Source organism: Papilio xuthus, unplaced genomic scaffold, assembly GCF_000836235.2.
Source record: "Papilio xuthus unplaced genomic scaffold, Pxut_1.1 DF824655.1, whole genome shotgun sequence".
Lineage (NCBI taxonomy): Eukaryota > Metazoa > Arthropoda > Insecta > Lepidoptera > Papilionidae > Papilio > Papilio xuthus.
This window is the reverse complement of record NW_013533994.1, coordinates 3,155,898-3,300,076: the sequence shown is the minus strand read 5'-3', so window position 1 is coordinate 3,300,076 and position 144,179 is coordinate 3,155,898. Positions and strand designations below refer to the sequence as shown.

General features: G+C 33.9%; 5 protein-coding genes and 1 non-coding gene across 8 annotated transcripts in view; 4 read left to right on the top strand and 2 right to left on the bottom strand.

Annotated features, from left to right (window-relative positions):
* The first annotated feature begins 26,986 nt into the window (after positions 1-26,986).
* Positions 26,987-46,657, top strand: LOC106127645 (Wnt family member 1 wingless). Its single transcript, XM_013325799.1, has 4 exons — positions 26,987-27,137; positions 34,380-34,642; positions 43,455-43,753; positions 44,948-46,657. The coding sequence occupies exons 1-4, from the start codon at positions 27,046-27,048 to the stop codon at positions 45,473-45,475; spliced, it is 1,182 nt and encodes a 393-aa protein (XP_013181253.1). The 5' UTR covers positions 26,987-27,045; the 3' UTR covers positions 45,476-46,657.
* Positions 46,658-49,176: 2,519 nt separating this feature from the next.
* Positions 49,177-52,974, top strand: LOC106127663 (zinc metalloproteinase nas-14-like). Its single transcript, XM_013325835.1, has 6 exons — positions 49,177-49,320; positions 50,889-51,131; positions 51,502-51,689; positions 51,758-51,899; positions 52,006-52,139; positions 52,361-52,974. The coding sequence occupies exons 1-6, from the start codon at positions 49,254-49,256 to the stop codon at positions 52,952-52,954; spliced, it is 1,368 nt and encodes a 455-aa protein (XP_013181289.1). The 5' UTR covers positions 49,177-49,253; the 3' UTR covers positions 52,955-52,974.
* A 5-nt stretch (positions 52,975-52,979) lies between these two features.
* Positions 52,980-86,886, bottom strand: Wnt6 (Wnt oncogene analog 6). Its single transcript, XM_013325836.1, has 6 exons — positions 86,581-86,886; positions 69,828-70,048; positions 54,201-54,307; positions 53,790-53,999; positions 53,428-53,568; positions 52,980-53,329 (listed from the first exon to the last, which is right to left on the bottom strand). Exons 1-6 carry the CDS (start codon positions 86,640-86,642, stop codon positions 53,009-53,011), a joined length of 1,062 nt encoding a protein of 353 aa, XP_013181290.1. The 5' UTR covers positions 86,643-86,886; the 3' UTR covers positions 52,980-53,008.
* Positions 86,887-94,166: 7,280 nt separating this feature from the next.
* Positions 94,167-94,237, bottom strand: TRNAG-CCC (transfer RNA glycine (anticodon CCC)). Its single transcript has one exon. It is a non-coding gene; the product is annotated as a tRNA-Gly (tRNA).
* A 13,560-nt stretch (positions 94,238-107,797) lies between these two features.
* Positions 107,798-134,844, top strand: Wnt10 (Wnt oncogene analog 10). The gene is made up of 6 exons (XM_013325650.1): positions 107,798-108,198; positions 116,191-116,438; positions 124,951-125,240; positions 133,796-133,927; positions 134,076-134,197; positions 134,401-134,844. Exons 1-6 carry the CDS (start codon positions 108,101-108,103, stop codon positions 134,633-134,635), a joined length of 1,125 nt encoding a protein of 374 aa, XP_013181104.1. The 5' UTR covers positions 107,798-108,100; the 3' UTR covers positions 134,636-134,844.
* A 2,414-nt stretch (positions 134,845-137,258) lies between these two features.
* The window catches only part of ninaC (STKc_myosinIII_N_like and MYSc_Myo21 domain-containing protein ninaC), an 8,557-nt gene continuing 1,636 nt past the window's right edge, over positions 137,259-144,179 (top strand). Inside the window, exons 1-15 of one of the 3 annotated variants that reach the window (XM_013325935.1) lie at positions 137,259-137,568; positions 137,913-138,241; positions 138,329-138,433; positions 139,812-140,191; positions 140,276-140,366; positions 140,450-140,731; positions 140,794-141,182; positions 141,261-141,809; positions 141,885-142,177; positions 142,257-142,555; positions 142,691-142,980; positions 143,113-143,262; positions 143,349-143,452; positions 143,524-143,592; positions 143,672-143,859. In XM_013325935.1, coding sequence (XP_013181389.1) covers positions 137,951-138,241; positions 138,329-138,433; positions 139,812-140,191; positions 140,276-140,366; positions 140,450-140,731; positions 140,794-141,182; positions 141,261-141,809; positions 141,885-142,177; positions 142,257-142,555; positions 142,691-142,980; positions 143,113-143,262; positions 143,349-143,452; positions 143,524-143,592; positions 143,672-143,859 — 3,480 coding nt within the window. In that variant the 5' untranslated portion in view covers positions 137,259-137,568; positions 137,913-137,950. The remainder of the gene's footprint in view (positions 137,569-137,912; positions 138,242-138,328; positions 138,434-139,811; positions 140,192-140,275; positions 140,367-140,449; positions 140,732-140,793; positions 141,183-141,260; positions 141,810-141,884; positions 142,178-142,256; positions 142,556-142,690; positions 142,981-143,112; positions 143,263-143,348; positions 143,453-143,523; positions 143,593-143,671; positions 143,860-144,179) is intronic. The other 2 variants (XM_013325934.1, XM_013325933.1) reach the window with 2 other exon arrangements.

Genomic DNA, 144,179 nt, shown 5'->3' with positions numbered 1-144,179 from the left:
ATTAAAAAAAGATGTTGGCTGATTCTCAGACCTACTCAATATGCTCGCAAAATTTCATGAGAATCAGTCAAGCCGTTTCGGAGGAGTATGGGAACGAAAATTGTGACACGAGAATTTTATATATAAGAAGTTTTTACTATTTTCATATTATGTTTTTGATTTCCAAGGAATTGTTTTTCATTCGTAATCTAGATTTTCCAATTCGTCAATTAATATATGTTGTACCAAATTAATCGTAATTTTATAATATATTTTATTTCAGATCGAAACCAATATTACAAAGAACAGTGGAAGCCATATTTAATGACAGATCTAAAACTATATATCCAGGTGCGTGTAAAGTAATCAATTCAACAGCACGACAAATTAAAATATGCAGGAAAGATCCAGGATTACAGATAGTATTAGCAAACGCAAGATCTCAAGCGATCGATGCTTGCGAACAGAATTTCCAATACGATAGATGGAATTGTTCATTGGTTTATAATAGAAAAGCGAAGAAAAGTATATTTAAAAAAATCTATAGAGAAACTGCATTTGTTCACGCGTTAGTTGCAGCTTCCTTGACCCATGCTGTTGCTAAAGGATGTGCTTCCGGAGATTTGTATAGATGTTCTTGCTTAAGAAGAAATAATACAACGCATTGGAAAGGTGCTGGATGTGGTGATGATTTTAAATATGGAAAAAGATTAATTAGAAATTTCCTCGGTCTAAAAGAAAGTAATAACGATCAAATTGCAAATATTCTAAAGCAAGATGTTCTTATCGGTGTAAATTCTATTAAGCAACATCTAAAAGAAGTTTGTAAATGCCACGGATTTTCTGGTTCATGTACAACAAAGACTTGCTGGAAGAGACTTGTGCCTTTCAACTCTGCAATGGGTTTGTTGAAGAAACATTATCATCATGCTGTAAGAAAGAAGATTGTTAATGTTACAATGGACCAATCTGTAGCTAAAAGTATTTTAGATGTTGATATATTGGTGTACATACAACGTACTCCAAATTTATGTGTTAGTACTAAAGGAAGGGTTTGTAAAGACAGAAATAATTGTGCAACTTTATGTTGTGGAAGAGGTTTTATTATTTCTAAAAAGTCTGTGAAAACTAAATGCAAATGTAGGATGGAGAAGTGTTGTTTAGTTACTTGTGATACATGTGTTGAAGACGTAGATGTTTTTACATGTAAATAACAACCGTATATAATATTATTTACATTTTTGTTTGTATTAAAACACAATAATGTTATCAGTTAGTAACCATTGAAAATTTTTTTAATTATGCAATTGTTTATGCAATGCAATTAATTATGTAATTATTAAAAGTTATTTTTTTTGATAGGCAAAATGCATGTCTCCTAATGTTAAATTATTCTGTGATAAATTATTTTAATCGGAGAAGAAATCTATTCGATTTATATTTGGCAATAAAATTATAAAGTACTCTTGTGTTTCATTCCTATTATTTTTAATAGTTTCTTATCTCTTTAGTTTTAGACAGTATTAGTTAGAATCATTTGGCGCGAATGATGCGCTTTCGTTTCAAAGTCCAGTGTCAAAATGAAAAGTGAGGGGACATAAACATCGACACTTTATTTAGGCTAGTGTTGAGTCAATACACTGGTTCATTTTCAGATTTTCTAGGAAGACATTGGTTAGTCTTAAGTTCCTAACATCAAGCTGTACTGGTGAATTATAAAAATGTGTGAAATACTCAACACTTATTTGAAACAATTATAAAAAACTTTTTTCGTTAATAAAAAAAAAATCAATGTCCATTAGATAAAGCGCCATCTACAAATACAAGTTGTACCTATTAGTTGTTTCAGAGTTCTAAGTATTGTAATTTATTTATTTTTTAATAGATGGCGGTGTATTTTAGCCGCTGTTCTAAATTGTTTATGTATGTCGTCCAATAGATGGTGATACCTTTCACATTTTTATACAAGCATATTATGTTAATTGAGACGAAGTTATTTGATATTTTTATTTTTAATTTTAAAGTATTCATCCACCTAAATAAAATCTCAGCTCTGAAGTCAATATGCATTACCTTTAAGATGGAATTCCTGTTATTCAGTCGAGTTTAATTCGATTTCTCATATTATTTAGCTGCATCGCGCGAATGAAGATACACCCGATAAGATCGACTTAATTCGTGTCGAACGCGAAATCTTATACGCGTGGAAAACATCATGGCGAAATAAGCTAAATATTTTCTTGCTTAAATTTAATGCTTTAATGGTTATCAGCTGCCAGCTGTTCGTTAAATCGTAAAGGTCAGCGATTTTCATTATTACATCACATGTGAGAACAGAATTATTTCCTACTAGCTGTCGCCCGTGTCTCCGTCCGCCAGAAGTTTTTGCCACCTTTTAAACCTTCTCTAGACCACTACGATCATTTCAAGACCAAGATAAGATAAATCCGTTTAGTCGTTCTCGAGTTTTAACGAGAATAACGAACAGAAACAGATTTTTGTACATTAAGATTATCAACAACAATATGTCTAGGTTTAAGTAAATGTAAGTATTTGATTTCATTTCATCATAGAAAAAAAATAGTTTTCTGAACATATAAGTTGCAATATCGATAGCTAATTTCAATATTGCAAAACAGTTGATCCCAAGTACGTAGGTAAAATTTTCTTGGAATGTATAAATTATAAAATCAATTTCGACTCCCAAAAAGACAGTCTACTTTTAATAATAGCAAGGAAATTAATGATCACTTCACAGCCTGACTGTATTACTAGCCTAAAGATCGGGTCTACAGGATTATTATGACGCCTATAATTGACCCATAAACCATTAAGGCTCACCACAAAATTGCGGTTTGTTTTCGATGCCAACTCACATAATTACGAGAACGTTATTAATGTAAAAAAAAACTTTAAAAAACGGCAGCGTTGAGATTTATTTATTTATTGACCTCGCAGTGAAGCCTGCCCTTACTATCGTTCCGACTCGATTCTATGTCGAATAAAGATTTTTATTAATAATATGAGCGCGCTATATCTTCGATTTTTAGTAAAGTTTGTGGTCGTAATAGCTGAGGTGATATAAAAATGGGCGTTAGTAATAAAATATAAGACTCTTAAATTTTTTGTACTATATTGATAGTAAAAAAATATAACAGTAAATTTGTTAAGAATGCACAAAATCATTAAGAATTAAATTTGATATAGGAACACAATACAACAATATTATTATAGTATTATATTACAAATGATTAAGTAGAAACAATTCAGTCCATTTAGAGCAAGAGTTGAATTTCGAATTTCTAGATTTTGATTCAACGTAGTTATAAAATTAATCGAAAGTAAATCGAGTTACTATAGTAAAGGTCGTCGAGAGCTAGCCGAGACAATGCCAATAAAAATTATGTTATCCCAACCAATTACTGGCTATTAAACAAAGCCTTTTATTGCCTAATGTAATCCTCAGGTTCCCTGTTAAATTTAATACAAGTTTTTTTCTTTATTTGTGGACCGTATTTTTAATTCATTAGGAACATTTTTTTCGTTATGATCCTTTAATTGAATTTTGTTTTTGAATGAATAATAACAGGTTAATATTAATAAGTCTTACTTGAAAAAGTTTTATTGTTCACCAAATAAATAGTGTATTAGTCTGCCTTAAAGGTTTAAAAAGAAGATAAATTATACCGTAACTTAAACTGTCCGTTTTTCTTACGTCCTTTGCTTGTTTTGGTTTCTTTGTCAGGTCGTTTAACTTTCTATATTCTTGATTGTATACGACCATCAATATTTCAACTTCATCTTGCAGTTAAGTTAATTTCTATTTATTTTAATGTAAACATAGTGTTTTAAAATCACAAATTAAGAAAACAGTTAAAAACAATGTCTCTTTTAATATTTAAACTATCTTTCCCTTTCTTACCTTTTCCTTGTCAACGTCCCTTCTTTGTCCATTTGTAACATTAGCATCCTACATTATATCTAAGTAACAAAACTATATTTCTAATATTATAAATGCGAATGTTAAGATAGATGGATGTTTATTTGAAGGTTTCTCCAGAACTGCTGAACGGAAATCGATGAAATTTGACATGGATGGATAACATAGTCTGGAAGAACATATAGGCTACTAATAAAGTTTCTTAATCCCGCGCGGACGGAGTCGCTTCGACAAATTTGATATAATTTGTGTAAAAGAGTCCAATCGAATGAAACTGGAACGGGTCGAAAATATAAAAAAGTTAACTCCTTTTTCGTCTTCCATATTTAAAAAAAAATCTTATATCTTAATAACATCTTTAATCAATTAAGTACCAAAAACAGTAGAAATTCATTAGATGAAAGTAATTTCATCGAACATGTGGCGGCTGCCGATACCGCAGTATCGGACGGAAATCGTATGTCGAGTCGCATTATTTATGTTTGATGAAGACGTCGATATGACGCATAAAGACGTAAAATACTTTGCTCTTCGTTTTGTCCGTCTGTCTGTTGAGCTCGCATCGACTAATTAATTATGTAAAATAATGCGATATTAAGCGTATCACATCACACGGACAGATTGCGCCGATACGTTGACTGCTCTTCAAAGTTTAGAATGTGAAATATTTATTCACTTTTTAGATGATTATTTAGTCTATTGATTTTGATTATACCAATAAAATCAACAGATAAATATGTAAAGTGATTTATTAAAGCTAGAAGTAACTAGGTACGGAAAGTCGCCGTGTTCTTTTCATATAAGGCCCCCCCCTCGCATACTAGACTTTTAGCCGTCCGATAGTTTGATCGTGCGCTTAGTCAGTATAAGCATGTATTAGGTGTAATTTGCGACCTTCTATACATGCTTGGGTGACGAAAATATCTAGTGTGCTCTTTTTTTATAACAGAAGGGGCAAACGAACACCGAGGTGTTCAACGACGCCCATGGACATCAGCAATACCAGAGGAACCGCAGATGCGTTGCCGGCCTTTGAAATGGTGATACGCTCGCTTCTTGGAGGACCCTAAGTCGTAGCGGTTTGGAAATACCGACGAGGATTTCATTTCACAACGCGTGCGAGGCAGGAAGTTACGATCAAGGGTCGTGGATTGTGGTTGTGGGGGGCTTTTAGGCACAGTCAAAAGTGCAAGCATTTTTTTTACAAAATGGAGATGCCATTACAATTTCTTATATTTCTCTTTTTTATTTCCTTTGCTATAAAAAAAGAAAGGGAAAGTATCACTACCACCCACAAATGATAAAAGAATATTAACAATTAGTATTATCTTCTGAGTTATTTAGTTGCAAAATAACATAAAGGAGACGCGCAATTTTTCAAACATTCAATAGATTTAACCCTTAAAAGGATACTTAATGGAGAGATTAAAAACTTTTACAAAATAACTACGGATTAGAAAACAAAACGATCATTCTTCAACAACTATTTAGAATAAATTTAAGTTTAACGGTTGAAATCACAGCTATAGATAATTAAGGGTACCTACAACCTCACACATTGGTACTTCGGTAGTCGTTATTTTTGTAGACATTATTATTGAAAAGTTGTTCAATCGTAAAATCCCGCCCACTTTAATATTCCTTTGAGAGAGTCGAATTATGAGAATTTCATAATAGTCCCAAAAGTAAACGAATGTTATAAAACGGATTCGGATTTGTATCATTTTAAAGATTATAAAAAATTAACCCTAAATGACTTTAATTTCAACTAGCTGTCGCCCGTGACTCCGTCCGAGCGGAATTAAAAATTAAAAATATAATTAGTAGCCTAAATGTTCTGACAGATTATGTTCTATATGTCTACCAAATTTCATTGAGATCCGTCAAGTCGTTTTGGAGATACGTTTAACCAAACGTCCATACAACCATTTTAACATTCGCATTTATAATATTAGTATGATTGGAATCTTCTAGAAGGTATATTGTCCACTGATTTGATAATAACATTTATCTAAAGTCAAGATTTTATCCGTTCACTGTGTTTAGAATCAACGAATTTACAATGTTAATATACCTCAAAACAGCAAAACAAAAGAGTAAAATCGGGACGCAAGCCGGGTGTGTTACAAAGGAGATTATACCATCCCTCGCCAAAGCGAATCCTGCCAATTATTTGGATAAGCACTTCACTAAAAAAACGTGTACTTTACGCACATTCGCTCACTTACCTGCCTCTTGAATGGTGAATGTGTTCATTTGATGTTCACACAAAAGCGCAAGGATTTATAAACGGTCAAATATTTGTTCGCGACAGAAATTACAGTTATGTTTTTCCTTTCGTGATCCCTAGCGCGTATGATTCGAGTTGAACAATGAAGGTTTAGCTCGGACATACGTTTTTAAAGATTAACCGTGGGTTTCTGAGACAAAAATCACTGTATGAAACATATCGTCATCCCAGTCACTATCTTTTAAAAAAACAGATGTAACATGTTTTAAACATAGATTTTGGTCTCGGAAACTCACTGTAAGTCGGAATTAATTAAAAAAAAGTCATATTAATGTTAAAAATATTCGAATTAACCAATGAAAGCTTACTTCGGACATACGTTTTTAAAGAATAACCGTGGGTTTCTGAGACAAAAATGTCTGTATTAAACATATCGTCATCCATGTCACTTTCTTTAACAATACAGAGGTATCATCAGCTCACTATACGTCCCCACCGAGGGGCTCATAGCCTACCCTAAGTTAGGATTGACATGTTTTAAACGGAGATTTTGGTCTCAGAAACTCACGGTAAGGCGTAATTAATTTTAAAAAAGTCATTTTGATGGTAAAAGTATTAAAACAAACATTAAAAAAAAAACTGCAATTACAACACTAATGTAATTCTTTAACATATTAAAAAACATAAGAAATTGGAATGTGTTCAATAACTTATTTTTTATTTTTTTGCCGAAATCGAAATGATCCTAGCTATAAAGTATTAAAAGCAAAAGTCGATGCTTTTCGTTATTTAATTAAGACTGGCCCAAAAGGCTTCGATTTGAAGCCCGTTGATAATCAGGAATGACGTTCGGCTGGTCCGCTGGTTGCGTTAATAATTTTAATCTCTTCATTCGAGTCCCGAAGGACGGGTTGAGTCATCTAAACTTGATTCTATTAAGCTCATAGTTTGAATGTTTTGTATCGATTTAACTTGTATCCTATTATAGTGAACTGGATTGAATTCTGGATCATTTAACTAATTACAATTCAAAACATTTTAATAATGTAAAGCGGTTTGAAACTAATGTATTATAACAATAAGTTATGTAAACTATTGTAAAAGGTAATATAATCTTATATCTTTAAATGAGCAATTCTTGTATATATATAGATATAATTGGAATCTCGGAATCGGCTCCAACGATTTTCATAAAATTTAGTATACAGGGGGTTTCGGGGGCGATAAATCGATCTAGCTAGGAATCATTTTTAGAAAATGTAATTTTATTCGTGTTTTATCGATAATCAACTTAAACATAAACTTAACTTTTAATCGGTAAGATCGAAAAATATTATTCATATTTCATCATTTTATTAGTAATTCGTACTTAAAAATAATTTCCGAAAAACACAATTTAAAAACAAAAATACCGAGCAAAGCTCAGTCATCCAGGTACTTATTTTTAAAAGTGCTAGCTATGTTCTTAATGGTGCAAGAAATCTTGTTGCTAATGTAAAAGAAAATAATAAATGTCCAAAATTTGCTGACCAAATAAAATATCGGAGTAAGAGGTCTCGATATACTACCCCTGTATTATCCACAAATTAATGATTAATAATTCTCATCTTATTATCTCACTATGATATATACTATTATAATATTATAAACACGAAAGTTTAAATGGATAGATTTTTTTTATATAAGAGAAGGGGGCATACGAGCGGCGGGAGCACCGAGGTGATCGACGACACCCATGGACATCTGCAACACCAGAGGAACTGTAGATGCGCTGCCGGCCTTTAAGGAAATGGTATGCTCGCTTCTTGAAGGTCCCTAAGTCGATAGGTATTTGTATGAAAGTATCTCCGGAACGGCTTAACAGATCTAAATGAAATTAAGAACACATAGGAAACTAATTAAGTTATTTTTATTATGCGCGGTCGGCTTCGCGGGCGACAGCTAGTAAATAATATATATCCAAATCAAATAAACCTACATTAATTTCATCATAAAGTAACATACATAAAAAAAATTGCTTATATAATTTAACATCCATTTGTATGTCCTTATATGAATTGTTAATAAAAAAAAAACCAACATGGTTTTGTGTAAAACATTTCACACTGATAAAATTGACAAATCGAATTCAAATGATTCAAACGTATCTTACTATATAATATTATAAATGCGAATGTTTAGATGGATGTATGTTTGTTTTGGGAGCGTCGGTGGCTCAGTGGTCAAGCACTTGACTTGCAATCTGCAGGTCCTGGGTTCGAATCCCGCCATGTACCAATAATTTTTTCGATTTCCGATTTACATATGTACATTTATCCGACGTTCTTACGGTGAAGGAAAACATCGTGGTGCAACCCACACATATCTGAGAAGAAATTCAAAGATATGTGTGAAGTCAACCAACCCGCACTTGGCCAGTGTGGTTGACTATGGCCTAATCACCCTTAACTTAGGGTAGGCTCTGAGCCCTTGGTGGGGACGTATAGTGAGCTGATGATGATGATGATGTTTGTTTTAAAGTATCTCCAAAACAGCTTCATAGATCTAGCTGAAATTTGACATATATAGAACATAGACTGGAAGAACACATAGGATATTAATTTAGTTTTTTTTTTAATTCCGTACACAGACAGACAGAGACGCGAGCGACTGCTTAGTTATTAATAAATATGAATGAAGTACTGTTTATATATATTGTTAGCTATTTTAACTGATAAAAAGAATTGCTTAAAGCGATATCGGTTTTGTACGTAATCATGTTAATTATATATCTTTTAGCACGTTTATATGCTAAAAGGAAATTAATTATTGTATTATTAAGCGTCTTTATGTAAGCAATCATCGTTAATTAACATTATTTTCTCTACATTGTTGAGTTGTTAACACGTTGATTAAAATCAAACATATGTTGAAAATTTTATCGTGTTTTAATTTATTCAAATGAACGTGGGAGATGTTTTATTCATCAAATTCTGTTCATGTATTAAGGCTGAACAATTCTGTATCAGCAAATATAAAGCTATGAATTGTTTGCTTTCTTGACTTTCTTCTTGATTTCCTTCCATTTCTTTCAATAGTAACATGGTGTAAATGACGGATGAATTGTATATTAAAATAAATCTGTCTACAAACCTATAGCATAAGATTATATTTTTTTAAATAACTAGCTGTAGCCCGCGACTCCTTCCGCGCGGAATTATGTGCTCGTCCAGACTATGATCTGTGACAAATTTCAGCGAGATACGTTCAGCTCTTCCGGGGATACCTTCAAATAAACATCCATTCGTATTTATAAGATTAGTAAGAAATAATATAAACGATTTTATTAGTTTTATGAATGTTGTAAAATTTTGTTCTAATCTTAATGTAAAAACTTTTTGCATCACAGCAAAAATACTTTGGTCCACAAAATCCGAGGACGTGCAAGACCATTGTATCTTTTAAATCAATTATGCATGACAACATCAATGTTTTATTTAACACATAGCGAAGTTTCGCTTTCAACACATTTCTTTGCGGGCACCCCGCGGTGACTTTATCATTCTAGTTTGTCTTAAGTTATAAACTACAAGCGTGTAATGTGTAATTAAAAAAATATTATATGTAAAAATTAATAAATAAAGTGCTAACTAAATTTATCATTTAATTATTGAATACTGGCTGTGTACCTCGAACCATCTGCGCGGAATTAAAAAAAACTTATTTAGTTGCCTATGTGTTCTTCCAGACTGTGTTCTACATCCATGCCAAATTTCATCAAGATCCGTTGAGCCGTTCTCGAGATATCTTCAAACAAACATCCATTAATCCATCTAAACATTCGCATTTATAATATTAGTAAGATATGCAACTATCCAAATTAACCGCAACAAATACTATGGATTCTGAGTGATTTTCTCAATATGTATAATAACTTCAATACGTAAATAATTTCACGATATACCAAGAGCACAAAATCGATTTAATTAAAATCGTTCCCGATAATACCATAGACAATCTAAGTGTCATATTATTCTTAATAACAACGAATTAAAAAATAAAGTTCATTTGAGCACTTACATAAGTCATATAGAAATATAAAGTACATAATTCGAATAGATGTAATCGCCATTTTCTATGACCGGGATCGGATCAAATGTATCACCAGTTAGTAAATGCTTCAGTATATTTTCAAAATAAAAAGTAGTTTGACGTTTTCCATTTATGTCTCGTCGTCATCTGTCTGCAATGGACAACCGTGACCACTAAGTTCCCTAGGGATTAAGTTTCCCCTGAATTAATATAATTCGAAACGTGAACTGACTGGGAATATATTTTTAATTGGGTACAATCAGTAACTATCGTACTCAGATTTCTTTAGTAATCACTAAGGGAACTTAAAATGGAACTTATGGAATTGTAAGTAGTACTGCAATGTTTTTTTAAATATAATATTAGCAGATTTTTGTAAATTTCATAATATTTATTGTACGATTTCAACTAAGCTGCAGGCTTGTGCTAGGATATGGTTAACGACAATAGTCGAATGGCGGAATTCGAACCCCCGACCTAGTGATCTGGAATCCGTACCCTTAATTATTAGGCTATTGGCGCTGTTTTATGACGTAATTTCTTACTTCTTTGTCATATCTATAGTTATGTTACTTTTATGACGAAATTAAATGTTATCATAGTCTTTTAAACGCTGTTTTTTGTATATTACGCCAAACGGTTTTGTGGAGTTTTTTTTTCATCGGTGACATAGGTTGGATTGACAGACTGGACAGGTTAAAATTCTCTCTCTCTGAAGTACGTACTGTTTAAAATAAAGGGATTTACATTAAACGGTTTTTGTTTTAAGTGTTTATTATGAAGAATAAAGTATATTCAAGTGCCTCTTTATCTGGGGATGTGATTTTTTTTTAATTATTACATCAACATATATCTTATATGCTTAATAATAAGTAAATAAATAAAGTATGAGTTACTTTATGTACGACTACGTCAGCGAGGAAAGAAAAAACCTAATTAGTAGTCTATGTGTTCTTGCAGACTATGTTTTACATCTATGACAAACTTTAATGAGATTCGTTCAGCCCTTCTGGAGCTTCTTCAGCCTTCTATTTAAACTTTCGCATTTATAATATTAGTAAGATACAAGTGAAGAGTGGAATCAAACGATATTGTTGACTCAGGAATATTTTTTAGACTTTTAGCTTCCTATTTAAAGTGTTACTACTACAAGTTGATCACCATGTCTGTCTACCCCGGTTAAGATAAATAGATTGTTACATATCGTATTTTTTGTTATCAAACGTTACTCCTTGCATTCATTCACATTGAAACTTTTTTGCATTCATACGAAAAAGATAAGAATCTAGTGGAGGTGAAGGCATGAGTAACACGCAAACGCGCTTCGAGTTAATCGCGGACCTACTGAACATTATTAATCAGAAAAAAAATAAAGAGAATCAACTGTATGAGAGAAACGTTAATTAAAAGATCTAGTGCATGTGGTGTTAACTTTATTTATGGTCTCCACACTGATACAAATCATAGAGTCATTTTTATGTACGTATATTTTGTTGGGAATTTTAAATTTGATCGTATCAATATTCCACGCAACGATTGTACATCCGACGAGTGTGTGTATATAAAAAAATATATCTTGTAAAGATAAAATTGGCTACACATTTAAAATAGCGGTGCAATATCGTATAATTTTTTATATCTAGTACAAATGTAGGAAAAAAATATTTTGTTTTCGAGTAACATATAATTAAAGTAATTTTCAAACCTTGAATGAGCCAATTCATTTTTTAATGACGACATTTTGCAATCACCGTTCCTTGTGAAAATATTTCATCGATCCAAAGGAGCGTTTTAATTTCGTTCGCGAGGCGACCGCCGCCCACAGCCCGCAGCCCGTCACCCGCCGTTCGTCGCGGACCCGCCGATTCTGGCGATAAACTTTTCATTCGATAAGACTCCGTTTCGTCAGCTGATGGCAATTTAAATATTTTCGTTTCGTACGAGGCTACTTGATCGTTTATCTTAAAATGAGAGATTAAATCTTGGTCGCATAAAATATGTATTGAAAAATTCTGTGACATTACAAAGTGTGTATATTGATAATGGAACACCTTTTAAATTAATTAATTATAATTACTAAGCTATCCTTTTATTTTTCTAAGGAATTTCCAAACCAAAACTTTGCTTTTTCTGTCCTTTTTTAAAAACTTTTTTCTGGGAATTCAGGTATCAAATCGTTATCAGTAACAGTTAGGTAAAGTCCGTCTACAAAAGTATTGTGCAATCAAAGTGGCGCCAAAGTCGGTAACAAGCCGAGCCGAGCCATTTCCTGGACCATTGTTCTTTCTGGTGTTTCATTCACAACTCTCCCATTTCACCAATTACACGAATTAGTGTCAATAAAGTATTTCATTCATAGTCTGACGGTCCCAAGTCAGAACTACGTTGGTGGCAAAAAACAAATTTAGCTTAGAGTTTTTTTTTAATCTATAATATATCTATAGATATTAATAAAATGTCAGTGTATGTATGTAATATGGAGAAAAATAGTATACCGTATGCGTAATGTGTGTTGCTGATATCGTAAAACAAATTCATAAAATCTTCGTCCGTCTATCTGTCCGCGAGGCCACGTTTATTCCGGGAAATATCCGGAACGACTGGACAGATTTTGACGGGATATTGACGAGAAGCTAGCTGATGCAGATACGCATATTATAGGCTACTTTTTATGCTGCGCTGAAGTCGTCGGAGACCGCTATTGCGAAATAAAAAATAAGAATTTATAAAATCGGGGGTCTTCATCATATATATCATTACAATTCTATAAGAATATTAAATATATTTCTTCACAAAAAAAGAACAATAAGAAAATATTTTAAACAGCTCAACTATACTATTATTCAAACAAAACAGTCTCTTTTTAAATTATGTACATACTGTCTTGGTAAAGGGCCTGCCTCCTTACCACCATGAGAGCGCGAAATTTCATAACAACGGGTCTAACATATTAATTTATTTACGTCAAGACAAGAATGCACAACACGAAATAAATATGTAACCGACGCCCATTACGTGGAGATACGCCTTAGAACACCTTTTAAGGTACCTTTCGTGCCGGCGCTAGTCTCGCACAAAGGGAACAAAGGGAAAAATAAGAAAAAAATTGTTCACTCCGCCGTGGTCCATGTTACAAAATGTCAGAGGGAATTCCTCTAATCCAAATCGTGTAAAGAGATTCAATACTATGAGAGTTTTAATCGTAATTTTAGACATTATTAGTTAGAATTCTTTGGTGCGAATGACGTGCTTTCGTTACAAAGTCAAGTGTCAGTATGATTAGTGAGGGGACATAAACGTCGATATATTAGTAAGGCTACTGTTGCGCCAGTACACCGGCACAGTGTCGGATATTCCTCCTGACAGTTATTAGTTTTTAACTTTCTCTTGAGACAGATATTTTGATACTTTTAATAATGAATTACATTGAAACCTGATTTCATACTGCCTATAATACGCATTAGTATTGTTATGATTAATTAAATTGTGTACTCTTGGTTCAAAATGTGATGCGACGACACATTACTATTTACATATATAACTATGTTGTTAAACTGTTAAAAATCTTTCAAATACAATTAAGAGATGATATATAAAAATTATGATTAAACGTCACGTTCTTATTTTATGACTTGTACCACACCCCATGAAAGCCGTGTCGGGTCTTTTAAGAAAATTTGGATGCGCCTGGTGCGAGATTTTTTTTATCTGTTCACGTGGGAGGTGAGACGTAATTGCCGAAATTCCTAATTTTTGACAATCAATGGACAGGATATCGCCGTTATAATGCAACAAAATAACTTGAAATATAGTGTAATATTCACTGAATGACATGGGAAAATGGTCAAGAAACGTAATGCTTTTTAAAATAAGTCTGAACAACTTTTTTAAAATATTAATTAAGGGTGATTTGTTAAAGAGATCTTACTTATGTGTTTTTAGTGTTTATTAAATTTTAATATTATGCGATTACTAATTATTTTCTATGAATATGTTCTTAGTTGTTGATACCATGGCTGAGCTTTTTCAAATTACATACTAAAATTAGAGTTGTAAAGAAGTAAGATATTACTAATGCAGCTTCATTAAATTGTAAGACTGTTATAAAATAATTAAATTGCTTCTAATTAAGTGTAAACAAAAATGTAATGATTGCTGGTTTTAATATGGTTTCGTTTAACAGCGGCTTCAATTACGGCGTGAAAGAGTGGCCGGACTCACACGTGGCTAATGAACCCACCGTGGGTGATGTATTAATTTATTTCAATCTTTACTATCCTTTTCACACGCAGTATAAATGAATGAAATAAAATATGTTCGAAGTCATAACAGTCTTCGTTTATAACATCAAATTGTACTGGCATTTTTAATTATGTAATTGGAACTTGATATTTTATTATTAAAATCAGATTTATTTTTTAATTTAGAAAATATATTTCAGTACACGTGGTTCCAAAAATTTTAATGGATGGATGGATGTTTGTTTGTTTGAAGGTATTACCGGAACGGCTGGATGAATCTCGATGTAATTTGGCTACTACGCAGTCTACTTATTAAGTTTTTTTTTAAATTACATGCGAACGGAATCGCGGCGACAGCTAGTTTTATATACAAGGAAAGTTTTTTTTAAATAATTTCTATTATTTTGCTGGACTTTTATATTTTCAGAATAAGAGTGAAATGCTTTTTTACTTCTTAAAATGTGTAACCAGAAAATAAATCATTACTGAACTAAGCTGGACAAAAAAATGCGCGCGGCAAAATTACAACTGCAATAAAAGCGTGGTGCAATAAAACGGATTATCTGTTGTTTTGCAAACAAATTGAATTAGAAGCTTAGCGAAATTTGCGATACGATAGTACAAAGTGAGCTTTCTTAGAAAAAGCCATCCTTTGACCATATGGGTCAATGGGGTGGCCAAACAAAGGTATACTGATAACCATGTTTATCGCATTCTTTTGTTTATTTGACCGAAACAAGTGCCAACTTGAATTCTAATATTCAGTAGAAATGTACCACAATGGTAACCCGCGCTGTAAACTTTATAACTTCACTTTTACTATGCGCAATAAAAACGTAACGGTTTGATTCTCGCTTCAACATTTATTCTGATTTCTGTATTTTTAACAAGTTTTAAATAACTTGTAGTACTTGTTACTTCCTATTTAATGATACAGGTTTTGTCGCGAAACGGATGAAAATTATTTGGTAACTAACGGTCTGAGATGATGCAATCATAGTAAGAATTCTACAAATTAAATAAGTTATTAAACGTATGACTTCATAATTTTCTTCTTCTTATAAAGCCATCTTCTTTCAAATACAGCAAAGGCAAATTGCACCCTTAACACCGCGACTGTAAAAAGCGAACGGGTACTCTTGGAATGGCACGGGTAATCTTGGTTAATTTATACAATGATAAATATAGTATAAATTAACCAATTATAATATAACGGATCAATATTGCCAGCGTTGAACAACTTTTTCGCTTGGCACAGGACAGGAAAGGGTTCGCTGAGCTGACGGCCAACCTCCAGTAATGGAGAGGCATTGGAAGAAGAAGATAAATAATATTTAAACAAATAAAACTGTCTTATTTAAAGTGGAATATTGTGTTATAGAGTCTTAATATTTAATACACTCATTTGGCACTTACACACTGACAGTCTCTTCGCTTATCTAGGCACCTAGTGTTTTATTTAAACTCAAGGTCATTCCTATTCGATGTAGATTTAAAAACCGTCAGTAGAGTTAACAATGACATCTCCGAAAACAAGCAAACAAGAAATTTCCTCATTTGTGATTTTTTTTCTTTATAGTAGCTAGTGAAGTAAAGACAAGCTCAAAGGCTGGCAACGCATCTGCAGTTCCTCTGGTAATGCTGATGTCCATGGGCGTCGTTGAACACCTCGGTGTTCCCGCTGCTCGTTTGCCCCCTTCTGTTATAAAAAATAAAAACTAAATTTATACAACAGGCAGCTGCAAAGTAACACTAAATTATTATATTTTTATGATATTCATAAATCTAGTGTACATTTGTTTTGTAATTAAGAATATTGGCATGTTTATGACGTAATAAAATTACATTTAAAAGTTTTGCACTACAAACCAGATGTTTATTTCGAAAAAATATTCTTCTATATCCATAAGTTAGGAAATATTTAATTTATCATGAAATTATAAGAACATTTGTAAAATAAACAATTGAATAAAAAATAAGATCTTCAATTGTTTTTTTCATTGAAAAAAAAAAGTAAAAGATTTTTTATTTCGCACTTCGAAATCAACTCCCACGACACATTAACGTTTCCAAAGAAACTAATTTGTATAACATCTTTTGAGTTTAAAATTGCATACAAAAGTTAAGTTAGTTAGTGCGTTGTTAAATAATAAGCGGTGTCTTTTCAAACAAACGTATAGTTACCGATATCGGTAATATTTGAAAGGCATTTCCTAAAGCGCTTTTGTTTTATTAGCACAAAATGTTACAATATACCACCGCTTATCAGATTAGCGCTGTGAAGCGCTTTTGTGCTTTATGTTAAACCGGTTATTTTTAAGGTGAAATGTTAAGGGTTACATTGTTACGACGATTTCACTGAAATTTATAACAATAAGTGTATGCTCTATTTTTTACATTTTTAAGAAATTACTTTTTAGAAAGCAAAGTGCACTTTTGTATTGCTTAGAATTTCTTTTTCTGCTATATAATAGTGTACCTAAAGGACATTTGTAACAAAGTTAGTATATAGTCACTTAATTTATGTATTCAATTACAAATGACAATAGTATATGGGTATTTAAAGTAATATTTTGTGAGATTGTATACTAGCGGTCGTCCGTGACTCCGTCCGCGCGTAATCAAAAAACACAATTAGTAGCCTATGTGTTCTTCCAGACTATGTTCTATATGTATGCCAAATTCCATCGCTATCCGTTCAGCCGTTCTGGAGATATCTTCAAACAAACATCCATGCATCTAAATATTCGCTTTTATAATATTAGTATGAAGTATGATCTAATGTCATAGAATCTCACACAATGTATACTAAACACAAAAATATTCTATGGTAATTCATTATCTAAAGAAACGAATAAAAAAAGTTAAATATCATCACAAAATGGATACAGTGGCGCCCGCTCTCACAGTCCGATACGTTTCATCAATAGCGGCCATCTTTTTTTACCGCACCAAAGACAAAGATTCACAGGCTTAAAAGTGAGATGTTGTCACTACCATTATAAAGTTTTACTTAAAGATACCATCCGGATTTAATGCCTTTAGATTTTGAGAAAGCGATTGATGATTTGATTACTTCCAACTAACTTCGATACTATTAGTGATAATAAAATAACAATTGAATATTGGCGATGAGTTTGATAAGTCACAAGAATTGGAAGCAAAGGTGGATACACACTAGAGCATTTCTATGTAACGTACTTTCCTACGTGTGGTTCGTGAAAGGGTGATTCACTACAACATAGCAAAGTGCTCTATCTATACTAATATCATAAAGCGGAAGAGTTTGTTTAAACGCGCTTATCTCAGAAAATACTGGTCCGATTTGAAATTTTTTTTGTTGGATAGTCCATTTATAGAGGAAGGCTTTAGGCTATATAACATTACGTGCGACCAATAGGAGCGAAGATAAATGCAATCAAAAGATAATCGCGATAGTGTTTCCGACATCCACGCGAACGAAGTCGCGGACACAGCTAGTTACAAATAAATGCTCTAGTCTATACTTGCCTTAAGAGTCACTCTTGATATAATTGTTGGACCCAAAATTAGTGTCAGAAATTCCTTTTTTACTTGGTCACAGGAACAATTATTGCCCACCTAATTTCGGTCCTCGATAAAGACAGGTAGATAAAGTTGATATTTATGTTAATACGATCAGATGAGTTTACACTCAATTAATAAGTTTCGATAATCGGAAATACCGCAAATGTTGGTCTATATCGTTGGGTGGTACTTCTCGTGACAAAGGTTTAATTTTACCTTAGTATGGTAATATTTTATTTTAAATGACCCATTGGTTTTATATGTTTTACAGAAATAAAGTCTTATTTATTATTTATAATTTTTTATTTTATTTTAGGAGTTTGAAAATATAAATTTACTACGATAATTTTTTTTAGTAGACTAGTCGTAATTTAAAATTTTTTTGTTCATATAAGAGACAAGTAGAATAATATTTTTTCGTCGTCGTTTCGTCGTTTTAAGAATGGAATACATAAGCCTCTTCGTCAGGCGTAAGATTGTATTATATTAACCCTACGGGTGCTAAAGGCTGTATAAAAGTTGAGCGTGGGCGCGTAAGCCCGACTTAATTATATTAAAATGTGTTTCTTTTCAACAACTCACACATCCTTACAATAATATAGTTAGACGTTATAATCAGATTTGTCCTTTGGAATGTTTTAGATTTAGTTAATAAGGGAACATACCCATACTACGTGACCTATTTTTTAGTTTTTTCAAACCCTCCCTCCCCTCGGTGACCACTCGTAGTACATGCCAAGACACCCCCTTTTAATTTTTGCGTAGTAATTCATAATTAACATTTTTAATTATTTCACAGGCAAAAATTGAAAATAAAAATAATTTGAACTTAAGAACTACGCCTCCCCCCCCCTCACCCCTAAACGGGTCACGTAGTATGGGTACGTTTCCTAAGCACCCTTTTTGTTTTAAGTGTAACAACCGATTTACAAAAAGAGGATGTTTCTCATTTGCCTTCATGTTTTTAGTATAAAAGTTATCTTTTACTTGTTCCCATTTAAGTTAGTAGTCTAGTAAATCATTTCTATGTGTAATGAGACCAATTTGCGTATACACCTCTGCCCTGTATTTATGTTTACAAGTGGGGTAATATCGCAAAATAGCGTGTTTATAGCGTAGTGCGTTGTGTGGTCCGCCGCGGGCCCAGCGCTTGACGGATCAATTACTTTATTGTTGGCCGGGGCCTTCCCGCGCCTCGCCACGCCGGTCAGTCCTTAAGCCCTATTTCAGGGTTGTCAAATTTTACAATTTTAATATTAATTTTGTTGGTTTATTTCAGAGAAAAAGCCAGTTTTGAACAATTAATTTTTCGTTCATTGAAACTTAAATAATATATAGATAATTTCAAGTTGGATAGTCGACGAGTTGACAGGGAAAATTGACATTAACAAAATCATAAAATGTACTAAGCACGATTTAGTAATACGTAATCCTAATTACTTATACGGTATTTATACCAGAATGCATTTTCATAAATTATTTAGTGTAACTAATCATTTGACTAGTAGACATTTATCCTTTACTAGCTGTTACCCGCGACTCCGTCCGCGCGGGATAAAAAAAAGAGAGCCGATTCTCAGACCTACTAAATATTTATATAAAATTTCATAAGAATCGGTCAAGCCATTTCGAAGTTATATGGTAACTAACATTGTGGTACGAGAATTTTATATAAAGAATAGATGTTTCTGGAATCAATATTTAAAAAGCTATAAAATTATCAGCACTGAGTTGTTTAGAGGTTAATTGAGAGTGCGATAAATCGTATAGCAGGTACTAAGTACAGTTAACTGTTAACATCCGCTAACAACTTGTTAATGCTAGTTAATTGAGTCGTAATTGATTGCTAAATCTGCAATAAAACCACGTTCAATTATCCACTTGAGTTAATTTCTGATAGCTGTTAACGTACAGCCGTATCATAATTATATGACCATGTTTGTATAAAACGGTTCGCGTTTATTTCTTAAGGCTGTCAAGATAATGTTTAAAATAACTTTCAGTACCAACTCTCTATTGAAGTTTTCGCCCATGATCCAATGATAAGAAGAAATACGAACTTCTCCAACTAATTATGATGGGAAAAATCGCAGGCAAAAGACGCGCTGGATAAAGAAAGAAATCGTGGTTGCGAAATATCAAGGAATGGACGAATGTTACCAGCGTGGAACATTTATTTAGCTTCGCACAAGATCGGCGAAAGTTCACTGAGCTGACGGCCAACCCCATTAAATGGAGAGGCATCTTGAGAGAGAGAGAGAGAAGGAGAAATAATTTTTTTTAATGAATAATGTAGTGCTTGATTACGATCGTATTTCATGTTATGTGGTGTTTTCGAAAATTGAAATTACTTACGAACGAAGGCACGTATTTTAGTTAATACCTATTCACTATAACACAACGCTTTCACATTATATATAGACAGAAAAACTAACGCCGATTTCTAGTGCCAAACCTTTGTTGAACTTTTATCTTTCTTCTCAATTGATGCGAATTTGAATGATATAATTTCTCTGTCTCTCTATCATTTAAAAAGTTTTGTCTTGATAGATAATAATCCAAGAAATGCTTTTGCCTCGCATAGCCGCGTTGTGGAACGATCTGTCCTCGGCGGTATTGCCAAACCGCTACGACTTAGAGTCGCGTATCACCATCTCATCGGCAACACATCTGTGGTTCCTCTGGTATTGAAAATGTCCAAGGCCGTCGGTAAACACCTCGGTGTCCTGGCTACTCGTTTGGTCACTTCTCTTATAATAAAAAAATTTAAAACTCTGTTTATTATTTTATATTATGCGAGCTTTAACCGATTTTTGCAATGGTTATTTCACCTTACGATGTTTTCAGTTGGTAACCCTGTCTTTGTAGTTTTGCAACAAGCCTCCGGTTAAACATATGGAATATTTCGCGCAATTCATTTAAACTGCTGTGTTATTAAGGAAAATGTATATATTTCGGTATTCAGTTGGGCTATTTGTTGTATACAAGTCTATCATTTGAGTGAGAAATACTAAATTATACGAGATTGATGAAATTTTAAAAACAATTCTTCCTTACTCCTATTTAACAGTGGTACATCCCGCTTTAACATCTTCGCACGAATTGGTCCGGTTCGCCCGGTGTAATACTACGATCACACGGAAGCAAGGCGTGAATTGGAAGCAATTCCGCGTTTCGTCTGATGAGTGTGCGTCCCGTCTCTTTTCCTTCCCACCCTTTTTCTTATAAGGAAAGGATGGGAAGTGGAAGTGGACTTTCCGGATGAGAGGATGCATGGGAAGGGAAACTATTTTCTTTCTGTGCATCCTCTCCTCTGACGATTAAAGGTAGGCAACGCATATGCAATTACGTATGTCGATGGGCAACGGTGACTTCGCTATTTAAGCGATTTCAGGTGGACGCTTGTTTGCCACCTTATGATAAAAAAAATATAGATATTAAATTAATTTCCGTAAGCTTTAGTAGCAGTTAGATTTTTATGATATACTTAAGTTTATTTCTTTAATATTCTAACCAATTGTTATAACATTTATAGATTTTTGTTTAAAATAATTATAACGTACATAATAGTTAACAAATGAATGTCTCCGACCTTGACCAGAGGTGTTCAGACCAATTATGGTAAACTAGTTCTTGATGTTTTTGTATCGCGTGACTCGGAATGAGTTCAAGTTTCGTTTTCATTTGACTTAAATAGTTTGTTACATATTGTTAAATTTTGCATTGAAAAACAAATGACTATTAGTGTTGTATTAAATATTGCCTGAGTTTATCCAAAAAAAAATCAAGTATAAAGGAGAGAAAGGCGGCAGATTGACATGAAAATCGGTAACTCTATCTGTCTTTCTCCTCTCTACGATGATTTGGTAACCGTACTTTTCCACTACAAAACTTTAGTGTGAAATATACTTAAAAATATATGTTCTCATGTTTTAAGGCAATGAAAACCTTTTATAAGATTTTTTCTATTATACATAAGAACTAAAGTGGCTGTCTTGAACATGTCAAAAGCTCCCCACGACATAAAGATCTTGACAAAAATTAATAAAAAAAACTTATAACAGTATATCCGTGTACCACTTGTGTGGTAACAGGAAACGCTTGCAATCGTCTACACATATGCACTATTCCGAATACAATGTCGACAAAAAATCCATTTCATATTTTATTTTTTGTATTTATTGGCATGTGGTAATTAATTCCTTTTGTGTTTTGAAAACGTTTAGATTTTTTATCTTCTATTACAAGCTTTTATTTAGTTTCACCCGATGTTTGCTATCAAATATTTCGAATTAAATTTGATCCACTTCCCGGTTATTGGTTGATTGATATCAACAAATGTTGATCTGATGATGGAGTTAAAAGGTGGACATAGGAATTTCGCAAAGACACAACCTCGTGTAGTATGGAATCGCCTGAATCGTCTTGACGAAAAGTTTGTGTATTTTTAGTTCTTTTAATTAACAAGAAAATAACAAAACCTTTATGTTTTTAATTTATAACAAAAGATTACATTTTAGAATGTGTTTCTAAAGATATTCAGTGTGCTTCTTTTTAATTACGCTCCATTCATTAAGGTCCCATCCGGCTTTTTAAACATTAATCAATCTTGTATCTACCAAGTTAAATATTAGGTCGTTAATATATTTAAAAAATATAAGCGCGTTATAAGTTGTCAAGTTCAACGCCTGTTCATTGTGGTTTGGGTATTTTTTTTACTAATAACAGTTGAGTTTTTGTTACTAAATTTAAATGACTAAGCCATGATATTAAAACGCTATTAGGCTAGATTGGTAGAGCGATATATCATTCGGGGGCGGTGATTTTATCGTGGCTAAATGCGAACAAGAATTTCGATGTCTCAATTTTTTTTTATTATCTTTTTTTGCCGAACCGAAAACAATGTTGGCTATTAACGGGTCAGACGGATGTATCAATGCGAAATGAATTCGTAACCGCAATGTTTTCTGATTGTTTATGTGTGAGCGGTCAGTGTCTCACGGTGCGAGACGGTCAGTGATACATCAGAATAGACCCCCCAAAACGTGTTATGCTTAGTTTCGTCATAAATAAACCATACTTTATATATTATAAATGCGAAAGTTTGGATGTTTGTTTGAAGGTCTCTCCAGAACGTCTGGACGAATCTCGCTGAAATTTAGCATAGATGTAGAACATAGCCTGGACGAACACATAGGCTACTTATGCTTTCTTAATACCACGTGGATGTAGTTGCAGGCCACAGCTAATTAAAATATATATCTAATTAAGAATGTCTACAGTTTGTGATTCATTCCGCTTGTTCGTGTATATGTCCTGTAAGATTTCTTAAATGTATATTTCCTGTGACGGTAAAAAAAATTGTTATAATGCATTTAATATTAAATATTTAATTTATTCATTTAATGAACTTGCTACAGTACCACATCTGTGATCAGAAAACTCAACGGTGCGTGAAATAACAAACGGATTAAGTAAAGATGACGAGCTACAATTTGACCGCCGACTGGGGGCCGTCGTCACACAATACAATACATAAACCTGCCCAGTCATACATAAATCATCAGCTCCCGTACATCAGAAGTGTTGAATTTGGCGTTGCCTTAACAATTCGTAGGGATACCGGCTACTTATATAGTTGTCATCCTCATAAAACGATTGTAAGGGGCGGAAGATTCTTTTTTCAATCGATATCTCACTGGGAGGCGACCACACCGACTCCGACGTTTCTATCCTCGACCGCGCCTATCCGTAAACATAATAAAACTTAATATTTACGTTTACTCTAAGCAATAAAGATACAATGAGCAAGTACTGTAAAATGTTATCCATTGCTCGTTTTACCCTTTTAAAACCAAGGGAATATCAACTCTGTTTTTAAGGTGAAAAAGTATATTTTACATTGTGTAGTTTGGAGGGTCGCGAGTCGATTCTCGTTGTCCGTTTATAAAACTTATTTGTAAAGTTGCGTATTGTCTTAGAGGAGTGATATTTGCGTTTCGTAATAGCTAAGATAAGCCGGGGATGGGAAAGCGGGTACGATGAGAAGTGATTCATTCCAGCCGGCCTTTTTTATCCTTATTTATTTTTAGCAGTGAGTTGTTTCTTGTATTTCTTAGTAGTTTAACGTAAACAGGGTTGCTAATTATCTTTCTTTAGTATCCATTATTGACAAAAGCTTGAAATTGACATGTAAAATATTGTTTGGGGTTTGCGCGAGCATTGTCCTGTCAAAAACCGCCCACAGTATCAATAATGAATTAACTCTTTAGACTTTAGAACCTCCATAAAATGAAGCAATATTTTACAATCTAGAAATATATGGAAATGTCTAACTAGATTATTTTCTAGACATATTTCACAGTTATAAGCGAAATATTCTTTCGAACAAATTCTAGAGGACAATCGAAAATCATTAGGACTGGTTGTATTGAAAAGTTTTATTGCTTGAAACTTCTGGGACAAAACTTAAACACAATTGTTAATTATCGACGGACTTTAGTGGAGCATGACGAAATTTGCAACTGTATCATATTTGTCATTCAAAAATGTGCCTTTATTCTATATACTTAAAACTGATAATTGTTTGATAAATATTTATTAAGTCCATTAATGGTAAAGGTGGTCATAATGAGGCTTTTCACTTTCACTGGTCGAATTTTTACGCTGCCCTTTTATTGCGGACTTCTGTTTAATGGATGTTTTTGTATAAAATGTAATCGATTTTCGCCTTTATTTGTATAGCAATACGACTGTTATCCTTTGTACATATGCTTTTAATTTAGAACAATTATCTTGCGGTAAGAAATCCCATGGGGAGTTATGATACAATACAAGCTAATTTATGACATTTTTCTGACTTAAAACAGGTAATAAAAATTGCTAATTATTATTAAGATTTTACCTTTATTTAGTGAGATTGTTCTCTGTATAATATGGACACCCTACTCGAATTGCGGGCAAAGAATTAAATTTAAAACAGTCCAAATTAAGCACCAAAACATGAATAAAGCGATTTCTTGGACTTATAACTGACCCAATTAAATATATCGATACAAGTAATTTTTAGTTAATTTTAATAACAACTAAGTATAGTTTAACTACTTTCTTCTAACCTAGAAAAGAATTTCTATTGATATAGGATTGATTGAAAAAAATATTGAAGGAGACTAAGGGACACACAGCTGCTCTTTCGTTGTCAATAAGAGGCGTTTACACGAATGTTCAATTAACCGAAACATTTGATTGTCATATGTCATCCATATGTGCTTGACACGCGCTGTTTTTTCTATCTCCACTTACTCTTGAGAAGCAAAAAATATGCAGATGAATTAAATTAACGAACACTGTAAACAAATATATTATATATATACATAAATTCGAAAAAAAAAAAATAATTAAATAGTATCCTATGTCCGTCTTCTGGCTCTAAGTTCCTCACCAATTTTCAGCCATATCGGTAAAGCCGATCTTGAGTTATAAATAGTGTAACTAACACGACTTTCTTTTATTTATATAGATAATTATTTCGTATTTTCGACAAGAAGCTGTTACTTTAATAAAGAATACGCATTATGTTCGTAAATCTAAATAATTTCTCACAATTCACTCTATTAAAAGTACACAAATAATGCTATTTAAGTATCATCAAAGTAACAATAAATTATTCTAAAAATAATTTAATAGCGAAAGAAGTTTATATATCTATTTATTAAGTTTAATTTTCAAATAATAAAATGTTTGTAGTGGAAATGACTGGTTGTAAGAGAGACCGCCCGCGTTGAAATCTTTCGTATGCAGCTATATTCTGTAGACGACGTAGCGAACTCTTCGTATTAATGATGTATACATGCTACGAATAAAAGACAATATATTGGATTGCTATATGTTATTTAATTTATGAGATCAGTCATTAAATTGATGAAGTTATTTTCTTTGTTAAGCTTAAAGATTTTTAAATAACTATATTGATATTAAAATATATTTTGTTACGATTGGTATATTTTAAAATATTATGTTACTAATACTGATTGTGGTTAAAAAGTACAACGTGTATTTTTTAAAACTTCAAATATCGTTTATTTTTACAAAAGTATTTCCTCATAAGTTTTGCAACTTACATAACTTTGTTAAGCACAGTATACCTTTAAGTTACCTCATTTTTTTATTTATCTTTTATTGTTTTTAAAAAGTAATTATTTATCCCCTTACGATAAGAGAATGAATACATAAGGTTGTAGATTTAAGTTAAGTTAAAGCTTAGAACGAAGAAATAATAGTATTGAAAGTTATCATAATAATTTTACATTTTTCATGTAGCTTTAATACAACTTAGTGCCTTATATCGTTGTGTAAGCACGTGGCAGTGCGTCGGGTCGGAAGGCGCGCGGGCGCAGGCAGGCCGCCATTGGCCGCCGCCGTCGCCCCTCCCACTGGCGCACGCGCACGCGCATCAACCTACGCTCACGTTCAAACCGATTACAGACAATATAGATAAGATTTATCAATTACCTCTGATCTATTTTCGCGGATATTTAAGTCAAATGTATGAGCCAATGGCAGAAAATATTATTTTTTAGGTAAAATAAATATCATTTAGTAAGACATCTATGCATTGGTAATTTATTGAAACTGCAAAGGCATAAATTAACACTACACATTCAATGAAAACTTAAGTAAAGAATTTAAATATAAATCTTAAGTAGATTCAATGTATTATGTCAATGAGAAAAAGTAAATCAAGGTGTGAGCTATGAATGAAAATTTCAATGAATAGAATCACAAAAGTCAATTACAAAGCATTGTGATCCGATAACGTCATATTATCTAACTCGATACAGAATTGCATAACCAACCTAATGACCCAAACACGACAAAGATTACAAAAAAAAAACTAGAAGTGTGAGACCAATCGGGCGGTGAGGCAGGTACGGCCTCCCACCACAGCGACTCCGCCTCGGGCTACGTTTCGGCCGGCAGACGTCAACGTGCCTCGACCGGCCGCGCTCATGTGAAGGCTTGCGCCCGCCCATCGCAGAATGAAGTGTCTGTGGTTGTTTGTGCTCACTGTGCTGTGTACTCGGTGCGAAGCCGCCAACAAGCCAAGGAGAGGACGCGGCAGCATGTGGTGGTAAGTTCTTTTACCGACTCACTAATAATTTTTGCAATTTTGACTTTACCCCCATATATTCATAGTCTATATTTCAATGTACGTTTTTAATGTTTTCATCTTATACATCTGAAGTGCTTGTTTAACACTAACATTTTCTATACATTTGATGCATTCGAAACGCTGTAATAGTTGTTTTAAAACACAAATTAAATTTGCTATACTTAGATGTAACTTGTCGTAAAATATTAGACCAACTTAGATGCAAAACAAAAATCAAAATAACTTAAGTTCTCAGTTAGCGTAATATGTGTATCTTCTAATAAAATATATAACTATATCTTGAGTCTATAGCATATATTTATGTATTAATGTAAAATAATTCGGTTATGTGGAATACTTTTACCTTTAGGGAATCTTAATTTTGTTTAGGGAATTTTAAAACAAAGTTCTAGCTCAAACGCGCCGCTCAGTTACGTTCTAACAAGTTAATACTGTCCATTCAACAAGTGGTATATGTTAAGTGTTTTAAATAAGAAGACTAAGATATATATCGTTAGCTATAGTTTTTATTTCTTTAGTAGTTTAAGTAAATTAAGTTACCTAAATAGTATAACATCAGTATTAGTGTTATGGTAAATTATCTAAGAGATTTTAAACCAAGTTTATCCCTTTTTATGATAATAATAATTGAATTGAACTTGTGTAGTTATTATTCTCACTATTATTAAAATAACAGTTTTAATAATTTGACTTAATATTGTCACTTAATAAATGATTTTTCTTATATCTATTAATCTAAGTTGAAAATACTAAATTTTATTGAATGTAAGGTTGACATTTTTCTAGTTTTGTTAAATAAGTGATAGTCCTACATTTTTCTTTAGATCATAAATAAAAGTGGCAGTGTAAAGCTCTGTACACACGTCGCCCGTGACGGACGGGAGCGTCAACTTTATACATATTTACGTTTACTATCACTTCGCTCCCGGTATGCGACCTCCCTAATCCCTATTGTAAAGACTTCGCAATCTACTAGACATGTTATTATTTTAAATTATTTTATCAGAAAAAATTTAAAATGTATTTTTCTTTTTGTTAAATTTTCAAATGTCGTATGACAAAAAGATCCATCTTATTCGTTTAAAGGATTTAAAGTAACTATAATGGTAATTTGTACTTAATTCAAGTTATGTAAGCTCAGTGATTTATCTCACTAAGTTAAGTGAACAGTTCACTCTTTAGTTCACTTAGGTAACACGGGGTTATAAATGCGTTTATGACCAACTTAATGCAATTTTTATTTACTTACAGCTTTAACGATAAAATAAATAAAGAAATCGTAAAAGTTCTTTCACTTATAATTTATTTTAAACATTTAAAAGTATGCGCAATTACACATAATGTGAACAAATCGTTAAAATTAAAATAACTTGCCAATGTATGTTTTAACTTAATTGATGATCGCTATAAAATCACTTAAATACATAAAACTTTAATATTAACAGCAATCATAAATTTTCTTAATCAAATTTATTTTTAATGTTCACTTTCAAAAACTGAATAAAATATTTTTTTTCCTTAGTAACATTTTTAACGCAAAAAAAGTGTATAACAAACATATTACTATTATTGACTAATACACAAAGTACGAGTAGTAACGTAACCTCTACGACTTGGGGTCCTTAAAGAAGCGAGCGTATGACCATCTCAAAGGCCGGCAACGCATCTCCGGTTCCTCTGGTATTGCTGATGTCCATGAGCGTCCTTGAACACCTCGGTGTTCCCGCTGCTCGTTTGCCCCCTTCTATTATAAAAAAATAAATAACGTTTGATTGTCATAGTATAAAATAGGTAAACATTGTGTACTACTGACCTAATAAAAACTACAGTAGGGCAATAAAATTCTAGGTCATAAGACTGACCTATATATGCGTCGGCAAAATTATATTCTTTTTAAAAATTAATTGAATTAATGAATGATAAATTTTGCATTAACTTTAAATGTCAATTAATAATTTTAACACATTAAAATTTACATATTTATCGTTGAATTAAATTAAATAGATTTTAAGAAAAATAATAAATTTATTTTAAAATAAATAATAAATTTCTGTTGTGATAAATACTCTCAATTTTAATAACCGAATTAAATAAATTACATTTTGTAACAGAATATTCATTGAAACGCTAAAATAAAACTATTTATTTAATTTCTTCTAAAACATTCAAAGGTTTTACAGCCGGCGTGCCGTCGGCGGCGTAAAACTTTGATTGTTTATGTTATTAAGTAATTATTATTGCGTTCAATATTATAAAATAAATTTTATTTAATGTTAAAATAATGCAAAAAATTCAATATTATAATTTATTTAACTATTGTTTAAATTGAAAATAAACGACAAAAAGTAACAACATTAAAAAACTTTGTTTTATCATAAAACATTTTTAAACGCAATAAAACGAAAAGTAAGATGCGCACGCGCATTTTCTGACACTTTAAAATACGTTCTGTGAAAAGGTAGTTTTAAATTACTATCGGTTTAACACAAATTACATAACAGTTAAAGGTATGTCATATTTATATCTTATATAATTAACTAGTTAGTAATATTCGGTTGTAACCAGTCATGCGTTCTAGTAATTTTTTGATATATATTTCAAATTGTCGTCATGAAGTTAACCCAAACCAGCATGGTTGACTATGGACTAATCTCCAAACTTAGGATAGGCTCCGAGCCTATTAGTGGGGACGTTTAGTGAATTCATTATGATATAGTTCATAGTCTTATAAATAGTTATTGAAGACTTAAATACAATGATATTTTAAATAGTTCAATGCCGTGTCTAAAATGTTTGTAACGCTATGTTATCTCACACTTATCACTCAGTATCAAAGTGGCTCGTGCTCATTGCATTAAACAAATATATTCGTACTTGTATACACAATCAACTTTCATGGCCGCAATGACGGAGTTTTAGTACACTATGCTAGCTGTGCCCGAGGCTTTGTCCGTGCGGAATTAAAAAAAACTTAATTAGTAGCGTATGTACCTTAAAACTTTTTTTTACATCTATACCAAATTTCAGTAAGATCCATGCAGTTTAGGAGATACATTCTAACAAACATTCACCCAATGCGCATAAGTAAGAAATGTAGTTTTAATTTTGTTTTAAATTATTAAGCGCTGTAACAAAACTGTATGATTTTAAGCAGATAAATATAGTTTCTTGTAACCTTTTTTATTATATTGATTTTAACCTCACTTATTCATTTATTAACCTTATTCTTAATATATTACATTTCATATAAAAAATAAAAAATTATACAAAACATATTATATTAAAAACAGAACACCACCGGCTGCGGAGTCCCATGAATCAAACAACCAGTGGTCAGGGCTGCAGAGACAGGAACCTTCTCACGATGAGTGCGGTTTCTAGGCTAACTGCCTTTTGTATCGGCCCTTAATCCAACTGTTTAGCGAGAGCTACCAACGTTAATATTGATTTTATTATTATTATAACGTATCCAACTTACATCATGATCATATTTGCTTAACTTTATAAATATAACCTTAAATATTCCGACTTTTCCATTAAAGTCTATAATAACGTATTTAAACAGTCTTTAAAGCTTTTTAAAATAACAAAAATACTTCTTTCAAAGTAACAATACTTAGTTATTAATCATCAAGAGCAGACATTTCGTAGTTCTTTGCTGAACCAGACGCTTCTGAATATTCAAAGCGTCTCCGTCGCAGTCGCGATACCAAACAAACAAATGAATTGTGTATGCATTAACCAAATTAACATTTAATTAAGATAGACGATATAAAATTGTATTGCAAACTTTTTTACGGACGAGAATGTTTATAAGGATTTTCAATGTACAATACTTGGATGAAAATACCGGCGGTCAAAGGGTTAAAACACGTCTTTCTTTATTTTTTCAGTACTTATATAGTCCTTGAAACATTACACCTCATTAAATTTTTAAAAGGAGCGTCGGTGGCTCAGTGATCAAGCACTTGACTTGCAATCTGCAGGTCCTGGGTTCGAATCCCGCCATGTACCAATGTGTATTTCGATTTCCGATTTACATATGTACATTTGTCCGAAGTTCTTACGTTGAAGGAAAACATCGTGATGCAACCTGCACAAATCTGAGAAGAAATTCAAAGATATGTGTGAAGTCAACCAACCCGCAATTGGCCAGCGTGGTTGACTATGGTCTAATCACCCTTAACTTAGGATAGGCTCCGAGCCCCTCGGTGAGGACGTATAGTGAGCTGATGATGATGATGAAATTTTTAAAATAATTCAAGGCTTTAAATTAGTTAAAACTCATAACTTAATTCACTTTATAAAACTCTCTCGGAACTATTGTAAGGATGTCCATATTTGTCTGGCAATGAGTAAACTCCATCTAATTCTTCTTGCAAGAACATATACAAAGAAACGTTGTTATACATTTTTACGGCAACACTTCCTACCTTTTTGTATACAATAGCTGTTTAAAAGTATAATTGAAAACTATTGTATACTTGAGTTCTGTTGCTTACAACTTCTAGAAATTTCTAGATAGTTCTTTATAGTGTAATAAAATAAGACTAAATTGTAAAAAACTTTACGAGAAATATATAAAATATTCAATTTAAAAATAAAAGCATTTTTATGTTACTTTTTTGTCCTTAATCTTTAATCGGTGTCACTAATATTATGACAAGTACATTTTCAACAAATTAAGTGAGATGTCAAAATGAGACGATTTTTAATGGAATATATTTCTGGCTAAATTAAATCGTTTCGTCGTTCGCAAATAAAAAACTGCCACACCTTAGTTAATTCGTATTCATCAGGCGTTGTCCATATTACATTACGTACGAAATCGCGTGCCGGCGTCAGGATAGAAATGATAACAGCTACCAATCCAATTTGATCTCCAAGTCTGTTTTATACATCTTTATGACTTATGTTTAAAGTACAAAATTCAAGACAGAAGAGGTCTTAGTAATCTGGACGGTCCAGTACGATATTTTGACGCCTCGTAAGATGCCAACAAATTAAATAATAAAGGTTTAATTTGTATGCGAAATGCGTACGATGAGTCAAAGAAAAACTTTTAAGGGGAAGCTAAACGCTTTGTATGTGTATAGATAAGAAGTGTGTAATATTAAAAAAAAAACATGTTTATCGTTAAAGGAACTACAATAATGTTAAACAAATAATCTAAAAATGGATATATTTAAATATGATTAGTTACAGTTACGATAATATGTTGTAGACATAAGCGTACCCATTCCGCGAATTCTAGATATTAATGTTACCGTGAGTTTTCACTGCTGAAACATTTACGGAAACATTACACGTTTTTGGCTCGAGTCTTACTAATCTTACTAATATTATAAATGCGAATGTTTGGATGGATATATGGATGTTTGTTTGAAGGTATCTCCAAAACGATTGAACAGATCTCGATAAAATTTGGTATACATAAAGAACGTAGCCTGGAAAAATGCATAGGCTACTAATTATGTTTTTTAATTCCTCACGGACGGAGTCGCGTGCGACAGCTAGTCTTTCATACAAGTAACAACAGGAAAACAAAAGAACATATAACATCAGATTATACTTTTCAAAAAATGAAATGTTTAAAAAAAAAAATAAGTTGAAAATGTTTTCCACCTCAATTTCTTTTGAATTAATTATTTGAATTGAAAAAATTTCTATAATCAAATTGTTTAATTTTTTATGTGTAATAGATGTCTGTAATAATTAAGTTGATTTTTGTTCTATATAAATATATTCTACGCACTATAAAGTCGCAAATGGCCTTAATGACCTGAATAGCAAGTGCCGCAAGCCCCCAAAGACAATATTTGTTATTTTGACACATTCACACAGGCTTTATCTTTGTGCAAACATCACGTTTACTTGTGAAAGCCATTCACGATTTTTTCCCGGCCATCTCGTCGCTTGTATTTGGTTTCCAACCAATGTGACAAGTGTAAAGGACTTTACTCATCGCCGGACAAATATGGACATCCCTTCGACCGTTCCCAGACATTAAATAATACTTCTATTTCACTTTGACACTTTTTTTGTTACTTATACTAAGCATTTTATAAAGTGAAATAGATTTTGAGTACTAAGTTACTTATGGTGATTAAGTATTTTAAGTATTTAAAGAGTTTTTAGGTTTCATAGACTAACTGTGCCTTAACATAATTAAAAGTAAATTAGTAATAGTTATGTAAACATGAATTTGTATCGTTCACACCAAAAATTATAGAATTATCATCAAATTAAGTTAAGAAAAGCATGTTTAAGTATAATAAATAAGTTCGTTATTCTATTTTATAAACATATTTAAAACCACAGTATAATTTTTAACTATGAAAAAATAAAATCAAATAAATCCACGACATTTATCATATTATCAAGTTTACCAAGTATTATTCTGGTCAACAAGCTTTTCAAAGAATCTCACAAAACCGTATCATAGTTTTTAAATAGCCGCATTAAGTGTCCAAAAACGCCGCATTGTCGTCTTTATTTCTCGAAGGAAATGAGAATTTCCGACGAGCTATTCATATTTGCGTTACACTCGACTACAAAGAAGGGCAAATAGAAAAGTAATACGATTTCCAGAGCGCCGAGGCATCGCTGTGCGCGACCTCACGTAGTTTTAGTTCCACACCTTCATCAAGTTACGAAAACGTCGGTCGGGAAATGAATGAACGGATACATGGATTGTTCTGTTAACATGAAATAAGAGATGCCGTTCCAAAGCTGTGAATGTATGATGCTTTTGTTTAGTCTTCGAGCGATATATCCACGAGTGAGGCGGACGTCAACAGGGCCGAGATGTCGATCGCTCACGGCCTATGTTTACTCACTGGGCCCTCGACGATTAATGCGCGACGCAAATATTTATCTAAACGTCTGCGGATTGACGTTTCGGTCGTCAATTGTTTGTTGTCTTTACCTTCTCAAATGAGCATTTCATTTCGAGTTGCACCCATTGCCTTAAGTGGCGTTCGGGTTTTGTTTGTTTTGTTTTTTCTTCCCTCCCTCACAATCCTCGGTCTCGCTTGTTTTGGGTGACGACTTCAGCATTGTCTTTTATTATAGTGACAAAAGGGAATATTTAAAGTAAACGAGCAAATATAACATACACAAAACTGCTCTCAATCGATATAATCTCTGATTACCTTACTTCATTTCTTCACATTTAACTAATGTAGCAATGTTTCACAGGGGCATAGCGAAAGCGGGAGAGCCAAACAACATATCACCGATGTCACCTGGCGTCCTATACATGGACGCTGGGGTACACTCCACATTAAGGCGGAAGCAACGGCGACTCGCCAAGGAGAACCCAGGAGTGCTAACAGCTGTCGCGAAGGGAGCCAACATGGCGGTCGCCGAATGCCAACATCAGTTCAAATACAGAAGATGGAATTGCACCACAAGGAATTTCTTAAGAGGGAAGAATTTATTCGGGAAAATTGTTGATAGAGGTAAGCTATATCTTAATCTCTCTTTTAAATATTTTTAACTATAGTTCTTGATATTTAATGTTATTTGATCAATGATAGATTGATTAATATTTCATCTGCATTATTTAAACTAATTAGAGTTACCTTTGTCTTTATTGCTATAAAAACAATAACAAAGGTTAAGATATTAATATATTTTGAATATAGTACATAAACCTTTAAATATTTTGATACGTCGATTTAAGATTTATTAGCTATTCGATAAGTCTCTTAAGCGAACAACTTTAGCAAATTATAAGATAAGCATAATGGAAACTGAATATTAAAATTATTTATTAGAATCTTAATTAGGACCTAACGTTGATCTGGCCTGACAATTTAATACCTGGCTCACGTTCCTCGATCCGATATTTAAAAAATAAGCGGACAAAAAAAAACACAAGGCTTAATTTGAGATTTTAGCAACACGCGTCATTCGTTTGTTTCAATTTTATTATATCGAAACAAAGCTAAACAAAACAAAACTCGACATAAGAAGATAAGCCTCTAAACCTTTTGCAAAATACTTAAGAAATACATTCTCGCTTTTTGTGCTTTAGTTATAATCTTTTAAAAAATGTAATCGATAACTTCTCGCCAAATCTAAAATTCGTACATTGTTAAAAAAGTGAACGGCAAAAAACTGTTGTTTTTTTTATAACAAGTCCCCTACTAATCCCGGTTACAAAGAGTAGCTACAAATTAAGTGATATCTTTAGTTGGCAACCCTTTTAAAAGATTTTATCTATATGCATGGGGAGGGTAGCGCGTCGGGGGCACATATAAAGGGCTCATCAAGATAAAACATCCCGGATCAATTACATGCGACCGAGTGACGTTCGGATTCCCGTTTATCGATGTTGCTTTTTATTTGAATTTCGAATGTTTTTTTTTAAAACATTCGACTTTATTTAGGCCTGCATGTTTGAAACATCAACAATAGTTGTGATTTGTAATCTATAAAAGATTTTTTAGAGCTATTTTTACAGGATTAATATTAAATTTAAAAGAAAAAAAATTAAGAGGTATTTTCATAATTGTTCAATCAGATGTCTTCAGATGTAGTCAACCTAAATAGATATAGGATATAATCTCGGATCTTAATCTATATCAATTCCGCATCGATGCGTTATAGAGAATGAACTAAAACGTGTTTCATCCTCTTAACACCGGTTTACAATTGCGCCGGTCGTTTCCATAGCGTCTATTCAACAGGATTAGATATTATCTATAGATAAAAATCTGCAAAAAGCTCACCATTAGCCATACAATAATGGTTAGACTACAAAATTGAATGCCCTGTCTCCTCAGCGAAAAGGGAACGGTCGTATATTTATTTTCTGTAACGCTCAAGAATCGGAACGCAATAAGAAAGGCGAGATTAATTCATAAAGCACTCACGAAAATTAAAATGTTTACAACAACTTGTCTGTATACTTTCATGTTATCATGAAATTATAATGCGATGCTTATTGCTTTAGGAATAAGGTTGAAATTAGATTGTCTATTCTTTATTTGGATGTTTGAATAAATTTGTCGTGTGGGTCAGGTCTGCCCTATCTCCGGTGTCCGATTTCGATGCTTTGTATGCGATACACCTTATTATGGTCTCGCGAACATCTGGTTCGTACATCGCATTTATTCATTATTACAGCAAAAAGGCCAGACCAGGCAATCAATTTTTGAGTATTTTTTTTTTGGGACGATAAAATTAAAAAGTAATAAATTTTCTACAAAACCCAAGTTAAGGAAGACGAGTTGAAGTCGCGAATGTTCTTGATCAGATGTTCCTTACTTTCGATTCCTGATGTAGGCAGGTGCAGTAGTTTTTTTATTATATAGGAATAGCTGTCCGCGCAGAATTAAAGAAACTAAATGACTCCTTCCAGACTATGTTCTACATCTATGCCAAATACATATTTCAGCGAGATCCATTCATCCGTTCTGAAGATACCTTTTAACAAACATCCATCCATCCAAACATTCGCTTTTATAATACTAGTAAGATAATAATTTGACCTACATTTTTCATATATATAACAACTCGGCCAAAAATAGACGAGAAATATCCGATCTAATCGATAAAAGCGCATAACACTAAAAAGCATAGTTCGGGGTTCAGCTTACATTAGGGGGGGTTATCTTCAAAATTAAGAGCATTCACTCCCGTATCTCGGTCTAATTCGATCTCATTTCGAATTCGGTATGCGAGATATCGGGATCGTACTGACCGGTGCGGTCCGGTTATTGACCCAAAAGCTTCTTACGTTAATGACACGCGCAAACGTTTTGGGTAAACGATGTTTCTATTAGCCTTCACTCTGAAATGTCGCTCGGACACAGAATAAAGACTTATCAGACTCGACTATTAACATACTGACCTTCGATATTACAACTTGACTCTCTCTTTACTTGTAGGTTTACTTGTCTTAGTAGACTTTAATGAACAACATTTAGTGGTTATGACTTCCGCTACAATAGAACTAGGTTAAATCAATTAAGAAATTGCTCACAATCAAACATATGTGTAGTTGGATTTATGTCCTGTCTAATATCTGACGTAATGGCCTCTTAAACATTCATGTCCGCTCTATTAGTATATGTTCTTTCAATTTTGCTATTATTAATCTAAAAGAAGAAAAATTTTAACGCAAAAGTACCTACTAGGAAGTCATATTATTATTAATAGTAAAAACTTAACCTCTGTAAGCGAGAGTCATTGTTCGTTCACGACGGTCGACCTCCATAAGCGAGAAACTCGGATAAGAGAGAAGTGAGAAAAACAACCGCGGTGTCTTGGACTCTCGTGTATCCTGGTTCGACTGTATATCTATTGAAACATTAAACTTTATCATAACTGTTCATTGATTCATAGTTTAATTATTAATCAAAGATTTGTAATCGATTAGAGAAACTTCGACACAGTTATATACGTCGCGTCGAAGAGCGCCTAGAGCAAAAATAAATAATATTATTCAATAGCCAATAAACTATAAAAGTAGACTAACATTCTAAATTAAAATCCAGACACAGTACGCGGGGTTACGGACCACCGTCGTAATTTAAATCGATAAAAAGAACATGATATTACAAAATGTAATTCTGATGCGTTTAGAGCATATTGCTTTATGAAGAGCGGCCGGGGCGGGCGAGCCACGCGGCGCTGCAACAGGTCCCACGCAAATACACCATAAACATTTTTAATACATTGAAATTACGTCCATTTGTGAAACGTATAAAAACGGACATGCAAACTCCACAGGAGACCATCACAACGCTACTTATTTATGAAAAAAGGTCGTATATTTGATTTCACGTCTTCGCAGTTCATCGTTGTTCAAAATATCTGAATAGGGTTCCGTTTTAGTAATTATCACTCGTAAGTACAAAGCACTTTAGAGCGGAACAAAATCATCAGTAATGTTAGACGTACACTCCATTGACGCTCGTGACGTCTTCATCTCATTGTAGCAAACCTCAAGGATCGTATTAACACGGACGATGACAACTGTATAAAAGTCCTTTGTAGGAAGGGTCATTGTGAAGCCGAGAATAGAGCTATAGGGTCCGGATGCCCGCTGCGAGCCGCCCGCCGTGCAGTTTAGCGACGCCTGCACGCACCACGGAAGCGATGTTTACACCTATAGCCGCTCCTAATAGCAGGTAACTCGCCCAATAAAACGACCTTGTTCGAATGTTTCTTCTGAAGGTTTGTCGTGTCTCCCGATGTCTCGTCCTCATCGTGGGTGGATAAAACGTACAAAACAATTCGCACCCAAAATAAAACGGATATAAAATGCCCTCGACGAAATATTTAATGCTCAATTAGATAAGACTTTTAGGTTGGTGGCGTTTGAATTGTTTTCGAGATACGAGCGATTTGTGATTCCAAAATGGGTTGATGTTAATACGATATCTTCGATCGATGCGAATATTCTTTGTCATTTTTGTTCGATCTTTTTTTTATTAACGGTTGCATTCCGTTCCGAGATAGCTCACTTAAAGACTAATTATGTTCGGTGCTTTTTTTGTTGGTAGTTTGAAAACAAATGTCTTTGTGCTGCGTGTGAATGGTGAGCGAGTGGTAGGTGGTAGCGAGTGGTAGCCGGGGGCTTTGTGCCGCACACAATAAGTGATATATGAGCGACGTAATTCTGAATTGTCACAGGAATGCCTCCGTCTCGAGATTCAATGTTAAATTATCACCCATAACATGGCATAACGAAAATGAATTACACCACTTTATTACTTCTATTCTAGTCGTCCTTTTACGATAAAAATTCTCATAAAGTATCCAACTGTCCATTGAGAAGAAAAAGAGAGATTATTATAAGACAAGTGCACCTTCACGACTTAATAAGTTTTACGGTGATTATAACAAAAATCTTGAAATAGAACGATAGTTATAGTTAAAGGCATAGTTATCACTATGACTTTCCAAACAATGTAATCGAATACATCATCATCAGCTCACTATAAGTCTCCACTGAGAGGCTCGGAGCATACCCTGAATCAAGGGTGATTAGACCTTAGACGAACCTGCTGGTCCAGTGCTGGTTAGTTGACTTCACATATATCTTTGAATATCTTCTCAGATATGTGCAGGTTGCATCGCAGAATGATGTTTTCCTTCACCGTAAGAACGTCCGGAATAAATGTATATATGTAAATCGAAAATCGATATTACATGGCGGATTTCGAACCTAAGACCTGCAGATTGCAAGTCAAGTGCTTAAACCACTGAGCCACTGACGCTCTTTTATCGAACACTTCAATTACACTTTAATCGAATACAAAAAGAGAATATTCTATTTGTACTATCACTTCATCAAAATGTAGTAAATTAAAGTCATTAAATTATCGTTTAACTTTAAAAGCAAATAAGCAATCTTTATTATGAGTTCATCGTGTCCGATGCAACGGTCCTCGACGGCATAAAAGCCAAACCGGGTGATTTATGACTGTTTTGAATAATCACGTCACATCAAATTTGAATAAGTTGAATCGCCATAAATAAAGTAAGAACGTTGCGAGGCGCGAAACCATCATAAGTCAATCTTTAGAATTAATCTCACCGGAACACATTTCGATGACTTAACGGTGACGGGAAAAGATTTAATTAGTGTGTTAATTTTGAATTATTTAACTTTTCGAGCCGAGGCGTTCGTCAATTGTCAACATTGATTAAGTCTTATTTATCGCAGGCCAAGGACAGGCTTATGGATTTACGACATTGACTTTTATAAACGCTTAACGCCTCTCCTTAACTGCCAATCGGCGGGAATTATCGCTCTGTGCTCGGTCGCGTTGTAAAACGACTCCAAAACCATTTATTATTCGCACAGATAATCCACCGACAGCACTTTATTAACAGTTATAATAATAATTTACTTTTATTGGTTCACATTAATCATATTTGTTCTTATTTGACTCTGGCTTGATGGGAGCGAAAATGTCTTAATAAAATACGCATAAAATGTCCGGTTTTTTAAATCTTATATTATTATAGATATTATTAAATATGTACTCAAAATTAATGTTTATAGTCTATGTGTCACATTTTGTTGGTTAATTAAGCCTATAGATAAAGTAAATCCGTTTTCATATAATTAAATGCCGTGACTAATGTACCGTCTCCGATGGAACACCTTTACATCTGTCATAATTTTTCTACGTCGAGATTTATTTGCAAAATGCGACAATCGGCTTTGTTGTCGAGGTAAATGATCGACCGCAATGCAAAATATATTATTTTTTTTATAATCACATAAATTATTTCGATATTTTCTTTTATTCAAATATAATATTAACCTAATGTTACTTGAAAAAAATACAACTTGACTATGTTTAGTTAAACACGTGTTTTAACCTTGAAACTAGAGTTGACTTATATATAAACTAAAATGTATAGCAACACTAAATTTTAAGGTTAGACATTTAGTATTTGCCTTAATTATTAAAAACCATAAAAGCGCAATCGTTTAAGTTTCTTTGAGTAATAATAGTAATATTGTATCACAGACGTTGACAGTTAAAATTAATAATAAATTATATAAAACAAGTTGAGGTTAGTCAATGAATCAATTAACAAATCTTAGAAAATCGCGATGAAAATCAATACGATGTCTATAACGCTGTTAAAATTCCTTAAGAAGTAATAAAATTGCGTTATCTTATATCTTGTATGCATAATAAAATTAAAATATCAACATTAAATTCTCAGCGGGCATTCATTTTATCAATCCTAGATATTATCGATTACTATAAGATGTTATTATATTAACTCTCAGCACGTGGTAGCCACCCGTAAAATAACGGATTTCCAATGCCCCACTTTGATATATCGTTATAGTATAAAAACATTAGAATTTGAGAAAAACTTTAACTATTAGGAAGTTAGCAAAAATGCTAAAGCCAGCTATACACTTTCGATTTAACTAAATAGTTCGACTGTTAAAACTATAATTAAAAGTGTACGTCTGTAGCTGACTTGAGAGTTAAATTGGTACTTTAGGAAAAAATAGTGTAAAAGATGACATGAGCAATTGTATTTTCTTAACAATTGACATCAAATGGATAAAAAGGCATAAGAACTACAAACATGATATGTCTATTTTTAAGAGAATATTGGTGAAAGTAATAGTTATATTATAAAATGCGGAATTCAAAGATAAAACTGGTGCTATTTAAATGAGGAAAGGTGTCGCAATCAGAGGCATAATTATAACTCTGTTCAAACAACTACAACTTTTATGTGTCCGTTAAGATGTCAACAGTAAATAGGATTAGCCGAAAGCTATTATTTTACGAGCGTAATTTACGTGTGCCATATTTAATTGGCCCGTGCCTATTTGTTATAGTTAATGCAAAGGAACGTTTCCAACTCATTACAGAAGATAAATGCTCGACTCAGCGAACGTTCGCATTCGGATTCTGCGTCTTGAATTAATTTCGTCCGAGCATTGAATGATGGCGAAATTGACATTAAAATTCCCGCTCGAACATCTCAAGTAATTGCTGAATAAAATACTTTTGTGTAACATTCAAAATGAAAGCACAAAAAGCGAAACCGAAGCGGAGAGGGCCGGTGTGCGCTTGCCGTAATTTATATCAGGACCCACGATGACAACTCAATAAAAAAATGATTTCATTTGCTTATTGAGTTCTTAATAACGTTCAACCTCGCTCTTTCCACATATTGTTAGTATAAATATTTATAAATATGTATAAGTTAAATGCTTTGACAACATTCCTTACTACTGGTGGACATACGAACTGCCGGGACCACCAAGGGTGATGGAATTAATAATTTTGACGGCTTATTATAATATATATGAATCATAATTTTTTGCGTAGTAGATTTGACCTTGAACACTTTTTTTAACATACTATGACATGAATAGTTTATTATTTTTTTTAATAATATTGATTCCTTCAAGTCTTTTTTTTTTAGTTATCGAACACAAGTACATTTTTTACTGATTTTATTACACAAGACTTCTGAATTTGTAAACATTTAACGATCTGCCAATCGGACCACCAAGAGCGATTTAAGAATATTAATTTTAATTGATATTAATTTACATTGTTACTTATATGCATAAAGCATAAGTTTCATTTTAATGAGAACCCAAATTGCATGACAATGTAACTTTAGAGTAGTATAAAATCCTTAATATAAAATAACTCGGATACTTAATATCGATATTCGATAAATCATTACGTTTTATGTACATTAAAATGTGTAAAAATTAAAAAAAAACTTTCATATTTAACTTCGTTCTTTTAATGCATTATCTTATTGTTGGTATCGTACACATAGACCTTGGATATCGATAATTAATCATTAAAAAGTACGCAGGCTATTAAATCGATATTAAGAGAGAGAACTCGATGCGCGCCCCACCACTTGTAATGATCAAATTTATAATCTCCCGTGTGGGTAAGCGCATCTTTTTTTTTCAATCTTCAAGATATACCCTCTTTCTTTTAATTGTATTTTACGAGTATTTGATTCTAATGCTCGAGCCATTAATTATTTATAGTATTCGATACGGGACGAGATTGTGGATTGTGTTGAAGGATAGTCATCATTTTATATAACATTGTTGTGTGAATTCGACCACATTTTATTATACTCAATACTATTTTGTGTATCGAGACGAGATATTAAAATATAAGGATAATATAATACGAAAACAATCTGTTAAATACCAATCGAGAGAATAAAATGGACCCTCGCTACCCGCTGCAATTTGCTGATGAGCTCAAATGTTTTGAATTTAGAAAATTCGATACTTACCCGAGTTAACGATATGAGTTTTTTTTTGCTCGCATGCCCCGAGCATTAATAAAGTTTGATTAAAATACAGGACCCCTCTTATGTTTGGTATGAATTAATTATGAGAATACCGTACATACCTATGTGAGAAATGTCATAAACAATCCGTTGTTATTATCAAAACAACGATATTAAGGTAGGAGTTTGTTTCATTACAAGCCCACGCGCGCATTCTTCAATTCGCTTTAAACAAAAACTTATTTTGATATTCTTAAGTAGATAATTAAAATTTTATTATCTTTTGTGTCATAATATTATGATGATTTATTTAATATTTTATTAACGGTACTGTGAATTGAGTAAATGTTGTCAATTACGAATTTTACCTTTCCATGTGTCAATGTGGTCATCTTCATCAAGTCTATTTTTATTAGTATACAATATCTCGTTCCTTGTGACTTTTGTAAGTATATGTATATATAAGACAATTGATCAACATGTTTTTTTCGATAGGATGCCGTGAGACGGCGTTCATATACGCAATAACGAGCGCCGGAGTGACGCACGCGGTGTCGCGAGCCTGCGCCGAGGGCTCCATCGAGTCATGCACGTGCGACTACTCGCACTTGGAGCGCACACCGCATCGCACCCGCGCCGCCGCCGCCGCCAACGTCCGCGTCTGGAAGTGGGGTGGCTGCAGCGATAACATCGGCTTCGGCTTCAGGTTCAGCCGGGAGTTCGTCGATACCGGCGAGCGTGGCAAGACCTTGAGGGAGAAAATGAATCTGCACAATAACGAAGCCGGCAGAGCGGTAAGTTGACAATCCAGCACTTCTTGGCCATTTTAACTTCCATTTCATGTTCTAACACCTGAGATACGTCGTAAAAGTATAATTATAAAGTCTTAACATGTTAAATTAGAAACGCCGGTCCTCGTTTTCTAATAAGGTTGTTTAATACTACTAGAACATTAACAAACATTAACGTACGTACAGTGGGTCCGTGGCTGGATCATCGTAGACTCGGTAAAAGACTCTAAAGCGACGTTATTAATCGAGAAAGTTAGTAATAAATCCGGTTCGACATCGATTATATCCAGTCGAGTCACGTCTGTGACAAAAACGAGGCAATCAACGGGTAAAAGTTTGTGAGTGATGATTGGATGCCAGCGCACCGATCGGTCGACACTCTTCGTCCAATCGCCACTTGAACGGGAGCCGTTTATAAACATCCATAAAACAATCGCACTCGGACATGTCGCCGCTTCGTGTTTACATTACCATTACGGGTGACGATCGATTGTCAGCCACTTGACATGTCGCTTAAGTCTAAAATTAATTATGCGCCAGACGGCTGCGGCGGTGGCGCGGCCCATCGCGTGGCGACGTGCACCGGGCACCCATTCGTTGCGCTCGCGCTTCTCCCTCCCACCGCACACCCACATTTGCATACCCACTGTCCGTTCCTGCCTAAAATTCATCAAAAAGGATAGACGGACGAAACGAGTCACCCAGGCGCGTCGTTAACTGTTGCACTTAATTCCTGTCACGACACTCGCACTGGGTGTCCGTGCGATGAATATTCACGGCATTCCTTCAATTGTTTAACGCATATTTGGACACTAGAGTCGGGCTCGGCTATCTACATGTGAATGAATAAATACCGTCTGCTTTCTTCGAAGCGCCTGCGCACGGCCCTTGTAAAATATTTACAGTCTCCAACCCCGCGTCATTTATCTACCTTCTTAGAATGATGAATGTCCCTAGAGTATGATTTATGGTGTAGGTTGGCGCGGTGACGACTGGCCCACCTCTCCACGATTTGTAACAATTTGCTTGATCGTAAGATGCGATCGATGGAGTGAGCTTTGTAAACCATCGATCACCTTTCGACTGTTATCGAAGGAATTTATAGATATTTGGACATCATTACAGACCTCCTCGCGAGAATAAACTAATTAGGTTTTCAATGTTTCATCTTTTATTTATGTATATTTTTTGTTGCAGCATGTCCAGTCAGAGATGCGTCAGGAATGTAAGTGCCATGGAATGTCTGGATCGTGCACAGTGAAGACTTGCTGGATGCGCTTGCCGAGTTTCCGTTCCGTTGGCGATGCGTTAAAAGACCGATTCGATGGTGCATCAAGAGTTTTGATGAGTAACTCTGATGTCGAAACTCCCGTACTAAGAAATGATCCTGGAGCGCACAGGGTACCGAGAAGGGATCGATATAGATTCCAGCTCCGGCCGTACAACCCTGACCACAAAGCACCGGGGGCGAAAGATCTCGTGTATTTGGAGTCCTCGCCGGGCTTCTGCGAGAAGAATCCTCGGCTGGGTATCCCCGGCACGCACGGACGCGCCTGCAATGACACAAGCATTGGCGTGGATGGCTGCGACTTGATGTGCTGCGGCCGCGGCTACAAAACCGAGACCAAGTTCGTGGTGGAGAGGTGCAATTGCACCTTTCACTGGTGCTGCGAAGTTAAATGTAAAACGTGTCGTACGGAAAAAGTGGTCCATACATGTTTATAGATAGTCGAACGCTAATGTTGTGTACACGTGTGTGATCACCGAGAGAAACCGCGCCGTGTGACGGCGGTGCCTCGGTCGCGACGGACGCGAGAGTGGACCTGTTTCATCGTGAACAGATAACAAACGGTGTATATAATCGCGTCATTTATTCCTCTTCGGAAGATTTATGTAAATAGTTCTTTCTATGCTACTATTGATTTTTTTATACACTTATAAATGATCGGACCTAAAATGAATATAAACGATTGCTCGTTTAGTTAATTTATTTGGCTATTAAGTGCGAACATGTGATCTAGGAAGTTAACTTTTCTATACGCTGGCGTTAGGATATTAATGAGGCCAGTTTTACGACGATTTATTTCTGTCAGTCCTACCGACTTGCTTACATACGAAATTGGACTTGTTGGTTTCCTTACCCGGCATGAAGCTGTCAAAATTATTGATTCTAATTACCGCGTTGACATGATCTTGATGTTCCGGAGAAACGAGTCAAATCACATTAAACATGGAAGACTACTTTAAATGGTATTAGTCAATATCATTTCAAAGTTTAATATTAATGGAGTTATTTGCCGTTATGTTACGACGGCAATAATAATATCGGCTTTACAAATATTTTTTGTTTTATCGACGCATGCGTCGGGTGCACGGTCGCAATAACTGTTTTAAGGCTCGGGAGCGAAATTATCTTGTAATTATAATTTTATATTAATTATTTGGTGAGTTAATGGATTCTGTGACTTAATATCATTTGCATAAAGTGACTTCTTGGGTGTTCGTCGCCCGAAGCTGCGTTCGGCCCTTATCGGTCAGTAAGTAGCGCCATCGTAAAAGTGTCCCACATTACGAGATAAACGCTCTCGAGAATTTTAATTAAATATTAAGCGAATTAAATAATCAGTATTATACTTATAATAGTGCATGCGTGTTGCGTCCGATACATCTAGATAAAGAAATACGTTGTCAATTGACGCATTGTGCTCATTTTAAATTACCGTTCTTTAAAAAATCTTATTGTATAAAAGCATGTTTAAGTACGTCGTTTTCCTATTGTAATATAGTTTAATTATTTCATTAGTTAGAACTGCGAACTGTTGACTAATAAATACAGTGAAATAAAAAATAAAACTTTCTAAAAATAATTGGGACGTTTTGACATTCATTCAAAAATAGAACTTTATTTATTTATAAATAAAAATATGACAAACTAAGTCGACAGTTTGCAAAAAAAAGCTTTATTAATAAATGTGCGAAGGAGAATGATATTTCAAATGTGATATAAAATTAGGTTAGGGCAGTTGTTAGATAGAATGCCTTACAATTGTATGTATTTCTTAATCCAATCCATGTATTATATTAAGATATTTATTTTGAATAATTTTAATTATATTATACTCTAAATTAATTTTTAGAGTGGAAATTTCATTTTCATTTCAAAATAATCTGATAACGCATTGATGATTTTAAAAAGGCATTTTTAAATCTTACTTGTGTAATGTAACTTAAATTATATCATTATTAGAAGTATTATATACTTTATGTTTTAAAGTATTATACCATTTTGGAGTTAAAAGACTGAGGTGTTAATCGTAGTTATTATCCATGACTTGATCATCATTATCATCAGCTCACTAAACGTCCCCACCGAGGGGCTCGGAGCCTACCCTAAGTTAAGGATGATTAGGCCATAGTCAACCACGCTGGCCAAGTGCGGGTTGGTTGACTTTACACATATCTTTGAATTACTTCTCAGATATGTGCAGGTAAGAACGTCGGATAAATGTACATATGTAAATCGGCAATCGAAAAACACATTGGTACATGGCGGGATTCGAACTCAGGACCTGCAGATTGCAAGTCAAGTACACCACTGAGCCACCGACGCTCCAAGCTGATTAGATCAATAAAACAATAATTAGTTTTTATTTAAAACGAGATCAAATGTGATAAAAAGTATTTTAATATATTTTAAAACTTTCAATTCCGATATTTGTGCCATTTTTTTTTTAAATTTCGCAAAAATCCTTTTTAATCCTGACAGTGTTTTATCATTCCTTAAATAAATACCATTGGTAATAATTTTATGCATGTAAATAGTTTATTTGGATTTTTTTTAACTTATTTATGTGAATTTATTATTTTAATTGTAAATTTAATTTAAATACAATTGAAATCAGCTAAAATAATCTGAATCTCAAAATGTATGGATAGTGGATACATAATTTGTAATTATTTCGTCCAGTGACCGCTTCAGGTTGACACATTGTAATATTTGATGTACATTAGCATTATCTATTTATGATTAAAATATTGTTTAGTTGTTACTAAAAAATACAAAATTGATCAAATTAAATGTCTTTTCTTGAAACCTATTTCAATTAATAATAATAATAATAATAATACAGCCCTTTATTCTGGGAATATTTGATATTATATAGTTACAGGTATTTAAAAAATTTATAAGATGTCCCTAATCTCAGTGTGCCTCTTGGCTTAGGCCTCCTTTAAACATTTCCATTGTTGCCTGTCTTGTGCGACACTCCTCCAGTATTTTAATTATTGGGAGTAATTGTTTCCTAAGGCACTACTGAAGTTTTCATTCAAGCTATTTAAAATGAAATTAGTTGTCGCCGCGTTTACGTCTGCGAGGAATTCAATAAAAAAGGGTCTTGACAGACAGACGGACAACAGAGTGATCCTATAAGGGTTCCGTTTTTTTCCTATGAGATACGGAACCCTAATTAGTAGCTTATATGTTCTCTAGGCTATGTTCCACATCTATGCCAAATTTCATATAGATTCGTTCAGCCATTCTGGAGATTCAAACAAACATTCATCCATCTAATATAAACATTCGCATTTATAATATTAGTAAGATGTGTAAAGTTTAAGCTTATTATTTTTACCCTATACTGCTTGTTGGTAAAACGATGTTGATAAAATTTGTAAGCAAGCAAACAAGAAATCACCAGACAATGAAACTTTTGAATGTAATTTGTTATAATCAATAAAACCATAAAATTGATTACGTTTGCATGTAAACATCGTAAAAAAAGTTAATCCATTTTATTGTGGTATGAAGCTGCTGTTAGAATCTAAATTCTGTAGAAAAAGTAAGGGTTTATGAAAATTTTGAGGAAACAAAATGCTGTGTTTTTATTCAAAATGTTAACTTATATTTACATATGTTTAAAAGCAACGCGTAAGTATTTTATTACTAGAACAAGTATCGTATGTGCATTTGATAGTGCGCAATTTTCTGAAACGGCTTTATTTTCTTAACAAAGATTAAACAATGTTAACATAAAATGGACTTTATCAGAAAGTAGTAAGGTGTATTTTTATCCGTGCTGTTGTTGATAGTGAAAAGTCAATCGGTGTTGGTGGTCGACGGAGCCCGAGGCTTGTTCCCACGAGTATCTTGCACACTGGAAAATTTATGGTTATGAACTGAGAAATCTGTCATAAGAGATACGTATAGCGTACCTGAATCTGAAATAGCGTGAATAATTTTTCATAAGGACCCCGATATAGGAGTCTTTGGTTAGAATTTTTCCTAAGAAAAATTACTTGTGCGTTAATCATTCTCGATGTTATTTATTTGACGATTTTGTATACGTTTTGACTTATAACACATTCCCACACGCACACAGTTAGGTAACGGCCATTTCAAATTTATACCTTATTAAAGTTACATTTTAAATCGCGCCGTACCTTGTTGATATTTTCGCAATAAAGTCGACGCATTTAATTTTGATATTTGCACACGTATTTGGACATGCGTCGACGTTTGTCGCAGAAATGTTTTATTTTTATTTGGTTATTATTTATTTGTCTGATAATGAGTAAGTTATTTATGTTTTAACCTTTAATTCCCACAATTACTGTTCAGTTACTATTTCTGTACTATTAAGAGACTTCAAATTTATGACGTCAATGATTAAATTAATCTGTCTCTTGATATTTGCAATTTATCCTATAAGCTGTCGCCCACGACCCTGTTCGGGCGGAATTAAAAAAAATAGTGGCATATGTGTCCTTCCAGATTATGTTCTTCATCTATGCCAAATTGAAACAAACATCCATCCATCCAAACATACGCATTCATAATAACAGCAAGACTAAAATCCGTATATACAGATTTTCTAGTTCTAAAAATCTTTGTCTTCCTTTCTTATTTTGTTCTTATGGAGGTTCTAAGAAATCTATATCTTAAAAAACGTATAAGCACATAAATGCAATTTACTACGACATACTTATTGAGAGTTATAAAATGTTGTCATAATGTCATCCAACAATGTTCCCCCGAATGAGACACTAAAATCACAACTAAAAATTCGACAATAAATTCGCAGCAGCGCCTGATTTCCTTGTGATTATACAAAACGTCGTATCCCACGGGAACTTGTATCGTAAAAAGTGACATATAACATGGTCAGATACATACGCCTTCCAATGAAAGGTCTTTCTTTATTCATACGCAGTAGGAAGCGGGACCGCCTGTGGCAATTCTAAACACTTTTAAATCTTTTACCTTGAAACAATTTCAAAGTACAATGACCCCTAATGTTATCTTGTTTAATTAATTTATAACATCTCTGATTCATCATGTTATTTGGATTTTTAAAGTTTCTTAATTATTTACTAGCTGTCGCCTGCGTCTCCGTCTGCCCTGAGTTAAAAAAACTTAATTAGTAGCATGTGTTCTTCCAGACTATGTTCTACATCTATGACTTCAGCATGATTCGTTGCACTGTTCCGAAGATACCTTCAAACAAACATCCATCCAAACATTCGCATTTATAATATTAGTTAAGATTGATTACTTCAGCTATTTTATATACACGTTTCGTAATATTCCACTCGCTTTATTTTTTTTAATTGCAATAAAAAGATAAAATAAACTAGACTATGTTCCGTTATGATTTCTATGAGACGTACGCCTAAGTAGATTGGTAATGTTTTTTTTATTTAAATCAATAAAAATTATTAAATGGTTTAAAAATAACGGTTGAAATTGGATTTAATTACATATAAGAGAGAAATGTAGGTGATTAACATAAAAAACTATAGAATTAGTGCATTTTTTACACATTTACTGTTATATAAGTAAAAGATGAAAAAATCTTCCGCCATTTTTAGACATTCGAAGTTCTAAATTGTTCATAATCGTACTAAGGCTTAGAAATGTATTTTACATTGTTACGTGGAACTAAGTTTTAAAGTGGAATTTAACTGTAAAGAAGTTTCTATCATTCCTTACATTCTGCTGGCCATATTTAAACGTGCATAAATAAAATGGGACCTAGTAAATTTTAAATACAGACCCTTTCTGACAGGATTTTGTAATTCCTAAGTAGTTCTGTATTTTCTCACTCAATAGTCGTATGTCAGATTTTTTCTACTATTTCAGAATATCAGAATTTAACAAATGCTTCGAGGTATAGTTATTTATATGATACTTACGCAAGATCTTCATTCCGTAAATCCAACTTACCATCAAGGAGAGATATGCGAGTGATCAGAGACAACACCAATTTGCCGAGCGGACTCGAAGACGCTGAACCGGGGTTCGATCTCACCGAAGATGAAATGAGGAAATTTAAAATATGGCCACAAGGAAATATACCCTATTATATTGATGATTTCTCTTTTGGTAATATATTTATAACAACATCTACAGACAGTCAGTACTCTTTTTTCACATATTCCTTATAGGAAGGTGACGTGACTTTATCGGTCTTCACAACTCCTTCCGTGATCGCCGCGTCTTTGTTCCGTAGGGCAATACGGATGTTGTTTTCTAATACGTGCTATGTTAGTAATACTTACCGTGTTTGACTTTTGTTCTAAGTGCTTAATAGGATGACACGAATAGCAAACTTGTTTGCAAGTGACTGCTACTCCTCATTGCAAATCGACTGTCTTCATCCCCTTTTTTTAGGCCAATTTTGGCTAAATAATAATGCATAGTCTTGTATAGTCTGTTGTTTATTTTCTCCAGTATTGATGATTTTTGCTTATAGATAAAGTACTCCGGGATAGAATTCGTAATTACCTTGACCTTACAAACCGCGTAACTGGACTTCGATTCATGGAGCTGCCGAAACCACCGACCGATGAGAAAACCAGATGGGTGCTTTTTGTAAATCGTCAAGGCTTGCTAAATTGCGCAGATCACTCTATTAAAGATTTCACTAACGAAGGAGTACAGGTACTTCTTGTAAGACAAAATTGGCGTAGAAATTTACAATAAATAATTTTTGATTACTTTGCTTACAGAAAGTAATTTTGGGATATGATTGCTTAGTGACCGGCGGAGAACTAGCAGAAGCCATACTTGCCTTAGCTGGGGTACCACCACAACATAATGCTCCTGACCGTAACGAATACATTACTGTAAACCATGAAAATATTTTACCAGGTATTTTGTTTCGAAATTTCCCTATATTTTTTAAATTCTGTAACGTATACTTTCTGAAAAATAGTATTTAATGTAAATAGTTTTATGCTTTTTATCAAATTTGCAGAAAAATATCATTTGTTCAAAGCTGTCGAGGATAATGAATGGTTATTTCATGATATACCTTACGACTATAGTAGTGCTGGCCACTACTCATTTCATAAATATACCAAAAATGGTTTTGCTACTGTAGAACTTAAGGTTTGTAATATACATATTTAACAAAATTTGATATTTAACTTGAAGAAGTTGTACGCACATACACTAGAACACCTAAATTTAAAACTTGTTAACTAACTTTAATATTTAATCTAATTAGCAAAATTAATAGTGCAAACAAAAAGCATAAACATTTTTTTTTCTAATTGTTTTTCCCTTGTATTTAAAGTGTCTCTCTAAGAATATACGAATTCATTTTTTAGAAACAAATTAATATTCTTCCCGGAGAAAGTAAAGGATTCAGTTATAATGACATTTGGAAAATAAGGATGCTTTACAATTATAATTCAAGGAGGAAAGCTTATTCTATAAAAGCTTCCGATTGTATTAAGCTTTTTGAATTTGGTGCTAATTTTAGTAACTATGAACCAATGGTAGAAGATACGATTGAACCCAGAAAAAAGCCCAATAAATATTTAGGGCTGGCTGAAGACAAACCTATAGAAGAAAATACATTTGATGATAAGGAACCAGAAGCTAATAAAGACTTGGATACCGATGATAGTAAAGATGAAAATGAAGGAGAGAAACCAAAACCTGACGACGTTGATGATGAAAAAGATAATAAAACAGTAAATGGTACAAAGAAAAAATTAATAAAAGAAAATACTATAAAGAAATACTTAAATAAAGTAAATGAGGAATCAAATGAAGAAGAGGGAAACCAACAAAACCAAATTATACAACTAAAGCACGTTCTCAAAAAGTCAAGTGATCCATTCCGTGACATTTCTGATTTTGAATCTTGGGAAACAACAAGAACTTTGCAAAGAATATTTACCAAGATGAAAGGATAATACAAAAATAAAATGATTGCTATGTTTAATAATAACCAAATATAATCTATCACATTATAGACACGTTTGTATATCTCGCTTAATGTAACAAGTTTGACAAATTACTTCGCAGCACCATTTAAATTGGCAATTACAGTTTTCTGACTCTTTGATTGTAGTTTGTTTGTATCCTCGCCTGCAACAAAGTTGGTCACAACTGTCCGTTCCGGCAGAACTGATGTTGCATTGACGACCTTCTGTACCTAAAGATCCAGTCTTCATATTAGGTGTACAAAAATCTGGCGATTCCTCGGAGTAAATTATATCTTTCTTGCCAGGACTCTTTAGGTTGGGACTCTCTGGCATAAAACCTTCCCCATTGTTGTTCGATATTACCTGTGAAAGAAATAAATAATATCACAAAAAGTATTGACATGTACATAATAAATGTTCACTGTATAAAGTACATCATTTGATTCTTGTTATCAACGTACCTTTGAAGCTCCTTCAAATCTGTCACGGAGTCGATTACCGATTTCCCTAAAAGCTGGCATTCTCCACCAGCAGGTTCGGAGAGTACATGAACCTGACAGTCCATGACATTTGCATTCTACCCTCATGTTATTTTTGATCGCCTGGAAACAAAACAATGTTAACATCAACGAAATTTTTATCAAAAAGTGATTGAACTTAAGTTATCAGTGTAGTATTGATTCCGATATTGAGTAAGTGTTTAACGTACTTTGATTACTAAATAATCAATATTCCCAAAATTAAAAAAAAAACTAGTTTATTTAACAACTCAGAGATGATGCAATTTACAGATTTTACGTTAAGTAAACAAATAGTTACTAACCAACCTCCCAGCGTTATGGTTGTGGAGTTTTATTAAAGTCTTTATGTTATCACTTCGTTTCTTGTAACGACTGTCCATAAATTCCCTGGACTTAGTCAGGCCAAAGCGTATGTTATCACTGCAGCCTCCCCATTGCCACCGCTCCGTTTCCACTGGGGAAGGAGGAATGGGTACCTGCGTAACCTTTCCGCGACGTGGTTTGGGTACTTCCTGAAAAATGTGTTAAGTTATTATTTTATACGAACATACCACTGCTAAAATTTCAACGAAATCTGTGTAAAAAAACCAATGAAGTACCGTAAAGCAAATACTAGTGGGTGTGCTTTAGTATTAGCTTTTGTTTTAAAAAGGAAAGTAGCCAGCGCAACAGGAGGTTCTTATCCCTTCTAATATCATAGAAGATATCTGTACCTTTTCACAAGAGCACTCTAACAAGGCTCCCGCAGTGCAGGCTCGTGTGATGGCGTATGTCACCCCAGCGGCGGTGATCGCGTTCACGAAGCCCGTTTCTCGAGTATCTGGTACGAAAATATTTAAAGTAAAGAAAGGAGATTTTCACAGCTTGAAAAATAGATTTATGCCTTACCTAAATATATAGTATAGTAAGAAGAGTAAACAACGATTAGGAACAATAAAGATTGTGTAGACTCGCACTGTACACTTGATATTATTGTTTAGTCTATTGGACATTTAAGGTAATAAAATGGTTACCAACCAAGCCAATACACTAATAATTTCAATATTTTTAAGGTGTAAATTAGATACAGTATGGTGTTTATAACATTTTGAATTAAAGGCACGGCAAAGTTAAGCTTACGTTTGTTGAGAAATTGTATTTATTTACCTAGAAATGTCTTAGATTTATTAAAGGTATTCTAAACACGAAATCAATTTTAAATTCACTCATTTCAACAGCATTTGAAGTGGTAAAATCTCGTTGAAAATAGCAATAATATAAATTTTCATGACGAATAATAAGTTAAGCGTTGTGCAAAGACTACAAACGCGACAAGCATTTAAATTGATTCTAAATGATTCAGTTTTATAAGGTAGAAATACCACAGTTTTATTTCTCAAGACAAGTGTTGTTATGTCACATGCAATTTAACACGTAATAAATAGTTTGATTGTGTATTCCAAGTGGTCATTGGTACGCCTCGGGGTATAGAAATAAAATGCAAAAGACGACACATAAAGCGCCTACACAATGATACAAAGTGAAGCTGTTGACCCAAAAATCAATATTCACACGACTCTTGTAATAAACATCGATGAGCTTTACGAATCGAAGGTTCCATCCATAAAACATTTAGGCGTGAGACACGGCCGTCTGGTTCGTCGAACCTAAATAATGAATATGAACAAGCGAACCAAATTAAATGTTTAAATCGTCAAAATTAGAGTTGCAAAAAATTTGACTTATACACCTGGCCTAAGAAAACTGAACACGATACCTAATTAAGAAAAATAACGATAGAAATACAAAACAAACGAGATCAGAAGAAATGTAAACATTGAAACATCATTAATGTGAATTTAGGGGAATTAAATGAATAATTTATAAACAAAAAACTCCAATTAAAATCGTAAACAACGAATTTATTTGAGACTACGTACAATTAAAAAACATAATCAAATGTAAACAATTTAAAAATGGGTTCTATTGTGTCATATGTAAAAGTTAATAAAACAAAAAATCATAAAGATGTCGTGCTAATGTTAGGTAAAATTGAAAACAAAATACAAGTTTATCAAGTTAAAACAGCAAAGACAAAGAATCGTTAAATCTAGTACTTGTAGTTATATTTTAACAAGCTGTAATTCAGCAATAATAGTTGTTCGAGCGTTGGCGTCAATGAATCGAACACCGGCACCTGGCTATAACAATTAATGGCAGGTCAAACGATGTTGGATGAATATTCAGACGGCATGAATAATTTGAAAATTGCTGCGCCAGTCATCTACTGAATATGCGCCGGACATCAACTGAATGGACTCTGTTTTTGTTTAGGTCGATGACTTCATATTGATGGCTTTCAATTATATTGCTCGGGGATTAGTTTCGTATAAACTTGATTTAGCTCTTTGATAGGCGTGCTTTCTTTGCTTTGATTTACAACCGTTTGATTGGTTTTACGTAACGTTATAGCTTTTAAGTTATTTCTTCTATTTTAGCTTATTGGTATAAAGATCTGGTCGATGAGAAGAATTTATTTAATGGTCAGCGTTGGAAATTGTTTTGCTAATTTGTTCTATTAAGAATGTTTTGAATGGGTCTTTACGTAAGTTTAGAATAGTTAACTTTATTACTGATAGACTAATTTTAGATTAATATTTATGCGGATTATAGACAAACTTTATTGTTTCAAAATTTAAACTTTAAACGTTTTTTAGGGGATTGGCTCGTTGGTTTTATTGTTCTGTTAGTGTTTTCGGCGACACTTTTCGCTTTTTGCAATTCTTCAAATAGACAGTTAACGAAAATTGTGAAAGATCGTTGGAGATCCAAACCGTCCATTTTCTATTGAGCTCGCTTATGATTGAGGGAGAGAAACGTAAGAGAATTGTTCTATAAAGAAATTTTGATGTATTCAATTATTCTTCAGGGACTGGATAGAATTTAAATGACTGACAATTTTAACTAAGGCAGCAGGTTTTTGAAGAGTGCCTTTGACATTTTGAATTTTATTTTATAACAGAAGGGGGCAAACGAACAGCGGGAACACCGAGGTGTTCAACGACGATTATTACACGTATTACGTGTATTACACTCACCCAGATCTTTTTTACAATGTTAAAAAGATTTTGTTATAATTTAAAATTAATTTATCAATGTTCACATAGACAAAGTGTAAACCTAAGTCTCAAAACTCAGTAGGTTAAATTGACCTCCTTAATTTACAAGGATGCAAAAACGTTAGTATTTCTGACACTATTTTTCATACAGAAATGTATTAAAGATGCCAAAGTGAAAATTAAAATTGAAGTGTAAAATTACGCGCTAAATGTCATTACGTTATACAAGATACTACATGATATCAAGCGCAAATAGTGAGAGGTTGGCCACTTTTCTCGAAGTTTAGATTGACTGGTTTATCGTATATGTATAGGTAGATGATTGAACAGAGTTATTAGAGAGATCAAACGTCCATAGTGCAATGAGTCGGTCACTATGTGTCGGTCACTCTATGTCGGTCTCTCCGTGTTGGTCACTCCACATCGATTGTGTCAATTGCCTCGAGCGCGTCCGTCCCGCTCCGTCGATCGCTGTAATTGCATGCACGCTTATATACTCGACCTATCACTAGATTAACATGCAAATACTTTGACAACGAATGCTAATGCTAAGCGATTATATAGGCATAAATCCATGTCAAAGCAAGCAGTAAATGTTTTTGTCCGATCCGATTTAGATTATTCTGACGAATGCTTTGTAATTCTTAATATCAAATGTAAATAATGTGAGTATAATTCTAAATTCTTGTCAAGATTTAAATTCAAGCAGTTGTTCGATATCACAAGCACATTCTAGAGGTTAACTCGGCTGGGCGATAGTACGGAGGCATTCATTAAGTGCAGATTAGATAACCGCGACTCTTACGCAATGCGGGGCAGAAGACAGGAGATCGAATCGGGCGCTCGATCGATCCCATGCTAATTGGGCCCGTGTGCCGCGCGACGACGCCGTATCGTCCTCGCATTCCGCCACCCGTCCGAGGAGATACAGGGAAATTTATTGCACAAACAATTTATATAATTGACGTGCGACAAAAAAGCGAGAGTGCACACACATCCGACGCAGAATTCAGCCGGTAATTACACCGCGTCACCGCTCCTCGTCCGCAATACATGTAGGCATTTTTATCAGACAGCGATTAAATTTTGCAAGAGAGCAGAGAATACAAGGATGCGTCCTCGGTTGGAATTATGAAAGGAATGTCAATTTCGAGATATTTTGCTAGTCGTTTAGGGGTAAAAAAGTGGCGAGTCGGAGTGCGCGGGGTGCGGAGTGCGGAGCAGGGAGGCATGGGAACACGTCCGCCCCGCGCGGATTCCTCGCACGCCGCGCTTTTTCCCGGCGCGCGGCGGGCCGTCGATAGGGCGGCGGCCGGCGCGGCCGCGACACTCCGCCGTCATTATAAATCCGTGGCGATGGCGGCGCGCTCAGAGCGGGGCATTCCGCTCGCGTTATGCGCTGTAATTACCACAAAACTCGGCTCCGACTCGCAAATATGTCGTCGGAAACGAGCGACATGACGTTCTCATCACCGAACTTTAGTATTTTTTCCCATTCCACTCGGAACGATACGAATCCGGCATGCGGCCACTTCCCACGACGTCCTCGGCCGATCATTTTAGGGGCTCATGGCAAACGCTTTTTGTTTCGTAATGCCACGAGCGACTGCGGTATGTTGACGATCGTGTCCACTGAATAATTCATCGAAATTTTCAATCGATCAATAAAACCGATGGAATCAAATCGATTCACACTTGTAAGCCGTATGGCTTCCATAATGCGTCCTGAGGTTCGTGTTTTTGCGCTCACAAAATACTTTGAAGTCGTTTCTGTTCACACCCAATCAATCATGGGAGCGCGTGCGGGGAACTCATGAAAATGCTGTCGGGGTTTTCTCGAACTGGATAATTGAAGGTGGCCTCCCGCGAGTGCCTACTTAAAGAATAGTAGGAGCAACCTTAGAACCAGTTCTTGTCGGAAATGTCATTACCGATCAGCTGTTAGCTGTTGCAACAACTAGACTGGCAACATCGAGAGCACACCTTTTAATAGGTACATGGGAATTGTTTGTCCTTTAACTCGTGCCATTTAAACAAAAGTGGACATTACCAGTTTTATTTTATAACATTTTAAATATCTTTAAATATTTTATACATAATATGTTCGCAGATTTTCTTGGTTTGATGTGGAATTTGAAAAGGAAATTCTTTATCACGAGTTAATTTTAATCTTAAGTCTTTTATATCTATATTTCTTATTTCATTCGAGTATTGAGATTTCGAGAGATCGAGAATTATATAATTTAATATTCCCGGCACAGAACATATGAGTTATTAGAACATTAATCAAGTGCGGTGGCGACATAAATTATTTCGATACAAAGCGTAGTGCGAACGCTCCGTGAAGCGTCAAATTGACGCGATAAGACGCCGCGACGTTCAGAGATCATCTCGAACGCTGACCATATGTGAAATTGTTGAAGATTTTGCAATTTTAATTTTATTTATAAGATTTCATTTCAAGGCATAAGCGATACGAGTTTAAAAGCATATAATAAGGTATTTATGCGTCCTCTCCTCCGTTGATTATATTGGCATTACCTCATTGGGCAGCGTTCGCTTCGCTATTTTTATGAATCTAGTTGGCCGCTTGCTCTTTTGCCACCTTATATTATAACAATCAAATTTTACAGGATGAAATTCAAAAATGTGCACTATAATGCAATATTAGAGTCTTTTGTTACATTGCCACTACATCGTACTTTATACTAATACTAGCTGTCGCCCGCGACTCCGTCCGCGCGGGATTATAAAAAAGATAGTAGCCGATTCTCAGACCTACTCAATATGCTCAGAAAATTTCATGAGAATCGGTCAAGCCGTTTCGGAGGAGTATGGGAACGAAAATTGTGACACGAGAATTTTATATATAAGATGATAAATGCGAATCTTTGGATGTATGTATATTTGTTTGAAGGTATCTTCGGAACGGCTTAACGAATCTTGTTGAAATTTGGCACAGATTTAGAACATAATCTGGAAGAACACATATCATTAAGTTCTTTAATTCCGCGTGGGTGGAGTCGCGGGCGACAACTAGTGTAGTATAAATTTAGTAACAAAACGTAACTGAATTGTAAGATGTAGATTTTGGACCACAACATGAATCGGGCGGACGTTCTCGCTAGAAACTGATAAACTGAAACTCGCTTATGCGATACGGATCGCAGTCGCGTTCGCTCGTCTGAGCCGACTTTAAATTAACCGTTCAAGCAACAATTCAGGAATGTTAGATTTGATATAAATGCTACGTCACACCAATATCATCTGATAATCTTTAAGACCTCTCTTACGGTAGATTTCTGACATAAAATCTCTGTATAAAACATATCGTAATCTCAGTCATTAAGTTTGATAAAAACAGAGATGAGTATTTACTTAAAACTGGGATTTTCGTCTTAGAAACTCACACTTAACTGTTCTTATTCTTCACAAAATATTAAGTTTTTCTTTAGATAAATGTTGAAAATATTGAGTTTTTAATCGACTAATAATGTGGAGTTTAAAAAAATGTGAGACCACAAGACTATCACTTTTATTTTATTACTTTTCTTTTGCTGTGTAAAATACTTTAGGGACTTTTTCCAGGAAAAAATAACATAGTTCGTAAAAAAGAAAAATATACGATAAATAACTTACGACTTTCATAATGTAGTGTAATAAAGTAGTTTACAGTGGGTTTCTGAGACCAGGTTTCCCATTTAAAATATATTATTCATCATCATCATCAGCTCACTATACGTCGCCATCGAGGGACTCGGAGCCTACCCCAAGTTAGGGTTGATTAGCCCATAGTCAACCACGCTGGCCAAGTGCGGGTTGGTTGACTTCACACACATCTTTGAATTACTTCTCAGATATGTGCAGGTTGCATCACGATGTTTTCCTTCACCGTAAGAACGTCGGATAAATGTACATATGTAAATCGGAAATCGAACAACACATTGGTACATGGCGGGATTCGAACCCAGGACCTGCAGATTGCAAGTCAAGTGCTTGACCACTGAGCCACCGACGCTCCTATAATATATTATTAACTCTGTTTTATACTGATATTTTGGTCTCAGAAACGAACGGTTAGTGTAGCAGAATTAAGTTTCAAGTTAAGCCATCGAAATGAAATTCAATGAATTATGTACGGGTCATTGACACAATAGGCTTGATGGTTTAATGTAGATCTTTGAATGTCAAATAATTTTTTGTCATAAAATTATATTTAAATAGTATATTTATATCACTAAAAAGAAGGAAGTTGTTATTTTTATAAATAATATATTAACTTAGTGTGTGTAAAAATGTTGAGAACTAGGCAATTAAACTGTTACATGGTCGAAATTTAAAAAGGAAAAAATATGTTCGACTACTAATTAAATGAAATTATGTTCATTAAAACCTCTTTTTTGCGAGTTCGATAAATGTTTAAAAAAAATGCATGCGAAATTAACACGCGCGTTTGACACTTAACACTATTAAATTAGATGTGAAATGATAATTAAATTAATTAACTATGTAAATTAGATTTTGGAATCGAACATACAAGTTTGAAAAACAACAAAAAAAACTTTTTTTTTGTTGTAATAATATACAGAATATATTTTATTAATCAAATCAAAAACAATAAGCAAATTAGAAAGGCAAATTAAATTGGAACTTTAAATACATCGACAAAGCTTTAATTTTGCATATTATATTGAAAGAACAGAGACTTTAATATTCCTTTTAAATGTAATTTAAGTTTTAAAAATTAAATCGCTTAAACTAATACACAATGATTAATTTTATTCAACTTATGCTTATATCTTGAAATATTACAAACTACATTAGTCAAAAAAACTAACATTCTTACTTAAATCAATATAAATGAACACTAAGCGATTCATCTTATATATAAAATTGTCGTGTCACAATTTTCGATCCCATACTCTTCCGAAACGTATTGACCGATTCTCATGAAATTTTGTGAGCTTATTGAGTAGGTCTGAGAATCGGCCAACATCTATTTTTCATCCCGCGCGGACGGCGTCGCGGGCGACAGCTAGCAAATTATAGAAATTTAATCCAACATAACCCAAAACTATCGCGTAAAAAATACTTTATTAAGAAAATTGTAACCATGAATCTCCACTGTTACCCAGTGTGACAATATTATTGCTATCACTTTCATTCCCTTTCAAAAAACAAGGATAGCAATAGTGTAATGATCAAGCCATTGTAACTCATCTTAACAAGTTATTATATTTATACGAGTGTGTGAAGTTACGTAGGCGAATGAGGCACGTGTATTTGAGAGACACGTATGTTTATGAGACACGAATTCGCGGGACACTTGATACTTGGCAAGCGGGACATCATTCACTCGTATAAGGAATGGGGATGAGGTACGTGTAGGAATCCAGATGTCAGAGTTCATATTGCGAATATGGATTATATGCCTCTATTTGTCATGTCAGAAAATTAAAATATTAATATTTTATAGTCAAATCGAATTACGATTAAAAGTAGGGGGTAGATACTATTTTCGCTTATTCCTCATCTTTCCTGATCTACATCCAAACCGTTTTCTTTTCTTAGGCTTAAGTTTCCCTTATAAAGAACTTTATGAGGTAAGGAAAATATATTACAAACTTCTGAGAATTCAAACCTTCTTTTGCGATACGTAAAACCTATTGATAACTATAAATTAAATGCATCAAAGCAGTATATTAAATTATACAAGTTGAATAAGCGAAGTTGCGCAAAAAGAGGAGAAATGACTTCTTTAAACTTGGATCAGTTTAATGCGAGGACAATACATCCCGCTGTCAACGCGACCGCTACGGAATGCTGCGACGAATACGAACGTTTATCTCGTACGATTAATTCAAATATTTAGCGCAATAAATGCGGTGTTGCGGACTCACTATGAAGTATGGACACGGTCAGAGATCACGAACCACTTAAGCAATTTCAATCGGATGAAATACCTCGTGAATTAATGCTGTAGATCCGCTAATTAAGTAGTTATTCACTAATACCAGAATTATGAATACACCTCATAAAGTGAATGTAATTCAAGCAATATATTACATTTCTGTGGTAAACATCCGCTTAAAGAGCGACAACTATGAGTTTTTACTTTTTCGTTCCTCATTTCCTTAAACGTTTTCTAATTTATCTAGCAGATGTCCACCTGTTCTAATCAAAGTTAAAATATTTTCTGTAACTTTCAATAGTACGAATATTCAGATAAGGGTAATTAGTGCCTTTAAAGTTTTGTACCCCTGGTATGCATTGCACGACTCGTAACGTTGTCAGGGCCGTCAACAGTGACGGCGGTGGACGGCGGACGAGGCACGGCGTATGCGACCAATTGCGTCAGTGTGACGGTGTCAGCGCGGGGCCATTGTGGACCCCGTGGCCGATATATGAGTGTCTCGTTGCTGCCGTGCTCCTGATTTATCGACATCCCGGGACTTGCCGCGCGGGACGTGCTGTCGCCGCCCGAATAAAGCGCATTCTCACGCTACCGAACGCACGCGAACTCTCTCCCGTCCCTCGGCCGTATTTAAATGGAAGGATCGTTTCTCATTCCGTTCCCCCAGATATTTTACGTCGGGTAATACGATACGACACTGTCCGGCTCTTTCTGTCGTTTTCGCGTTCGTTCTTTTATTTGGCCTCGGGCTGCTATTGTTCACTTGTCAATTTCTTTAGCTAATGCGAGTAAACGTCTCATTATGCGCGCGGTGCGGAGTGCGGAGTGCGGTCCGCGACGCGTATGCGTGTTGTGACAGCAGCCACCCACCGGAAGAGGCCGAGCGTCATTCAGCCGCGTACAAAACGCGAATACTTTATTCAACGTACGTCCGATGGCTAATTTGAATGAGACGTTTTTATTAAATGAGAATAATTAGCCTACTGCATTGTAGGCTCGACGCGACTACTACACTGTCTCTCCATCATAAGTCATACGGTCACTTTTGGTGTACACATTTTTTGTAGTAAAATGCTAAGCAATTTAAAGACTACGGGACACGTAGTTGGAAAATAAATAGAACAAATTAGAAAAAACATTTTGAATTAAATCTGAAATTGGAAGCTATAATTACTAATTTTGAGTATGTCGTGTGGACAATACATTTACAACCTTTTGATACCTTTTGCCCAACTTAACCCAAATTAATAAAACATACAAATATGTATGTATGTATAACATCGAAACATTAAAAATTAAAACATGACACAGTTTTTACGTATGACAAAAAACAAAGGAGTACATCACATTTGGTCAGGACCTTTTATATCAATTAGTGCCGAAAACAAATTCAAGATGATCGCTGTCATCGAAGCTTAATTAGGTGAAAAAAAAAACAAATGCAATCCAAAGCAAATCAATTATTCCAAAAGTATTGATAATTATCCGTTGCTTTAGCAGTACAATTAGCCACAGCAATGCTACCGAGTAAGCGCATTCCACAAGCCATGGAAGAAGTTAAATGTTACCTTAATTTCATTTATTACCCAACGAAAAACTGAATCCAGCTACACTGGACACGGTACAATAATTATTTTTCTTGTAACTGTAGAAGATTGGTTTCTGTACAAAAAGTGAATAAGATTTAAAGCCGTTACAGCGACCTTGCCTATATAAGTATTACAGGACTGACAACTGTTTATCAAGACACAACGTTTGTCTGGTGTACTGGAGTCTTTAAGCTAGTCAGAATCAATGAGATACTAGCTGTCGCCCGCGACTCCGTCCCCCACAGATTTAAAGAAAACTTAATTAATAGCCTATGTGTTCTTCCAGACTATGTTCTACATCTATGCCAAATTTCTTCGAGATCCGTTGAGCAGTTCTGGAGATATCATGAAACAAACAACCATCCATCCATCTGAACATTCGAATTTATAATATTTGTTAGAAGTAAGATTAGTACTTAATCTTAATTTATACTTAATCTATATGATAAGTTAATGTGGTGACTAATATTCAAAATAACTGTCAGGGTACAAAATTATCGTGAATGATACTAAACTGTATTCGTGGCATTAATTTCAAATATTTAAAAATAGTAAAAACATATGTTGTTATTTCGAAACAACATTTTCTAGAATATTCCATAGAGAAGACAACTTTTTTATTCGACTATGGAATGCAATAAACACTTGCGTCGAAAAATTCGAGTTATTCGGTAATTAAGTCAGTGAACATAAGTTTCGTAATATAAGATTTTGTCGTATATCAATGTAGCGTTTCCCTTAATTTACTATTGGGGAAAGGTGAGTGACGGTGATAAGTGCTGGAGGACGGAGCGTCTCGCGCGCCTGTCACCCTGTGACGGACAGACGGCCGGTTGTCCTCAAGAAATAAAATAAAAAAACAGACGACGGTAGTGAGCGAGAACAAATTATAGATGTAAGCATATGTTGGAGCAAGACGGTTGAATTAAAAGACGCATTGACGATCTCTTGGATATTCCACTGAGATGGTAGCGAGATATCGCCTCCGCCAACAATTTCGTGCTTGAGACGTCGATTACTCCTCGCCAGTCTTGATGTTTGACTTTCAAATAACTCAAGCCGGCCATTGTTTATTCCGGTAAGCCATCCTGACATCCGCTATATCGAGCACTTATAAATATGTAGGCTGGCTTTATTTGGCGATCTGCAAATTATTTGTCAGACCTCGAAAACATAAATAAAACGACGAAACTTAAAAATCCGTTTTTGTAAAACGTAATCTAATATTAATCTTAACTTTTAAAGGCTTCTGCATTTCGAAGGGATTGATTGGAATAGTTTGAGTAAAATTAAAATAATTTAATCTGGTTAGTTTTTTTTTTCATGTTTATTCCGATTTTTGTGTCCTCCTTCATATTTTGCCTAGTGAAGACTGTTTCTCCTATATCATAAAGCGTTTAGTAGCTCAATATCGTATTAAACTCCGACGTTTAGCAAAGCATAACATTATCTCATGAAACCTTAAATTAAAGCTCGTCCGTATCGAATTTCCAGGTCAGTTCGCTGCGAGTAATTTACATATTAAAATACTTATTAAGATGTAGGTACCGAAAACTTAAGTATTATAAGTGGCTGAACCCAAAGCAATAATCGATACGGCCAGAGTTACGAGTATTATCCGCACCGGGCGACGCGGCCGGACAGCGGCCGTAAGAGTGAAAAGATTAGATACAACCGAATGCTCCCCGGAAATTACACTATAATTAAGAACATTTACGTGTTTGGGGCGCCAAATTTATCGCCGAGTTTTTTGTCGATATGAAGCCATTCTTGAGTATTTATGTGAGGATCTCGAAGCATGTGTGAGGTCCCGATGCAGCAGTAGTCGGGTTATCGTGTGGTAATCTTTATGGGCCCCCGGAGACCCCTCGCTGCGACCTGTCGACACTTAATGGCCCGCCGAGATTAGTATAAGGCCTTAGACCCCAATATTTTGGGAGCCCGTGTTTGTGGCTTTGTTTATAGCTTAATTAGGCTGTTTTGTATAAGTGGAAATTGGTACCGGCGTCCAGTCTAGCCCGATAAGGTGTCGAGCTATTTACGGCTCGACCTCGTAGCCCTGACTTTGATTGCGGGGTTTTATGTAGTCGTTTTGTTCGAATCGATTTTAATGCTTCGCGTTTTAATTGATAACGGACACATCGATACCTTATGTTTATGAGAACTTATTTTTAAATTACGGTTTTTTAATTTCACATTCTAATACTACTATAAAATTCCCCCAATTTTTTTTTCTAAGATTTTAAGCTGCTCTTTTTTTTATTTGGGAAATATTATAGAAAATTACATAAGTGCAAAACAATGCACATTTTGAATGCCAATTTTATATTTTCTGGTATAAAAACGGCTAAACACTCACGTATATTCGTCCGGTGGCGGCATCGACTAGTTTCGAGCCCATCGGGAGCCCTTCATCAGGATGAGTGGTACTGGTATTATTTCGCGGACGCGGCCCGTCGCTCACTCTCACGAAAGTTTCAATAATTTAATAAGATTATATTTATAACAGTATTATGAATAATTAGTTTAATTCGTTTTTAAATCTCTTTAGAAGAAGTATTTGTACAGGCATTTAGTTTCTCTAGTTCTTTTTGGTAAGTGCGAGAGCTCATTAAATGAAATATTACCAAAGGCCAGAAATCACTGGACAGTAAGTACCTTTTTGATAAGGCTCTTTAAATAAGAATGAAAACCTTTTTTCATTGATAAAGATTTGACACCGAAAAACAACAAAGTTAAGAATGCACCGACTTACTAATGAAGGGGACCAATTAACGATGATTATTTTTTCTCATGACTTGAATTATACAGGATGTTATTTTATTAATAAAAATTTAGATTTTTTAAAAACTATTTATTAAAATAAATGTATATAGTAATGAGATTAATTATTTCTGTAAAAGAATTACTTGTCTGAATTTACAAATAAGATAAAAAGCGAAGATTTAAAAAGTAGCCGTTACATATTGAGGTTCAGTATTATGTGTATATTTAGGTAACTGTTTTCTTAAATAAATTTTGACCTCAATAAATTCATATGTTGCTTTTAATTAATTTGTATTCCATATTTAAATATTTTTTATTCCTTCTTGTCTAGTTAAAAAAAAATAATTGTAAAGTCAACTAACTCAGAAACATCCTGTATAAGTTTTATTCCTGTCACCGTGTGATAAAAGTCGGGGACTAATTCGGTTTTGTATGGCGTCGCGCTGCGCCACCCAATGCACTCGAATTATAAGCTTTTAACCTAATTTCTTATTCTACCTTCAATTTTAAGCTTCACATCTCACTTTACTTATCTTAACTAATAAAAAATATTTACTTTTTAACTCTAGTCACAAGTTCAATGAATTTTATTACATTTACTGTCAACGCTTCGTTATTTTATCACGGGTTTTATGTAATATCGGAAATAGATTTATTATCTTAATTATAAATGCGAAAGTTTGTATGTATGTATGTACAGATGCATGGATGGATGGATGGCAATTTGTTAGAAGGTATCTCGAGAACAGCTCAACGGATCTCAATGAATTTTGACATGGTTTACATCCATAGTTTAAAAGAACTACTAAATAGTTTTTTTTTTAAATCCTCAAGGACAGAGTCGCGGGCAATAGCTACTATGAAATAATCATGTAAAAACCAGCTAATTTAAATTATTTTTTCTATCTTCGTATACTTGTTATACTAATATACTAGCTGTCGCCCGCAACTCCGTCCGCGTGTATATATATTATAAAAAAAACTTAAATAGTGTAGCCTATGTGTTCTTTCGAACTATGTTCTTCTATACGTGTGACAAATTTAATCGAGATCCGTTCAGCCGTTCTAGAGATATCTTCAAACACCCATCCACCCATCCACATCACATCCATCTAAACATTCGCATTTATAATATTGGTAAGTTAAATAAAAAAAATGAATAAATAGTATCCTATATCCGTCTCCTGGCTCTAAGCTACCTCCTCACCAATTTTCAGGCATATCGGTAAAGCCGTTCTTGAGTTATATATAGTGTAACTACCACGACTTTGTTTTATATATATATGAGTGCAAAGTTCACTGTATATTAATAAACATAATATCCACAAATACCTTGAGATAAGATATTAGTTATTGAGTCATAACATATTGAAGTAATGTACGTTAACACTGGCCAAATTGGTAACGATAACCTAAAATTAAAGACATAAAATAAATGCTGAGACATCGAATAAAATACATAAAGAATATAAATATATATTTTCGTATATTTACTACGAAATATTGAAGACGTTACCGAAAAAAAGATATTTAAAAGTTTATAAATATTTTCGTACTTTCAAACGTTTTGACAAATACCACTTAATTCACATTAATGAATCTGAAATAAATGCATCTCGAAAACATATTGCGGTCGTTCTTAAGTCGTTAAGTGCTGCCCCAACTGATAACAACTCGATAAAATATCGATATATCGAGTGATCCAAATTTATTAATTAATTTAATAAGTTTAGTACTTTATTGATTTTTTTTAATTATAATTGGTTTTTGTATAATAGTTTTTGGATATTATTGATTTATTATTATTAAAATAAATAAATGTAATAAATATCTATTGACAACTTACTTTGTACTTTGTAAATTCCCATTACTTTATATATATACTAGCTGTTGTCCGCGACTCTGTCCGCGCGGAATTAAAGAAAAAACTTAATTAGTACCCTATGTGTTCTTCCGGACTATGCTCTGCATCTCTGCTAAATTTCAGTTTGATCCATCCATCCAAACATTTGCATTTATAATATTAATAAGATGTATACACCACTATGTATTTATTCTTATTCTTATTTAAAATGGTAGCATTAAATTGACGAAAATTAAAATAAAGAACACTTTTTATATATATTGAATTTTGTGCCAAATGTATTCAAAGTAATATATGTTTTTATAAATATAAATATCGATAATTTGTCGCAATGCGCATCTCTATAAACGGTGCATTTAGATAAACGAGCGGTCGCATAAAAATCAACTCTTTTGGGCTAATCGAATTAGGCTTCGATATCCATCTGTACGATTTAGCACGTTTTGGATTCTTTTGTGCATGGACTAATAAAGGTGGCAGGTAGCGAACCCCTGCCCACATTTTACAATATCTTAAATGTTGATGAACTCATCGGGGCAATTTCGATAAATCTATTTATTGTTGAACTTTTGTGTTGAGTGCTCGTAAATAGAATTTTCGATTTAATAAATAATTCGAAAGAACAAACTTGCGTGACTCAACGCTTTTATATTTGTTGTAATATCGTATAATTTGTTATGCGTATACGGTGAAAATTAAGGTTAACGCAGCGGGTGGTATGTTCGAGTAAAGGCAATTCTAAAGTTCGCCTCCTACCTTCTAAAATTTGTTGACGATTTTTTTTTATATTATTAAATTAATTTTTTTTATAACCAATTAACTTTGGCTTGATTTATGTGTGATCAACAATGTTATTGAAATGTTAATGTATTGCTTAAATTTATTTATAATAAAATGTTCTGTTTATTTTTTTTATTTCGACCATGGCATAACAGAAATTAACAAATAATATCAAGCAATAATTCCTATAAACTTTAAACTCAAAAGATATGTTTAGAAAAATATCGTTGATTAGTTACGAAAAATAATGAGACGACACCCATTTGCAACAATATTTCTTCCAAATCAGACAAGATAAACAAACTGACAGTCAAATAAAGAAAACTAACCTCTCAATAATATTTTCCTCATGCTGCGTCTCTGTGTGGTGCAGTTCCACCGTCGGTTTCTGAACTGGAAGGCGCACTCCGTCGCCCCGAGCGTCACGCCCTTCGTGATTTCCTTCAACAAACCCGTTTCGTTTTTGCAAATTTGCGCCAAACGTCCTTTTGTCCGGCGATTTTTCTTACAAACCATTCGCGGGTCGAGAATCACTGCGCTGCCGGACGCCCTGGAAACAAGGAAATAACAATTATATAACATCCAAAAAGAAATTCATTGCGATGAACATATAAATACAATTAAATCTATTAAACTCAGATAGGACGGTGACCTAGCTATTGTCAAGTTAGCGTCCTCAGATGGAAGAGAAAAGTCTTGGAGTGGTTATGATGCTTACTAGACACCCTTCTAGGAAATAAATCGATTAACTCATATGGCTTGAATTGTTTATTTGCGCATCTAGTAGACACGACCTACTTTTAAGGCCTGTTACAAATATTCCATCCAAAGTTGAGCAATCGTAATTTTAAGACTTCAGTTAATAAATGAAAAAAACGTCTTAAAGTTTTTGCTTAACAAATTACAAATTTAAGTACAGATAATTATGTATCATTAAGCGACAAGCAAATCAATTACCTGATACTATAAGTAGTATGCCCAGCCTACAACAATGCAATACAACATGGTAATGATAAAAATCAACTGCCGCTAACGATATTTCCGAACAGATGCGACTTACAATTTTATATAAAAAAAAACTTTAATCTTTGCTTTGCGAATGTACAAGAGACCTTCAACTTATTTGGTATTGTTGATTTATAGTCGGTGATCCGCTTTCTCGCTTGCTGTTTTTGCTATTATTAGTCGAGTATCTTCAATAATTAGATCAATCGCCATCTTGGGCGAGATTGTCGTCCAGTACTCCATTAGACTTCATAAAAAATGTAACTGTATCATATACTTACTCTGCTTTTTTAACGTTGTCATTTATTGCTTTTTGTTAAACACTAGCTGTAGCCCGCGACTCTTTCCGCGCGGATGTAAAAAATAATAAGTAGCCTATGTGTTATTCCTGACTATGTTCTATAAGGGTACCAAATTTCATCAAAATCCGTTGTGTATTTCGGAGATAAATGCAAATAAACATCAATCCATACATTTAAACATTCGCATTTATAATATTGGTATGAAATAAGGTATATTTTTTTCCTATTTTATATTTAATTAATCGATTTCAGTCTAAACCTACTAATTACAGAAACAGTTGTTAAATTCGTCTCACTTAAAACTAGTGTTGTACTTGAAACCGGTAAATATCGATTTACGATCGGCCACGGCGGCGGCGGTTGCAGGCGACGAGAGACGAGCGCCAGGTCGCGTTGACTGAACGATTGTTTACTCGATAAGAGTTCATTGTCAGAGTATCGAGTGCGAAGATAGTTTCGAATAAATTTAGATTTTGTCTGAACTACCGGGAACTGGGTCTCGTTTGATTCTAAGATTACACCTTTTCGATTACATAATAATCATCTTTAGGGCATTGTTAAATAACTAGCAAAATTAAAGTCTTTCCGTTGTGTATCCTTATGTAGATTAGAAACCAACTGAAAAGTAATGACAAAGATAAATTTATATCTAGACAAAGTAACTTGACATCACTAGTGTTCGTTCTCCAGAAAGGTTGGTAGTCTTACTGACACACATGTTTAACTTTTACTAACTACAAAAGCGTAATAATCCCATGATTCATCATTACAATCTCATAATAAAATAAACTACAGTCGCGGAAATTCGCGGTGTACCACTTTCAGAAAAATTGCCTTGTTCCTTGCAACAAAACAAACTCTGCCCCTTACAAATAACCAATAAGGTAAGTAAGCACTGGAAGCTTTGTAGAACTTAATTTGTAGTGATTAGTCTATTTTTTATATTTTTAATTTATATTACTAATAAATTTGTACTTTTATTTGGCGCAGTGAGTTGTGCAAATGACCGTATTATTAAAAAAAAACAGTTATCTCTGTACCAGTGACGAACCTTTATTCGTACAGACACATTTTAAAGCTGCATTCTATTGTCGTCATATCGGCGAGTGCAAAATGTGCAAACGACTTCAGCTTTTAATGTGGAACACCGCCAAATTCCCTGATTGTACATAAAGTTAATGTATTAAGATAAACTTAATAATAGCATATCCTTTATTATCAAGGGCGATTAATCTTTAGGATTCATACGAGTATAAAAATTTCACCGGTTATACAACAGCTGTTACTCTTGTCAGTAAATCGGTAAAAACTTGATTTTATAAGAAAATTACCAACCAATTTTTATGTTATATAACTCATTGAGAGAGTCGAAGTTTACTTGATTTATGATTATAATGTAATTAATAAAAAATGTAAGGATTTTCATGCAACATTAATGATATGGTCACTTTAAATTCTTACGGTTAATGTTACTTAACCATTAATGTAATAATTGTAATATTCATCATCATCAGCTAAGTTAGGGGTGACTAGGTCATAGTCAACCACGCTAGCCAAGTGCGGGTTTATTGACTTTACACATATCTTTGAATTTCTACTCAGATATGTGTAGGTTGCTTCACGATGTTTTCCTTTATCGTAAGATCGTCGGATAAATGCACATATGCAAATCGGAAATCGAACATATTGGTACATGGCGGAATTCGAAGCCAGGACCTGCAGATTGCAAGTCAAGGGCTTGACTCCTGAGCAACTGACGATCTCATCATTGTAATCTTACTTCTTACTAATATTATAGATGGGAATGTTTAGATGGATGGATGGATGTTTGTTTGAAAGTATCTAAGGAACAGCTGCATGGATCTCGCTGAAATTTATCATGGATGTAGAACATTGGAAGACCACATAGACAACTTAGTTTGTTTTTAATTCCGCGCTGACGGAGTCTAGGGCGACAGCTAATATCTTCACAAATCACTATCCAATATAGATTATCTCTGCCCTACCATTAGATGATTCTTATGTTAACATTTTCAATAGACGCGTAAATTTTGTATAAAATTTATTAATCCATAATTTAGGAGTAATTTATGTAGCTAAAATCGTTCGATTTGATAGCGGAACCGCATGTAGCCCGGCCGTCATAAATAACATCGAAATTTACAGAAAAAAATCTTCTACAAGTATTGAATTCATGAAATCATCTAGTGATTGGCCTTCACGGTTTAACTACAACATTAAAAAGCCGAGTACAACAGTAAAAGTCAAGATGCTCTTAAATTACGACCACAACATGGCCGCGTTGCGCGAAACGAACGTATGAAATGATTTTATTAACCCCCGAACACTGCCAATGTTTACTGCAAGGAAATACCGGCGTTTGTTTCGTAATGCACCTCCGGAATTCGCTGTTCATTTGACTCATCTTTTTTTTTTCAAGAAATAACTAACGATCCGCTCCGCATGGTTTAGGATAACTGATTGTAAAGCAATCATATTTTTAGGCATTATTAGTTAGAATCCTTTGGCGCGAATGACGTGCTTTCGTTACAAAGTCCAGTGACAGAATTAATAGTGAGGAGACAAAAACGTCGACATTTTAGTAAGGCTAGTGTTGTGCCATTACGAAGAATGTTATGGTAATAAAATATTCTGAACTTTACTTATAAATATGTAATTGTAAACCATTATTAAAATTCGTTCAATGCAAATATATTCATTAGACCAATTCTAATTAAGAATACTAACTGTCGCCTGCGACTCCATACGTGCGAAAGAAAAAAATAACTTAATATGTATTCTTCCATACTATATTCTCTACTATGCCAAATTTCAGCAAGATCCAGCCGTTCTGGACATACCTTCAGACAAACACCCATCCAACTAAACATTCGCATTTATAATATTGGTAAGATAGTAAATATATCATTTATTTTCGCTGTAACAGATTAAAATAATTACACTGAAATAATATGTGGAGTAATGAACTCTTTTCGTATCGTAACGAGTACAGTTACCCGACCTTAGGAACTTAAATTGTGAGTATTAATTACGATTCGATTTATTGAATACGTCGAAGTCAAATTTGGAGAGAATACAAAAAAAAAACGTTTTGTATGAAGCCGCGATGTTGAGCAATAAAACAACAATGTGGTTCACTTCGTCTTACCTTGACTCAAGTATGCTTGAACTAAAACTTATAAAGATCTTTATCAGTGATGTTGCTTACCTTAAATGGTGTCCTGCTTGAGGGACCATCCGCCAAACTATTTATATTGCGCTTTTTATGCTCCTTTAAGCCTAAATACTTTTCCGATTCCGAACCGCGGAAACAATCAGAGTAAGCTATTGACAAAATACATGGTTTTATGTAAGATTTTTTTTGTAAAAATTCATATTCAGCGATGACAACTGAAAAGAGAACATTCGTCCTTTCAACCGAAACATCAGTCTCTTCAGATGTCGCCCGTGACTCTGTCCACGCAGAATTAAATAAAGAAAACTTAATTTGTAGCCTATGTGTTCTCTCAGACTATGTTCCAGATCCATGCAGCCGTTCTGGCGATACCTTGTAACAAACATCCATCCATCCATTTAAACATCTTCATTTATAATATTAGTAAGAGCTAGTTTATCAATTGAGTAACAACGTGTTATGTTGGGTGTTGTTGGATGTAATGTTTTATTAATTATTTAATTGTAATTTCAATAAATATAAATTAAACTATTAAATAAAAAAAGTCATGTTTATTAGATGAAAATAGTCATGTTTATTATTAACGACGATACAAAATTGTGGAAACACTGTTTATTCTATATATTATTTTTAATATGTTAATAAGTCTCGTCATAAAGGTAAAGCATATGTAGTCTTCGATTTACAAAATACGTAACAGCAAATGTTTATCATAATAATTATTGTTACATATCGCATCCGGTGTATTACGAAATACGTTACGAAGAGGTACAGTTTATTTTGGCTTCAATTTAACTGTAGCTTACTGACAGGAACGTTTCAGTGATCTAAGAGAATCCCGACACACTGGACATGATCAAGAAGGAACTTTGAACATAAGCAATAAAGCCGATGTTACTATGAATACTGCGATGGAATTTTGCCAAACTGGCGACAAACTACTGTCCATCCAGACGAATAAATTAGCTGTGATAAGTTGTATGTCAATTAATTATTCTTCAAAGCACCATGTGTGTGAAAGTCGGTTAAGCGAGAAAGGAAACACCTTAACGATGGACGGGAGTATTTTGAAATGATTTGATGCTTCCTTACATTGAGTTGTCGTTGTCCGTACACCTGAATAAAATCTATTAAAAAACATAGATAAAAATTTTATGCACGTATTTTTGCTGCGGAATTTGGATTTAACAGAGGAGGATGTAAGGAAGGGAAATATTATCTTTCTGTGCATCCTGTCCTCCGTCGATTAGAGGTAAGCAACGCATCTGCAATTGCGGATGTCTATGGACAGAGGTCTTCGCCACGTTTTGTTTTAAAAAAAATCATAACTTTAAAAAATCGAACGACATGTTAATGTTTTAGTCATCGTATTAGGTACTGTTGTTGACTATTTTTTTATGTATGGTTGTTACATTATATATAATGATTTACTTATTAATTCCCGTGTTTAATAAACAAGTAAACGATAAAAATACCTTAAAAGAAATTGAATAAAACAATTTATTGTCTACATTTCTTTGAAAGTTTATCTGTTTTGAGTACACTGTTTAAAAGTCACATTTATATTTGTCATCGAAAGTGCACGCGAAGTGTCCCAGTGTCCCTGACCTATGTCAACAATACGTTACACTTGGCAACAGTACAATTGCAATATACTGGCCCACTCATATATATTTATGTCTAGTGTTATTTAGTTTAAACTAAATGATGCTTTATTTATATCACTTACAAAAGGTAAATGCATTGTAACTGATTAAATCCCCTTTTCCTTACCACCTTTTTTCTATGAGGATGGGATGGGTAAGTGGATTTGATTCTGGACACACAAAGAAAGTAAACATTTCGCTATCTTTGCGTCTCCTCCTCCGTTTATGCTTAGTTGTCGCGTCGCTTTTTCGGCGAATAAAGGTGGCTGATTGTTTCTTTGTCACCATGTAATATTAAAAATCCTGATTTAATTCGAACTCTTTTGATCTGATGTATAGTGATGAATCTTATTTTAGTAAAATATAATAATTATTACGAGAGGTCCTTTAGTAACTCTTTTACTTCTAGTGATATATTTATTTACTTTTTAAGAATTTACATCAAACGATTATACAAAAACGAAATCTAGAAAAGACGATATGACACGATATCGCATAAGTTAGCAAAGGAATTGTTTCGCCTTGTGTTACACCGGATTTTTTTAAGTTAGTGAACCTTCAAGACTAAATAGAATCTGGAAGAAGAAGGTACTTGTATATACACCATAGTCCCCGTTTTGGCCACCCCCTGTATTTGTGAGGAACGTGAGAGCACACAGCGAGGAGAGCGGAGGTAGCAGGAGGAAGGAGCCTCATTGAGCGGGTGACAATGAATGACGCTGTTTGCGGACACCGGGCGAGGCGCTAACGCGCGACTTCGACGCGATTAGCGACCACATGACGACTTAACTGTAAACATCATTACCATTACTTGTTTAGCGTAAAACGTATTCACTGCTCGCTCCCGTTTTCGACGTTGCTCCATGGATATAGGCGTCGATTCGAACGCAGATACAAAATGGCCGGTCGCGTCTGTCAACAACGGTCGCCAGACTAGATCGCGCTGTCACAGTATAAGTGAGCAAACACTTTTAAAAGTTTATGTGACGATGAGCGGTGTTGTCACAAGGTTTTAGTGGACGCATCATGCACGCTCATGCCGGCTCCGACCTCTGCCGTGTTTACTGTGTCGTTTCGAATTGAGTTTGAGACGTTCGCGTCTTTATTGTTAAGTTTTTCTTCGCTTTCGTAAGCGTTTTGAGATGTGTTACTACCATTAGTGGCCATTGAAATTGACTTGTGGCATCACGTAACATTTGCACCCGTCCATGTTTATTATAGTTAACTTCCCTTTCCCATAAAGCCAATAAAGCTGGGAGCATTTTGATAACAAAATATAGTAGATAATATAAATTTATGATAAAAAAAAATTTGAAAAACTTATTTTAAAAGTAAAAATTTTATAAGTATTTTTAAAAACTTTTGATAGCTCTAGGTTTTTAAGTTGATAAATATTAACACAATCATTCTTTTCCGTTCACAATTGGAGTAATTTCACTAAAAAATATTTTGACATAAAATACAAAACAGTTGTATGGTAAGCGAGTCCAAAGTATAAGCAAGTGCTTTAGTTTAGTTAATATAAATTCTAAACGCCATTCGCTGTAGTAACTTATTACCACTAACTTTTACTTAAGTTCATAGCCCTATAGGCACAAGTACACCATTGAGCGTTGACGTTGTACACTTTAGAAATTAAAAGATTAAGAAATATTACCTTTTCCAGCGATTTGTTATGACATGACGTTTTAGCGCCACCAAGATCTGTGACCATAATGGGTGCGAGATGCGATAATTGGTGAAGTTCTACGCATAATAACTCGCTCTGTACACGAAATGTTAATGTCTCAAAGATTAAGAAATAGCCCATAGGTACAAAAGTAAAGTTTAATATACTTTACTTAGGATATTAATTTTAGAGTATATCTTTGTACTAAACATGATGTTTTTATGATTTCAAGTTATTGTTCTCTAAACAAACACCAATTCATTAGTACTGCTTGACAACGTCAAGAAGATATGTAATTTGGTATTGGTTAATAAAAGAACAGCATTTTATATTTCCAACTTTGATGTCATAAATAATGCTGATGAAAATTTTATCCGCTGCTTATTTGGATTTGCAGTTATCTTGTCAAGATTAAAACAAGACAAAGACATACCAAAAGCTACTAGGTAGTAAGAACAGAAAAGATACAAAGAATCGAGACTATATTTTCTAAAAATGGCGCCTCTTAAGCATGAAATACCTTTTGGTGTGTCTACATGATTGTTCTGTAATGCAACGACAGCACTGTTTAGCGTAGCTCCGCTAAGCGCACCGCAAACAGCGCGGGCGGCCGCCCGCGTGCGACACGCCAGCGCACCACTGTCGGTGCTAAATGAACTAGTTCCAGTATACCGGCCACTCATCACTCGACAGATATGTACAGAGCACAATCACCAACAAATTCTTTGATGTCTTGATGAAAAAATATGTTATCCGGACATAGATTATAAATAGGTATTAAGTTTGGTGTAACAGTCTGTTTTGTTTTAATCTTTGAATATTAAAGTCTTAATATGGACTAATAAGTTGAAGTAAATTTTTAATTGTTTATAGCTATTAGAATAAAACAGATAAGGGCAATAAATAATATTAAATAGTATAGGAGCAAACCGTTCGTATTTATCATTTTAATTAGTGGCTAGCGAAATATACGCGTTCATCGTAATAAATATATTTCGATCGCTTATTATTTTAACGAGTCAAAAGTAAAAGCTAGAACTATTAACGAATAACGAAATGTATCGAAGTAATTATGGAATCGATAAAAAGAGATAAAAAATTAGCACACATCGGATAGGAAAGCCGATAACTAAACCTGATTTAATTGATCACCTACGCGCCCGTACAGAAATCGTGAACGTAATAAAATTTTAATACCCATCTACATTTCAATCTGTCCCACAGATACCAGATTGTTTGGTAACAAATATAAACACGATTTTATTGCTTAATTACACTGGCGATGGTGAATGCTATATAAAGCTCCCATTTGAAACGTTTTCTTTGAACGTTCCAGTTTTACAATCTTCCCACCGCAGTAGACATTTAAATGATACTTGAAGTAACTTTTGATGTTTTACAAATAGATATCATAAAATTCTTAATACGCACTTTTATAAAACGTTGTAACTGTGCAAGTGTTTCATGTTACCTTAGTACTTTCGTAACGATTAAGACGATAGCGGTCACCTGCGACTTTGTCAACGCAGAATTAAAAAATAAACTAGCCCATAATACGCCCGCAAGCTACCTCTAGTCAAAGCCATGTCAAAATCGATCCAGCCGTTTTGTAGACCAAACGGAACAAACGTGTACATATTTGCGGTCTGATAGACAGACAGACAAAAATTAAAAAAAGTTTTTTTCCGATATTACGAACACAGACACTCCAATTAAATAATAGGTGTAGGAGAACTTTGAGGAGAAAAGAAATGAACCATAAATGGAATATTTAATTCATTAAGGGAGCATAAAATCTTATCAATAATTCATGCTAAGAAGCTTTATTTATTAAGGACATTTTCAAACGAAAAGGTATAGAAGCTTTGAACTTAAATATTAACTTGATATATTGACTTGAAAGTAACTTAAAATACCTCAGACACAAACAACTTCAGTAATTTAGATTTTATTAAATTATCTTTTAATTGTTATATTCCATTAACACGTAGTTTGTTAAACTTCATAAACAAATCCGACAGCGCCGTATCTCAAAGGATAGGGGTATAAATTTCCAATTACTTAGACGTGAAAAGAGAAATGATATCTCCAAAACTATTAAGTTTTACTGTCATCGAAAAGTAGAATTAAAACATAGTAACCGCATGTCCCGTATTATAAAAGTAGAAATTGCTTTTTTTTAATTTATGTCTGAATTAAATCTAATATTTGTTATGCAAATTGGCCGTGATTATAAAAATATTACGACTTTTGTTAAGGTAAACAAGAGAATACATAATTCATGTTTAGTTGGAATTGACAAAAAAAAATGATTTATCAGTCCACTCGTTGTTACTATATTAAAAAAATGTAAGAAGTTAACGTCTGTGAAGTATTTTAATCATTTCTTAAAATAGAGTCAAAGTCATTACAAGCACATCCACGGAAAACGGAAGTTAAACTGGAAAATGTTTGGGTCAGTTAGTCTGATGGTTTCACTTTATATATTCAACGGTAAATGACATAAACTGACGTCATAATACTAACTAATGGTTTGCACTGTTCCACGTATCGATAAAAGTATTGTTATTCTCTTATTTCCGAGTTTAGTTTTACAGAAGTCAATATATCTAAACCGTTACGTTTTAGGAGGATTCAAGAAAAGAACGTACAGTCAGGGAATTTTGTGGTGTCCCACTTGCAAAAAATTGCCTTGTTTCTTGCAACTTGACCGCCCTGTCGTACAAAGTAACCGATAAGATAGGATCTCGTAATAGTCAAAATCAATATATATCAGTAAAATAGTTATATATCAATTACCGATTTTTTTCACGCACTCACATTTTGTTGTTGCCGTCTCTATGCAAACGAAACGCTACTGTCGCTTTGCAATGAGGTGGAATACCGTGAATTTCCCCGATTTTACATCAAGCTTAAGGGACGGTAGCGCATATTCGATTACTCTGGTATTCCTATGGGCGTCGGATAAATTTACATTAGGCGATCCGTTGCTCGTTTCTCCTATAAAAAAGTCGATTTTCACAACGATTGGAATACTACGTGGCTATGAGCCGAAAATTCATGTAGACCATCAAAAAGCGTAATTTGGAATACTTGGGTCATGTACTGCGGCATGACAGGTATAAGTTACTTCAGCTGATTATTATGGGCAAGATTGAAGGCAAGAAACGCGCCGGGAAGAAGAAGAATATAGTCGTGGCTACGTATAATAATATTAGGGAGTGGACGGGGATTAGGACAGTGGAAGAACTGTTTCGCCTTGCACTTGACGTAACCAAATTTTCCAAGTTAGCGGCTGACCTGTAAGACTGAAGAGGCAATAGAAGAAGAAGAAGGAATACTACAATTAAATGTAAGCAACATTTACCTAAATGGAGTCGCATTAAATTTCTTACCAAAAAATTGTAGTGACACTTTGAATTCGTATTTCAGGTTAATTAAAATAAAATGTCAGCAAACTCTAATCGCAGTCACAAATTAATGTTAAAATATTTACGAGGTATTTTAATTACAATTCTGATACAGATACCCAAATTAATGTAACATTTCAAACAAATTAATTGAATTCACTCTTGTGGAGCGTAAATAATTTTGTTTGACTTTATCTCAACTTATTTCATATACACCTTGTTGACATTAATGTTGCTCCACACTGGAAAGTTCGTGAAACTTTTTTAAATGTTTCTATGTGAGAAAGAGAGTTTTATTAGGTAAATAAAAATAATTTTGTATTTAAAGACAAAATTACTACAACAAAAAAACTATGAATAACGTGAATATTATCATTTTTAGGCTATAGAATAATAATCTTACTTCTTGCTAATATTATAAATACGAATGTTTAGACGGACCGATGGATGTTTGTTTGAAGGTATCTCCAGAACGGCTGAACGGGTCTCGGTAACATCATCATTCATATAGAACATAGTCTGGACGGAGTCGCTGGCGCCAGCTAGTAAAAATGATAAATATGTGTGTAAAAACAGAAAGCCATGAACAAACTTAAGAATCTTGATTAAATTTTAATTATAACTATTACATTTTAATCCGTTTAAGAAATGTGAAATAGCAAAAACTCGTTTTACAATAAAGCTGCAACCACCTGATGGGTCAGCGCGTTTACTCGATAGTTTAGACATTAAAATAAAAACGTAGTTAATTAGCTAATCGATGTTTTAGTTAGAAACGACGCCGTGGGCGCATAGACCGGCCGCGCCTACATCTGTCATCAACTTTTATGGGCAATCATTTCAATCAATTTCTTGATTAGTAATGATTCAGTTATGTATGCTACTAAAATATAAAATCAAGGTCAGTTTGTCAGTTTTTTTTATAACTTTGGCTCGTCGATGTCTCTATGCGTATATATTTCGGATCTGGTAAATGTATTCAGTCGTTTCAATGGTAACAGACGGACAGATAACAAACATGGGAAGTTGCAGTACGATAGACTAGTTTGTGTTAATTTAATTTGATTTAATTCCTGGTTCTTGTTATTTGTTTTAAAAAGAATATTCTTTGTTAGCAGCTTGTCTGGAATTACTTGAGATGCAGTAGTGTAATTTTAATCTCTTGGAACGAAACTAAACGAACGTTTCTTTGAATAAACAAGGATATAACAAAATATAGATTTTCAAACGAAGTTAATAAGTGTGATATTACTAAATTTAAATGTAGAAAATTCCTTGGCTTTTTAAACTGGTATATGTTGCTATCTTGGCGGTACAATATCAAAAATGGCTGTCGAATGTGTCCAAGAATGTCGCACATATAGTTGGAGATTCCATTTAATTTCTGAAGCCATACGCATTATCACGTCGGCAAATCATATCCGTTATAGTCTGAGCCTTGGATATTATCTTTAGCTCGGCTTATCTTTTTGAAAATTTACGTGACCGCATTATTGCGTGCCAAATTATTCTACATTTTCATAAAACATACTTACGACTTACGAGAAAAGCGTGTTAAATGGGTTTTATTATTAACTGTGTGTAAAACCTTTGTCTATTGCAGGGGTGGCCAACTTGATTAGACAAGAAATCTTCTTTATACTGTCGAAATCTTGTACTCACTATACATCACTACAGTAGGGCTCAGGGCCTATCCTAAGTTAGGGGTGACTAGACCATAGTCCACGCTGGCCCAGTGCGGATTGGTTGACTTCACACGTGTCTTTAAAAGTTCGCTGATATCTGTAGGCTGCGTCACGTCGCATATTTCCTTCACAGTAAGAACGTCGGTAAAATGTAAAATCATAAACGTCGTCGAAAATCGTTGGCCACCCCTGGTCTACTCTGTACATAGTCGAATACCCAATACATGTTCGCTTCAAGGGTAAGGATATTCAACTTGACACCTAATAAACTTAAATTAGTTGATTAATAATTTTTTATAGTGTAATATAAATAATGGATAAAATGTGTAACATAAATGTTAATCAATTTAATAATGTTACAATTAAGATAAATATGTAGATGTTATCTGCCTTATAAGTTGCTAATTACCAAATATTTTAGACAGGTCAAAGACATCGTACAATCAAAACAGCATTATTTATTTCGTATAAAGGTTCAAGAAACATTAATGACAGTAATCACTCTTAAATTACGCGTCCCGTCGTCCGAATCAATCTATCACGTGTCAGACGCAAACTTGTCGAAATGACTTATTATTCAACGTAAAAAGCGAAGCTTGCAGTGACATCAGCGAATTTGGCTGTCAAATTGCAAGCCATTGGATTTTCCAACTGCGTATAAGAAATTCTACAACACAGACACATTTGCAAAAAAGCTTTGCGAAAGCTTTTAAAACTTTCTAGAACTTAATTTTTTTTTGAAGACTTTTAAGCTCTTTATATAATACTATTTTCTTTGAAATTTTAAGTCATTGCTACGTCTAAAATCTGACTTATTATAACTCTACAAATCGCTCTGCGCAATGGACGACTGACATACATACATGTATATCTTTTTAAAACTCTACACTTACGTCCATCTATCTTTATTCAATTATGGTTAGGAGCTTAAGGTCCTCCTGTGCAGTGAAAAATTTGCAATCAATAATTAAAATAATGAAAAACAATATCGTCCTGTTATCTTTATAAGTTAACCGTAAAGTGCTGGAACACGTTTCTGCCAGCACTACCCGGACCTTTAGGCGCAACATCAATTTTTGTTCATCGTGCACGAATCGCCTAATTTAAGCCCGCACTTGATTAATTGCAAATTAAACTGCCCTCCGCGGTGGTTCACCAGTCGATATGACTTTATTGAATTTCATGCTCAAAGATTTATGCATCGGCATTTTGAATTTATTATTATCAAATGCGGACCGAGGAAAATTACAGACGGATTAACGTTCAACAATATCTCATATAACCAACTCGTATTTTAATAAAAATCGTCATTGTTACAAAGAAGTTAGAAAGTTAAGAAAGAAGAAAGAAGAATCTCTACAAAATCGACCTATACAGTAGTTTACATTTTATGCTTCTCGAAATTATCTCATCCTCTTCTTAAAGCATATTTTAGAGACCCACCATGATCTCATAGAGTTAATTAAAATAGTTATAAATTGATTTGACATCAAATATAAGTCATAAAAGACTTACGAATTCGTTTCTTGATCACCTTTGCACATCAATCTATCAGCTATTATGTCTATCCGTCACACAAGTTAATTAACAATACAACTCAACTGTTCATTAATAAAGGCCCACAAAGTTCCACATTTGGCACGTGTAAATAAAAGCAGACGCGAATAAAGTCCGTTGAAAATCACCTTTATTACACTTCCTCGTCATAAATCTCATCGCGTAATTATATCGGCTACTCCATTATTTATTCCTTTTTTTGTACTAGAATAGCCATTTGTTACTGGTTGTTGTAACCCGTTTAATGATTGGAAAATTCATAAAGGACAAACTATTTTATTTTATTTGTAAGTTCATTTTATAAGGAGTTAATGCATCGATAGAGCGAGACAGAAGATCACTGCGTTCCAACCGAATTGATTAATTCTACCGCCATATTGCTTTTTACGGGTTTGTTTATTAAAAACTTTAAAGAATAGCTCATTTAAATGTGTAAATAAATGGGAAGAAGTAAGCAAAAGAAAACTAAAGTAGGGAAAAAGGAAAAACAAAAGAATTTACTTGAACATAATCAACAATTTATTTAAAATTAACTGTAATTAATTGCATAGGTGAGTTAATTTATCATTACTGCTGCAAATAAAGTTTAGTTCAAACTTAGTTCACATAAGCCCTTTGTACACAAGGGAACCTAATCGTCGTAATATGGTTGCGTCGCGAGGTACCGTACACACAACGTTGAATCGTCGACGCGAGTCAATCATATATAGGTCAATACAAGCATAGCGACTACATGTCAACTACGTAGATTTGCTCCGCCATCTTGAAAATTGAAGCGACTTTGCTCACGACGTACTTGACAAACAGGTTGCAAGCGACAGTCTTTGGTTACTGATAGAAATGTCGGCGACGCGCGCAGTGTGCACGCATCGACTATGATATCGAATTGCGTATGTCGCTCATCGACTCAAATCGTCGGTTTCCGAAGATTTACATTTGCCTTACGAACGAAGGGTTTTATAATAAGGTAAAAGACCGAACATTCCTTTTATGAGTCTACATGTCTATTTAAAATATCATAAAATTGTGCAAAATTGAAGATTATCCATTTTCAGTTTCGATTGAACGATGACAAAACTATCACAGTAAATTCTATTTTGTTTTAATGATTGTTGTTTGTTACAGAACCCCGTTCGGTGAAATTTGGCTCATTGAACAAGAAGTTTACTTTGGAGCCTCGCCACCTACTGCTAAAGCTCCGATTCTCAGTATTAACAGTACAAGTAACTATAGCCGTGCGAAAATTTTCAATAATAGAATTTGATTCATCATATAAATTCAATATGACTTAGTTCCTAAACTAAGCGAATTATTAATTAATTTTAAGCTTTAAATAAAAAAAATTACATTAAAATAATAGGTTATGTGTTCTACCAGACTATATTCTACATCTGTGCGAAGTTTCATCGAGATCCGTTAAGCCGTTCTGGAGATACCTCCTAAAAACATCTATCCATCCACCCATCCATCCAGCTAGCAATATATCCATCTATCCATCGATCCATCCCGCCATGTAAACCTTCACATTTATTACTTTCATTTGTATGATAAATTCAAAATGTTATATTTAATTCTCTATATTCATCTTTATTAGTGAAAAATTTTGACGCCAAGTCCAAAATTCCAAAGATTGCATAAAAATTAAATACTTATTACTTTATGCCAATTCATCGTTATAGTATTGTACTTCCAGTCTTTTTATCTCGTAAAATATGTAACTTAAAATAATTGCATTACTAAGTTCAACTTACAAAAATGTACACATCGATTAAGACCAGAATGGAGATCAAAAGTGACCCGGAACAAAAAACCAAGCCTATTGCCGTTTTGATAGCCCAGAAAATTTTATTGCATCCAGATGACAGAAAAAAATCTCAAACCCGTCGATCAGGTTTCGATTCGAAACCACTAAATTTGATGAGTAACAATCATTTGTGTATCGTTACAATACTTTTTTTCTACTGTGCTTTATATTATTTTAAATAATAATAATGCGTGTAAAATTAACAATTTTAAAATTAATAAAAACTTAAATAAAGCGTTTATATACTAAGCGTATAATGTTTTCATCATCAAGATAAATATTTGAAAACGAAAGTGAATCTTAAAGTTAAAGCACGCGTTGTATTTGGCATAAAAACATCTAATATTTTAAAGCCAAACTATGCTTAGAAAATATTCAAAGATTACTAAAAAATCTACACGAAACAAATAAAAGGAAAATGGGACCGAACAAAATCCATTGGCGATAAGCTTTAACTTGAAAACTTTTACTTTTCTTTCTCCTAAAAGGCAATGCTCACAGACCCATTGATACAAGTTAAGATAAACACGTTTAAAAAGCTTTGAAATAATAAAATATTTATATCTATACATTTGAAGATATTATATTTAAAATAAATAGGTTATATTGTTGAATAAAATTACAAACATGTCAGCATTTCAAGCTTGAATACTCAATAATTTCTAAGTACTCAAAGCTTTTGAAAAGAGTAATAACTTTTGGGACTCAAAAGACAGAAAACATTTCTTTGGTATTTAATTAAAGCTCAATCAAACGACTTTGAGAGTTATGAGGTTATTATTTGTAGTTTATCTCATCGTTAACTCACCACCAAGAGTCGGTGATGGGCGCTAGCAGCAGCAAGCATGCGGCGATGACCACCGGCCGCATCGCTCGACGGACATCACTGGCCGACCACCCCTCCCCCAGCTATTGCCTCTCCAATCCTTATTGAACACATACCAGTCCTATAACAATGCTCGAAATCTCGCGATAATACTTAAAGTTCTCGTTCGATGTACTTCGAAAAACAGTACCGAATTTCGCGGCGTTGCGTGAGTGGATCCCAGCCGGCGGGAGCTCCCAGAGCAGACTGACGTTCACCTGCGCCCACCCCGGCCGGCGCACGCGCACCGCAAAACGATTTTCGCGCTATTTTGACTAATATTTAACAGACTAACCTCTACTTTAAAACGAATATAAAGCCTAACAAACCATACGATATTAGGAATAGTGTAGGCGATATATATTAAAACTTACAATCAATCCACAAACGGGGCCCCAATAATCGAGACGGCGTATAATTAAATACGCGACTTGTTGGTCTTTTCAAAACTCATGTTTGTAATACCAATTTAAAACTGATCGAACTTCTAAATTTTGTTAATTATCAGTCCCGCGGCTATATTTGGCATTTATATCGGTGCCGTGGGCTAAAATTGATATAAAATTTTTGCATATATAACAATTAGTGGATATGTGATGAATATGTCGCGGTCGCAGGCGATAATAGTTCCAATTGCATTCGAATAAGTTTGTTTATTGATCGTTGACGGTTCGATGGTTGATTGAATGGTGTGCACGGATATGCATAGTTATTGGTGCAGCTCTTCGGCTTTCAGTACGGTAATAGTAATACAAAACAGACACTCTCTGAATGGGAGCGAGTGATGGACAGTGAGGCGTACGGTACATATCTATTAATAGAAAACACGTGCAAAACGCTAATTGTGTTAAACAAACAATCGCGTGTACATGCACCTGACGCCTCTGACTTGAACCGACGACTGGACGGGAGATGCGACAAATATAATATCTATATATATAAAAGAAAGTTGTGTTAGTTACACTATTTATAACTCAAGAACGGCTTTACCGATATGGTTGAAAATTGGTGAGGAGGTAGCTTAGAGCTGGAGACGGACATAGGATACTATTTATTCAATTTTTATTTCTTTTTCGAATTTATGCCATGGAGAGCTGCTTTTTATTTAACTTACTTATATGCAAATGTTTAGATGGATGTGATGTGGATGGATGGATGGGTGGGCTACACTAATTATTTTTTTATATATACACGCGGACGGAGTCGCGGGCGATAGCTAGTTTTGAATATTTTTAACTCCACGACCTTATAACTAGTAGAGACACAGATATAGCAGCATGTTTAGTCTTTGTTCACATTTAAAAGAACTTATTTGATATACTAACATAGTAAATACGCAAACGGGTTCTATATTTATGTATGTCTTTAAAAAGCAATCATACAATCGTTCATTGTCTATTTAATTATCAGATTTCAAAGTTAAATAGTTTGTCGTTAAAATTTGCTATGTCTTTGTTTGTTTAACTTGATATTTTGTATATATTTTACGAAGTATTCATTTGCTTTCTTTCAACTAATCATTTTTCACTCAACACTTTCATAAAAAGATTCAAGTATCTTAAATGAGAATTAAGCGCGTTATAATTCATTTCCAAGCCATAACTCTCCGATCAGTATTCTTATATAAAACCTATAAAAACAATTTCACTAGTATAATATTTCATTAATTTTCATAACAAATGTCAGATAGATGAAATAAAAATTTCAAACATAAAGTTAGATGGCGTTTAAAATGCTAAAACAGCCATTAAAGTGATATATGTATTTTATTGAACTGTTAACGTCAAAAGCGATGTTACTTGTAAACATTCTATATTTATGATGCCACAAATGTGTAGCGAAATCGCCTGCATCCAATATACTTTTTTTTCAGTCATTCAGCGTTTCCAAGACGGCTTTATTTACATCGATTCGCCGTTTTATTGCCTAAACACTTTTTGAGTGACTTAACACGTAGTTAAGTTATACCTTTTCATTGAAAGCTATTAGATTTATCGTTGGTTTCTGAAACCAAAATCCTCGTACTGTCATCTCTGTTTTGACAAAGATAAAGAAAGGGATGACGATATATTTTATAAAGGGAATTTTAGTCTCAGTAACCAACGATTAGCCTTTACTATTACTACTGATAAGTATTTTACTCAAAAGTCATGTAATAATTGTTATTGTGTTGTTTTTTTATTGCATAAGTTCAAAAACCTTTTTACGCATAAAGTTTATGATTGAGTTTTAACTTTTACTAGTCTTTGTTGTATGGAACTTAAACATTATTGTTGTAAATATAGCATTTGTGTTAGTAGAGAAAGACAGTGTTTTAAAGTGGCTAAATCGCTATTAACTTTGCATGAAGAAAAACTTTATTAGTAGCCTATGTGTTCTTCCAGATTATGTTCTATATCCATGGCAAATTTTTTCGAGATCCGTTGAATCTCACCTTTTAACAAACATCCATCCATACATACATTCGCATTTGTAATATAAGATATTTCATATTTAAAACATATCAGAAAATTTTAACTAGAAAAATTATAAAAACACGAAACTATTTAGGATAGAATAAAAGTTATGTAAATAATAATTTTGTTTACATTTTGCATAAAGTTTTCAAAGGAATATTCCAGATTACGTGCAGATCGCTTCTTTAAGCAACATCAAAGAATGATTACTACAAAGCATTGTTTGACAAGAATTCGACAAAGGATATTTTCACACCGCCTTTAATATTACGTACAACTTATATTATTTTGACCTAACTGTATTCCCACAGAGTAAAAGACTATAGAGGTTTCTTTTATACAATTTCTAATAGCTTAAAAATATAAAGCAGTAAAAAAAAGATATTGGTTAGGAAAATTAAAGGTCGATAGTGACTGCGCCTTGTTAGTTATACTATCGATATGATACATCACTATTTTTAAATTTTTTTGTGGTTAAAAATCTTACGAATATTATAAATGTGAAATTTTAGATGGATGAATGTTTGTTTGAAGGTATCTCCGGAATAGCACAACGGATCTTGATAAAACTTTACACAGATGTAGAACAAAGTCTGAAAGAACACATAGGCTACTTGTTAAGTTTTCTGGAATTCCGCGCGGACGGAGTCGCGGGCGATAGCTAGAAGCTTATAAATATTAAAACATTCAAATGTAAAAAAAAATATTGATTAGGAAAATTTTATGTCGATAGTGACTGGGACGTTTTTTATTAGGTATAATATCGATATGATATGATACATCACTATTTTTTATTTTATTTCTTTTATTGTATATTATTTAAGCTTGTCTGTAGCTACAATGATATCATTTGTATTATTTAATGTCTGTCGAAAATTAATTTAAATCAATAACCCTTTGTTTTAATACGATTATAAATGTTGAATGAATTATATTTGTTAAACAAATCTTTTCAATAACTCTATTAATATAAAAATCATTGACCATTCAAATGGTTAGGCATAATTTCTTTCTGATTATTTCGTCGATAGAAGCTGGTCTTAATACAATACCGCATGCTGTTGTCACGGTAAACTAAATAAGCCCTCTCGGGTGCTCGGCTCTAGAATGCAAAGGGCTAACACTCTCGAGTAAACAAAACGCCTCGAGTGCTCTCCGGTTAAAACGATTCCGATGTCCGAGTCAACGCATCGACTTTTTTGCCACTTGACCGTAAAGCTAACAAATCGATTGATATATGTAAGTAGCCCACCTGGCAATGATTTCATAGCTAAGTTATTATACTAGAATTTAAATAAAAATAATTGTTGACAACCCTAGCCAATTGGACTCCCACTGTTATGTAATATTAAATTTTATTATTAATTTTAAAAATGTTTGTACACTATGTATCGATATGTTGGTAAATCACTAGTGAGACTTTGTGACTCTCCATTTTATGCCTGTTTTCTATTTCAAGCTTTATTTTTTTCAATATATTTTTCAGTCAAATACGGTATTATCTGAATTTAAAAATAAGCAATTATTACTAATCAATATTTATTACCAGCGCCAAACAATATTAGAGCGACCTGATGGATTAAATCTTAAAACAATAAGTTCTATAAAAATCCCAATTAATAGCGACTCACCCGACTAAAAATATCCGACAAATCAATTAAAGTAATGCAAAGAATTTATTCACCTTTAGTGAAGTATATTGACGTAAAACGTTACATCGATATAATTTCAATCCAATCGATATTAAAAATAAATTGTGATTTTTTTTATTTTTAATTATGGTTTTTTAAACGATCATTAATTATTTTTACTCCAAACAAATTGATTAACAGAATTAATTCTTACAAATATTCAAATGTAATACAAATTAATTGTAACAGCCTAATCTAAAGAATCAAGATAAGATTTTAGGTTAAACCCAATCCCGTTTCATGTGAAATTTTTATTAATCAAGATAAGTATAACACATAAAATGTTGTGCGTATCTTCTTGCGACTGAACGTTAGTTTATCGATATTTAATTCCGAGATCAGAGTACAACACTAATGTTATCTCATCATCGATTAAAACATTTTGATTAGCTTTCAACTTACGAGCTATGTCATAATCTGTGATCTGAAAAAGATCGTCTCAATGCTAAAATGAACTTAAAACATAATACGCTTACGGATCGATTCAGGATATTGATATGAAATTCCATACATTAGACGCTTAATATGGTACTAGATAGCTGTAACACAATGAGACGTGATGCCACCCCGGTCAAGTGACTGTGCGGGAATGGGTATCGATAGCGATCTGAGATCTCGATGTCGATATGTCTCGCCGGCGAACACCCGACAGCCCTATTGAAATTGTAAGCTTGACGAAAAATTTAATGAATTGTGACTTATAATGACGCGTGTAGAAAGGATATTGACTGCGGACAGTCTAATGGAAGGACAGTGGAGATGTGATCAGAGCTATAGTGTGTTTTATTTCTTTTTTATATATCAAGACTTGTGCCTTTTGATTATGTTTTGTATTGACTAAGTATACGTATTGTTTACTATCTATAGTTAAGCTGACATTGAACCAAATAATGAAACTAGATATTTTATATGCAGATGAAAATTGCTATTTTGTTAAACATTATCTATAAGAATATGTTCTCTATAGAATAGGGCTTTGGCCTTTCATATAAAATATTTAGAAATGTGTGACGTAAGTTCCGATAAGCAATTACAGTTAGTAGGCAAATGAGAGTATGCGATAACATAATCCGTTTGGCGACCTATTTAATATGTTATTGAAGATTAAAGATGTTACAATGGGCAAGTAGCTTCTGAACATCTGCTCACGTTATTGTTTTTATTAGTTATAACATTTACTTCAATATTTAACATCTTGTCATTGTGGGTTTCTGAGAGCAAAAGCTCCTTTAAAAATATAGTTGTCTCTGTTTTGTCAAAAATAATGACAGGGACGAAGATATGGTTCATACAAAGATAAAACGAAATTACAATACTTCTTTAAAAAAATATTAATTTTCAATTACACTATTTAAGTAGGTTTTAAAATTATAAACATTGTCGTACCAATAGTTCTCTAGCCATGTTTATGAAACATTTTCAGTGCATATTTATGACAAATTCCTTCAAATATTATAGTAAAATTGAACAGTGAATTACCGGCCATTACAGTAAACTTGGTGCATTATAATGAAAAGTAAATTTTTACTGCCGTCACGATCGGATTGAATTGTGAAATAATTAGTGCCCCCTTAAAAATACTCATTTACTACGCGTGATAAATATTTACGAGTTATTGTTCGTTGATGTAACGAAAGAAACATATGGAGCTTCCTTATAATTTAGAAAAATACTTTTCTTATTAAGACATAAGTCGGAATCGTACGGACAGTTCAAACGGTCCACCGATGACGTCAGTATAGCTATAGCGCTCTCATATGTTCCTATATGTTTGTCTCGCTCTGACGCGACTGCCGAGCATTATTCGTACGCTTCTGGCTTATGCTTAAATAAACCTTAATAGAACTTAATAGTAGTTTTTTGGTTTCAAGGTCAAAAAAATAAAAAGATGCTAACGCAAATTTTCCGTTATCACCAGGTTATTTACTTTATCTACTTTCTCTTGATTTAACCGTCTCCGTTGCAGTTGTTTTTTTTTATTATGAACCTAAATTTAGATCTACAAACGAGAGTTAAACGTCTGGCAATATGCCTAAAGTAATAATAATCTTGTGTGGACATCGAATACACTAGTACCTGTTGCATCTCACCGTGAACGTCTCATTAAATATATGGCACAGATTATATTTGAATTACCGCTATTTAATCTGATTCGTATATTTCAACACAATTAGAATGATATTTCTACTACATATGTTTAAATCTTAAATGAGACAAAATATAGTGTACTTTTTTAAATGTAATTATAAGAATATAGAACTTAGATACATAGATGCTTAAAACACAATGGTAAATTGTTAACTTTTATGATTCATTCATGGCCTAATAGGTTCTTTACTATTCTATTCGTCAACAAATTCATAACACTTCTCTATTAGCAGATATGGTACGAATCTGACTGCCTTTAATTTTATTTGTATGTGTAAGTAATTTCATCCAATTCCAATGAAGTTATAATTACGTTTAACAAATTAATGAACGTTGATTAGCCTAATTTTTAAAAAAGCATAGATTTTTGTAAATAAAAGTGACATCCATATTATCCTAACGGCTGCGGTAAGGTGCAAGCGCGTTAAAACAACGGTGCTACAAACGCTTACCAATAATTTCTTAATAACGTAAAGTAATATTTTATTAGTGCCAGTTCGCGGTGAAATGAGTTACTTAATTAGTTGTGTTTAAACAATAGTGGTTGACCCATTGAGCGTGCCTTGCTTTACGTGCGGCTAATTAAATAAAATGAAACGCGTTGCTGTATCACAATGTGGATAAATATAATTTACTTAGGTATGTAAATTATATTTATCTTTGTTTATAATTAATTCATAACTTGCCTTTCTTTCTTTTCTCTTTGTCCTTCTTTTTTCAGTAATTTTGGTAACTCCCGACGCAAAAACGACTGTGTTTGTGTGTGTGTAGCATCGTACTTCCCGAACGGATGAACCGATTTTGATTTTTTTTATATTGCGCTACTCAAATATCTTGTCACTGTTAAACGAACTTAATTTTTTTATCTTTCATAACTTAAAATGTACTCTCATCTCTTATTTTCAGTACAAAGTATTACCTATACATTGGTATACAAACGGATGACTAAGCGAATGAATCTTGTTTGGAATTTATGTGCGAATTCGGTTAATTTGTTTCATTCCCATGGCCACAAGAATCCATGGCTTCGTGAGTTCGGCGCTTTGTTCTGATGTCACCTACCGCATTCACACGAAATAAAAATGATTGGTATTCAACCGTATTTGTTAACAGGGGGTCACTTGTAGAGACCGCCACTGAATTAATTTTATAAAAAAATATAGATGACAAGTTTAATTTTAGGTCAAAATAATCATGAAATATAAAAAAGTACAAAAAAGAACTACAAAAAGTGTGCACTGCCCGGGAATCGAACCCGGGTCGCAAGAATGGGAATCTTGCATGATACCACTACACCAGCAGTGCTTGCTAGTTTATTTGAAATTGATATACGTATGTTTTCACTACACTGGAGAAATAATATTGAGCATGATATAGAAGAATATTAGATGAGAAAACCGCCAAAACATAATTGTAAGTACTAATTATCTAAAATTAAAATGAAATATGCATACTTTTTTCAAATCACTTAAAAAGGATTCACTAATAGAATGTCATACTAATATTATAAATGCGAATGTCTGGATGGATTGGATGGATGGATGTTTGTAAGAAGGTATCTCCAGAGTGGATCTGGATCTCGCTAAAATTCGGCATAGATGTAGAACATATGTATCTCTGTTGAACACATAGACGACCAACTTAAATTAGCCGCATTATAAAACCAAAGACTGATGTGTCTGTACATTCTTAAGTATAAATATCTTTAAAATTCTACGAAATTAAATTGGACGTGAAATTTATTTTTAATTAAATTAAAAAAATAATTGGAATAACAAGCACTCCTACACCCCGTCGGGCGCGCGCCGCACCGGACGCCTTGTGTAAACACAGAGATCCATAGCGCGTAATAAAAACGCTGTAAAATTTTGATGTTCAATTCAACATCATCCATCCTTTACAGTTTTCTACTAAATAACATCTCCATCCCGCTCACCTAAGAATGGCTTATATTATCAATGCACTTTACACAAAGCAGAAGTTCCGAAGAACGTCTGACGTTAATGTGACTTTGAAAGTAAATCTTGTAGGTTTAGTGCGTGATTACTGACTCGAGGATTAGGTGTCAAGTGATAAAAATAATAAAGATACAGAACTAGACTAAACCGAAGTGATGATGAACGCAATCATTTCAACGACGACGTCTACGAATATTAACAACTATACAATAGACAATAATAAAAGATTCGTCTGTATCTTTCAACGGTAAACAACGTTCTGGCTTATTTGTTAGAGATTTGTTTTACTTTTTTATTTGGCTTTCTTCAAAGAAGGTTTCTATAGCTGGAAAACCTGTACAAAAGCTTACTGATAACTTTGTTTTTTTTTTTAAATAGAACACGACTTGTTTGTATGTTTGTCGTACAGATGTTTCGTCGGCGGAATACATATTAATCTTACTAATATTATAAATGCGAATGTTTAGATGGATGGATAAATGGATGTTTTATAAAGGTTGTAGAACGGATCAATGGTACTCGCTGCTTTTTTTTTATTTGGCATATATGTAAAACAAAGTCTAGAAGGCTACTAATTAAGTTTTTTTAATGCCGCTCGGAGTGGCGGGCGACAGCTACTTTTAATTAAAACATGAAGCAAAGAAGCTAGAATAACCAAATGGGAGTGTAGTTACCATATAAGTTGATAGTCATATACTTGATGGGCACATATAGGTACGTTTTTTTATGATATATTGCAGTTACAACTTCGATGCATTCTTAATGGGTGTAAAATTTGCATTCTCACTCCCGTATAAAGCAATTTACTTATTAAATTAAAACGCACCTGTCTCCCACGTATCTGAGGGCTCGTCTTAACGCGGGCTTTAGGTAATGACCCCTAGATTCTTATCGCATTACCAATTTCATCGGAATGCGAACGGTCCGGCGCGGATCGATATAATTTTCGACCTAATGGATCGCTAATAGCCCAACATAATGACGACTAAAATACTGCTATTTTTTTTTTAAATCTCAATTAAATTTTGCTCCTAAATAAACAAACATGAAATTGGTTTAAATTTTAAATTTGTGTTGAGTTAATTTAGTACATAAAATATGTGAACCCTCTTTTAAGATATTTATAAAGACGAAAGTTTTAAAAATATATTTGTCAGAATAATAAAAGCAGCATTTTACTGGCGCGAAATTTTACACAACTTCAGTGTAAAATCGTGTTAAATTAGTCATCGATATCATTAAGGCTTAACCGATTAGTCATTTTACTTAGTTTTCGACGTTAATCAGTTACTTTTTAGCTTTATTGCAATTATAAAACTGCTGATTTGGAACTTTTTATTAAGGCTTTAAAATGAATAAGCCTTTGATTCAATTTTTTTCGTTTTTTTTTATTTTTTTTTCTTATGAAAAGTGGCCATACCACTACAATAATATTCAAAATATTACTTAATATAGTTTCATAAATAGATTTAATTGTAATTTACGTAATTAAAAAATGACAGAAAATAAAGTGAAGTTACTTTATGGTCTAATCTGTCATTTTATTTCTGTTGATATAAAAGAAAGGTGCAATGAAACAAAAAGGAACAAGTCACAACAGAAATACCACATAAAACACCGCAATGAGTCAGCGTACTCCCAGACTAATATAAAAATTTAATTAAATATAATAACACAGACGCAAAGCTACACTAACAATTACCCAATAATCGTTGTAATACCACCCAAATTAATAGTTACCGCGTCACTTCGGAGAGTTCTCACGAACGGATTGACATGATTATTAATATCGGACGTCTCGAAGGAGGAGCGATTGACACATTAATATACCGATCACAAACTTAAACACAAACTATTAGAGACAAAATAAACCTTATGACATCAGTAATAAAGATGAGTAAGAGTGCAGATTAAAAGTTTGTGCGAGCTAAAGCGATCGTATCAGTGAATCGGTCCGTGAGACCACAATTTTCAAGCGTCACCGACTATGAGACAGTGATTTTGACGTGTCATAACTTAATTATTTGCGTGACATTGCCGATATTTTAATAAGACGATGATTTTAAAGCTTAAACAACATTAAAAAAATCTTATCTTCGTCATTTTTTTTGTCTTAAATATTAGCAGATTTCTTTGTAAATTTACTAAGATTTCTATTTACCATTCCAACTAAGCTCTAGGCTTGTGCTAGGATACGGTTTACGACAATAGTCGAATGACGGGATTCGAACCCTCAACCTCGTGATCGGAAATCCGTACCCTTAACCATTAGGCTATTGACGCTCAAAATTTTAATTTTAATTATAGTTTTCTCATTAGCTCCGTCCGCGTGGATATATAAAAAAACTTAATTATTGTAGCCCAACCATCCATCCATCCCCATCACATCCATCTAAACATTCGCATTTATAATATTACTAAGTTAAATAAAAAGCAGCTCTTCAAGGCATAAATTTGAAAAAAAAATGAAAAAACAGTATCCTATGTCCGTTTCCTGGCTCTAAGCTACCTCCTTACCAATTTTCAGGCATATCGGTAAAGCTGTTCTTGAGTTATAAATAGTGTAACTAACACGACTTTCTTTTATATATATAGATATATGCTTAAAGTAATAAAATACCGTAATCTACGTCATTATTTTGCTTTCGTAATCAGATTATTAGTATTTGTCATATATGACTAGTTTGACGCGATATATCCTTATTTGCGAATATATAATATATGCGTGTGTAAATTGTAGTTAATTCAAAGAGCGTCATTAATAAACAAATAAAAACTCTAATGTGTCACGACATATGACTAAAAATGTTTATTCATTAATTAATTATGTTAGTCTTGGTTTAATGTTCACATAAGACAAGAATTGAACAGTCGAAAGTTTCTATTTACAAAATTCCTTAGAAGAAATAATTTTCTTTTCTTAAAAAATATAATCATTGTAATATAAATTTGTTTTTATCTTTATGGCCAGTTAATAATCTGTGGAACGACATTAGAGCATCTATTTTATAGTCTGTGGTATATGTGCGCTAGGGCTCGCCCCGCCCCCCGGCACGCCTACCTCCCTTGGCCCTTCCGCCCTCTCCCCCTCCCGGCACAATGAACAACATTTCCCGGTTTTTCCATTCCAAATTCCGATGTTACAAATTCCAAAATTACTCGACGCGAAACAATCCCGCCCGAAGCGTTTCGTAAAATAAATTCATGAGTTTTTTAATCTGTGAAAGACTACAAGTAATGTCTTTATGAACGTTCCTGGCATTTCTGTTTGATGAAATATCTTCAACGACAACCTTGAAAGGTTATTTCGAAGAATTCAAAGTATTCGTTTGATTAGATTTGAAGCAGTCTTGATTCTGTATATCCAAATTAAACAAAGATAATTACGCATTTAGATGATTCAGACTTTTCAAACTTCAATGAACTCTAACAATAAAACGAAATAGAATAATGAAGTTGAAATGAATCGCACGCAAACACAATAGAGTCGAATCACTGCCACAATAGGAGGTAATTAAACCACAATCCAAATATTCTCGTGTCTAGGCGGATGTCTTCACGGTGGTCGCGATTATAATAAGCGCAAAGAGCAAAATAGACCTGCACCGAGTCTTTTTATGCACACATAGACATTGTCTCTCAGATGACATTTATGAAAGAAAAGAAAATTTGAAGGTGTCGTTGATATTATGAGGTCCGTGAACAGTAAACATCAATTCTCATCTTTGACAAGATAATTTAATGGATTAAAGAACTCTTAATGAAAATTTTAAAATATACGCTATTTCGAAAATAGATAATAATTCTGTCAGTGACACAAAAAAACATTAAAAGGATAATAAATTTCAAGGAAAAAGATTTTTTATGATTGATAGGATCTGATGACTTAATATTGAGGGACCCATCTCTCGCTTGTCTCATTTTAATATACCAAATAAGTAACATACAGACTTCAAAACTAACAAGAATAAAACAGCAACGTAAAACAAAGTATTTTGAACGCCTATCTCAATTAATCTAAGGCAAATGGAATGACTGCGCACCCGCGGTGGCTTTCCCAGCGAACTCATCGCTCACCGCTCACCGCTCACCGGGCGAACTGACGAAATTAGATCGATTAACGTGATAAACATATCGATTGGAGCATCGACGAGTCGTGATATCGATCAGGACCACTGACAAATTACGCCGGGCGCCCTACCCGCTTCAATGGGCCACAGATCCCTACCATTGATACGTTTGCGTTTCGCTTTGACGACTTCGGTTTCAGACTGATTGCTTATTCGGTTAATGGTTTCTACTTCTTGAATGACTAATTAAGTAAATATAGCTTTTGCATTATCGCACACTGTAACTACTATAATCGAAGCATGGAAATCAAAACATACTATTTATAAACGTAACAATAAAATCTAAGCTTCTGCGTGTACAATTTCTTAAAGTAAACGTGCAATCAAACAACTATAAATTCATTAAATTGAATGCTAAATGAGTTTCCAATATGTTCATGTCTTGCATAAACAACCTCCTTGTTATCAAAACTTATACGTGGCATTTATGAAAAAAAAAATCTTCTTGATATGTAGTAGATAAAAAATTCATTCCTTATTTAATAACGTTTGAACTGCAATGTAGTCTGTTAAAGAAGATAATTAAATAAAGTGCACAAGCGGCCTCCGCGGTATGTGAACAGGTAACATAAATCACTGACGCGCGGCATTCGCTGACGGCCCGAATGCCTTCGTCTGATTGTAGACTCCACGCTCAAGACACATTGCGTATCATATATACATTGGCCTTATCCTTCTTATAAGAGTAACTAGGTAAGTCTTAGTCAATAACGTAATTTATAGTACAAAGAGAGAAACGAGCTAATTAGTAGCCTGATTTTATGTGTAGAGCGTCCGTGGCTCAGGAGTCAGGCATTTGACTTGCAATCTGCAGGTCCTGGGTGCGAATCCCGCCATGTACCAATGTGTTTTTCGATTTCCGATTTATACATGTGTAGTTATCCGACGTTCTTACGGTGAAGGAAAACATCGTGATGTAACCTGCACGTATCTGAGAAGAAATTCAAAGATATGTGTGAAGTCAAACAACACAAACTTGGCCAGCGTGGTTGGCTATGGCCTAGTCTCTACCCTTAGCTTAGTAGGTTTCGAGCTCCTCGGTGGGGACATATAATGAGCTGATGATGATTTCATGTAGCCAAATTATAAATAATTAATATAAAAACAATAGGAATAAACATGTAACTAAAAGTAGCCTTTTTGTAAGAGTAAAAGTAAGACTGGAAAACATAAATATGAAAATACTGCAAAAGACAGTACTGAGTTTTAATAAAGAAAAACAAATGAAAGTAAGTAAAAGGTAAAAGAAAGAGGTAAAATTATAAGATGTCCGCGTCTTTTAAACCTTTACTCTATAATAGAGTATGAAGTCGCATTACACAACTAAGAAGTGACTTAAAAGGATCGAATACTAAAAGACGCAGTTGTGAATGCATTAAACTCATCAGATATACACATTTCTATTACGAAACATCCTGTAAAAGGTATAAATAAATTAACAAATAATCAAAGAACTGGCAGCTATAAAAATATAAATGTAAATAGTCGGTTCATACGAAGCGAAGTTTATGGCCGTATTTCAATTATCATTGGGCTTAGCAAGTGGTCCAGAGGATGCTAATGGAAGGGAATCGATGCGCGAGATACTAGACCAAGTCGGGTGATACGGTTAACTGCAGACGTGCTAATAGGCATTAAGTGAAATTTATTGATTTCATTCTATGGACCGCGGTATTAAAATAAAAATGGTTTTTGAATAAACTAAAAACCATTTGCACTGCGAAAGGTGAATTAACCTGACTCCGTAGTAAATCTTAAGCTTAATAATCTCATTGAATTATTAACTTTAAGTCACTTATTTCGACATTTATAGATCTGTATGACTAACCGTAAGTTTCTGAGACCAAAATCCCCGTTTAAAACACATTTCTAAAATTGATTTGCCGAAGATAATGACAGGGATGATGGTATGTTTTAAATATAGATTTTTGATCTCAGAATTCAAAGGCAAATGAAGACACAAGGTAGAATCCAACTACGGGATTTAACTTAAATTTTTTGCGACATCTTGACCTGTTTGATGCGTCAACGTATCTGCGAAATGCAGAGCCACAGTGCAGCAAACGCAGTTATCAAGATGGCTAAATGCTTGCAATTAGCTCATGTGAAATGTCGCATACACATGCTAACGAGGTCCCGCCTCGAGCGCGATGGTCCCGCGCCCGCACACCATAGCGCGGTAACAACAACCAGACCCTATTAGCGATCTGTGGACTCCGCCACAGAGTATAAACCTTATAGGATTTGATTTAGGATCGTCGCACACTAAGCAGAGTAACCATGTATAAAAGTACTATAGATAAAATCTTTACCTTTAATAGACGAAGGACACTCGAGGCAAATTTAGGGAAAAGTTAAAAATGAAAATAATTAATAAACGGGAGAAAATAAAATATTAGCATACACTATAAGGAAGATATCATTTCAAAAGAACAATTTAGCATTATTAAAAAGAAGAATAAAAAATAAACATTCTAAATTTAAAATAAGTAAAAAAGTCTAAAAAGGTCCGTTGGCATCGGCAGAATTTTAATTACGTTAAAATCTTGACAATAGTATCTTTAAGACCCTTTATTATGGTAACTATGGTAACTAGATATAGCTAAATTTTACTGTTGTCAGAGTTAGAGTTAAACTAAAGTATTGATCTGTCTTCGTAGTATGCACGGCCCGTTATTGTGGACTCTACCGCTGTTCAAGTATGGTTCAAAAACTTATTAACACTAAAATAGTGTACATCAGTTTTGTGTTTTTGGTTTGTTTTAAACGCCAGAGAGAACAATATAAATTGTATTTAGTTAGTGTTGTTTTTTGTAATAATTGTAGATCAACAATCTTCCATGTTTAGTGTGCGTTCTAGTTTAATATCGAGTTCGACCCTCCGTTGATTTATAGCCCCCTGTATATAGCCCCCTAAAAATTTGTGCTTGTGTCGTGCCTCTCAACAAAACTTTGTACAATTAGCGTTGCCTTATGAAAATACACTAATGAAACGGAAACTGAGTAACTTTTTAATTTTCGTTATTAATAAGTGTTACGAAATAAAATACATTTTTATAAAATCAATTTATTAATCATTCATGAAATTGGAATCGAAGTTTGATTGCTAAATTATGAATTTGTTTTGTCCTTTTTTTATGTTCTTAGTAATCTTATAAATGCAAATGTTTAGATGGAAGGATGTTTGTTAGAAGGTATCTCGAGAACGGCTGGATGAATCTCACTGAAATTTGGCACAGATGTAGAACATAGCCTGGAAGAAAACATAAGTTAATTATTTTTTTTAATTCCGCGTGAATGGAGTCTCGGCCAGCCAGTATCTTAATATGATCTCCATTACATTATCACAAAGTATACCAGTTTTTATTTACATTGTAAAGTAAACATAGCGCTACTAGTGTGGTCTACTACTACATTAATTTTATTAATGATAATTAAATGATATGCAGTTAGCGGTTATTGGCAAACATATTCTCTTTTAAGTAGCCGAAGTAAACAATTTTGTTTATTAATGATTAAATAATTACTAATGCAAATTACTGCAAATATCGATATATGCACTGGCATTATAAGAAAAACAATTGTCATGTCTTAAGGCTGAAACCCGTGTAAAGTGGCTTTAAACTTGAATAAAGTAACACATTGTTATTGAACTGGACCTCATAAAGTACGATGAGATGGCCTTGTCAATCCTAATAAACATATTTCCAATACTTGCTACATAACTAATACAAATAATTTTAAACAATACTTACGGTACCTTGCAGAAACCTAGTGGTCTCCCGCGACTTTGTCAGCGCATAAGTAAGAAAGTAACCTATAATAATCCCGTTTGCGTCAGCTATCTTCCCGTCAAAAATCGGTCAACAAATGTATAGCTTTGCGGGCAGACAGACAGACAACATTTTAATTGTTTCTTATCATGTGTACGAAGCATGACATTTTTATTAACATATATAGATAGACAACATATTCAAGAAACAAAATTGAATGTTTCTTTTGTAATGTATATATTATAACTTCTACATTAAAACGCAACAATGTAAAACTACAAAGAAAATCGTACAAGAAGAGAGCATGAAAAGAGTTGAAATAAAACACATACATTCTACCCGTGGAGCGGGTAATCATGCTTCTGGCAACACCGATAGAGGCCGCAAATGTTTCCCAGCCAATATGTTGGATACGTTTGCGCGGTAATTGATAATAACAGAAAATGATGCGTGTCAGTAGCTGCGAGCTATGTGCTGTAAACACAATCGCGCAACATAAATGATTCATTGTGTTGCCATGTGTGTATTGTAAAACTCCCCAGTGCTTTAAAGCCGTTTTAATCTTAAAGAAAACAATATAGATAAAGTATAATATCGAATTTTAGTATATGTATGTAAATTTTATGATTTAACTGTAAAAGAGAAACGTCAACTATATTTACTGTTGTTTAACAAAGCTATTCAATTTTCTTTTATATACGCAACCAAGTATTTCTGTACAACAATATCCATAATGATTATTTATTTGGTTTGTATTATAATTTTGTAGATTGGCAACATTGTAATACGTGTATTTCTTACAGTTTTATTAGAAACATCAATGCCTATACAATATGTATTTTTTTAAATATTAGCAGGTTTTTATGAATTTACTAATATTTCTTGTACGATTCCAAATAAGCGCTATGCTTGTGCTAGGATATGGTTTACAACAATAGTCGAATGGCGGGATTCGAACCCCCGACCTCGTGATCGCATATCCGTACCCCTAACCATTAGGCTATTGGCGCTTCCTTTAATTTAAAAACCTATAAAACAATTTCATAAAATCGACAGAGCTTTTTTGCATGTCGAAGCGTAGACCAACCCCTAAAATCAATGTGAAGGGTTGAATAAGTCCGATACCAGTGTCCCCTTTCACAAGATAATCTCGACTCGGATCATTACTACAAAACTTGGATTCGTACAATTATGGAAGCTTTACTAATTTCTTAATTTCAGATTCTTATCATTAACAACATTAATTTCTTGGTTTCTTATAACTTGGAATTATTTTTAAAATTGACCATACGCTGGATACTTAAGTATCTATAAAAACACTGTTTATTAAAATGTTTATTGAAATTAATGTACATTTTATTAAAAAATGGGTGTGAAATAAGTAAACACTACTTCTAACATAGTTCGTCAACATCAAACAACTATGTATGAATGTATGTAAAAAGCGCGTAATGTGTTTGACTTCCTACAAATTTTTCTTTTATGTTAAATAATGGCATCACATAATTTATAACAACAAATATTAGACTTTACTTAAATCTGAGTTTCTCGCATGACCAAAAAATTTATCAATGATTTCCTTAAAAGATAATTCATATATAATTTTTGATGCTCAAACGTAGGGGCAATGAATTTCGCGGGTATGTATGTTTGTATGTATTCCATTGTGACTGCCGTGTAACCTAATGACGAAAGCGATTTTAACGAGTGACGGGTTATTTGTTTTTATTCTTTCCCAGGGTGTTTGTGAAGAGAATGTCTACAGTCAGCATTTCATATTTTATTTTTAAATTAATTAAAAAAAATTGAATTAAGAACTTAATTTTTTTTTAAATTTTACAACTGGCAACTCGATATTAAATGCGGTAAATACACTGACCTTTATAAATGGACTGGCTATAAGACCTAGTTTTTTGTGCCTATTTGACGCTGATGGTAGTAATATCAACAAGCGCGTTTGAATCGGAACGAAACAAAAGCTGTGATAGCCTATCCATTTATAGAGATTAGTTGATAAACAGTTTATTATATCCGCGGAATGTTTATTCGAACGTAAGTCTTTAGGATCTAATGACAGAAAATGAGGCATTCATTATATCGACAATCGAGCGCACCTTTTATCGTTAAACGCATTAAATGAACAGAATTATCCTTTAGTCATTGCTCAAATATGTATTATTATAGTGCCGTGTTTGCGGTACGTTTATGTTAGATACACTTTGGGTTTATAAGAGTTAATATCTGTCATTTTGTAATGGTAGAGATTTCATTCTTAACAACACGTTTTGCGCTGCATAATATACATTTATGTAACTACTAGCTGTCGCCCGCGATACCGTCCGCGCGGAATTAAAAAACAACCTTCAAAGCCTATACGTTCTACCAGACTATGGCCTACATCTATGACGAATTTCATCGAGATCCGCTGAGTTTTTTGGAGTTACCTTCAGACAAACATCCATCTAAACATTAGCATTTATAATATTAGTTGGATTATACTGATACAAATGGACTGGAAGTTTTATGTTTTAATAAACAATAAAAGGAATTTCTTATTCTCATAAATTTTATAAAAGTACTTTTTTATTAAAAAAAATAAAACTTCAAATGTAAAGGAAATCTTGCTTGAATACGGGAAATTGCTTTTGTTCATTGGAATCAAATCAACAGGAAACCACATTTTTTTAAATTATTATACGTAACACCAAAAGACATCTTTAATAATAAGAAATAATATAATGCCTTTAAAAATCTTCTTTTAATATCAGACGAATTTAATTTAAGTGTTTTAAAAATAATTTTAATATCATTTATGGCCACAAACCGTGTTTATGACATCATAAAACACACGTCTTTGGCCACTAGTTTTATGACGGCATTCTGTCGTGAACAACGCTATTAGGATTGTATAGTCCCGTAAACTGCTAACAAAATAGACAATATAATAGTTTATTTTAAAGGAATTATTTGAGTACATTATTACGTTGTTTAAACCTTGTTATTAATAATACACAAATTTTAATGGATTTTAAGTTATTTTTTTTATATCAGAAGGCGGCAAACGAGCGAGCGGCCACCTGAAATCGCTGAAATAGCAAAGTGACCGTTGCCCATAGACATACGCAATTGCATATGCGTTACCTTTAATCGACGGAGGAGAGGATACACAGAAAGAAAATATATTCCCTTTCTATGCATCCTCTCATCCGGAAAGTCCACTTCATCTTCCCATCCTTTCCTTATCAAAAGCTATTTGTACATTTTCCATATGGATGTGATAAGCTATATTATAATTACTATCAATATCGAACATCGTAAGTCTATAAAAAAAAAATCTGCGTTTATATTTTTTAAAACAAAAATAAAAGATTTTGTCGCACTTCTCGTATTTAATAGAGACAGTAAAAATGCAATTTTCTAAAGTTTCTAAAAACTCTTTTTTATTCCAACTAGAATATATATATTTTTGAATAATTTACATTAAAGTAATTTATAATGTACTAACTGTCGCCCGCGTATCCGTCCGCGTGGAATGAAAAAAAACTTTTAAAATTAATTCCCGGCACTTATTCGAATTTTTCTTGAAGTTAAAACCATCTTTGAACTTCAACATTTAAATAAGAATTGATCAAATTGGTCCAGGCGTTGTTGAGTTATGCGCTTACCAACACATTTTGCGATTCAATTTATATTATAGATTAACCTAATTTAAAAATTAATAATTAATAGAATATAAAAAATATATTATTTTCAACAGAGACAAGTGACGTTGAAGTGCCGCCGCGTGCTGTGGAGATCAAAGGCGACGACCGAGCAATATTTACATAGAAATACCTGACTGCGCATAAATAACAGCGGCTTCTTGTAAAACAAAAGTCAATAAATTGTAGAGATTTTCCTTACTTAAAACGATATAAGCTGCATATATTGCATTATGAAATTACCCTTGTTATGGTCATCGTATTCCTATCCTTGTTTTTTATTTGTAAGGTCATTCTTATAAAATAAATATTCAAGTTTAAACCAAGAAATGTAATTGTTAAAATCATTTCATTTGAAGCTCTCAAAGTTTTCGTTAGAAAAGACTTAAACGATTGAAAATTCTTTATACCTATTACAAAATGCTAGAAGATTTTGTATTTATTGTTTTGTTTTGTTTATGAAAGATAGTACCCAAAACAAATTAAATTAAATGTTTATTAATTTGTATAATAGAATACTTATTTAGTATTTAACAGTGGTTCATAACATCGATCACAATTACTCAACTAGTGATTGTAGTTCGGTATACAACTGCACCCCTACAGAAGGGTTGCGACCCTTAGCTTTTGTAATGCGGATAATCGATGTGGTCCATTCTCAATCATTTTATTGTTTACTATTATTACAAATGTTTTATTTCGAGTTTGACAGTTGGTTCTGTATCGCCAATAATACAAATTAAATATATTATTGTACTTTCTGGTAGTTTTATTTTAGTATATAGAGTTATGGTTTAAGATACTATCCTTTTAACATGTAGAGTACGAACCTCTACTATATCTTGGTATCTCATAGAAATTCTTTTAGCTCTGGTAGAACATAATAAGGTCAATTGCGTGATATCATTAAGTACAATTTTTTGTATGGGTACTTCAAAATTTTGTGTATTGCATAACAAATGAGCGGGATATCATTTCCCATGGCCGGGAATAAAACGCGTGGGGCGGCATTTTATATAGACAGGGAGTGCGTCCACCGTGCCAGTGCCACTGTCAGACGAGACCGCTTTGGGTGCACACGGCGCGGCTTCACTCCAGCAGTGTGCAGTGCTCCATACATCCGGAGGGAGAAATGATCGCGTAAACAAGGATAATGAGCGAGTAGGTGTGGCCGTCGGAAGGCGTCCTCACGCCCCTCTAACGTTTTTTCCCCGACGCGTGGGCGGCGCGGAGAGCACGCCTCGCGGCCCACGCGCTCGCACGCCGCCGCCGCACGCCGCCGCCGTCGCCGCCCGACCCGAAGGCACGGACAAACGTAAACAAACAGATCGATCACTGATGGCACATGCCACGACACCTCACCGGATTCGCACTCGAAACGCACGCGACAACCTATACGCGAACTCTCACCTAATTAACAGTGCGATTTTAAACAAATTAATTCATACGTATTAACTTTAATCGATATAAATACAGTTGAATGTTTAATAAGTTCTATGTTTTACTAATTTCAATTTTCATTGTGATAAACTGTGCTTTAGTTTATGATAAAGTTTTAAGAAGCCAAAACGATGAGATCCCGAAATAAGGATCTAGTGTTGCCAACATGAAATTTAAAATTTTCACTGGTGAAGGTTGCAGGATGTTTCTGAAGTCTTCGATCACTATAGGTTTTTCACTGATACTCCTGTCCAATATGGCGAGGTAAGTAGACATTTATGTTTGTACAAATTTATCTTCAATTGAAACATTTGTGTTGCAAATCCGTGATTAGAACGTATATATCGTATTGTGAAAATCACGTTACATTCAATATTAGATCTAAAACTGAAAGAATTTCGGTTTAAAATTGCCATACCGTATGAACGACTAATCGAGTCACGAACAATAAGCCAACAAGCACCCGACACATAGGGGCGTCGCAATGAATACGAAAGGAAAACATCACAACACTAATCATGCAAAACGCGCCTAAGTAGACAACGACGGTCTGAACTAATGAATAATGATATGGCAATGAATAATGAATGATAATGAATGCAAATTTAAAAGGTGACAATCATTTGTCGGCCCACCCAATAGCGCGAAGATTTACAGAGTATGTTAATGTGAGTCGATATGCCACTGCACGTGGCTGCATAATCGGCGGGCTGTTTGCCGCGTGATTGATATTCATAGTCGCAAAGTTGCGAGCCTCAACGCACTGGAATAGACCTAACGCATTTAAATAGTCGCCTAGCCGCCTCTACCGCGAATAAATCCCTCCACACCTAATATGTGGCCGTTTCTATTGATTCTATTCGTTTTATTTATAGCGACCTACCCGTTACGAATGGCGGAATAAGTTAAATTTTCAATAAATTATTTATAACATATTTTATATGTTAAAACGGTTATAAATTTTATTACCACCTTTGATCACACTGTTGCGACAATATTAATCTAATTTGAAAGGTAAAGTTAAATCTAAGCATTTATCGTTTGTTAGTTACACTTTAAATTGCTGAAATATTGATAACATCTATAATAATTGATAGTCAATTGAAATTCAAAACAAGAAATTCAGAAGCAAACACCGGGAAGCACATTAGTTTGCGGCTTTAACATCAGTTAAGTTGGTTTGTTTCTCGTAATGATTTAAAAGAAAAATTAATCAACCAGTACCACATCTAGTATTTTTAATGCGTAAGTAACTTAATATTCATACAAGTATTAAACAAGTTCGTGTATGGCGCAAATCATTCGAGTATATTAAAACATTACTTATGCTAATTTTATCTCATAGTAAAATCTCTTTTGACAACGTCTCAATTAATTTGATAAAGAACCTATCGAAGTATTCATGTCTATTAAGTTAAATAAAATCTGGATGACCGGAGCTTCGCTCGGTATTTTTTTTTTAAATTGTGTTTTTTGGAAATTATATTTAAGTACGAATTACTAATAAAATTATGAAATATGAATAATATTTTTCGATCTTACCGATAGAAAAAGTTTAGTTTAGTTCCTAGCTAGATCGACTAATCACCCCCGAAAACCCCTATATGTTAAATTTTATAAAAATCTTTGGAGCCAATTCCGAGATTCCAATTACATAGATATACACAAGAATTGCTCATTTAAAGATATAAGATTATTAGTATACTAAATATCTTAATTATTTAAATGTTTCTAATAAGAGATTATTTTTATGTGTTTTTTCAACCAAGCAAACAGCTATAGTTTCAAAAGTTTACTAAAGATATGGTATTTACTTTATACAAGAATGAATTTATAGAAGAATGAACTTTACTTAAGATATTTATGCAAAACTAGTTGTCGCCCGCGACTCCGTTCGCGCATAATTAATATAGTTATTAGCCTATGTGTTCTTCCAGATTATGTTCTATAATACATCTATGCGAAATTTCAGCGAGTTCCATTCAGATGTTTATACAAGAAAAAAGGGTTGTTATAAGAATTTTCCCGGCAATTATTTGATTTTTTCTCACCTTTTTAACCTTTCCTAGATCTCCACGAACATTTCAAGAAAAATCCGTGCAGCCGTTTTCGAGTTTTAGCAACGCTAACGTACAGCAATTGTTTTTATATATATAGATTTAATTTGTTTTGGTATCGATTATGTAGAGTTAATAATCTCATAGAATCGAAATAACAATCTTATCAAAGTATAATATGCGTCGGAAAGTAATTACTGACCAAAGACCACCCAAGCACCGCCTACAATGACTTGTTACAATATTTTGAGTAGTAATTGATAGTTCATTAATTATAAATATAATAACGTTTTTTATTTAAATATACAATATCTTAAATATAACAGCCAGGAGGAATATTGCAATGTAACATAAATTTCAAAATAATACAGTTTAATCAATTGTATTTAACATTTAATCTCCTCTAACAGTGCCATCTAGTGACAAAAATATAAACTACAGATTTTATTCAGATTACTATCTTAAAATCACTACCTATAAAAATTATATCCGTTTAAAGATCGGTAACGCATCTGCGTTACCTCTGGTATTGCAGATGTCCATGGGAGTCCATGATTCCGATGTTCCCGCTGCTCGTTTGCCCCCTTTTCTTATAAAAAAAAATAGAAAAGATTTATTTGAAGCAACTATCTACGCTAGACTTGAAATAATGTATATCAACAAAGATGTTTACTAATTTAGTACAATCTCGCGCGCTAATGGAAGAAGCTTCAAGTTGAGATAAGCTAACTTATTGCTATCAAAGCGATTTATAAACGACTAGCCGTCGCCCGCAACTCCGTCCGTGTAGATGTATAATATAAAAAAATAATATATAGATAAATTAAATAAAAAGCAGCTCTTCAAGGCATAAATTCGAAAAAAAAGAATAAATAGTATCCTATGTCCGTCTCCTGGCTCTAAACAACCTCCTCACTAATTTTCAACCATATCGGTAATGCCGTTCTTGAGTTATAAATAGTGTAACTAACACGACTTTCTTTTATATATATAGATGACGCTTTGGTTCAAAATGTTTGCGTAATGCACTAACAACCCATTTCACTTTTATTAAACAAAATATTTTATGCCCTTTTAGATATTGTTTCTTTAAGTTAAAAAGCTAAGAACGTATAGACAGGACAATGAAGAAATTGAATAATAGAAAAAATAACATCACGATGTCTTTCGTGTTTTAAAAATTGACTCAACGTTGGTTTGTGAGACCGAAATCTCTATATACAATTCATCTTTGCATAATAAAAATAATCTTTGACAAAACATGTTTTAAACGGCGATTTTTGTTCTCAGTAACCTACGGTAAAAAAAATCAATATAAGATTATCGTCAAAATCTTAATTTTTAATTTAACTATATCTCGGTTATTGCGTTTCCATAAATAAACTAACGAACTTAAGTTTTTTCACTCTCGTTATCATCAAAACAAACATGACTTTACATGTGATGAAGTCTTACGATTATTGCCTCCACAATAAACTCACCACATCGCACTATAAAGCTTACAAAGAGGAATTCTTCGTCCTGGCCGTGACTAGATAATGGGGTCGCAGGGAATTTTCTATACTGTTTACTTTTTACCATCGGAATCGCGTCCTTATCGAGAAAACTAATTGCATATATTGGTAACATTTTTAAACGTTACACCGTGCAACAAATCAGATGCAGTATCGCCCTCTCTCCCTTTAGATTATAGGCAGAACAAATAGGTATTACGTACATGTACATATTGTTGGTACACGGAATTTCAATCAGGCTCCACGACACTCGTAACAAATGACATAAGTGCAATTCGTGGTATTACATTTTGAAACTTATTTCTATTGAATTAAGGTCTGTTTTCATAAATCATTGTATTGCTTTATGTTGTTATCGACAACGGTGCTAGAGAAGAGAAAAGTATTTGCAGAATTGTCGGAACGCAGAGAGAAGCAACGCAAGTAGCTGTAATTTGTATTGGAATAACGTTTCTGAATGGGTATCGTAGCATTTCATCGGGCTTGGTCCGACAACGGATTTATTATTTTTTACTGGCAAAGGTCTTAAAGCACAAAATTATTGTTTTTATCTCGTCACGAGGAATTTTCGATGTAATTATATTAAGCTTCGCTTGGATTTTTAATTGGATCAGTCGAGGTTTAACGACTTGTTGGAAAAAGCTGACGGTCCGAAGTTCGCTAATTCTTCAACTCGACGACATAGTCATGCCTCTGTAATGGGCAATACGAAACATAAACATACAACCCTCAAGTGTATATAAACAAAAGGTTTACATTATAAAAACATTGATGATTCATTTACTGTGGGTTTCCGAGACCAAAATCTCTGTATAACAATCAGTCATCCCTGTGAATATCTTTAATATTACTTAGCTAACAATATGCTTTTAACGGGGACATTGGTCTCAGGAACCCACGGTTAAAAACGGTTGGAAAATGAAAACTTGAAACGTAATGGCAATCATAATTCTTTTTTGTATGTGAATACTCATAAAAGTACATAAGCATATCAAGAGCCATTTTTTTTACGAATAATGAGTCAGAAATTTGTTCTGCTGTATACACGAATATTTATTTTAATGATTTATTATCTCGAAAACTATTAATTTCTCTGAAAATAATATTGGCTAATGCGTAAAAATAAGATCTAAACAATCAAAATGTGCTTTATTTAATGCCCAAATGTAAGACTGATTTATTAATAATACTATTGCAATTTTTAACAATAAACTAACAAAGAATCTAATGAATAGTCTTAAATCTATGATATAAAATAAAATATTAAAAAACGAATCTTTATTACTTTATTTAATTATATACATACATCTTACTAATATTATAAATGCAAACGTTTGGATGGATGGATGTAAGGTCTCCAAGAACACATGGCTAATAATTATTTTTTCCCGCGCAGTCGGAGTTGCGGGCGACAGCTATTTATCATATAATTCAGTAATTTAACGCAAACATTAATTAACATTTCAAAACTCTACGTATCTCTACGTCCATTAGAAAATAATGTATGAAAATCCGTTTAATCGTTTTTCAGTTCATTGCGTTGGGACCGACAGATTAACAGCGTAGTAGAGTTTATTTTATAATTATTTAATGAAGGTTTCTTATAAATCGAGTATTTATTCTTAATTATATTATGTTTTGAAAAACGTAACCGTTTAAACGTAAAGAATGTCGTATGCAGTTATTTTGATTACTTAAATCATTCGAAGCATTTACACCAAGACACTGAGATGCGAATAATGACGTTTAAAAATAATGATAGTAAGTGAATTTCATTCAGTTAATACAACGATTATGTTACTGACAGATTGTGAATTTAGTAAATTCATCAGAAGACTAGACGTATATTAAATAGACATGCAACATATCAGTAAATTGTTAACTGAAGTGATTTACAAGATGTTATTACTACATAAATAATTTCCAGACAAGTAAACCTAATCTTCAGAATTAAAAAAATTACGTTTTAGTTTAGAATTTTACAGTTTACAAACTGACTAGAAGTTTAGAGTCAATATGACACATTATGTTAATGATTTATTATTTTTAAAATTAATCGACAAAGTTTAATATGCCTAGTCCAATTTCAATTTGATCAAGTTCACACTAGTTCTATAACATTATATAATTCGTCTTAGGACGCACCCTTTGGCACGCCGGCATTCCTCGACCGTGGGAACAGGTGGAGATAGCTGGCACAGTTATGTAAAGAAGGAAATCAATGTTTGTCTTTTGTTACCATTCCTTTTGGTGTTCAGTAATGAAATACTAAATATACTACGCCTGCTATGGACTAATGAAAAATGACAAGAATTGTGACATTTTATATATAAAATTGCTTATTACAAAAAAAAGTTTGGAATAATTGTGTTGGTACAAAACACTTTTCTAATTTCACTTAAGTTATTACGTTCCTTATAACATGAAATGATTTGCAATATCACTAAATTTAACCTTGATATATATTCATGTTAGAAGCTTCGACCTCTTTAAATTATTTTGTAAATTTTTCTAATAAAATATATTACTTTTAAATAAGATTTGATCCACAAAAATATATCAACGATGCCCTCTTGACCGTTTTAACTAACCCATACGTAGCATATGATAAGAAACTATTTCCACGAAAACTTTACCGCGCCCTAAACTTTACTTTTTCTAGATATGACCTACGTCAAAATTAAACATTACAGGGTAAACTAAACAATACAAATTTTGTCATTACATTAACTGGCGGAGATTTTAGTTAAAAATTAAGTTTAACTTTAATTCAAGTCTAATTTTAAATTCATTCCGTATAGCCCTAATAGATCCTTTCCCTATTAATGTTTTATAGAAATTAAAAGTAAAATAAAGTAATAAGACACTTATAATTGTAGATCATTCTCTCGGGACATAATCCTCACATTGGGCCAGTAAGTTTGACTACCTAGACTCTAATTTAAGTTACTAGCTCCGACAGACATGTGCAAGTTGACGATATTTACTATATTAAATCCTGACGAAACATAAGACACGAGTCGTATGATTACATCCCAATCTTGATAGCAAACGTCTCGACATAATCTGATACACGAGAGTTGCCGACGGTAGCTACGTGAGGCGTCTCATGAGAACAACGTAAAGTGTTACATCTGCGTTGAGATGCGACACTTTACGTCCTTTTTATAAACTCAACATAAATATTAAATAGATGAATGATATAGATTTATTCTTACACATTAAGAGTCTAGATTAAGGTCAGAACCTCGATTCTACTAACTTCATGCTTTCAAGAGTGTTCTAAGTGGTTGACCCCGCAACAACCTTTGTTGGGTCCACGTATAACGACTAGCTCGAAGACGAAGCAATTCTGCATTTCGTCTGACGAGTGCGCGTTCAAGAGGACTAATTTTAGCCCACTTTTCCTTCCCATCTTCTTATAAAGAAATGATGAGGGCAAATGAAGTTGTCGGAAGTGGGTGCGTATAAAAAGAGGAAATATCCACTTTGCAGTTCCATCTATGAGCAGCTGTCGCTTCGCTATGTCGTGGAATTCAGGTGGCCTTTTGCTTCTTTAACACTTTATAATATAAAAATCTGTATTTGTAAAGATATGATACCATATAAGGTTAATATGACGGTACCTCTGACACTCATAAAATTATTATAATCAAACATTATTGACGCTTTATCTAGATTAGAAAAAAGTTCATTCGACTTCAGACGAAATAGCCAATTAACAAGATTAAATACGACAATATTAATAATTTAATGAAGATATCATCTGCAAAACAACATTTAACATATAAAAGAAATAAAGTTGAGTTATTTACAAACAACAATTGACCTCTACCACCAACGATTCGTTTTGCGTGTGGCCTCTTTGATGGAGCATTTTGAAGAACCGGAATCTGTGAAGCATCCAGGATTAACCTTTCTATAAATTTATTAATTAAAATCATAAAATAAGCTCATTAGTTCCATCGTTGGATGTTTTAAAAATATTTTTAGAAGCTCGGGAGCTGTTTAACAAATTGTTTCATTAATAAACAATTCTAAACTCGCGACGATAGCATCTGTCTTCGGAATAAATTAATTATAATGACATTAATTACATACATAAGGAGCTTCCAATTAGTGGCGATATTTTTTAGAAAAACTTGTAAATTATTAACCCAACAAACCGTCGACTTTAATGTATTTTGATTGTATTTAAATTAATTTGAATTTATGATAAGACACAAGACTTTTTGAATATTTTACTAATTATGAGAGATTCCTAAATCATTAAACAAACATAAAAATATGTTACGTTTATTAAAACTAATCTATTAAAAGTTCCACTGTTATATATTTTTATGCGCGATGAAAATAATATTTTTAACACATTTATTAGCTCAATCTGTTTATAATTAAATATTTTAATACTAATTAATATATACTTAAACTAGTATTATAACATATTACCCGATTATTTGAATACTAGCTGTCACACTTGACTCCGTCCGCACAGAATTAAAAAACATGATTAGTAGCCTTTGTGCTCTTCCAGACTATGGTTCTACATGTGTGCAAAATTTCATCAAAATCTGTTCAGCCTTTTTGGAGTTACCTTCAAACAAACATCCATCTAAACATTCGCATTTATATTATTAATAAGATTAATTTCGAAAAGTCATTCTTAATTTTGTTCCATTCCACAGTTCTCGTGACAACATCCTGCCATCACATTTCAAGCTTAACTCGGCTCTAACGTGTCGTCTAGTCGGAGGGTTGACCAGGGAACAAAGGGCTGTCTGCAATGAGGAACCAGATGCGGCCGCAATCGCATTCGAGGGCTTACAAATGGCGGTCAAGGAGTGTCAACATCAGTTTCGGTGGCATCGATGGAACTGCTCTAGTCTCATCGCTAAGAGCACTAATCCTCATGGTAGCGCTATTATGAAGAGAGGTAGGATTCAATTTCATTAACTAAATTTTTTGACACGTAACATGGTCTACGCTTGGCTACGCTTAAATAAAATTAAAAAAATCGGCGTGTACCATTTTTTTTATATCATAAGGTGGCACAAGAGCGAGCGGCCACCTGAAATCGCTGAAATAGCGAAGTGACCGTTGCCCATAGACATACGCAATTGCATATGAGTTGCCTACCTTTAATCGACGCAGGAGAGAATGCACAGAAAGAATACATTTTTCCTTTCCATGCATCCTCCAATCCGGAAAGTCCACTTCCCCTTCCCATCCTTTCCTTATAAGAAAAAGGGTGGGAAGGGTACACTCATCAGAGGAAACGCGGAATTGCTTCCACTTGACGCCTGTCTACTGAGTGGTCGTCATGGTATTTCACCGGACGAGCCGGGCCAATTTGTGCGAAGCTGTTAAAGCGGGCTCTACCACTGTAACAAACTTTATTAACACATTTTTAATCATTTAAACTTAAGATTACTTAAAAATACTTAAGATTAGAATTGAAGTTATATAGTTATTTAAACATATCTAAGAGCTTACTTGTGAGGGAAAATATCGGTGTGTCAACAAAGATATGTAGATACTTATATTTATGCTTCACTTAAGCTTGGCTTTTAATTAAAATGGCTGCATTCTAGCAAAGTAACATTGTAATTAAGGGCTCCGGAAAAATAACAGTCGCAAGGTACTATAAAAATCTATGTTTATTTGTTAAACTTTGTCTTGAGCTTCAGTAAAACGTGAGAGTGGGTGGCGGTGATCAATACGAACGTAATGCCAAAACCGGTCGCACTGAATTTTATTCCAAATGAAAATTTTATTGAAATAAGCGCAACTAAACTGACGAAGCAATCGCGATCCGGACATTACAATCCGAATTTATTACGACGAAAAATTATCCACGCGCATTAATACCGGAGACGAGCTCGCATTATAAACATACATATATCGAACGTCGTAAGTCTTTATGTCTATCTTAGGGTGTGAAAGGCTTTGTCCACCTTATTTTTTCCACAATCATCGCACACGTTGACGTGGAAATTTACGAGCATGGAGGATGGGAGACAACAAATAATAAGAGTCTTCGGCCAGGTGTGGGTCCGCTCCCGCGCCGCGCGATTTCACGCTACGTGTGGGTCCGACCGGCCGCGCCCGCCGCGCCCCCCGCCTGCCGCACTCCGCACCCCCCAACCCACCTCTAATTAATATCTTAACTTGTATTGCTTTAACACGGAATCAACTTCGTATTTTGTGTCCGTTGATATGTGTTTTTTTTTTCAATTTCAAAGTTTAATTACCTGATTAAATTCTGGATTAGCGAAAATTAAGTTTCGTGTATTGCTGGGTGGTCTTATCATTAAGTATTTCCAATATAAACACACAAAATAGTCCTTCCACTTTTGATTAAGAAAAAAGGAAAAAATAACTAGTACATAATTATTAAGAATCAGATATCAAGGCTTTTGGAAGGAATTTGGAGAATTAATGGAGGACATTTATTTGACAATTCACATTATTCGTAAGTACCGTGCGCTATTAGTATTATTAATTCCCCGTGACGACACCTTCCGGCCCGTCGACGACATGATTCCGTTGAAATTGAAAAGTTGTGAAAAAAACAGCGTAACTAAACACTTAAACATCTTTCTTAACTCGCCCATTGTCGGAGTTCCGAATTGAAACGCCAGATAGAGAATGAAGGGCAAAAAGGCCGAAGAACAAATCGAGAGGCTTTTAAATAGGATAATAGCGATCGATGATCGACGAAGAAAGATAATAATCATTCGGGACCGTTGGCATTTTTTGTTCGACGTGTAGATACATCGATGAAAGGACGCATCGGACGGCCGGGGCGTCCCGAACGTCTCGCGGGATTGGTTCCGCTTCCCTGAGATCCTCCACACGTTGTTAGCGCTCTTGTCGTACGTGATGCTAGCACAATGCACCACTGTCAACTATTTAATGACTTTTGTGTAGCTAATGAGGCCATTGTAGAGAATGTTTTCGCCTCGGGCGTTAATAGCGTTGATGGGACTGCGATTAGCTCGAGATCAGATGAAGCGGCGGCCGGCGACGGTTGGTGACTGCATCACGTGAGAGAATGGCGCTCGCAGTCTCCAGGGCAGCCAGGGTGGCGGCTGGCGGTCGCGCGCGATACGGATCGGACGCGTCGCGCACGTGACATGAATCCTGCGAGCGATCGCGTCATAAAAAAGTGACATTTATTGGCATTTTATATCAACGACGTGTCCGCGGGTGACGAGACGGCAACGACGAACTGCTTGTTTAACAAGACGCAAAAAATGTATGTGTTAAAATACTGTTTTATCAGATAGGTCTTCATCGTGGGAATTTAGCTGTATATGTAGTTGAATGTCTTTATTAAAAAATACGACCTCTACGTAGTCCAAGTTTATCACAAGATTACCAAATTTTGCAGACATCGTAATAGCCCTGAATAGCTAAAAATATTGTCAAAATGAGTTAAACAATAAGAGAACGTGTCAAAATGTCTCAATGCTGAGATGTGGTGCGACCTTCTAATGGCCGAGATAACATCATCCTCGGTGCGTTACTGAATCGTGCTGCTTCAGATGCCTCTCAACTGTGAGAAAAAACACACAAAAGGCCCCATAAAAATATGAATTTGTCCAAAGTTCCCAGTTTCGGACGTGACATTGAGTGGAGTTTTTTTTCTTTCGCCTCTTTGTTCACTATCGGATTGTGACGGCCGCTTTTAAGGTTTAATTAAGTCAAGGAGGGTTTTAGTGATGTTGCGGATTTTTGGAAACTTTTTTTTGATGGACTTTATTTTAAATGGTTCCATATAATACCAAATATTTAAATAGAAGATTCATCAAACATCTTTGCTCAATCACCGGATTTTCGAAACCAGCAATATTGCAAATAGACAGATTTAACTGAAGAAGTATGCTTACTTCGTTCAATATCGGCATGAGGTTCAAGTTACATTTTTCCGTTAGTCTGATTAGTGCCTTTCCTGACGTATGTTTGGCAATCTAGCTTGACTCACTCTTTTCATTAGTACTCTTGATATAAAGTGATCCGCTTGCTCCTTTTTGGCAGTGATGTATAACAAAGTTCGTATTATAAAAAGATCAATATACGTGTTAAATTACGAGGGACTTTTCGTTTGACACGGGCGAGGTCGCGGCTGTCGTCCGGTCTCGGTGATTAGCGATTCGCCACAGCCCTGGCTCCAGACGATACTTAATTGCTACAAAACCCTCTCGGGTCGCTGCCGAATTTATATACAATCAACATTTTTGTGTTTTAATCCTTTTGAATAGATTGTACCAACGAAAAGTACGATACAAAGTTACGTTACAATTGGTGATGTTGTGATGTTGTAGTAAGAAGTATCGACGCGGAATTTCTTCCACTTCACGCCTATCATCTGTGTGGTCGTGAAGATGTACTGGTTGAGCGGGCCCATTCGTGCGATATGTTGATTTAATTGTGGCTAGCGTCTACCACTTCTACCTAAAAAGCTTGATTTGGATACTTCAATTTCATGTGATGAATGAGCCGTTTTTTTTAAAAACTATCCAAACATGTTAGGAACATAACGTTTGATCTGTTGGATGACGATTTAAGCAAGCAAGCTTCTAGCAAATTATGTCCCGCTTTATTTTCCTTTAAAATATCATAGAATTATGTAAATGTTCTTTTTTTAATTTTGAAAGAATAAACAAAGTTCAAGTTCGTACTCTCTATACTTCTCGATGTAAGCAGATGTTAATGCATCGTTTAATGAGGCCCTTAAGTAATAAAAGAGCTGTTTACGAAGAATCCCAGCGGTGGACAAAAAACTGACGCGATTTCATTCATTTTGGCACCACATTTAGCGTCTATCAACCTGAAAGCGAGTCATGTTACTAAAAACCATTTTTAAAATGGCAAAGCGCATCGTAAATCACTGGGTGATGTGCAATACACAAGCGCAAGGTTGTAACACGCTGTGGAAAAAGTCGACCACCGCTGACCATTGTTTGGAAAAACCTATCACGTATGCGCATTCGATTAAATAAAATGTTGCGAACATACGTTTTTAAATAAATAAACGGAGATGAAATAAAACGTTTTAAAATGATAATTGAAATTTGTAATTACTTATTGGTGAGTTGGTGGGATGTGGAATTTTTTACACAACGGCGCCAAGACGACTTTTACGGCAAAATTGTAAAACAAATTTGACATATCGATAAAATCTTACTACACTATAAAAAATCCTCAATAACCGAGTTAAAATAATATTTAATACTAGATAAAATTATAAGCTAAAAATCTTTCGTAAATACTCATCATATGAATCATGGAAAATTCTGGTTTCACATAAGTTCTTAATTAATAAACATGAGTTAAATCCGATGCTAACTAAAAGTTTTTTTTTAATCATCATTTATTATTCGGCTACAAATTATACAGGGCCAATATTTGACTTGCATACGAGTGTCATTAATCGACGTACTTTTTCCTTTTGTAGAGAAAATGAACACTTGTAATGCATTATTGAAAGAAATGAGAATAAAAAGCGATGTCACAAGTGTAAGAGAGGAATTTAAAATCTGTCATGCGTCCAAATCCAGAGCATTTCTTTGGAAGTAGTCGAAAAGAAATCGATGCGATGGAATATATTAAAGTTGATTAGAGAATTCAGTAAGGCTTCGCAATTTATCGATTTTCAACCTTAATGCATTTGAATAAACCAAAATAAATAAATAATATAAATATTAAATGGTTATAAAAAGTTATTTTCTTATTGTGCAATTAAATCACCTACCACAGAGAGGTTACATACTTAACAAACTATAAAAGAGGTTATATTTTTTAAGATGACACGAACCCAAGTCCGGCCTCCGTATTAAAAACCTCTACAATCGTTACTTAATAACTTATCAGACTTTAGACGTGAAAAAGGAATTCTGGAGATGTTTAGACAAGATTGCTAGACGCCATTTTCTTTCTGGCAAATCTTACTTTCGCATTAAAAAGTATCATTTTACTTCAATTAAATTACTAATCAAGTTTTCATCAATCAGATTTTATCAGGCCATTTGTGAACATTTAAAAGAATAAAACAGTAGAAATTACATAAGCAAACAAACCTTTGGAACCACCGTATAAATTCCAGCATAACAGTAAAGCGACTCACTGATCCGGGCGCCCATAACTCGAAATCATCGAAATCGATCAACGGAGCGTGCTATAAATCGAGACGTATCGATTCTATCGCGTCTCGTCGAATCGACAAATATAAATTTGTCACTGGCCACTCGGAAAAACCGCGTCGCGTTCGAGCTAACTTTATAAATAAACAATAACACGGATCACTTATATGGCGCTGTGCACCGTAACATTCGTCAACGGCCAGTACACGATCTCGAAATTGTATTGTATATTATTATTTATACTTCACGACACTGCGGGAGAAATAAATTCTAATTTGTTACTTTGTAATATGTAACAGTTGTTTGATTTAATTTTAAGATGCCGTATCTTTACAAAATTTTAATAGAAATCCCGAAAATTCCAATTCTTGCAGCACTATTGCACTATACTCTTTAGATTCGTTTATTTCAGTAATTATTTGGAAAATAAAGTGTAATAAGGTAAGTAGATATGTTATTACCAATATTTCGTAATTAGTTTATAAATATAGTGTTTAAAATAACCTTTAAACTGATTATATTTTTAATATCGTGATGTATAAAAAAGGCAAAGGTTTTATTAATTCATCCTGAACAGCGATCATTGGACGAGATAATGCTTGATTTATAATGATTACCATTTTATTATAGATGAATCATACTAAATCATGTCTTCAGTTTTTGTCTGTCGCGGTTTGATGACCTAGAAGCGTGACAGTGATCAGCTGTTCGAAATCAACCTTTTTACACGAGTTACTCACATTTTATGACGCATTTATCTCAAGTCCTCGTAATTGTTCTGCGGAATCCGGAATCGTTACAGCGAAAACTTCGGTAACGGAAATAAAAATATTTCTATGACTCAAATTCATTAAATTGTGGAGTTGTGGAATCGTCATTTGAGTGTTGAAATTCATTGAAATTAAAAACACATCTAACATTGGAGTAACTTATTTAAATGTTACTAGCTGTCGCCAGCGAATACTTCTGCGTGTTTGTCTAAAAAAAAATAGGGGTGGGCTTTCCCTTAACATTTAGGGGGATGAAGAATAGATGATGGCCGATTCTCAGACCTACTCAATATGCTCACAAAATTTCATGAGAATCGGTCAAGCCGTTTCGGAGTAGTATGGGAACGAAAATTATGACACGAGAATTTTATATCTAAGATTAAGAACTTTTGAATGTTTGTCTCTGTTTGATCAAGTCAGTTACCTAAAATAAAATCATAAGTTTTGTCTAAATTGTAAAAAAATATTACATCTTCTTTCCTAAGCTCAGGGCATGAAAGCGTATAAAATTCCAAATAACAATTTAGTTTATAAATACAGAAATTAGTCAAGCATTATCAATATTGCAGTAAGATTCAGCCTTTCGATTTATCTACAAACGTCCGGCGTGGATGTGGGTAAGGAATAAAAATGCCATTACTCCAATGAGCCGTATCTCGAGCTTCAATTAGGCTGCCTTTACACGAGGAGCCAGTACTAATCCATTCAGATAAGGCACCCCAAGAGTCGATACCGAATCAATTTATTACATCGATCCAATAAATTTACTGCGCACTAATACGAATCGACTTTGTCGAAATAATTTGCTAATAGAATTTTCAGTGGTACTTATTCTACTCAACAAATACTCAATATTATGTTAAAATTTATAAGGAATATTATCTGCTTATTGAATAATAAGAAATAAAAGGATAAAAAAATAATTTTCACTTGCAACTGCATAAATAGGGTACAATTTTAGTCGATAAATTTTTGGTCAATCAAAAACCTAATTTAATTTCTTCTGAACTTTAAACAGGTTAACATTCTTTACATCGAATATAACTTACTTCTTACTAATATTATACATGCGAATGTTCCGATGGATTGATGGTAGGATGTTTGTTTGAAGGTACCTATAAAACGGCTGTATAAACCTCGATAAAATTTGACATACATGTAGAGCATAGTCTGGGAGAACACATAGGCTACTAATTATTATTTTTTATTTCCGTGCGAAGTCGCGGGCGTCAGCTAATAATATATACACATAGATATACACTCTATTATATTATATTATGAATAATTAACGCTATAGAATCAGGATACGCAAATCGACAGATGGTTCGAATTACAGTAGCTTAATAGCCTATTAAAGATAGCTTTTTAAATCCATGTAATGGCTCAGAATGTTCCATTCAGGTTAACATACTTGAATAGTTAGAATAGCGCATTATTAACTTAAGGAGATTTAATAGCGAGCACAATTAACTAAGCCCTCCAGCGTCTTGTCCCAACTCAAATGCAAATAGCCTATCATACTGAATAAGGCAATAAGATTACATTGTGCGGGTCCAATAGCTTATCTCTGCATCTAGAATGGTTCCAGCGTTTAATTTATAGCAATAAAATAGATAAATTGCTATCAAAAACGTTCCGCGTTCCTTTAAGTATTCATGGAATGCCTCAATCTGTTTTAGACTGATATAATTTTGAAAATAAAATAGAAGAGATAAAAATTTGTTGACATGAAAACGTATAAACAAAATCTTTGTGGAAACAGTGCGATATAAGAAATAAGCAAATTGACAAAAAAAATCTTGTGCCAAATATCACGTAATTTGAAGCTAATGAAGACTTAACTAAGAACGCTTGAATGCGAGTTTATTGGTGGTCTATAATTGACAATTAAAAAAAATATGTTACCATCATTGCAAAGAAAACTAAATCATCGTTATAAACTCAATGATAAAACCATTTTAAAACATAGTATAACCCTTTACTAAGATCTTGTTGCAACAGAGAATGTTAAAACAAAACGAAATGAAGTAACATAGCCATTTAATCGATTATATCCCGATGAAAGCTCGATTCGTATGATCTCTTAAACATTTATTGAGCAATAAACTTTCAACTCCGCAACGGTTCTACTACCTTTATAGTCCGGGACTATAATACCATCTGTATCCAGATGTTCAACTTTAACTTATATTTCTGCTTGATTAGTTTTTCATGTTTTTATTCTCGATATGAATTTTTATCTCTTTGTTAGTTAAGGTTATTCAATATTATTTTAGTACTACAGTAACCAAAGCGGTTCCAATTTTATGGTGTTAATAGGACAAAAATCCAACCAGTTTAGTCAAAAAATCCGATATTCATCGGACTATTTTTGCTGTAACTTAAAAAAAGCCGTCAGTTAAAAATTATCTTAACTTATGATTATAAGAAACCTTATGATATAAAAAAAAACTTTTGCAATTCTTAATACTTCTCAATGAACTCATTTATATTTTAAATTAATAAAATGTAAACTACTACTTTCTTACAGGTTTTCGAGAATCAGCGTTCCTTTACGCCCTAACATCAGCAGGGGTGACGCATGCTATAGCCAGGGCGTGTGCCCAGGGCCGTCTCCTGTCGTGTGGCTGCGATTCCCTGGGGTACCGTACATCACACGATCCCAGAGGAAGAACGAGGGCCAATAAATGGGAATGGAGCGGTTGCTCCCATAATCTGGCGTACGGAATAGAGTTTACGAAGAAGTTTCTCGACGTCAGAGAACAGGTGGATGATCTGCAGTCCAAGATCAATGTGCACAATAACAACGCAGGGAGAACAGTGAGTGTTCATTTTATTGATCCACCGTACTATTCTCTACACAGACATCATCTGACAGAGATTTCTGTAAAACGTCGAAGCGAACTTTCGAAATTTTTTAAAAATTATAATCTTAATATTATGTCAATCGGAAATATAGTAAGGAAACTTGGCATATCGTTCTAAAATCTTTTAAAAATTGAATCTTTAACAAATCTTAAAGCAGTCAAAGTATATTTGAACCTTAATCTGAAGAATCACTTTTGATACTTAGAACAACAAACAAATTATAAGGGTGACTACACCTTTGATCTTTAAAACAAGGATATACTTGTAGGGGAGAGCGCACTATCAAAAGACACTAACTTTGATGACTCTCCAATTGACTTTATTAACAATGAACATGCATATATTTATAACAGGGGGTGAATTGAAGATTCACTATTATACACCAAAATGAATATTCTATGTGGTACGGACTTTCAAAGATTATACCACGTAAGTCATTGAACTATTTTTTGTGTGCCCTAGAGAACACAAAAAAAAACATTGTTTACTACCATACAAATCAATAAGATTAAAAACTTTACGGTCGTGGTCGTCAAAAAAAGTAAATGAGATAAAAAAATATGAAATTCATATTTTATAAATATTATAATGCAAATAAACATATTATACATTTCGTTTATAATAACCAAACTTTTCACGTACCCATAAAAAAGCGTCGACCGAAAACAATATTCCGAAAATATAAAGCCATAAAATTTTATGACCTTAAACATCTCTTGATAGTCTGTTAAAAATAATCACAAAAAACGTTTCAATGGCTTAATCAGACGCACCAAATTACAGGGTCGCTTGTTTTCCTTGACTATAAAACAATGTGACACGTAGTGTACCTCTATTTTGACATAACGATCGTTATTACTGCTCGCCTTGTGACTGTCCAGTTTAACCTGAAACTTTATATAACACAAAATATATTAAGATATCTAATTCGTAACAGGTCAAGTAAGACTAGCTATTTTAAAGGTGAAATTATGTAGGTGCCCAAATGGATGACGGAGGCGTCAGTGGAATGCAACACTTATTTAGTTCGAATTGAAGAGCGGTTTGTGGGAGGAGCCCTTTGAAATCACCAATCTGGGTGGTCCGTTTGACCGTTACCATTATACATAACATTAAATATATCGACCTGTAGGATGCTGTCTACGTCACTAGACATATATTAAATCTTCTGTAATTTTATAATTTTCAATGTAACTCGATTTTATTTTATTACTAGCTGTCGCCCGCAACTTCATCCGCTCGGAAGTAAAAAAAAGCGTAATTGTTAGCCTATGTGTCTTCCAGACTATGTTTTATTTGTACGCCAAATTTCATCGAGATCCATGCAGCCGTTCTGGAGATACCTTCAATCAAGCATCCATCCATCCATCCAAACATTCGCATTTATAATATTAGTAAGATAACCTTCGTTACATGAGAATTTTATTATAATATCGCAAAATAAAGGAATTAAACTTTTACGATGGAACCCCTATAGTTTAGAACTTAATGGGCCTAAGTTCATATTTTAGCCGTGACAATTAACTCCACCAGCCCATAAGGCGTCCGTGACTGTTATGAGAACTTTTACGCAGTCTCTTATATCAATAAAAATAAGACTAATTTTGAAGATTTTTGTAATGGAAACTCATTATAATCTGACTCAAAACTTAGTTCATCGAACTAAAAACTTAGTTGTAGCTTTTTTTATTTATATTTTTTTTTATTTAAACAATGCAATTAAGAACAATAAAATGAAGGCATCCTTTATTAAATCGTTTAAAAGTTATGCAATAAATAAATTTGGGGTCAGTTTTAAATCTATTCACTTGTAACTGGGTCTTGGCTGATATTCAATTCGATGCATCCTTTTGCCAAATATTCAGCATAAATAAAACTAAATGATCGAACTTGTTTGTGACTAAAATATTTATGTATTCATTTAGTTCTTTCCTTTTCTTTGTAACAGTACAACTGAATTGAATAGTAACCATTTTTATTTTATTTTTAGCGTCGCGTGATTAATTTGGAAATGGCAAATCGTTTTATTCCTTTACTTATAATGAACTACAATAATAGTAAAGCTACATTTTTTTTCTTTACTAGGTCATCATCAGCTCACTATACGACCCTACTGAGGGGCACGGAGCCTACCCTAAGTTAGGGTTGACCATGCCATAGTCAACCACGCTGGCCCAGTACGGGTTGATTGACTTCACACATATCATTGAATTTCCTCTCAGATATGTGCAGGTTGTATCACGATGTTTTCCTTCACCGTAAGAACGTCGGATAAATGTACATATGTGAATCGAGAATCGAAAAACGCATTAGTACATGGCGGGATTCGCACCTAGGACCTGCAGATTGCAAGTCAAGTGCTTTAACCGCTGAGCCACCGACGCTCTCCTGAGCCACCAACGCTCTCCTGAGCCACCGACGCCCTCCTAAGCCACCTACGCTCTTTTACTAGATAACTTCTAATTATCCTTTCCTAGCTTGGAAAAGTACAACAATGTAACTTGTCACAATTAATCTGTAAGAAAACAATTAAATACATTGCCAGCAATAAATATTAATACTAGCCAAAGTAAAACATTTATCATAACGAGAAACAAAGAGATCGTTACGCTTTTAAAATAAGTACTATTCAGTTCTGGTTTGAGACGCGCCGCCGCTCCTGTCATATAAATATGTCAGAAGCACTGATTTGTTATTGTCCAATAAGTATTCCATACTGACACCGACAGACCAACCGACAGCCGAGCCAAAATACCGGACCTACCGTACTGGGATTATTTCTAATAATTTAATAGGCCTCTTCCGTCTAATAATAAACATGTCAGACGGAACTTAAATACAACAAAACTAATTTATACATGCTATTATTTATGCTTACAATCAAACGAAAACAATCCTTATTTCATTGGCATTAAGGGTTATCAAATAGTTAATTAATTGTAAGATTAAAATTAAGTTAGAATGTTATATTAGTATTCGTTACCAAATCTGACAGTAAAGCGGCATACCATGTCTTGCTTACTTATTAGTAGGATTTACGATTAATACAATTTTATTTACGTCCTTTACATTTGTTCTTTTTTTATAATACAAACACGTCGTGTAGCTACAAATTTATTAATTTGTAATTCGTTTATATTTGTTAATTATATAGTGGAGGTTTAATTTAGTATCTACTGATCTCAGGCATCGTTTATGGCGCGATAATTTACCTGTTTTACACACCTAAGTTACTTCTAAACCCTTTCGTTTATTAAGGATTTTTACTGTTATTATTTATAAAATAAATTTTAACGAACGTAAATGCTAATGTTGTCATAATTAAAGGTTGTATTTTGGTGGAGTTGTCAAGACGATCGAGTGAGTGTTATTGGAACTAAGGATTGCTGCGAAATACGATATCTATTATAAAAATTTTCAGAATCCAGGGTAATATTTCTTTTACAATTCTGGTAAAGACTAGAAACATAGTTTTCTTCGAATAGCTACAAATAAAAAAGATAGAGAAAAGATTTTGCATCAAACTTACATGTTCAGACATGTTTGAGCTGGTACGTTCTTTGTTACGCATATTTAAAACACGTTTCTAATGATCGATAAATAATTATATCTAAACTACTAGAGATAATTAACTTTTGAATTAAATAATTTATTTAAATACTAATAAATAAACACATAAACAAATAAGCTTACAATATAGATAATAATAAATTATTCGTATACTTCCAAAGATAATTCCTATTTATAATAACATCCAATAATAATAAAGTAAATGCACTCAATTAGTCACCGGTGGAGTTTAGTGCGGTAGCGGTCGTGAAATATGCCAAATAGCTTTTTAATTCTTACATAACTCACTATTAACACATAGTTTAATTTGACATTTTACGAGCTTGATGCCTGTGGTCGTAATAAAAACTAAAAGCTAATGATCGACTTACAATGTTGCTTTATGGGCATATATGTTGTTAAATGCAACTAAAATATGAAACTGATGAATATAATTAATATCCTAAGGACACTTTGGGTAGACTTTTTTACTAAAAAGTAAATAAACAAGCTAACGTAATAACTGTACTGAAATAAGTAGATTCAAATGGTTTTCCGTTTTCCAAAAGACATACGAAGAGAGGAAGTTATGAAAAGAAAAATGGACTGGGTTTCCGACTTCAATCATTTGACAAAACATAAAATAATAAAATCAATTTTCAAATTCCAACTCGTATTTGTAGTTACTTTTTGTCTATAGTCCCTTGTCCGTGTTATGTTTTCCTTTGACTGGAGGTTTTGCTTATACCGAGAATAATAAAATGTATTATTTTTATGAAACATACTAATAATTCCATCGATTACGATACGGTGTATAGGGCGCAGTGAGATGCGCGCCTGGTGGTCCCAGACCGCACACTTGACCATTGTTCCGGAGTTCTACCATTTTGTTTTGTAGGCACATAATTAACAGCCGCCCAGTGAGATCTCTGTTAGACACGCTCTCTTGTAATAACCCCCGCGATGATATTTTTATTAATGTCAAAATAAATTCGACCGCATTCACACTGTTGCGTAACGAATTATACGTGGAATGCGCTCGGCGATTCACATTCGAGTCGGAATTTTTAAATGATGATTCGTGTTTCTTTGGTCAATTAATGGTTTGATGAATGATTATAGGAATTATATCGTTTATTTTATATCCATCGTACTTCATTTTTAAGTGGAAATAAAAATTCTAATATTTTCTTTTAATTCTTTTTCTAATTACACATACATATTAATTTAAACCATACTTGGATTTTTTAACATATGTAAGAAAAAAATTCATAGCAAATAGTCGATACTACGAGTAATCAAAGCACTACTACGAGCACTCAATGCATTCTTAAAAGGGAGAGAGGGACATATTCAAAAGTAATTCTGCTATATAAGCATTTTATCATTACCAGCTAAGGTATTCTTGTTTCTATATGCCAAAATAATATTTAGTAACAACTACCAATGATAAAATCCTTTATAATTATATAATATCAATATCATTAAATAAAAAAAATATAAAAAAGTCGCTAATTACATTACGGTGTGATAGCAGGTCACTATCCCGGGACCATAAAAGATCTCCCATCTCGGAGCCGAACAAGAAATTAGGTACCGCATTAGAGTCGAGGTGATAATTACGTTACAAAAAAATCGATTCGATGAGTTAATATTTTGTTACGTTCAGACGAATGCTCGATATCGATTTAGTATCAATGCTTTGTGCTTTCGGATTTTTTATTTCGATCACATCAAACCTATTGATGTTTATATACATAGATATAATTACATACATATATTATATACATATATACTATTCGTATTTGTTTCTTTACATAATAAAGGTACGCTGTGTGTGGTTTAACTAATGGTTAATTTGTACGTAGGATTAGATACGGTCATCTAGTACCTATTAGCGTTAGTCAATTCGGTGTGATAGTCGACGAGATTGTTGTTTTATTCACAACGGTAGAACTAAAGAGTAATTCACACACGTTAATTGGCAGATTGAAGTAATCTTAGTTTTTTGTTAAGATTTACATTATTATACTTAATAGTCAACGATTACTTTTTTGTCTTGGACGACATTTAAAAGTATTAAATTCATGATTCAATACGCAATGAAGGCAATTAAGTTTTATATTTGTTTTTAAATATTTTCTATAAAGGGATATATTACTTACGATTATTTTAAGTTATAAACTAAGATCCCATCTCTTGTATATCGAGAAAAGAATTCCTTACTGCGACAAATCTTTTTGTACTTATTTTAGTACCTTTTTTATATAATAAGGTGGCAAACGAACGAGCGGCCACCTGAAATCGCTGAAATAGCGAAGTGACCGTTGCCCATGGACATACGCAATTGCATATGCGTTGCCTACCTTTAATCGACGGAGGAGAGATTGCACAGGAAGAAAATATTTTCCCCTCCCATGCGGAAAGTCTACTTCCACTTCCCATCCTTTCCTTATAAGAAAAAGGGTGGGAAGGGAAAGAGGACTAAATTAGGCCTCCCGGGCGCACACTCATCAGACGAAACGCGGAATTTCTTTCACTTTACGTCTGTCTTCATAAATTACAATTATGCAACTTTAAAAAATATTTTTTTATTGTAAGTTTTTTAGTATTTTACGCCAATAAATATTTAATAATACTATTAAATGATTAAATGACAATATTATCTGAACAGGTATAAGCTTAATTTTTATTACAATATGAGGAAAAAAATAAAAAATGCATAGTTTGACCCGAATGTGCAATATATCTTCATTAAATTTAAATAACTCTAAATCGCTAAATGTCTTCCTAATTACGTATATTTGTGGTTGTTGGCAGAATTTATAATAAGTTATTCAACATAAATATATCTATATTAATAATATACGACGACATTTAAGAGAGATAATTGCTATTTAACAATGATATATTAAAATCAACCGAAGATATTTTAAGCAATTTGTTAACCACACTCCAACTAATAATTTTGCATGAATTTAAACCGCAACTTTCATGTTAAAAAAGGCCATTTTATTTACATTGACATTACAGACACACTAAATTAAAAAAAATACAATTTTTCTCTTTTATCGCTAATGTCAACAACAGTATGTAACCTCCTTGAACACAATCCTTCGATTCTTCTAACGAATATTAGTGTCGGGGGTCTAATTTTAGTCCTTTTCCTCTTCCCACCCTTTTCTTGTTAGGAAGCGATGAGAAATGAAGGTGAATTTGGCTTGGGTTGAGTCGCGTAGGAAGGAAAAATCTCTATCAACAGAACTGAATTCACTCCCTCTTGCATTTAAACTTTCTTCGAGCTTGCTCTACCTTTGTAGCCAAATACATTTATATTACATTTTTAAATACCATTTATATCTTCTCATGACATGTCAATCTTACTAACCTTATAAGTGCTAATGTTTAGATGGAGGGATGGATGTTTGTTTGTAGGTATCTCCAGAACGGCTGCATGGATCTCGATGAAATTTGACATACAATTAGAACACATAGGCTACTATTTTTTTTATTCCGCGCGGACGGAGTCGCAGGCGATAGCTAGTATTGCTATAAAGCAAATTAATTGGTTTTAAAGTACTAAACACTAATAGCTTAGAAAATAAGGCTATTACTTAGCCTGAGATTTACTTGACCGTTCTTAATAAATAATCTGAGACACGTTAGGCAGGCGATATCTATTAATAGTGATTTTATATTAATGGCAACCTCCAGACAAAGTCACCTCTACACATTTATAATTATCTCACGTAGATTATACACTAGGAGCTTGAACTTAATTTTCTGTTTGTAGATAATTACAGGTTGATGTGTTAAAACGTTTAACATTAGATTAGCTACCAACCATTTTGTTTAATGACGTCATCTTTAATCTCATCAAATAATCAGTCAATCTTCAGTCAATGTCTGTTATTTCGATGAATACACAAATCATTTCACATCTCGAGTGTTTTATTTAAGCATATTATAGAATGTCAGGTTTATAATGATCCAATTATTATTAAGTGTCCCCTCTTGGTTTAAGTGTGCACTTAAAGCTTAATATACTTAATATTTGTACGTTAATTTAAGTATAAAACAAACATATTTTATAATTGGTGGCGAAATGCATAATGCTATTATATTTTAAACCAACCAAAAAGTCTTTGATAATAATTTATGGCTAAATTTTGACATATTACCGACCACTAGGTCATAAGACTTTAGTTTTCAAGACGGGCAGAGATTATTATTTTAAAATGTTACTTTAATACAAACGTTTGGTTACGGATCGCGAAATCCTTTAAATAGCGCCACCGCTGGTGCTGGGGCATTGTGCGAGTGTCGGTCAGGAGGGCTGCGGCCTGGGGGCTCCGGGGCCACATTAGTCGGCCGTATTTCACGAGCCGCCCGCCGAGGTGAGAACATAATAAGCGGTTCGAGTCCATTTTTAATATTCCAGCTTCATTACGACGTATTACAAACGTCTTGGGTGGCGAATTCTATCGCGGACGCTCGTAATGCTACGTTATTAAAGCCGAAAGGGATGGGTGGGCGTTCCGAAACGCCGATTTATTTGAATTTTTGCTCCGACTCAATTTGGGAAATCGTTCGGCCGGCGGCGCTCGCGAAATTAAGACGTCAGAGTGATTGCTCCGAGGCGTTTAATTATGTAAATGTTATGAGCTAGCTGCAGTGGGTGGCGGTTGCCGTAATTGTGTAAAAGATGCGGTCACGTATGACGACAACCCGGCTCTGTGATTTCGTGCGACCGCCTTATAAAATGACCGATTTAAAAGTTTTAATACAGCATAATAATTTTGTATTGCTGTAATGGAAAAATAATTTTGTATGTTATTAGGTTTTTAATGTATTATTTTTTCTTTTTAACTTGAACAGTGGCAGCATATATTGAGCGTTGTAAAGACTGAAGTCTATTTTGACACTTTTGCGATCTTATAAGAGCTTTCTCACTCCAGATCCTGTCATCGCACATGGAGGTGCGGTGCAAATGTCACGGGCTCTCTGGCAGCTGTCAGCTGAGGACCTGCTGGCGCGCCACCCCAGATTTCCGGGTGGTCGCCTCCACTATCAAAAGACAATATCGGAAAGTAAGTTACCTTTAGTAGCGTAAAGTAATCCTATAGATTATTTCTTAGTATATTGGTATCTCGTTTAACTATCAGTGAGACTGTAGTAGGCTTAATTTAATAAATACGTCTGCGATAGTGTAGTTTTAATTTGCAATTACATTTTAAGGCACTTCTGGTAGCACAAGAAGAGCTCAACAACGGTATGTCAGTACTGAGAGGACGACCGCGAGGTAAAAGGCGAAGTCGAGCGAAACCAGCGCCAAAAACTAGCCTACTGTTCTTTGAAAAGTAAGTACACGTTACGTGATATTAAGAAATAATCATGAGGTAAGAAATAACCAATGATAGGAAGGGGAAGTGGATTTGGCGGAGGGAAGGACGCATCGCATTCGTTGTATTAGCGCTGTGACTGCCGCATTTTCCTAAACTTCGTTTTTTAACACTGTTAAACATAAAAAAAAATTATATCTTTCAAACTTTATTAATTCTAGATCACCAAGTTTCTGCGACGCTGACCCACGTATGGATTCTTCGGGCACATCCGGCAGAGTGTGCAGAATCGGGCGTACATCCCGCACGGGTTCCTGTGACCTGTTATGCTGTGGACGAGGTCATGCCCTCATACGCAGATCCAGCATCAAACCGTGCAATTGCACATTTCACTGGTGCTGCAGAGTCGACTGCGAGAAATGCCACGACGACAAATGGGTTGCCATGTGCAAATAACTTTGTGATATTAAGATATTTTGAAGACATCTAATATGTGATATATCGTGTTAATTTTTATTAAAAAACAAAAAGCAACGTTTTACACTTTGTAAAATAGAATGAAAAAATTGGAATAGTTTAATAACTGGTAGATGAAGCTTAAGAGAATGATTTTTGGATGAAATTTTTAAAGACCGCCATTTTGAATTCTTTTGAATTAATAACATTATGATATTGCAATCATCATCATAATTATCAGCTCACTGTACATCCCCACCGAGGGGCTCCGAGCCTACCCTAAGTTAAGGGTGCTTAGGCCATAGTCAACCACGCTGGCCAAGTGCGGTTTGGTTGACTTCACACATATCTTTGAATTTCTTCGCAGATATGTGCAGGTTGCATCACGATGTTTTCCTTCACCGTAAGAACTTCAGATAACTGTACATATGTAAATCGGAAATGGAAAATCACACTGGTATATGACGGGATTCGAACCCAGGAACTGCAGATTGCAAGTCAAGTGCTTGACCCCTGAGCCATCGACGCTCTCGATATTGCAAATGTGTAACTTATTATCTTCAAAAACTCTCGATTAATTTAGGCTGTATATTAAAATTTGATTCATAACAGCAAAAAGGTAGACACAGAATGCACTTTTTATTGATATTTCAATTAAAATTTTTGCATTGACGAAATCTTTTTATATAAAAGAAGGGGGCAAACGAGCAACGGGAACACTAAGGTGACCATGAACATTCGTAATACAAGAGGTACAAGCAGATGTATTGCCAACATTATAGTCGATTGTTTTTTTTACATTCCATTGTATATTTAATCATATGCAAAAACTTCTGTGTTTAACTAAAATTAATTCAAGCCTAATAATAGCATCTCTACAATAACAAAAGTTTTGTTTTAGACGACTTATGTTAAGGTTATGAGGTAAAAATCAAATTAAAATTGCATTAACAAAGTATTTTTTACATCATCAGATGTATAGATTTGTAACATATTTACTGAGTCTTATAAAAAAATTACAGCTTGTTTCCATTAAAGAAAAACTTACAATATCATCACTTTCTTTCTCGTTGAAAGTAAAAGAGATAGTAATATGTTTTTGTACCTGTGTTTCGGCAGTGGACACTCATTTGTTTCTTCTTATCTCTCTAGGAATAAATTGGAACAATTGTAGACATAATACATTTACATTCCATATTTCGAACCATCATGTTCATACATTTATGTGATTTTTTTTTATTTATAGTGGCCAGTATTACTTATTTAATTTGATTTAGAAATTGTAAATACATATAGCTTCTAACATTTCCAATACCATTTTATTTATTTACCTCTATTATTTATTGTAGTTTAAAATCTTTGTTTTTACAAAGGTTATGTAAGAAAATAAAATACACTTTCTAATAGAAAAATTTGTTTCAATCTCAAATACTCTTACAAAATAAGAAATTCTGTCAATTACTTATCTTTAAAAGTGCGACTGTCAGTTGTTTTTTTTTAACTTTTTTATTTATAAAATAAAATGATTTCACTGAAGAGCCACTCCTTCGATGTTTCAAGTGGGTCTACCTTACAAGAAGCGACAACTCAATGGGCTTTCGACACAATTATCCTGTTACTTCCAGTTAATTTGGCCTCTTAGTTCAAGAGCCTCTTTTGTATTGCCTCGATGCGCTGTTCATACAATATTATAACTAAAACATGGTGGTCGATATTAAAAACTACGTCTTCAAATGTCAATCACATTCTTTTGTCTATTACAATACGGGCTATAATTGCTTAAAAATATTTTAACAAAATGAAATTTTGCAATTCCAATTGCTTGACCTGTAGGTTTCTGACCCCAAAATCTCCGTTTACTTATAATATAGTAAGCACTAGTCTGGGTATCAAAGAGGGTATCCTATGTGCATTTAAAAATCCAATTTTCTATGTCTACTCTAAAGTTTCCTTTGTGCTTCTTTAAAGTGAATAACTACACCGTTATATTTCCATTCACTAACAAAACCGATACATTTTGTTACAAAATACATGTCAGTTTTACGGTACATTTGATTTCTGAAGTGGCGAAAGAATGGTATGTTTGCATTGTTCTGTCTACGCTTTGATGGCACGCCTGTTGGGGTTACGCGCGCATGATCGACTACTGCCTCGTGACGGATCGCCTTTGCACATTTTCTTTGAATACCCTCCGATTACTGGAGTTATGCTTTAAAACCTTTCTTTACGGTAGCACAAGAATGTGTTATTACAAAGTATCTAACGGATGTTAGGACGTACGTAAAAAATAACTGGCTGGCTGGCTATTGCCCGCGACTCCACCAGCGCGGAATTAAGAAAAAAAAACTAAGTAACTTATGGATTTTAACAAACTATTCTACATCTATGCCAAATTTCAGTGAGATCCGTTGATACGTTCTGTCAAAAATCCATACATGCAAACTTTCGCATTTATAATATTAGTAAGATAGTAAGATTGTGAAAAAAACCTTCTTTATTACTTTCAACATAATTCTGCCAGAAATGTAACACTAGTTCTATTCTACATAAATCCTCTTTGGATTTGTTTGGGTTAAATGTACCCATTCGTAATAATGAATCAAGCATAAATATTTCACATATGACTTCTTCGGATTCATAACAGTTACATAATATTAGTCATTACAATACTGGTAACTTACTTATGAATAAGAAATGCGATGTACTTATGTAAACAAATAGCTATAGTTGTGTAAATCAAATGTATCCGAAATTAAATGTTACCTAAGATAGGCGAGAAGGTCGTCGAGTATTAGAGTATAATTCAGTTAGTAAGGATCAACTGCGGTCTTAATACCATGAAGCCCGATGCACTTGAGAGGCGTCCGAGCCAACCGGACTACAGCTCTAGCTCACAACTGTTTAGTATCACACGGTAAACGAAGGAGTACACGGTAAGTAAACTCATATTTATTTAGTAGAAATACTCTGTGAATATTATTGTGAAGGTTTAAGTTTATTTTATGGAATAAAGCAAGCCAGTTCTCATTTATGACAAAATTAATCTAGAAAAACAAAGAAAATCAAAATTGTACTCTAAATCTGTTATGGCAGATTGTGTTTTCTAGTTTTTTCCTTATCGTTTAATGTTATCTTACCTACTGCTTTCCTTCTACAGAAAGGTTGGGAATGCATTTTTGCTTTGATTTTGATTACAGCTTTGTCTGGTCACTTAACATTAACTGAATCTTTGCTTCTCTTAAAATTCCTAAGAAAATAACAATGACATTTTGTTTAGTATTCAGTTTTTTGCCGGTCCTATGAGCAACATCAAAAATGAGGGAAGGTTTAAATATATCTTCACTGCCGAGTCCTATAGGAAGATACAAGCTTATTAAGAAACTTGGTTCTGGTATATTTGGCGAAGTCTTCAAAGCAACAGACGCGCAGGCAGCCGATAAAGCCGTGGCAGTCAAAGTACAGATACATTTCGAAGACGATGATGCACATATTCATGAAGAATATAAAATATTACGGGACTTCACATCTCATCCCAATCTAATCGATTTTTATGGAGTATTCTGTGAAAAATCTGAAAGCCTTAAAAAAATATGGTTCATATTAGAGGTAAGAAATTATTTCATATCCTCAAAGATATTTTTAAAGACGAGCAAAGCAGGGCAATTAGAGGAATTTAACATATTAATTTTCCAGTTATGCGATTTTGGAACTGTCATGGATATTGTCAGAAAATTGAAAGCCACCGACAGGAAAATGTCTGAAGAACACATCGCTTACATACTCAAATATACGATCAAGGTAAGTCCATATTCGACTGACTATAAACATGTCGCTCATCACATACAACCCGAAATGGCTGCTTATAAAACAAAGGGCCTGCCAGTCCACCTTTCAACAGCTGAATCAATCGTTGGGTACTTTGAATGCAAACTCAATTGTTCTCGTATCTGAGACCGGGCGATTTCTTCTCGTTGCGTGACATCGGATAAAATATTGCCGGCCGAATGTCCACGTACGTTGAAATACTATCTAGGGCCATTACTTAAAATGCACGTCGCTTTATTCGATGTGATTCGCGACGAAACAGTCGAACTTGTCCGGGCGAATGTCGGAGAGCGCCCGACAACACCATGATGGCCCCCCATCGCGGTGCATCGCTCAATTATCGTAAATAATGCTCGCGCACACAAGATATACGGACCTCTGACGCGGTAGCCAACGATCCCCGGGACCCTATTCCATCGATTCACAATCGCTCTTATAACCCTTTATTTTAAAGCACTTATTCCCGATAACGCACTAATATTTTACGCTCGAAGGGAATTAGATAAATTTCAATGCATATTATCTTTATGCAAACCACTTGACTCACAATGCCAATGGTCCGGTCCTCTCGTTTGGTACATTTTCTATGGATATAGCTATCTATCCGTACTTAATCGCTTATAATTCGATCGAGGATTGAATTATGATACAACGTTATTGAATACAATGATCATGAATAGCTTAATATACTTACAATACACCATCATAATTTTCAAACCATACATTTCATACAAAGCAACATCGACTACATTATTTGCCATTTAACATTGCAAGTATCATTCAATTACTTCGTATATTTATAGACTTGATTTAAAAATACAATAACATTTAACCTATAAAAAATCAGTAAATTAATCACTATAAATATAAGTCGAATCTCGATAAAAATAAAAGCAAAGATCAGTGATACGTCGGAGTAGTGTGCAGACAGGCGGGCCGTGACAGTTGATAGGACCGATACGCATGCAAAGTAGCTTCCAATACATCTGAGGGGCGTGGGCCATTTGATTGACGCTGACGTCGATACAGCGGGCGCTCCGACTGATCGGAGACGGAGACTGATCGCTCGTCAGGGCGGCTACTACCACACCTTGTCAAACTCAAGTGTCGGTCGATTGGACGATACATGCATGTCATTTTAATATCAGCATACATCAATGTTTCTTTGCACCAATATGAAAAAAAGGACCGATAAGTAAAATTTTGCTACCCATAGATTAAAATGCTCATATCAATTTATGAGATTTGGATTTCATTGAAATGCTTTACGTTTCTTTCATATTTAAATTGTATTTAATACGTACGATTTTATACAAATAGAAAAAAAAACGAAACTCTATTTAAATTCCAGGCGGTGTGTTACCTCCATGAAAATAAAATTATACACAGAAATATAAGATGCAGTAACATTTTGATTAGTAAGGATGGCGAAGTTAAGTTAATAGACTTTGCCTTAGCCTGCAAATTAAGTGGGAATGCAGAAAAAACTAGAACAAATATTGGATCTCCAAGTTGGATGGCTCCAGAAGTAGTTGCAGTCAGTGAAGAAGGCTATGACAATAGGATTGATGTTTGGGCTTTGGGTATAACAACTATTGAAATGGTTGATGGCAAAGGACCTTTTCAAGACATGCATCCGACTAGGGCGATGTTCCAAATTTTAAGGAATCCTCCACCTAGTGTTTGCAAACCATCCATGTCTTCTAACGACATTAATGATTTTATTGCTGAGTCAGTATCACGAAATATTTTGTTTATTGTTTTAAGTTAATTTTATTGAACACGAGCAGTTTATATGTATTTTTTTTATTTCAGATGTCTTGAAAAGAATCCCGAACATCGTCCTTACATGATGGAATTGGAGGAACATCCATTCATTCAATTAGTACCAGAAAATGATTATCATGTTTGTTATTTCATTTACTAATATTAGCAGTATTTATATCTTGAATGTACGTTATTGTAAAATACATATTTCCATCGTTCCAGTTATCGACAGAGCTAAAAATGCTAGCCGTAGATTTGAATAATACACCGGCACCTGAGAAAATACCAGAAAGGATAATCAAAAATGGTCTTTTAACAACAGAAGGAGTACATGAACCAGAAACAATGCAAGTAGAAGATCTTGCAGCATTAGATATACTAACTGAAGATAATCTGATGTCTGAATTATATACTAAGCTTGCAAAAGGATCGTTTACATCTTTTATCGGCGATGTTTTATTAATTTTAAATCCTAACATGCACGCTGATATCTACGGTGAAAATGTAAGTGTTATAGTTTGATAGACTAACTAAAATACCTTTTATAACCATTAATTTAATTTCAGTATCATAAAAAATATGAATGTAAATCAAGATCTGACAATGAACCGCATATATTTGCGGTCGCTGACGGAGCTTATCAAGACGCCATGCATCACAATGAACCCCAGCATATAGTGTTTTCCGGAGAAAGTAAATCTGGAAAAACAACAACTATGATCCATGCACTCTCACATCTTTCTTACTTGGGTGCTATGAAGAATAATACAGCTGAGAGGATTCAAAAAGCAAACGAAGTGATACAAGCATGTATAAGTGCTGCAACTCCAGTAAATCCTAACTCTACGAGAGGGATTTTACAAGTTCAAGTTACGTATGGTAGCTCTGGTAAATTAAGTGGAGCTATATTTTGGCTCTATCAACTAGAAAAGTGGCGCGTCTCTTCAACTGATATGTACGTAACATTTAAGTAATATACTTAATTTAAGCAAAGATAAAATTGTATAATTCCATTAATCGTATGTTGTTTTAGGGCTCATGCAAATTTTAACCTCCTTTATTACTTTTATGATGCAATGGAAGCTGAAAATAGATTAGAAGAACTTTATTTAGAAAAATATAGAAAACATCGTTATTTGCGTATTTTAGAAGAACCACCTAGAGGAGTAAGAGGTGTCCGTGAGACACCATCGGATAATGTCGCTAAATACAAAGAATTTGTTGAACATTTAAAGATTCTAGATTGGGAACAGGAGGATATTAAATTCTTTGAAACTGTGCTAGCAGCTATCCTAGTAATTGGGAATGTTAGATTCAAAGATAGTAGAAACGGTACTGCCGAGATAGAAAACCCAGAAGAAGCGAAGAAGGTTGCTAAATTACTGTCATTGGATGAAGTGAAATTTCTCTGGGCTTTATTAAATTATTGTTTGATCGAAAGAGGTACTGCTATTAAGAAAAGACATTCCACTGATGAAGCAAGGGATGCCAGGGATACCCTTGCTAGTGCACTGTACAAGAGGTTAATCGATTGGATGATAAATATGATTAATTCCAAATTATCATTTATGAGATCTGTATTGTAAGTAACAGCTATTCATAATAAATAAAATACAACGATAGGACACAACAATAATAATCTTTCGTTTTTTTACAGCGGCGACAAATATTCGGTCAGTTTACTAGACATGTTTGGTTTCGAATGTTTTCACAGAAACCGCTTGGAACAATTGATTGTTAATACGACAAATGAACAAATACAATTCCTATACAATCAGAGAATATTCGCTTGGGAAATGCAAGAAGAGGAACAGGAAGGCATCCAAGTAGCTCCCCTGCATTATTATGATAATAAGAGCTCTGTTGATCAGCTGATGGCTAGACCAGCTGGAATTTTTTATCTTTTAGATGAAGCAAGTAGGAATGGAAGCGGTCAAGAATTTATCATGAGTACGATCATTTAACAAAATCTTAATTAGTTTAGATACTGGACATAATACTTTTTAATAATATTGGTTGTCAATTTCAGATGCCATCAGAACATCTAGTAAAGGCCCATACGTTAAGATGTCTGGTAGCCATGAATTTAGTGTCGCACACTACACGGGCAAAGTCAACTACGATGCTAGAGAAATGGCTGACAAGAATAAAGATTTTCTTCCTCCAGAAATGATCGAAACAATGAGAGCGTCACAAAATGCCACACTTCAACAACTATTCAAGAACAAGTTGACAAAGACTGGTAACTTGACCATTGTCTCGACACAGTCAAAGCCACAAGCTGCTAGATCCAAGAACGAAAAAGAAATGGAAAACCTTAAAGCTAGGGTAAGTTTTCCAAAGACATCTATAAATTCTTAAACAGCATGACTTCTTCAATCTTCAAACATTGTCTTAGCTTTCAGAGATTTCTTGAATCAATGGAATACTGACTTAAAATAACGGATTGTTACTTTTTTTCAGAAATATAACACCGTGTCTCGAGGTCATTACTCCCAGAGTCACAGGATGAGGACTGCTGCAGCCACATACAGGGCTACCAGTTTGGAGATTCTAAAACAGCTTTCAATAGGTCCTGGGAGTGGTGGCACTCATTACGTGCGTTGCGTTAGAGCGGACTTGACTGATACCCCTCGCGGTTTCCAAGGAGAAGTTGTACGCCAACAACTGAGGGCGCTTGCTATATTGGATACAGCCAAAGCGCGACAGAAGGGATTCTCAAGTCGTGTACCTTTCGCTGAGTTTATACGCAGGTGAAAGAAATGTAGATTTTTTTGGTTTAAGTAGCTATTAAATATTTAAATTGATTATTAGATCACGTTTATTTATAAATCCATGTTACATTTTTATTATAATCATTTTAAGTCTCTTTTATCACGATACAGATATCGATTCCTGGCTTTCGACTTCGATGAAAACGTGGAGGAGACAAAAGACAACTGCCGTTTGCTGCTGATCCGTTTAAAAATGGAAGGTTGGGAATTAGGCAAATCAAAGGTCTTCCTTAAATATTACAACGAGGAATTCTTGTCCAGGTAATCTAAATGTGGTTTTAAATAATATTTTTATATAACTATCTTAGCTGTACAAATAATTCTTGTATTTTTCAATTACATTACAGATTGTATGAGACTCAAGTGAAGAAAATCATAAAAGTGCAATGTATGATGCGGGCGTTCTTAGCCAAGCGAAAGACAGTTCAAAACAAATCTAAAGCTATGCATAGTATGTATTTAAAATAATAATGGAATACAGTTAGTATTCATTGGTATATTTATTTATATTTTTTCTTACAGTTAAAGAACTAAAAAAGCAACAATCAAAGAATGTTAGTGAAGATGAAGCCGCATTAACTATTCAAAAAGGTTAGTTCACATTTAATCGTATGTAAACAAAAATATAGTATCCCAGTTGAGTACTGTACCAATGTTAAATTTGTTCCAGCATATCGGGGCTATGTGGTACGTAAGGCATACGGGCCTCTAGTTAAGCAGACATCAGATCAAATTGACGAAGAGACCGCAACCTTTCTAAAGAGATATGCAATGAAATGGAAGAGCCGCTCTATATTCCAAGTTCTGCTGCAGTACAGAGCCATGAGATATCAAGATTTAGTACATTTCTCGCAACAGGTATCAGTTATCATTTTATATCAGAACGCAAAGTTCTTATTTGCATTTAGAGAGACTAATACAGAAGGACGCAATATTGATTTCTGTTCTAAGCCATTCTTCAGTACTTTATCATTTTGTTATTGGTTCTTAATCAGATTTAACCTACAGTATACAGTTTCCGTTCGTGTTCAGATAATAGATTAAGCATTAGTTTCTGAGACCAAAATCCTTTGAAACATATTGTTATCTCTCTTTTGTCAAATATAATGACAGGGATAACGATATTTTTTATAGAGATTTATTTATTTTGATGTCAGCAACCAACAGTTGTATGGTTC

Excerpts from the sequence above, each read along its gene's own strand:
- LOC106127645 (XM_013325799.1), top strand. The coding sequence starts at position 27,046 with ATGAAGTGTCTGTGGTTGTTTGTGCTCACTGTGCTGTGTACTCGGTGC. Across the intron at positions 34,643-43,454 it reads CGGGAAAATTGTTGATAGAG|GATGCCGTGAGACGGCGTTC; the intron begins GTAAGCTATATC and ends TTTTTTCGATAG. Across the intron at positions 43,754-44,947 it reads ATAACGAAGCCGGCAGAGCG|CATGTCCAGTCAGAGATGCG; the intron begins GTAAGTTGACAA and ends TTTTTGTTGCAG.
- Wnt6 (XM_013325836.1), bottom strand. The coding sequence starts at position 86,642 with ATGCGGCCGGTGGTCATCGCCGCATGCTTGCTGCTGCTAGCGCCCATC. Across the intron at positions 54,308-69,827 it reads GAGGAAAATATTATTGAGAG|ATACTCGAGAAACGGGCTTC; the intron begins GTTAGTTTTCTT and ends TTTTCGTACCAG. Across the intron at positions 54,000-54,200 it reads TAGAGTGCTCTTGTGAAAAG|GAAGTACCCAAACCACGTCG; the intron begins GTACAGATATCT and ends CACATTTTTCAG.
- LOC106127663 (XM_013325835.1), top strand. The coding sequence starts at position 49,254 with ATGCGTCGACGTTTGTCGCAGAAATGTTTTATTTTTATTTGGTTATTA. Across the intron at positions 51,690-51,757 it reads TCACTAACGAAGGAGTACAG|AAAGTAATTTTGGGATATGA; the intron begins GTACTTCTTGTA and ends CTTTGCTTACAG. Across the intron at positions 52,140-52,360 it reads TTGCTACTGTAGAACTTAAG|AAACAAATTAATATTCTTCC; the intron begins GTTTGTAATATA and ends TTCATTTTTTAG.
- Wnt10 (XM_013325650.1), top strand. The coding sequence starts at position 108,101 with ATGAAATTTAAAATTTTCACTGGTGAAGGTTGCAGGATGTTTCTGAAG. Across the intron at positions 125,241-133,795 it reads ATAACAACGCAGGGAGAACA|ATCCTGTCATCGCACATGGA; the intron begins GTGAGTGTTCAT and ends TTCTCACTCCAG. Across the intron at positions 134,198-134,400 it reads AGCCTACTGTTCTTTGAAAA|ATCACCAAGTTTCTGCGACG; the intron begins GTAAGTACACGT and ends TATTAATTCTAG.